General features: G+C 48.8%; 1 protein-coding gene and 1 long non-coding RNA gene across 2 annotated transcripts; one reads left to right on the forward strand and one right to left on the reverse strand.

Moving 5' to 3' along the window:
• Positions 1 to 1687: 1687 nt before the first annotated feature.
• vcpip1 (valosin containing protein (p97)/p47 complex interacting protein 1) lies at positions 1688 to 82030 on the reverse strand. Its single transcript, XM_038809511.1, has 4 exons — positions 79337 to 82030; positions 31020 to 31106; positions 14504 to 15454; positions 1688 to 4697 (listed from the first exon to the last, which is right to left on the reverse strand). Exons 1-3 carry the CDS (start codon positions 81942 to 81944, stop codon positions 14535 to 14537), a joined length of 3615 nt encoding a protein of 1204 aa, XP_038665439.1. The 5' UTR covers positions 81945 to 82030; the 3' UTR covers positions 1688 to 4697; positions 14504 to 14534.
• Positions 82031 to 82179: 149 nt separating this feature from the next.
• On the forward strand, positions 82180 to 82970 carry LOC119972586. Its single transcript, XR_005462087.1, has 2 exons — positions 82180 to 82380; positions 82527 to 82970. It is a non-coding gene; the product is annotated as an uncharacterized LOC119972586 (long non-coding RNA).
• Positions 82971 to 144179: the final 61209 nt, after the last annotated feature.

The following is a 144179-nucleotide window of genomic DNA, read 5'->3' on the forward strand; positions in this document are numbered from 1 at the left end:
TCAATGAAGACGATCAGTCTGCGACGGCAAAAGGACCCCTCTTTAATAGTGGAAACATTAACCATCTCAAGAATGCACACCAGGAATATACATCTTTTGTCCAAACAAAGGTGGAGTCATGTCATGTGAGCCCCCCCCCCCCCCCCCCCCCCCCCATCCCCACCACACACTCAGTAAGCTGCTAGAATCTGTAAAATTGCCTTGTGGAGCTGTTAAAAAAGAAAAGGTAGAATGCCATTTTCCATTCAGCAGATAAAGCGGGAAAAGCGGTCTGTCCAGGTCTTCGTTTGGACACAAGGCTCCCCGTCTACACTGTTTTCTACCAGAGATTCTGAACCTATGTACCAGTGCCTACAAGACTAAATGATCTATATGTGCCTATCATGGATGTTATCTCTACTGGAAAAGGGGATTAATCCAGCATCCACCTATAGTCTGCTGACTCCGTGAAAGAATACACCACTTGATTCTGAACTCTGGACTCGCGATCTGACCCCGGGGGGGTGCCCCCACGGTGGCCTGGCCCGCCGATTGGCGGGCTGGCCTGTGCCGTGGGGGCACTCTTTTTCTTCCGCCTCGGCCTCCACCATGGCGCAGGCGGAAGAGACCCCCTCCACCGCGCATGCGCCGGGGTGACATCAGCAGCCGCTGACGCTCCTGCGCATGCGTGGACTCACGCTGACCGGCGAAAGCCTTTCGGCCAGCTGTGGTGCCGGTCGGCAGGGCGCCAAAGTCCGTTCGCGTCAGTCGGCTGGGCGCCAACCACTCTGGCGCGGGCCTAGCCCCTAAAGGTGCGGAGAATTCCGCACTTTGGGGAGGCCCGACGGCGGAGTGGTTCTCGCCACTCCGGTACGCCGGGACCCCCTGCCCCGCCAGGTCGGGGAGAATCCCGGCCCTTATCTCTCTGTGCTCTTTGCCCTATACTTCTTCTCCTTGTCCCTACTTTACTATTTAATGTCCCAGGGCTGTGTAATAAAATAATTAAGGAACTGTTTGTTTTTATGTGAATCCAGAAAATAACAGACTTGTAAAACAGGCTTGTGTGATGAATGCTGATTTTCTGTAGTTCAAAGAAAAACTGGAGCTGTTTCTGGCTCGAGTGGGAAGTAGATATTCTGTAATATAATTCAGGACCTATCTGAACGCTTGGATTAATTTTGATCACCTAATCTGAGAATAATTTTCCATTTTATTTTCCATAACTGGCTTGGGTTTATTTTGGTTGTTTTCATATCTCGCAGGAGTAGTGCATTGTGACGCACTAAACAGCACAACTATAACAGATGGGTTAGGTTAACTAGTGTTTCTTTTTCCATCTGTCATTTTCATATGTGGCACAACAAAATTGACAATCAGTTTTAAAAGCCATGCCTCTCCAAACTGAGCATGTTTTGAAATAGTTGTTTGGATATTTTGTTATAAATGAATCACAATTCAAAGCAGCTTAAATAGTTCTTATAGATTGAACGCAGAGCTTGCAATATTAAATGAAGTCGTTTCTCTTGAATTGCAAGAGTTGCATAAGTGCAACCAATATAATAGAAGAAAAGTACATGGTGTTACTATCTTTGAAAGCATGTTTTGGGGTGCAAAAATGAAATATCAGGTTTTCCTCTGAGGGACCAACACATATGTGGTGAAGAAAGAAAAATGTAGTTAAAACAGTTGGAAACATTCTTGGACAATATGCACGTGAAACATTTTAATTTATTGCACCTTCAGTATATGCTCATAACTCATGCTAACAGCAAGCTGGTACTTATAGAATGTACCACTTTTGTTTAATAAGCATTCAAGAAAAGAACTCCAGGTACTGTACAAGTCACTTATAGTACTGTACAATATATACTATATAATACACAGGTGTTACATTATAGAGGAATTCATTTCAGATATTTAGTACAGCAACCACAAATATAAACAAACCAAATTTGCTGAACAATTGCCAGTGTTGTCCTGCTATCATAAATGTGAGTACATTTCTTATATCTATTATCAATTGTTTTCATTTTCTTTAAACAGGGACATTTTCTCCACTAAAAATAAAGCATATATACAGTACACCATCCATACATACTCAGGGAGAGTTACAACATGTTCTAGTAACTGGATGGCAAACACAGCAAAATAAAATCCAGCTCTGTGGGATATTTAACTTTAGGCCAGCTTTGCACTCCCAATTTATCTACATTTTCATATTTTGTTTTTCAGTTATATCACTCTCTACAGATGCTCCATCCAATAATACTTTGCATGAGTTCTGCTATCGCATTTAAAAGGACAATAAAGTTGAAAATCCCATGGAAAGATGCAAATGAATTTTAATGTACATGCTTAAATGGAGTTGCCTTGTAATCCTCACAAATTACCTAAAAACAAATTCAAAAGCAAATGAATCATTAATGTAGTTTAAGGCCCAAATTGCCAGCATACAGCTCATTTCTAAGAGTCTTGAAAAACTCACCACTCCTGTGAAATTTATTTTTTTAAATCAATATCTTTGTCCAAAAGCACATTCATTTTTGCATGCTAAGAATGTAAATATTTATGAAATGTGTAAAGTATACAGCAAGTCTCTAAGCATCTTTAAAAATGATTCAATAGCCATAATGATCACTATAAATTAAATGAAATCTGCCTATTAAAAAAGCAAAATTAAGTTAATATTAAGATTAACAGACAACAATACTGGCTATTCCAAGCACAGTCTAAATGAAAAGCAGAAACACTTAACATTCTGTTTTCATGGAAGGGAAATCATTGAGGTTTATTTCCAGAGCATATTTTAAACATTTTGTGTAATAGTGGATTTCTGAATCTCTTCTTTTAAAAAATAAGTAAGGCAGTCTTATTCTTCGGAAGTTGTACTGATTAAGTTTTTTTCATTATGATTTCACATACCAAGAGTAAAAACTACCTAATCATACAGTGGCAATATCAGAGTTTGCATTTCAAAAATCAGAAAATATTTGGTAGTTCGTCTCTTTCCCACCACAATTTAGTCTTGTTAAAATTGTTTATTACACACTGTTCCTGTAAAATAATTTGCTACAGTTAATAATCACGCTGCTTGACTGCAATAATAAATACGACCATTACCAGTGACTGTAGACGCTACAGAATGGCATCTTTAATAGTGGAGAAAGACATGTTTTTCTCAGAATTTGCAATCATACCAAGAAGAATATAGAGCGCGATGTATTTGATACAGCTTGGTGTTTTGAGTGAGGATAAAGGAACTCAAATTGTAATTTATTTTTAAAAAAGCATTGTAGTGCTTATTTTTCTTTTATTTGCACCATAGCTAAATACGTGATGATAATATTAAGCTCAAGTAAACGGGTGAAGTAAGATATGAGCATTACTGAGGAAAAGTGTGAATTCAGCAACATGAAAATAAATGTCTAGTGAATTTGGTAAATTCCAATTCTTTTCAGTTGCTTTAACAGTGGATATTGTTTTGTCATATTTATTTTCCTTTACAGAGATCTCCAGTCTGATAGCCTGGAGACTCATATTGCTGGCCGACATCTGTAATGGAAAATAAATACAAAACCAACATTTCAGAAGTTGTGTTTTTAAAAAAAATTATATTTCATCTTTCTTCCTTTTACTTAACTCAAAGCTAAATCAATTTTGGGGAGTGCTTCAGGGAACAGCATCAAATGTTTTTGGATCAAAGAAAGTGATTGGGGTGGAACTCTGAAAAATGCTGAACCAAGTTCTTAGTTCTCTCCCATCAAATATTATCTTTTAGTGCAAATTATTCCCCCGCACCCACCGCCAAGATAGTTACTGAACTTTAGGACTCCCCTTCCCTCTCCCATTCTAATATATCATACACTAGTCAAAAACTAAAGATCTTTACATTAGTAGAGAATTTTCTAAATACTGAATTTGAACCTATGTTCAAGCAAAGAGGATTTGCAAGTATGAAACTGGTCAGTTTCAAAGCAACTGGTATCCCATCTCTGCTGAAGCACTCAGGCAAAACTATTTTCATACAACGGAAATAAACAGTGCAGCAATCAAATATTCTTAACTGCAGGTCATTTTGTCATTACCAATTGGATTACTCCTGCACTAAGATCATAGTTTAGTTTGTCACAAAATAAATCAACCTTTAAGTGAATCTCATCTGTCAAGAATATTTCTGTGGTAAGGCAATTGATACCTTTATTTTTCATCTTGGCTAATCAAGTTAGATGACTTCAATTATTTCAGCAAAATGCAAAACCAAAAATGTGGAAAACCTTTATTATGCCAGGCCCCAGTCCCTGTCCAGGCATTAAAAGCCAGGACAGTGGGATGGCTGTGTGGATCTTTCTAAAGAGCACTATATTTATTTTAATGGATGTACACTAAATATGACCTTATTCAACTTCACATTCCAGTATTTTGCTTCTAGCACAAACATCACCATTAACTAATATTGCTTAAATCAAATTTTGAATGCATCAAGAAAATGTATCCTTATGAGACTCATCTTGCTTTACCAAAGAACTCTCACTGAGAGCTACATCTCATTCAATGTTAAGCTAATAATTATGGTTCTGTGAACTAATATGGGCAGAAGCTGTCATGTGGATCACCAAGAAAACTCTTGCTGTCATGCAATGCATAGGGGGACTGATGCTGTCTTTTGAACACGATGAGCTCCTTTCGTGGCATGGCTCTTGTACAAAGCCCAGCTCTGCCTGCAAGGGGGAGAAAAGTTAGACAAATAGTTAAATTAAATTTTGGTCATGCAAATTCATTGTCGCCCTAGATATTTACAATACATTGTCTTCTAACCAGAGGCACAGGATGGGGGAAACAAAATGGTTTCACAGGACTGAATATTACCAGTAATGCTGCTTTCAGATCATCCAATGTGCAAATTTGGTGTGGAATTATTTGTTTTGCTCTCTTCAGCTACTCCATCATTTCCCTTCTCCAATCCAGTGGGCAACTGTACAGGGCAATGAATTATAGGGCACAACTATCTAGTTTCAACAATCAAGCTTTCTGCACAAAGCTTTCCAGCAAGCATTATTTCTTGTATTTTGACACATTATGTTTAGCAAAATTTTCAATGTAAGAATTAGATATGGTCGATTTAACAAAGCAATTGCATTTCAAAAATAACGAATGGACTGTTACAAGCCTGTAATAGGGACTGAACAGAGGTAAGCTTGAAGTGGAGATTTGTTTTAAATATTTAGCTTGAATTTCTTCGGAGTGGCAATCAGTGTCAGATTGTCACACTGTGCTCAGTTTCTTACCTGATTTTTGTTTCCCCAGCCTGTCTCGCCCGACTTTTCCACTCAGGCCGGGAACGATTCAGGTAGTGCAGTGTGTTCTCGGTGCCTGTGGTCAAAGTCCATCAGAATCAAGGTGAAAGAGGCCACACCCCCTTTTTGCAGCACTAGCTGCCATAAACCAGGTAAGTTTAAAAGTCCAGTGCAATTTAAGGTTCTTGACAGGTCCGGAAGACGGTAAGTATCTAAGGTATAAGGATAGGAGTTTGGAGAGGGTGGGGGAACATGGGACTGAAAGTTGAAAGAAACCATGGGTGGGGGAGGGAGTGTCGGAGGTCAGGGGGTGTCAGATGTCGGGCCACAGGTGGAGTGGACAGACCTTTTTGGGTGGGGGGGGGTTTGATTGGAGGTCGGCAGGGGAGGTCCTTTGGAGTGGCGGGATAGTTGGGGAATGGGCAGAGTCCCCTGGGGGTGAGGAGTGTCCCATAGGGGGTCCGTGTGGGCCTGTACAATCGTTAGAAGAGGTTTTCATTCTTCTAACTTCTTCTGGATAACTATTGGTGTAACCCAGTCAGAACCATCCAGAGTTTGCGATTTAAACTGTATTTTCAGATGGTTCCCAGGGCAGGTCAATTGCCCAAAGGAAGTTTGCACTTCTGCGCAATTGCTGTGTAAACCTTACCTGGGAACTCCTGAAGGGGATTCCTCAGCGCAACATTGGGGTACTCCAAATACACGCTGAGAAGCTCAAAACTTACGGCCCATAATGTGAACAACAACCACAACTATTTGTTACATCTTTAACATTCTCCCTGCCATTTTAAAAATGAATTTACTGACATACACCCTCTGCCTATTACAGGAATTCCGATTTAAATTTTTATCTTCTGTTAACCCCGGCAATGTATCCTTAGTTGCTAACCAGTACTTCTAAGTAGTATTGCATAATATGATAGTAAATCTAGGGGATGAAAGTAAAAAAAATACTGTTCTGCCCCAGAGATATAGTTCTCGTAGCTAACTGGTAAAATGTGTTTTATTTAACATGTGGTTACCTCTTTGACAAAGTTACAATAATTTTTGTGGACTTCCAGATGAAAAAAATACAGGTTGAAGTGTGCTTACAACGGCACTAAAGAACATAAGAAATACAAGCAGGAGGCTATTTGGCCCCTTGAGCCTTTCTGCTGTTCAATAAGATCATGGCGAATCTGATTGTGGCATCAACTCCACTTTACTGCCTGTCCACCATAATTCTCGACTCCCTTGTAGATCAAAAGTCTAATTCAATCGTAATATATTCAGTGTCCCAACCCTCACTGTGCCATGCGGTAGAGAATTCCAAAGATTAATGACCCTTTGAGAGAAGAAATTTCTTCTCACCAGCAACTTAATTGGAGACTCCTTATTATGAAACGGTGTCCCTTTGCTTTAGATACCTCATGAGGGAAAATATCCTCTCAACATCTACCCTGTCAAGGTCCATCAGAATCCTGTTTCAATAAGGTGACCTCTCAATTCTTCTGAACTCCAATTAGTAAAGGACAACCCTGATCAACCTTTTCTCACAAAATAATCCCTTCATCCCAGTGATCAACTTAACAAACCTTCTCTCAACTGTCTCCAATACAAGGATATATCCCTTCTTGAAGGTGACCAAAACTGTACACAGTACTTTATCTGTGGTTACAACAATGCTGTGCAGTTCTAGCAAGACTTCCCTACTTTTTTTAAAAACTTCATTTAATAAAATAAAACCCACACTCCATTTGCCTTCCTAATTACTTGTACCCAAATACTGCCATTTTCTGATTTTTTTAATGAATCCTCCTGCACTACGGCATTTTTTCGTCTCTCTCGAACATTCTGCTTTTCTATTATTCCTACCAAAGTGAACAATCTCACATTTTCCCACAATATACTCCATCTTTTGTGGTTTTCCTAGTCACTGGGACCTATCCAGAGCCTATGGAACTTTACAACCAATGTATCCCCGATCTCTGCATCCACTTATTTTAAGAGCCTAGACCGCAGCCATCAGGTTCAGGGACTAGTTATCCATTAGTTTCCCGAGTACTTTCCCTCGAATGATAGTGATTGTTTAAGTTCCACCCCTCCTTTTGCCCCTTGATTTTTTGTTATTCTTGGGATCCTTCTGTGTCTTCTATCATGGCGTCAGGTACAAATTACTTGTTCAAAGTCTGCAATTGCCTTGTTTCCCATTATTAATTCCCGTCTCAGACCAACATTTACTTTAGCTGTTCTCATCCTTTGTATACATTTGTTGAAGCTCTTATTGTCTGTTTTTATATTTTTGATGGTTTATTCTCATTTTAATTTCTCCTCTTTTTTTTTAAGTCATCCTTTCCTCGTTCCTATTTTTTCCTATCTCTGGTCTGCTACTAATCTTTACAGCATTGTATGCTTTTTCTTTCAATTAAATACTAAATTGGTTCACAAGATATAATAAATCATCTCAAGAGGCTTAGAAACGTCTTCCGGTGGCGGCCATGGAGGAGTAGGTCGCACATTTGATAGCTCCCGCCTGTGACGGACTTTTGGACTTTTTTTCCCCGGATTTTATTGGATAAATCAGTGAAGAGTGAGACAGTGAGGAGAAATCCCCCTCCAGTGTATGGAGAATTGGACCAGAAATAGCTGTGTGAGAAGACAAAGTTCACCAAGGAAGATGCGAGCAGAGCTGGCAACGCGGGAAAGCATGGCAGAGAAGCAGGGTCGCGGGGAGACGGCGCAGCGGTCGACGGAGCAGCTGGTGCAGGTTTTTGAAGATTGCTTCGCCAAGCTTAAGAAGGACACGCTGGACCCGATTAAGGCTTCGACTGATCAGGTGGTGCAGCATCAAGAAACCCACGGACGTGCGATCCAGGAGGTGGCGAGAAAGGTGTCCAAGCACGAGGAATACCTAGCCGTGCTGGAGACCAAGGTGCAGATGATGAATGACCACCAGAAAAGAATGCAGGAGAAGCTGGAGGACCTGGAGAACAGGTCCAGGAGGCAGAATCTGAGAATCGTCGGCCTCCCTGATGGCAGTGAGAGATCGGATGAGAGGGCCTATGTGATGGACATGCTGGAGAAGTTGATGGGGGCTGAGGCGTTCCCATGGCCTCTAGAAGTGGATAGAGTGCACAGAGGACTTGCGAAGAAGCCCCGAGTGAAGGAGCTGCCGAGGGCAATGGCGGTACGTTTGCACCGATTCCTGCACAAGGAACACGTTCTGCGGTGGGCCAAGAAAGAACGGAGCAGCAAGTGGGAGAATTGCGAGCTGCGCATTTATCAAGACCTCGTCGCGGATTTGGCCAAAAGATGAGCTGGGTTTAATCGGGCAAAAACGGCCCTCTTTAAGAAGGGGGTGAAGTTCGAGATGTTGTAGCCAGCCCGTCTGTGGGTTACCTATGAAGAACGGGATTTTTACTTCGAAATACCAGACGATGTATTGGCTTTCATCAAGGAAAAAAGACTGGATGTGAACTAAAGGCACGGAATCCTTGGAGGGTATTGTAGTGGTGATTTGTTGAAAATCACTTTTGTGCTGGTTTGAATAAGTAATGCTATGTGCAATAAGGGGCTGTTCTGATGGCGAAAGTTAACTTTGTCTTACTGGGAGCTGGTTGGAGGGGGATTGGTTTCTGTGGTTGTTTTTTCTGTGGCTCTTTTTCCACTGTTTTTTCTGATGTTTGTTAACGGGGGAAATGTGATGCTTTTAATATGTTTGTCCAAGTGGGGGGAGAGACAATGGGGAGACAGACTGTTTGGTGCCATGGATGGGAGCTATCAAGTCAGCTTGGTCAGCTGACTCACGGAAGCAGAGTGGGGGGGGGGGGGGGGGCAAGCAGGTGATAAGCTGGAGCTTGATATGGGGGTGTTGGGTTTCTAGTGCTGTTACCGGGGGAGGGGGGAGGGCTGCTTTGCTGACAAGGGAGGAGCTGTTACTAGGGGACAAATGGGAGGTCGGGGATGGCGAATGCCTGAGGGGGGGCTCGAGGAGGCCGGGGGCGCGAGCTGGAGGCTGGCCTAAAAAAGGTGATGGCTAGTTGGCGTGGGGGGGGGGGGGGGGGGGGCACCTGACCAGGCTGATTACATGGAACGTTAGAGGGTTGAATGGGCCGGTCAAGAGGGCTCACATGTTTGCACATTTGAGGGGGCTGAAGACGGACGTGGCAGTGTTACAAGAGACACACTTAAAGGCTACAGACCAGTCTAGATTGAGAAAGGGGTGGGTTGGCCAAGTATTCCACTCAGGGCTGGACTCAAAGACCAGGGGGATAGCGATCTTCATCAATAAATGAGTGGCATTCTCGGCAGGGAGAATCGTGTCAGACACGGGGGGTAGGTACATAATAGTGAGTGGGAGGCTGGACGGGGTGAGGGTGGTACTCATGAACGTTTATGCTCCGAATTGGGACGATGTGGAATTTATGAGGCGGGTGTTAGGTAAGATCCCAGACTTGGAGTCACATAACTTGATCATGGGGGGAGATTTTAACACAGTCATTGATCTGGAATTGGACCGGTCAAAATCCAGGACAGGGAGGGTGCCAGCTGCGGCAAAGGAACTGGAGGTTTATGGAACAGGTGGGGGGAGTAGACCCATGGAGGTTTGCACGGCCAAGGACGAAGGAGTTTCCTTTTTTCTCCCACGTCCACAAGGTTTACTCTCGCATCAACTTTTTTGTTCTGAGCAGGGCTCTAATACCGGGGTTGGTAGATACGGAGTACTCGGCAATCGCAGTGTCGGATCATGCCCCACATTGGGTGGATCTATGGGTTAGTCTGGAGAGAGGTCATCGCCCGCTTTGGAGGCTGGGTGTCGGTTGGTAGCGGACGAAGCGATCTGTGGGCGGGTGAACAAGTCCATCTAAAACTACCTGGAAACAAATGATACGGGGGAGGTCTCTGCAGCGACGGTCTGGGAAGCTTTGAAGGCAGTGGTCAGACATTAATTAATCGTGATACGGGCCCACAGAGAAAAGGCGGAACGGGCTGAGAGGGATAGGTTAGTTGAGGAGATACTCCAGGTGGACAGGAGATACTCGGAGGCTCCAGACTACTGAGGGAGCGGCGGAGGTTACAGGCGAAGTTTGGGCTGTTGACTGCAGGGAATGCAGTGGAACAGCTGAGGAAGGCTAGGGGAGCGATTTATGAGTATGGGGAAAAGGCTGGCAGAATGTTCGCGCACCAGCTCAGAAAAAGGGAGGCGGCCAGGGAGACAGGTAAAGTAAAAAGTAGAGGTGGGAATACGGTCCTGGGCCCAGTGGGGGTGAATGAGGTGTTTAAGGACTTTTACAGAAAATTATATGAGTTGGAACCCCCCAACTGCGGTGGAGGGGATGAGGCAGTTTTTGGGTCAGTTGAGGTTCCTGAGAGCGGATGAGGATCTGGTGGAAGGGCTGGGAGCCCCAATTGAAATTGAGGAAATAATTGAGGGGCTGGAGGGCATGCAGTCGGGCAAGGCCCCGGGGCCGGATGGCTACCCGGTGGAATTCTATACGACGTTTTCAGAGATATTGAGCCCACTGTTGGTGAGGACATTTAACGAAGCAAGAGAGAAGGGAGTCCTCCTCCCAACAATGTCGCAGGCCTCTATTTCATTGATCCTGAAACGGGATAAGGATCCGGAGCAATGCGGGTCAGATATGCCAATTTCTCTACTGAACGTGGATGCCAAACTGCTGGCTAAGACACTGGCCACAAGGATAGAGAACTGTGTCCCGGGGGTGATAGGGGAAGACCAGACGGGATTTGTAAAGTGTAGGCAACTCAAGGCCAATGTTCGAAGGCTTTTAAATGTTTTTATGATGCCCTCAGAAGGAGGGGAGGTGGAGGTGGTGTCAGCGATGGATGCGGAGAAGGCTTTTCATCGGATGGAGTGGGATTACCTGTGGGAGGCGCTGGGAAGGTTTGGGTTTAGTGAGGGCTTCATTGATTGGGTGTGGTTGCTCTATCAGGCACCAGTAGCGAGTGTGTGTACAAACCGGCTGAGGTCGGGGTATTTTAAACTACACCGAGGGACGAGGCATGGGTGTCCCCTCTCTCCACTACTGTTTGCTCTGGCCATAGAGCCATTGGCCATGGCATTAAGAACCTCCAGGAACTGGAAAGGGCTGGTTTGGGGGTGGGTGGAGCACTGGGTCTCGCTTTACGCAGATGACCTGCTCTTGTATATTTCAGACCCATTGGAGGGGGTGGGGGAAGGGATGCGGATCCTCGGGGAATTTGGTAATTTTTCGGGGTATAAATTGAACATGGGGAAAAGCGAGATGTTCGTGATCCAGGCAAGACGGCAGGAGAAAAGACTAGGAGAGCTGCCGTTGAGAATGGTAGGAAGGAGCTTTCTGTATCTGGGAATCCAGATGGCCTGGGAATGGGAGGCACTGCACAAGTTAAACCTATCCCAGCTTGTGGAACAAATGAAAGATGACTTTAAGAGATGGGACATGCTCCCGCTATCACTGGCGGGAGAGTACAAACTGTGAAAATGATGGTCCTCCCCAGATTTCTGTTTGTCTTTCAGTGCCTCTCCATCTTCATCCCAAGGGCCTTTTTCAAGCGAGTGAATAAGGTTATTTCGGGCTTTGTGTGGGCGGGTAAAACCCCGTGAGTGAAGAAAGTGTTGCTAGAGCACAGTTGGGAGAAGGGTGAGTTGGCCCTGCCGAACTTCTGCAATTGCTACTGGGCGGCTAATATAGCCATGATTAGGAAGTGGGTAGTGGGGGAGGGGTCATTGTGGGAGCGGATGGAGGCGCCGTCATGCAAAGACACAAGTTTGGGAGCACTGATAACGGCACCTCTTCCGTTCTCGCCGGCCCGATACTCCACAAGTCCGGTGGTGAAGGCGGCGGCTCTGAGAATCTGGGGGCAGTGGAGGAGGTGTAAGAGAGTGGAGGGAGCATCGGTTTGGATTCCGATTTATAATAATCATCGGTTTGTACCGGGTAGGCTGGATGGGGGTTCCAGAGATGGGAAAGGGCAGGAATTAGATTTATGGGGGATCTTTTTATAGAAGGGAGATTCCCCAGCTTGAAAGCCTTGGAGGATAAATTTGAATTGTCAGCAGGAAATGAGTTTAGGTATCTGCAGGTACGTACGAGACTTCTTGAGAAGGCAGGTTCCGGCCTTCCCGCTGCTGCCACCACGGGGGATACAGGACAGAATAGTCTCCAGTACCTGGGTGGGAGAGGGGAAGGTATCAGATATTTACCAGGAACTTTTGGAATCAGAGGAAACACCGGTGGAGGAGCGTAAAGGCAAGTGGGAAGGTGAGCTTGGAGGAGAGATAGAGGCGGGTCTGTGGGGGGATGCCCTAAGCAGGGCTAATACATCCTCATCATGTGCCAGGCTTCACCTGATACAATTCAAGGTAGTCGACCGGGCACACATGACGGTGGCCCGGATGAGCAAGTTTTTTGGGGTAGAGGATAGGTGTGCGAGGTGTGCGGGAAGTCCAGCAAATCATGTCCACATGTTTTGGGCATGCCCAAAGCTTACAAGGGGTTTGGCTGGATTTCGCTAAGGCAATGTCCACGATACTCAAAACACGGGTGATGCCGAGTCCGGAGGTGGCGATCTTTGGAGTGTCAGAAGAGCCGGGCATTCAGGGGGCGAAAGAGGCCGACGTCTTGGCCTTTGCCTTCCTGGTAGCCCAGAGACGGATCTTGTTAATGTGGAGGGACTCAAAGCCCCCGAGTGTAGAGACCTGGGTTAGTTACATGGCTGGGTTTCTCAGTCTCGAGAAAATAAAGTTTGCCTTAAGAGGGTCAATGGTTGGGTTCACCCGGAGGTGGCAGCCATTCGTCGACTTTCTCGGGGAGAATTAAAACGTCAGCAGAAGCAGAATTCCAAAGGGCGGGGGGGGGGGGGAGAAAGAGGGCCGGATTGTTGTTTTATGGTTGGGGTGTGTGAAGATTGTGATAGGGGTGGAAATGTTTATTGTACCATGTTTATGTTGCTGTTATTGTTATTTTATAAAAACTTGCAAATACCCTAATAAAAATATTTTTTAAAAAAGAGGCTTAGAAACACCATCCAAATACAGAAATATATTTCCCTCTTTTTTTTTTAGATTTAGAATATCCAATTCATTTTTTCCAATTAAGGGGCAATTTAACATGGCCAATCCACCTAACTTGCACATCTTTGGGTTGTGGGGGTGAAACCCACGCAGACACAGGGAGAATGTGGAAACTCCTCACAGACAGTGACCCAGGGCCGGGATTCGAACCCGGGTCCTCAGCGCCGTAGGCAGCAATGCTAACCACTGTGCCACCGTGCCGCACATATTTCCCTCTTTGTACAGCAATCCTGACTTTTACATAAACACATTAAATTAGTGTTGAAGACATAGACAAATTATGCCCTATTTTAAATGGATTGTTATTCCCCTTCATTTGGGGGAAATCACAGTTGGTGGCTTCCGAAAACCTTTATTTGATATGTGTATTTGAAGGAATGTAGTAATCAGTATTGTAATAACAAACATATTTGCATTGCTCTAGCCCCAACCCCCAAAATTCTACATTTGCATGTATTCCCGATCTACAGAACCTGTCTTCTGTTACAACATTTTTGTGCCAAACTTTTGCTATTATTAAACTCATGAACAATCTTACCTCCCCTGCACTGAATCAACTTTTCCAATTACAAATTGTATTTATTCCATATTTATAAGGGAAATTGTCCAGGTGTACTTGCAATTACACCCTCCCACCACTGACAAATTGTTGGACGCCAAATTTCCATCTCCTAGCTTCTCAACCTGTAACGCAGTAAAACTCCTGGTTCCAAACAATTCTAATTTACTACTTCCCAAATAGCCTTAAATTTTGCTCATAATTCTAAAATAGAAGTATTATCCAAAACTAAGGATGAACACAAGGTTAAAATGGCAACTGAATTACAACTGTGCGCCCTCGTCCAAATGTTGCTCACTTTCTCACCTGCTTCACCTGAAGACTACATTAAGCATTGATTCCCTGTGTGCAATGTGATGGGCGATTGATCTATAATTTCCAAAATAGCCAGATACATTTTATCAGTATTTTTAAATTACATTTTCCTACATGCCTCTTCTTTAGTTTACAGAATTTTTTTTTTTTAATTTTTTTTTTTAAAAAGGACACAGATTTCTTAATAGTTGTTCCAAAAATTGTGAGTTATTCAGTTCATTTCTTTTCCCTTTCCCCCAGTGAAATACTTCTGCAGTTGTGAAGAACTTATAATGTCTTGGGTACTTATTTCAGACTCACCAAGCTTCATAGTATCCATTTCTACATGAAGTCAAGAATGATCCATTGGTTCAATTGTCCCCTCTATTTCCTGACTATCCATTTCTTCAAGGTCTTCATTCAAAAGGTTTCCATTCTGTGCCTTGCTGGATGGTATGGATGGATGGGATAACAGTTCCACACCAACAGATGTTGTTTCCATACTCAAATTCTCATTGTCACCTGCTTGTGGAGTGATTGATGGTGTCTCCAGTGCATCAGTATGAAGGCTTTCAGTTCTCATTATTAATTGAACCGAGGAAGTCGTAGAATGTACTTTTGATTCAGGGACTTCATTAGGTACTGATTGTTCTGCATTTTGATCCTTCAAGTGTTTATCCATGGAGGCTTGAATGGAAGATACCATCTCCTGCAACTTTTTACGTTGTGCTTCAATTAAATTGGGGTCAAGTTGCCTACCATCTCTCATTGTTACAAAGCCAGGTGCCATTCGTATTAGCTGACTATCCCCACTGCTGGACTTGGGTGGGGAAGCCCCATGTTTGGGACTAGACCTGCCAATACCGTAACTAAGATCTGCTCCTGAAGAACTACCAGTGCTTTGTTTCCTGGGCACTTGCATTTCCCTGCTATGCCTCTGCTCCAGCTGTGGGCTACTTGAAGCAGTTCCGAGGGAATGGCCTTTTCCTTGGAAAGCTGTAACATTTGGCATTTGTTCAGATTTTTTTCGCACCACTCCTCCACTGCCAAGTTTCATCCCTCCGTGCGAGGAAGGACTTCCTTCCCTACTTCTTGACCCTCCTTCAGACCGTAACTGACTCAAGGCCTCTTTGATCAGATTGTCAATGTCAGGACCAATGGGGATGTGCCCTGCTGGATCAATGCACAGCTCCAGCCTATCGTCTGTTCCATTATACACAAATGTCTTACCAGGAAGATGGGGGAGAGTGAAGTGCTTGCCATCTGCCAAACCTGTGTAAACAAATGAATACAAAAAACAACATTTTGGAATCAATTCATTGATATTAGTTTGTTTTTAAATTCTATGATATTAAAACCAAAAATGCTGGAAATACTCAAGAGTCTGGCAGCATCCGAGGAGAAACACAGTTTATCTTTCTAATTTTTTCCAGTTCTGATGGAAGGTCATTCACTTAAAATGTTAAAGGTTTTAACCAGGTGAAAGATGGGGGAGGGTAGGAAAAACAACAGAAGTGAACATTTCTAATGAACAGAGATTAAATGGCAAAATGGTTGGTGGCACAATACCAAAGAGAAAAGTAACGGGAAAAGTAAACAAATAAAAGTGTCCAGAGGAGGTGGGAATGACAAAATGATGAACAGCTACCATCCAAATGCAAAAACATGAGAAAGAAAAAAATCTAAATCTGCAAAGAATGGGTTACAGTCTAAAATGGTTGAACTCAATGTTGAGCCTGGAAGGCTGTAAAGTGCCTGATTGAAAAATGAGTGGAGTTGAACGAGAAGTTGTTCAAGTTTACACCGAGCTTCATTGGAAGACTGAGAACACAAAAATCATAAGAATAGGAGAAGAATTAGGCCATTCAGTCCATCCAGTGTGCTCTGCCATTCGATCTTGTCTGATATGTTCCTCATCCTCATTCTCCTACCCTCTCACCATAACCCCGATTCCCTTATTTATCAAGATGACCAGATTGTGCTTGAGGTGCTGTTCCTAAAGACTAGACCAGCAGTTGGAAGTGTGACGACAACGAGGAAAATGTAAATGACAGGCAACTGGACTGAATGGAGGTGTTCAGCAAATCAGTCACTCAACGGGCGGCACGGTGGCACAGTGGTTAGCACTGTTGCCTCACAGTGCCAGCGACCCAAGTTAAAAAAAATTTTATTTAAATTTTTTTTTAAGAGTACCCAATTATTTTATCCAATTCAGGGGCAATTTAGCGTGGCCAATCCACCTATCCTGCCCATCATTTGGGTTGTGGGGATGAAACCCACGCAGACACGGGGAGAATGTGCGAACTCCACACGGCCAGTGACCAGGGCCGGGATTTGAACCTGGGTCCGCCGTGCCGCGAGGCAGCAATGCTAGCCACTGGGCCACCGTATTGCCCTCCAGAGTTTAATTCTGGCCTTGGGTGACTGTGTGGAGTTTGCACATTCTCCCCTTGTCTGCGTGAGTTTCCTCTGGGTGCTCCGGTTTCGTCACACAGTCCAAAGATGTGCAGGATAGGTGGAGTGGCCATGCTAAATTGCCCCTTAGTGTCCAGGGATGTGTAGGTTAGGTTAAGGGGTTATTGGGATAGGGCAGGTAAGTGGATTTGAGTGGAGAGCTCTTTCAGAGGGTCAGTGCAAACTCGATGGGCCAAAAGGTCTCCGTCTGCACTGTAGGGATTCTTTGATTCTATAAATAGGCATTTGGTCTTCCCAATATATAGTAGTAAATACAGTACTGTATACTAAACTGAAATAAGTCACATGAAGGCTGTTACACCAGAAATTGATGTTTGGGGCCTGAGACAGTGAGGAGAGAAGGAATAAAAGGGTAAATGATGTACTTCGTGTTATTGTATGGAAAGGTGTTGTGGAAAAGATGTAATTGAGAAGTGGACCAGGGTGTCATGGAAGGAACAGTCCCTTTTGAATGTTGAAATGGGAGGGGAAGATGTACTTTGCGGTGGTATCATAATGGAACTGGCAGAAATGGCAGAGGACGATCAATTGAATAAGGAGGATAGTGGGGTGGAAGGTTGAGGCAAGTGGAATCCTATCCTGGTTCTGTGAAGGATGAGAGTGGCAAGAGCAGAAGTGTGGGATAAATTTGGCTGAGGGCCCTATCAATCATAGTGGGCAGAAATTCTTGGTTGAGGAAAAAGGAAGATATATCAAAAGCATTGGTATGGAAGGTTGCATCATCAGAACAGGTGCAACGCAAATGCAGGAACTCGGAAAATGGAATGAAGCCCTTGCAGGAAGTGGGTGTGAGGAACTATAGTTGAGATATCTGAGCGAATTAGTGAATTTCAATTGAAAGCCCAACCCCAGAAATGAAGACTGAAAATTGAGGAAGAGAAGGGAAGAGTCGGAAATGGACCATGTTAAGGCGAGGGAAGAGAGAAGATTAGAAACAAAGTTGATGACATTTGCCAGTTCAGGGTGAGAGCAGGAAAGTGCAACAATAGTCATCAATATACCAGAAAAAGAGGTGAAGGGAGATAATAGGACTAGAAAAAGGAATGTTCCATATATCCCACAAAAAGGCAAACAGTACAGGTACCAATGGCAACACCTTTTATTTTGTGGAAGTGAGTGAAGTTGAAGGAAAAGTTCAATCTGGCAGCTTGGGGGGGGTGATGCTGGACAGAGACTGGTTAGGGTCAAATTCAAGGAAGAAACAGAGAACCCTCAGACTTTCCTTGTGGGGGACAGAAGTGTAGAAGAGTTGGTTGCCACGGTGGACAGGGCCAGGATATTGGAAACTGTTAAAAGTGACGGGGAGCATCGGAAGAGTCATGAATGTAGCTGTGAAGAGACTAGACAAGGGAATTTTGATTTAATTCACATGTTTGTGACTTTCAATGGCAACTGTTCATCATTTTGCCATTCACACCTCTGCAGGACACATCTTTTGTTTCTTTACCGTATTTTGTCCCATTAACAATCCTTTTTAGGCCTTGCATGACCAATCCTTTTGTCATTTAATTGGCCGTGTCTTCTACCCTATCGCTGGTTTCCTATTTATTGTTTTTCTACCTCCCACATTTTACTTGCTTAAAACCTATTACATTTCTAACTTTCCCCAGTTCTGATGAAAGATAGTCAACCTGAAACATTAACTCTTCTTTCTCGCTCCAGAAATGCTGCCTGGAGACTATTTCTAGGATTTTGTTTTCATTTCTGATTTCCAACATCTGCATATTTTGCTTTTTAATATTTAGGATCTCCATTTCAAAAAATTCATTGCAGTGTAAGTAAAGAAAAAATGTAATTTTACTAGCAATGAATTTTCACTTGTGCGTTTCAATGTAGCATCTCTATAAGAATTCAAAATCCTTTTTTTTTGGAAAAAGGAAACACACATGAGAACACTTGTTACAACTGATAAAGTTAATAGATCTGCAATAGACTACAGGTTACTCGAACTAGAAACCTAATTTGCATTTAAATAGTAGTTCAGTCACTAAATTTAATTGGCATACCAATCAAATATTGCTGGAGACACCTTGGCACAGCTTTCCACTCTCTTAAGTCAAAGGGATTTGAATGTTTATGGTCCATAACTGAGTTAGAACATGTATCACCAAATCTGACTGTATTAAATAAAGTTCTACTGGACCTTTGTCTCCTCTACCAAAACTGTTCAATATTCCAGGATCATCCTGGAACATGAAGGTAACCTGCTGGCCTCCCTTCTCCAATACTAAATTGTCTAGTAAATTCCTCGCCTCATCTCCTTCACTCGGACCTCCAACTAGTGCAAGGAGCTTTTGAAAGATTGAGGCCATCCATCTTGTAACTTGCGGCTCCTGGTTTTTATCTATATACCTAGTGCCTTAGTGCCATTGCTATATATTCTGCTCAATAAACCTGTGCGGGTGTTTTTATCTTTGTGCGAGCTAATCAAATCACACTCTTCTGTTCACATCTCCTACCATTAAAGTATGTTGTCATGCAACTATCTAATTCCATTTAAACCAATTAACAGATTCTGAAAAGATTATTTGTCTTTACATTGTGCCTTTCACAAACTCAATGCCCCAAAGCACTTTACAGACAATTATTTTTTTTGAAAGGTAGACACTGTTGTAATTTCAGACTCTGCATCTCCAATAGTTTGTGGAAGTGAACTCCATATTCCAACCACACTCCGTAAAGAATATTTTTCGAACCAACCTGGGAAGAGTGTGATAAATTGTGCCAGTGCATTCTCAGTATTCTAAAATAACAAAAACTACAATCCCCATAAATGACGTATGGAAATACTGGGAAATTATAACTCCTCATCCCACATAAGAATTCAAATCCTTGCAGCAAAGCAGAACTCAAGCTCCAGTCCTGAAAGACAGAGTGTGGGGACAATTGTGAGGGAAGAAAGTGGAAGGAAAAGGGAGAGTGCAATCATGGTGAGAGAGAGCAAATGGTGAGTGGGGGCTTGGGGGAAGGTTTGTAATTAATATCCGCTATGAATGACCAGAATTTGTCAATTTCAACCATTTACAGAAATTACCCCAGAGACTTTGCATAAAAACTAACATAATCAGGTAAATATACAATAATTGTACTATTTCACATAGCTTCCAAAATATTACACTGAACTGCAAATAATTACTGTCCCCTCTCTTATGGCAGTAGAGCAAACAAATCATTTGTAAGAACAGCGTATCTCTGTCCGCTTCTCCCATTATGGAAGGTTTTCTGCCACACTTCTGGCAAAATTATGGCAGTGGAGTGGGAACAGCCCAAAGGAAATTCCCAGAAAATATTTTCTTTGGTTTGATGCTTTCTGGAATTACAAAGTGAAGTTAATAGCTCTTACTTAAAAATGAGTTGAAACATCCTCAAATTCATCAACCAGTTCGTATTCAAATCAATTTCAAAAACACACAAACGAAAAGATTTTTGTACATGAAGAAACATTTTATATTTGTAATAAGAAAATAAATAATATACTATTTGGAATGTTAAGATAATTAAAAGTTGGTTCAAGTATGTAATCCGTACCAACATAAGAAATAGGACCAGCATCAGCATTCAAAATGATCACTTCTGATCCTCTGCCTCAACTTCACTTTCCCGTCTACTCCCCTGAGAAACCAAAAATCTATCAATCCCAGTTTTGAATATACTGAAAGCTGAAGGTTCCGCAATTCTCTGGGATAGACAATTCCAAAGTTGCACAATACTGAATGAAGACATTTCTCCTCATCCCAACCCTAAATTATTTAGACCTTATTCTGAGGCTGTGCCAAGTGTTCTAAATTCCTCACTGAAGAGAAACAATCTTTCAGTGTCTGGCCTGTCAAGCCCCTTCAGAATCTTGCAATTTTCAATGAGCTCACTTCTTTCTTTAAAATCCAGAGAGCATAGGCTGTCTTTCGGGGTTTCATTGTCCTGTGCAAGTTTCCAACGGATGATGGAAAACATCCTTTGGAGCCTACCCAGGGTGGCCGTATACTTAGACGACGTGCACATCACCGGGGCCTCGGAAAAGGAACTCTTGGAGAACCTGCCCAAAGTCCTCAGTGCTTTGAATAGACGTTCTGGAGGACACCCATCTGGTATACTTAGTCGACAAAAGAAGGGGTTTTACCCGGTGGAAGACAAGGGGCGGGATTCTCCAATAATGGGGCTATGTCCACACGCCAGTGTCAAAACGCGGGCGTTTCACTCTGGACTTTAAGGAAAGTCCAGAGTGAAACGCCCGCGTTTTGACACTGGCGTGGGGACATAGCCCCATTATTCTCCAACCTGCAGGGGGCTTGCAGGGCCCCGGAGTGGTTCTCAAAGCTCTGGCTGCGGATATAGGGCCCTGCACTTCCGGTCGGGGGTCCGCGCATGCGCATGGCGGCTGCCTGTGGCGGCCGCCCCGTGCAACATGGCGGACTCAGACCGCAGACCATGATGAACGAAGTAGGTCCCCCCCCCCGCCACTGAGAGCGCACGTGCCCGCGGATCGGTGTCACCCGATTGCTTACCTGGCCATCCATGAGGCCCCCCTCCCGGTGAAGGATCCCCCCGCCCCCACCAGGGCGGCCGCGGACTGAGTCCGCAGCCGCCACCGGCCATTCCCAACAGGCAAAATGTGGTTAGAACCACACCGTGGGGAACTCGGCCAGTTACCCTCGGTGAATCGCAAGGGGGGGGGGGGGCCCTCTGTCAATGGCGCCCTACCTGCGCCGTGTAGACTGCGGCGTCGGACCGGATTTCAGCGTAAACGCCAATTCTCTGTCCCCCCCCCCCCCCGCCAATCGCGATTTCAGCGCGGAGGCTCGAAGAATCCAGCCCAAGCTGCGGGCCATCCGGCAGGTTCCAATTGCTAAAGACGCAACCATTCCTTTTTGGGACTCTGCTGTGGAAAATCCATCCCGAACTTGGCCAGAAAATTAATCCCGAACTGCTTAGTCCACTCCACAACCTATTAAAAAAAGGGCACGAGTTGGAATTGAACCCCCTCACACCAGAGGCGATTCAAAAGGTAAAGAGGCAGTTGTCCTCCAAGCTATTGAGGCACTTCGGCCCAACAAAACCGCTTCTCCTGACGTGCGCACTTCTCCTGTAGGAGCCGTTCTCACACACCAGATGTCCGACGGGTCAGAGCGACCGATAGCTTTTGCCTTGCGCACACTGGCTGACTTCGAGCGGAACTATTCCCAAGTTGAGAAGGGGGGCCTGGCAGTGGTATATGGTATCTGCAAATTCCACCGGTATGTCTATGGCCACACATTTATGGTCTATATACAACACAAACCGCTACTTGGACTATTTAAGGAGGATCGAGTTATTCCCCTGATCGCATCTGCCAGTGTCCAGCGATGGGCATTGCTGCATACGAATACATGCTGGAACCCCGGTCGGGCATACGGATCCCACACACCGATGCATTGAGCCTTCTGCCCCCCTCCACAAGACCGCTGGCCCCGGCTTCCACTGCGAAATAGTATCGGCGCTCCACTTTATGGATTCCTTTTTTTTTAAAACTTCGAATTCAGGGACCATTTAGTGTGGCCAATCCACCTACCCCACACATCTTTGGGTTGTGAGGGTGAGACCCACGCAGACACAGAAAAAAATGTGGAAACTCCCTAGGGCCAGTGACCCAGGGCCGGGATCGAACCTGGGTCCTCGGTGTCATGAGGCAGCAGTGCTAACCACTGTGTCACATGCCTACACATAATAATAATCATCATCATCATCGCTTATTGTCACAAGTAGGCTTTAATGAAGCTACTGTGAAAAACCCCCTAGTCGCCACATTCCGGCGCCTGTTCGGGGCGGCCGGTAACGGGAATTGAACCCTCGCTGCTGGCCTTGTTCCGTGTCACAAGCCAGCTGTTTACCCCACTGTGCTAAACCAGCCCAACCATGTTCCTTGCCAATCACAGCGGCTCGTGTAAAAGAATGGACCCACATCCGATACATGGTCCAGTATGGGCGCCAGCACAGATCTTTGCCCGGCGATCTGCGGGCCTATACGACAGAATTCCCGGATCTGAGTGTGGAAGACGGCGTCCGATTGTGGGGGACATGGGTGGTCATCTCAAAACACGGTCAGGCGTCTTTGTTGCACGACCTCCACAATGGACCTTTGGGGGTGTCCAAGATGAAGATGCTCGTCCGCAGCTATGACTGGTGGCCTGGGATTGACTCAGACATTAAGCAGCTGGCCCAGCGTTGCGGACCATGCCAAGAGAACCAAAACCCCCCCGCACCAATACACCCTTGGGAATGGCCAGGAAAACAGTGGGCCCGCATTCACATCAACTTCGCCAGCCCATTTCAAGGAGCAGCTTTCCTCGTGATGATGGACGCCAACTCGAAGTGGCTCGAGGCTCACAAGGTGCAGACCGTGACCTTGAAGACAACAGCACACAGGCTGGGTCACACTTCCAGCACCCATGGCATACCCGAGGTGCTGATGTCGGACAATGGGGCCGCGTTCACCAATAAGGAGTTCGAAGCATTTACGGCCGCAAACAGAATTCGACTGTACGAACCGCCCCTCCATCCAGCATTAAACAGTTTGGACGAGAGAACTGTCCAAACTTTCACGAGGACATTAAAAAAGCTGACCTCGGGGACTTCCGGTGGCGGCCATGGTGTGAATGGTCGCACACAGGGCAGCTCCTGCTTGAAGGCGCAGAAAAGAGCTCTTTCTACCCAATATTTGGTGAAATCTTGATGAAAAGGTGTAGGTGAAGATCGGAGTAGCAGTTTCCCCCGGGAGTGTGTTATGGGCCAGAGTTTTGAGAACCCCAAAGTGTATCATGGAGTTCACCTGACCCACAACTTTTAACAGATTGTGGTATGGGGAGCACACGGCCCACTCTGCAGGTGTGGTACAGCAGAAATGGAAAAGTATTTTTTTAAAGCAAAACAATGTTTATTCTATGAACTCAAGTTAACCTTTCTAAAACATACAGTGAACATCTTAGCAACCATCAATTCAAATATAACCCTCAAAGAATACAACACTAAGTAATCCTTAAGCTGTTCTTTTAACATCCATAAGACTTTTTAAAAAACCTTTAAACAGAAGCACATCAGGTTAAAGTCACTACTGAGAGCAGTTATTAGTTTTAAATCACCAAAGGATCGATTTGCAGTCTTTAGATAACAGAGAGAGACATTAATATCCCTTCTGGCTGTGACTGCAGCTATCCAGCTCTGAAAACAAAACGAAAACAAACCCTGCAGCAAACAGCCTAAAACAAAAGTAAAAAGCTGACAGACAGCCCAGCTCCACCCACTCTCTGACATCACTGCAGTATAAACACCCATTTCTTAAAGGTTCTCTCACATGACAAATGGTATGTCTGCTGGTTACCAAACCCGACAGAAGACGGTGAAAGTCATGGCCAAAGAGTTGGAGCAAAGCTGTGGTGCAGCAGCCAATGTAAGGATGGCTCAGGGGGAAGGGCTGGTGCAAGGTGGAAACCCCAGATGGAGCAGTTGATGGCTTTTATTAAGGAGGAATTCCGCCAACAGAGGAATGAAATGCGGGAGGATCGCTCAAAGGCCATTGAAGGAGCTGTGGCACCTCTGAAGTGTTCGATAGAATGGGTGGAGAAGTGTTTGGAAGTGCAGGGATGGCAGATTAGGGGAATGAAAGAGTGATCTCAGACCATAGCGATCGTGTGGTGGCTCTGGAGGCAAAGGTGGGGCTCCTAGGAGACCTTTATAAAGCACTGAGGGCAAAGGTGGAGGAGCAGGAGAATACCTCAAGGAGGCAGAACCTGCAAATAGCGGGCCTGCCTGATGAAGTGAAAGGTGTACGTGCCACAAGGTACATCTTGAAGATGCTGACAGGACCGGTGGCGGAAGGGGTGCTAGATAAGGCTTCTGAAGTGGACCAATCATATAGGTCCCTGAGGCAGAAACCTAGAACTGGGGAGCCGCCGCGGGCGGTGATCAAGAGACTCCACAAATTTGAGGAGAAAGAGACAATTTTGCATTGGGCCATGGAGAAGCGTACCCCAAAGGGGAGGGGAACAAGGTCAGAAATTTATCAGGGCATCGGAGCTGAGTTGGCAAAGAGGCGGGCAGGGTTCAACAAGGCCAAGGCGGTGCTGTATCGACAGCGGATCAGGTGCGGGGTACTTTGCCCGGCGTAATTATGGATGATGTTCAAGGGCTGGGAGTATTATTTCGAGACCCCAGAAGCACAGAAGATTTCATTAAGGGGCAGAAACTGGGGGATAACTGAGTGGACAATGCTTTGGAACTGGGGTGCTGGCACTTCGTAATGGTTGGGAACGTGTTTGAAGTGGGGGTAAGGATTGGGGGATTTTTTGTCCCTATCAGTTTGGAGAGGGTCCTTTTCAGGGTTTGCTGTTTACTGTTGGGTTCGTAAGGGGTGGCAGGGATGAAAAGGTTATGTGGGGATGGATGTTCCATTCCCCCCTTCCTGTTTTATGGGACTGTTTGTGTTTCGCATTTGTTAGTTTGCTATTGGGGGAGGCGTTCTGGAGGAGTCTTTGTTTGGGTGGGGGAGGGTCAGCAGGGAGCCTTCTTCCTTGAGCTGAGGAGTGGGGGGAGGGGAGGTCATTGGGAGGTGCCTTTAAGCAAGGGGCTGCCACGCTAGCAAGTAATACTGGTGAACGGAAGTGAGGTAGTGGAGGAGAAGGCCCAGAGGGGTGGCCGGGGAAGAGGTTGTGGCGACATGGCAGGGGATGAGAGATGATATGGTCAGGGACGGTGAAGGGGGCCGTCTGGGATGGGCTAGGTAGAGGGTGGAATTAGGGGTTCTTGTGTTAAGTGGGGAAGATGACAGATGGTAAGAGGGGATTGGAGGCGTAAACCTCCTGTAAGGCTGGTAACGTGGAACGTTCGGGGACTGAATGGGCCGGTTCAAAGGTCGTGGGTGTTCGCGCACCTCAGGAGTTTGAAAGCGGGGGTGTTCTTTCTGCAGGCGATGCACCTTCGCGTGAAGGACAAGGTTAGGTTATGAAAGGAGTGGGTCGGGCAGGTTATCCACTCGGGGTTTGATTTGAAATTAAGAGATGGGGGGAATTTTGATGAGCAAAAAAATGGGATTCGTGAGTGCGAAGGAGGTGAGGGATCCAGGTGGGAGATATGTGATTGTGAGTGGGGTATTGGAAGAGGCACCAGTGGTGTTGGTAAATGTGTATGCCCCAAATTGGGATGAAGTGGGTTTTACGAGGGGGTTGCTGGCAGCAATCCCGGATTTGGCTACGTATCAGTTGATTACGGGAGGAGATTTTAATTGAGCCCTAGAGCTGAGGGTGGAAAGGTCGAGCCCCAGGTCGATGGGTGGGTACAAATGGCGAGGGAGCTGGGTGGGTTTATGGAGAGGATGGGTATAGTGGATCCATGGCGCTTTCAGAACCCAGGGCGAAGGGAGTATTCCTTCTTTGCACAAGTCTATGATGTGTATTCGAGGATTGATAACTTTGTAGTGAGCCGGGATAGTTATCTTGGACTATGCTCCCCATTGGCTGGAGATTCGATTTCGATCAGGACGAGAGCAGAGGCCGGTGTGGAGGTTTGATTCGGGGTTGTTGGCGGATGGAGGTTTTTATAAGGTGCGGGCGGCAATTAAGGAGTATGTGGAGTTGAATTAGAATGGGGAGGTGGCAGCGGCCATTTTTTGGGAAGCACTGAAGGGGTCGGGGGAGAAATTATTTTTTTAAGGCTCGTGCTGATGGGGAAAAGAGGAAGGAATATGACCGCCTAGTAAGCAAGATAGTGGAGATGGACAGGGAGTATTCAAGGGTGCGCACCACGGAGGAATTGGTGAGGAGGAAAAAGATGCAGGAGAAGTTTGACAGGTTGACAACAGGGAGGGCGGTAGGACTAGAGGGGTGCAGTACGAGTATGGGAGAATGCGAGCTGCATGCTGGCACACCAGCTGTGGAGACAGGTCACGTCCAGGGAAATACTGAAGTTATGGACTGGGGCTGGGGGTGTGGTGTCGGAGCCGGGAAAGGTAAACGAGGCGTTTAGGGAGTACTACCAGAGACTGTACGAAGCGGCCCCGGAAGAGGAGGGGGACATGGGGAAGATTCAGGACGAGCTGGAATTTCCCCAAGAGGTAGGCGTTGGAGGAGCCCCTGGGGCTAAGGGAGGTGCTGGATAGTATCAGGGGTATGAAGTCGGGGAGGGCCCCAGGACCGGACGGTTACCCGGCGGAATTTTCTAAGAAATTTGCGACGGACTTGGCACCACACCTGTTGGGGTTGTTTAATGACGTGCTGGGGAAGGGGGAGCTGCCGAAGACGATGATGCAGGCAGTAGTCAAGCTAATCCAGAAAAAGGGGAAGGGCGCGGTGGAATGTGGAATGTATCGGTCCATATCACTATTGAACACAGATGTGAAAGTATTGGCTAAGTTGTTGGCGGGGAGGATGGAGGATTGTGTTGCAGAAGATCAAACAGGCTTCGTGAAGGGCAGGCAGCTTGCGAGTAATATAAGACGGCTGCTGAATGTGGTGATGAATCCGTCGGGGGCTCTGGTACCGGAGGTGGTGGTGTCCATGGACGCGGAGAAGGCATTTGATCTGGTAGAGTGCTGGTACTTGTTTGACGTTTTGGGAAAGTTTGGTTTGGGGCGAGATTTGTGGCATGCATGTTGCTGTATGTGGCACCAAGGGCGAGTGTGAGGATGAATATTAAGAGTATTACGAGTTTGCAAAGCTTTGACTCACACAGGGGTACGAGGCAGGGGTGCCCGCTGTCGCCGTCGCTGTTTGCGCTGGCTATAGAGCATTTAAAGATGGCTCTCAGGGGATTGGCGGAGTGGCGGGGGATTATGAGGGGACAGAGGGAGCATCGGGTGTTGCTCTCTGCCCACACCCCACCCTATCCCCATAACCCAGTAACACCGCCCAACACTAAGGGAAATTTTGGACACTAAGGGCAATTTAGCATGGCCAATCCATCCAACCCGCACATCTCTGGACTGTGGGAGGAAACCGGAGCACTTGGAGGAAACCCACGCACACACGGGGAGAATGTGCAGACTCCGCACAGACAGTGACCCAAGCCGGGAATCGAACCTGAGACCCTGGAGCTGTGAAGCAATTGTGCTGCCCACATAGAACATACAGTGCAGAAGGAGGCCAATCGGCCCCTCGAGTCTGCACCGACCCATTTAAGCCCTCACTTCCACCCTATCCCCATAACCCAATAACCCCATCTAACCTTTTATGGTCACTAAGGGCAATTTATCATGTCCAATCCACCTAACCTGCACAGCTTTGGACTTTGGGAGGAAACCGGAGCACCCGGAGGAAACCCACGCAGACATGGGGAGAACATGCAAACTCCTCAAAGACAGTGACCCAGTGGGGAATCGAACCTGGGATCCTGGCGCTGTGAAGTCACAGTGCTATCCACTTGTTCTACCGTGCTGCCCTGGAATCAGTAGAGTAAGCATTTTAGGGTGGAAGGGATGTCGGTATTATTGCCGCTGTGCGAGTATCATGGGTTTAGCCCGAGGGGTGGGGTGGGGGGAATGGATAGTGCATACAGGAGGTGGAAGGAAGTGGGGCCGGTCAACGTGAGGGATCTGTATTTGGAGGAAGGGTTCGCCAGTCTGGAGGAGCCAAGTGAGAGGATAGAGCATCCGAGGCGGAGTGAGTTCAGGTATCTGCAGGTTAGGGACTTTGCACGAAAGGTCTGGAAGGGGTTCCCTAGGTTTCCGGATACACCCTGCTGAAGCAACTGCTGCTTCCGGATGTGGAAGGGGAGGGAAGAATTGGGGATATATACAAATGGCTGGAGGAGCAGGAAGGCGAGTGGGTGGTGAAGGTCAAGGAGAAATGGGAAGGGGAGTTGGGAGGGGAGATCAATTGGGGAGTATGGAGTGAAGCACTGCGTCGGGTAAATGGGACATCCTCCTGGGCAAGGATGAGTCTGATATAGTTTGAGGTGGTGCACATGACTCGGGCGAGAATGAGTGGGTTCTTCCAGGGTGTAGTGGATGAGTGTGGGCAGGTGCCAGAGAATCACGCGCACATGTTTTGGGATTGTGAAAAATTGGGAAGGTTCTGGGCGGGAGTGTTCGTGGTCTTAGCCAGGATAGTGGAGGAGAATACACCAAATATAGATCTAATAACATGAATATCAAGAATTTAAAAAAAAAAATCTAAATCATACTATTTTGTTGGGTGGGGGTGGTGGTGCATCTTCTCAATGTTTGTAGGTGGCAGGGTGAGTTGATAAGGCAATTAAAAACCAAATGATATACCTGCATTTGTAAATAGGGGCATCGGACATAGAAACAAGGAAGTCATGCTGTACCTTTACAAATCTCAGCTGGAATACACTGTACAATTCTGAGCACCACACGAAGAAGGATGTCAAGGTCTCGGAGAAATTACTTATGAGGTTTGCCAGGACGATCACTGGGAATAAGGGTCTTCAATTACAATTGGAAAAGCTGCTATTGATTTCCTTAGAACAAAGAAGGAAGACTTGATAGGGATACTCTAAATTATAAGGGGTTTCATAGAGAAAGTAGTGAGATATTATTTGCTCAAGCAAGTGGATCAATAAACAGGGATGATACATTTAAAATAATTGACAACAGAATTAGAAGGGAAAGAGGCAAACATTTTTCCCCCCACACATAGAGTTCCTCTGGTGCAGAAGTAGGCCATTCGGCCCAGTGACTCTACACTGACCCTCTGAAAGAGCACCCTATCTAGGCCCACGCCTCCCTCCTATCCCCATAACCCTATAACCCCACCTAATCTACACATCTTTAGACTGTGGGACGAAATCGGAGTACCCAGAGGAAAGCCATGCAGACACAGGGAGAATGTACAAACTCCACACAGACTGTGAGCGAAGGTCGGAATTGAACACGGGTCCTTGGCACTGTGAGGCAGCAGTGCCGCACAGGAATTATTACTCTGGAACACATTACCCGAAAGGGTGGTAGAAGTAGATTCCTTGGGACAACTGGACATGAACTGGAAGAGGACCATATTTTAGGTTTATGAGGTTTTCATTTGCTGGGGCATGGGACAAAATTAAACAGTTCTTTCAAAGCGCCAACAGAGGCCAAATGGTCTCGCTTTTGTGCTATAAGGTTCTATGATTTGAAGTTCAGAAATGTTCAAAAAGTAATAACTCAGACAAAAATAGGCCTGTCGGTCTAACACTGGGTAAGCCTCCAGAAGCCATATTACATTGTAAAATTACTATGCACTGGAAATACGCAGGCTAATTAAAAACAGGTGGTGTAGATTTGTAGACAGCAAACCATGTTTGACAAATTTAACATAAATGTTTTGATAATGAAAATGCAGTGAATATTGTGCATGTAGATTTTCAAATGGTGCTGCACAGAAAGCATGTAAATAAAATGAAATTATATGATATTCAAGCGTGAATGGAAGTCTGTTAAAGGGTGGAAAATATATACTAGTAACTAATAGATCTTTTCCCATACTGCAAGGATGTGAACAGAAGTTAGCTTTTGGAACCTAGCAAAATTTGTAGATGACATAAAAAGGGGTTAATTTGAAGAGAAAGTTATGTGACTTCCAATTGTGCCTAGTTTAGAGTTGCCAACTTGAGAACAGTGGAGTTGGTGCAAAACAAACGGCCTGTTCGGTGCTCTGTCAGTTTATTATATTACACCAATGCAATCAACTAAGCTAACTAAGAATTAGATGCTTTTCCCTTTTTTATTAATCAGAAAACAGGTTAATGCTGCTTTTCTGGTTCTGTGTGTTTCCATAGTAGCGAGCTTTAAACATTCATTTAGATGATTGCTGAGTTGATAAAAATGTTAATGATATCTAAATATATATTTTGATTGTCGAAGTGGCAGCTATAAGATTCATCATTAAATCCAGTCTGAAAACCATCTACTAAACTTCTCTCCATTCATAAAATTAAACAACTTGGATTTTTTCAATATAATAAAGCTGTACATGAAGTTAGTTCAAAGAAGAATCAATAATTTGCCTTTATTAAACAGAAGTAATTAAAAGAACATGAAATTAATTGAGGAAATGGGTTGTGCACAACTGCAATGCACTGCAGCTCCAACACTCAAAACCATCAGAAATGCAATCATATAACACATCAGTTCACAATCCGATTTAATATAATCAGAAAGCCTGATATGAAGACTTATGGTATTTCCCTGCAGGGTGGAAGTGCAAATAAAATAAATTATATTGCGTATTCAACCAGTTTGTAGATCATGTTTCCTCGCAACTAGCCATAAGTGGCACAGGCAAGTAGTCACTTTGGAAGCAGAGACATATTAATGATAACTTTCCACTTGGAAAAATACATAGTTTCCCCATTAAATTAAAATTTATAAAAATGATGAAAAATGCAACAGGATTCACCTTACCTACGTCTTTCTTCATCGTGTTATAAAACACCCCACCTTGTTCAAATAAGTGTGGCAACTTCTTTGCGTATGACCAAACATCTTCTCCTAAACAATGACACAAAACAAATCTGGTTGATATTTTGAAGCACCGGATTGATTTTACCATTCAATCACAGAAAATGCAATAATTACTTATGTCATTATTACTTATTTACAGAATATTGGAATATATTTTCAAAAGCAACAACCATAATTTTATCTGAAACAATTTTTTTTAAAAAAAGCATTGAATTAATTTCACTTTTTCCATTCTCAGTCTTGATTTGATGCATGGCTCTAACTAAAATAGAAGCATGCAAGAATAATTTGAATTACTTGCCCTGAGATTTTATCTCAAGGTATGGAAGTTCCTCATTTGAACAACTTAGTTGAGACTGCTTCAATGACCTTAAATCAAAACAAAACTGGAAAGGTGAGTCATGTTGCCTCTGTCAGAATTACTCCAATTTTGCATTGGTAATAATGGTGAAACTGCTGATAATTGCCATCATTGTACCTCTGAAACTGACAATAAGCTGTGGAGTCTGCACATGTGGAAATCTGGAAGTTCCAGTCAGTGAATCAATGTTAATAAAAAATGTGTCCCTTTATGCTATTAATCTCATTGTCAAAACCCCAAATTAAGTGTCATGGGGTTTTATATGATTACTAAGTTCAGTATTACTGGACAACCTCACTGGCACTGAAAAACTATTATACATCTGAAATGTCAAATTTCACATCACAGTTATTTTTAAATTACATTTTTTAAATAAATTATTTTTTGAAAAGAAAGCTTTATGCTATTTTTGTCTATCTTAATCCATGTATAATTCATGATCATTTATTTCATGCTGCAACTTTTTAAATTACAGGTAGATTCAGCCCATTCGGTCCATCGAGTCTGTACTGGCCTTTGGAAAGAGAACCCTACTTAAGCCATGCCTCCATCCTATCCCCGTAACCCAAACTTTTTTGCAATATAGCACGGCCAATCCACCTAACCCGCACACCTTTGAACTGTGGGAGGAAACCAGAGCGCCTGGAGGAAACACACGCCGACTCAGAGAAAAAGTGCAAACCCCACACAGACAGTCACCCGAGGCTGGAATTGAACCTGGGACCCTAGAGTTGTGAGGCAGCAGTGTTAACCACTGTGTCGCCTAATGATTTATATTTCCTGCTTTGCCATTGAAATGTTTCAGTGCGATTGGCTGCTTACTCTGCTTGATGACATCACTACTGCTAGATGTCTGGAATTATCTTTCTCGTGGTGCCAGATTTAAACTGGCGTTGGGGGGGGGGGGGGGGGGGGGGAAAGGAAATACGTGTTGTAGTGATATCATGGTTGTGTTGTAATTCACCGACCGACCACTAGGTGTTAAAGTCAGCTGATCCCTCAGACTGGCTAGAGGAAGTCAGAAAGACTGTTTTTGCACAATTTTACTGTTTGTTCATCTGCTCCCTTGTATATAGTTTACCCACATTTAATGTTGATAAATTGTTTATCGCTTTAACGTCAAGTGTTCTAATAATAAATAAGGCCATCCGACAACAACATTACATGGTTCCAGAGTGGGGTTGGAAGGTATTAAACAGTGAGAAAAAACTATCAGCCTGCCACAGAGATTTGAAGATTTTGCAGTCTGCAAAAATTTAACAACATGGAGTCATTGAAGCCACCAGAGTCTCAGCTTTCATGGTAATGTGGACAGCAACTGGCAAGTGTTTAAACAACAATTTAAGTTGCTTCTTATTGCAGTAAATTTTGAAGATCAATCAGATTCACATAAGGTAGCGATGCTCCTTACTGCGGCAGTGCGAGCAGAAATTGCTGTGTTTAATACGTTTAAGCTTGCAAACAATGAAGACAGTAACAATTTTAATGATGTAATTTGAAAATTTGATGCCCATTGCAGACCTAGAAAGAATGAAATTTGTGAACGCTATGTGTTTAGATCACATTTACAGAAGACAGGAGAGTCCATAGATCAGTTCTTCACTGATTTCAAGTTAAAAGCTAAAACCTGTAATTTTTCTGTCATGGAATCTTCCACGATTGTGTTTGGTGTGAATGAAAGTAAGCTGCAGGAACGGTTACTGAGGGAATCGGACCTGTCTTTGGAACAAACAGTTAAGATTTGTCAGCTCCTGAGCTAGCAGCACAGCATTCTGAAATGTTTCTCAGTAATGGCGGTGTCTTCTTGGAGGAGAAAACTCCGGTTGCTGCCCTTTTTCCAAAAAGGCGGGAAACTTCCAAAAAAAGGAGGGAAAGTTCTTGCAGCTCCTTGTACACCAACAGGTTAAAGATCAGGACAAAGTATTTCTGTGTAAAAGATGTGGTCAAAGGCACAAATTAAGGCAGTGTCCAGTGTTTGGCAAGTTTTGTTCCAGATGCATCACTTCGCTCAGAATTTTACTCCAGACTAAGCTCAACCCCAGACTAGTCAGCACAGTGGAAGACACAGTCTCCACAGATGAAATATCATTGTTTGCTGGAGTAATAATAGAGAAGAATAATTTTTTGGAGACGTCAAAAAATTCTCCAGCACTTTAAAAAAATGCACACTGATACTCCATTTAAAATAAATGCGGTTGATGAGAACAAATGGCTGCTACCACTTGAAGTGAATGGTTCAGGGGTCCAATTCAAGTTCGACACTGGTGCCAAAGCAATTTAATCAGCATGACTGATTTTAAAAATCTCAAAATTCAGCCGATTCGAAATCACGAAATATATCTGAGAGATTATAATGGTTCAAGCATTAACTGTTATGGCGCTTGTGACGCGAGTGTGGTGGTGAAGAACACAGTTTATTCCGTCCCATTCTATATTATATCCGAGGGCTTGTATTCATTATTAGGTGATCAGTTCCGTGAAGAATTAGGTCTGGTGTAATTGGTATATAGCATCCACAACGGATTGGATCAACATTCCAACGATTCTGAGAACATTATCAGCAAATTCAGTGATGTATTCACAGGTTTTGGTACACTACCATTCACCTACAAGATACAACTCAAAGAGGATGCAAAACCTGTGATACAGGCACCCAAAAGAGTACCTGCACCTCCTCAGGATCACCTCAAAAAGGAGCTAGACAGATTGACAAAATTAAAAGTAATCAGAAAAATAGAAGAACCTGCTGACTGGGTAAATTCCATGCTTTACGCAAATAAAAAGAGTGGCGATATTCGTATATGCATGGATCCTAAAGATCTTAACAAGAATATAAAAATAAAACATTACCGAATACCAAAGCGTGAGGAAATCACATCTGAGATGGCTGGTGCATAATTCTTTACAAAACTGCCGCATCTCAGGGTTTCTGGCAAAAATAAAGCTAGAGGAACAAAATACAAAATACTGCACTTTCAATACGCCATTTGGACGGTACTGCTTAATTTCAGCATCAGAAATTTATCACAGTGCCATGGGGCACATAATCAAAGGCATTGAAGGTGTATGTGTGTACGTGGATGATATCATCGTATGGGGCTCAACCATAAAAAAGCACAATACAAGGTTGCTTAAAGTTCTAATGAGCACCAGGCGAAATGCGCTGAAGCTCACACGCAAAAGTGCCAATTTGGAATAACGGAAGTCACATTCCTAGGTGACAAGCTCTCATCGCAAGGATAAAATCCAAGCAATTCTCAACATGCCAAAACCACACAACAAGAAAGCCATCTTAAGAGTGAAGGTTATGATCAATTTTATAGGGAAAATCATTCCAAACCCATTAGCAAAAACAATACATCTACTTGATCTCCTGCACAAGACAGCAGATTTCACTTGGACTAAGCAACATGAGCAAGAATGGAAGAAGCTCAAGACCACCACGCCAGTTCTCACATTGTTTGACCCATCTAAGCAGATTAAAGTGTCAACAGATGGGTCCGAGGATGGTCTGTGAGCAGTTCTTTGGCAACTCGAGCATGACAGTTGGAAACCAGTAGCATATGCATCACGATCCATGACGACACCAGAGCAGGTACGCTCAAATCAAAAAGAACGCCTGGGGTTCGTTGCTGGCTTGGAGAAATTCCACAACTACGGCTATGGGTTTCCAACTTTCATAGTTGAGACAGAACATCATCCTTTGGTAGACATCATCAAAAGAAATCTCAACCAGATGTCTCCACGCATTAAGAGGTTGGTGATGAAGTTAAAAAGCTATGACTTCAATCTCATCTACACGCCAGGCAAATATTTGTCCTTAGCAGATGCACTATCGAGAACAGGAGATCCAAGAAGAGACCAGGAAGGATCAAATAGCGATGAGGGACATCAACTCACACTGGCCCAGAGGTCAATGTATAGAGTTCTACAATATAAGATCTTAACTCAGTATCATTAATGGTGTGGTACTTTGTTTGAACACTCGTCATACCTCAATTTTCTTCACAAGAATTTACTAAAGAGGATACACGAAGGACATCTTGGGATTGAAAAATGTAAACGAAGAGCTCGGGGATCTGTTTACTGGCCAGATATAAACCAGGATATGGAAAGGATGGTCAGTTGTTGTGACACATGCCAGACTGTCGTGGAAATTATAATAAAGACAAATTCTTCGAGGTTCAATTTAAGGGAATTTATTTGACACAAATATATTTGCGGAGAGAGGAGTGGTCTGGCATAGCCATTCCACAGCACTCTGAGATTCGACCGGAGAAAACATACCTTTATAGTCTGAAATAACAGCTTGAAGTAAACAGCCATGTTTATATTAAATAGACCTTGGAAAGTATGTAAAATGAAATACGTACTACGTATGATCTTGCCCTTGGCTAAAAACTCGAGTACACATTTTGTTATCTCTCGGAGGACAATGTGTTATAATAAGGCTGAGACCAAAATATTAAGCAGTATTTTGTTTATGTTACCTGACCTACTTATTTTCATTCAAAAGCAGTGTTAAACTATATAGATCTATGTAGATCTGCATGTCAATCTTATTTCCACACTACTACCAGTATCAGATGCATTTCCCAGCATGCTTCTTAGTTGGCAACTCATTAATTTCCCTTCCACACAGACGCATAGTTGCAAGCAAACAAGAGAACCTATGCAAACGTCTGATTTACCTACGGCACCATGGCAGAAAGTAGCTATTGATCTCTTTCACCTATGAGGGAAAGATTATTTAATGATCATAGATTATTTTTCAAACTATCGCAAAATGGCTCCACTGTCAAGCATAACAGCAAGCAATGTAATACTGCATACCAAGTCAATTTTCTGTTGGACATGGAATTCCGCAAGTAGTCGTGAGTGGCAAAGGTCCTTGTTTTAGCTGTAAAGAGTGGCAACACTTTGCGGTGATGTATGATTTCAATCACATCACATCGAGTCCGTTGTACTCTCAAGCCAATGGAAAAACCGAAAAAGGTGTACATATTGATAAACAATTGTTGAAGAAAGAAATGGACAGCCAGTCTGATCCATATCTAGCACTATTGAGTTACAGAGCATCACCATTGTCACATGGTAGATCGCCAGCAGACTTACTCATGAATAGAAGGTTGCGTGCCACACTTTTATACTTGGCAAAGAAGGAGGAGAATGCAGTGGTACTGCAGGAAATGCAAAACATTAAAGAGAAACAAAAGCAGTTATATGATAGAGTGTTTAGAACTTCACCACATCTGAATAGTGATAACATTGTGAGAGTAGAAGATTCAGGCAATTGGCCGAGAAAAGCCATTGTACTTGAAGAAGTAGCACCTCGTTCCTACAATGTACAGACAGAATGGGTTGGTTTTAAGAAGTAATCGTTGCTCGCACTTGAAAACCAGAGAAGACTTTCACAACAACGTGATGGATGACAAATCTACATCAGAATCAACAGAAGCTGCAGTGCCAGATAGTTCCCGAGCATGAGCATGTCATGGAAAACATTGAATCTACAAGTTCTGAGCAGCAAGGTCAAACTTTGAGAAGATCAACCAGAGTCAGAAGAAAACCTGATCGACTCAATTTGTAAATTTGGACTATTTGTACATTCCATGCTTGCTGTCCTTGTGTGTGTATACACACACACACACACACACACACACAGCTTTCTTCTACACTAATCTCTTCAGCTCATGCACGTCATTGTGCTGACATGATCGGAGGTCATATATATATATTTATGTGTAGTTGCTGAACCAGTTTTAAAAATTTAAATTCACACTGTTAGACTCATAGGCAAATGATATTACATGTAAATATACTGATGATAATGTATTAATTTATTCTTTCAAATTTATTCTTTGTACAATGTGTGCAGGAGGGTTTCCTGACACAATATGTTGACAGGCCAACAAGAGGCGAGGCCACATTGGATTTGGTTTTGGGTAATGAACCAGGCCAGGTGTTAGATCTGGAGGTAGGTGAGCACTTTGGAAACAGTGACCACAATTCGGTGACCTTTACGTTAGTGATGGAAAGGGATAAGTATACCCCGCAGGGCAAGAGTTATAGCTGGGGGAAGGGCAATTATGATGCCATTAGACATGACTTAGGATGTGTTGGTTGGAGAAGTAGGCTGCAAGGGTTGGGCACACTGGATATGTGGAGCTTGTTCAAGGAACAGCTATTGCATGTTCTTGATAAGTACGTACCAGTCAGGCAGGGAGGAAGGGGTCGAGCGAGGGAACCGTGGTTTACCAAAGAAGTGGAATCTCTTGTTAAGAGGAAGAAGGAGGCCTATGTGAAGATGAGGCGTGAAGTTTCAGATGGGGCGCTTGATAGTTACAAGGAAGCGAGGAAGGATCTAAAGAGAGAGCTGAGACGAGCAAGGAGGGGACATGAGAAGTCTTTGGCAGGTAGGATCAAGGAAAACCCAAAAGCTTTCTATAGGTATGTCAGGAATAAAAGAATGACTAGGGTAAGAGTAGGGCCAGTCAAGGACAGTGGTGGGAAGTTGTGTGTGGAGGCTGAGGAGATAAGCGAGATACTAAATGAATACTTTTCGTCAGTATTCACTCAAGAAAAAGATAATATTGTAGAGGAGAATGCTGAGACCCAGGCTATTAGAATAGATGGCATTGAGGTGCGTAGGGAAGAAGTGTTGGCAATTCTGGACAAGGTGAAAATAGATAAGTCCCCGGGGCCGGATGGGATTTATCCTAGGATTCTCTGGGAAGCCAGGGAAGAGATTGCTGAGCCTTTGGCTTTGATTTTTAGGTCATCGTTGGCTACAGGAATAGTGCCAGAGGACTGGAGGATAGCAAATGTGGTCCCTTTGTTCAAGAAGGGGAGTAGAGATAACCCCGGTAACTATAGGCCTGTGAGCCTAACGTCTGTGGTGGGTAAAGGCTTGGAGAGGATTATAAAAGATACGATTTATAATCACTTAGATAGTAATAATATGATTAGGGACAGTCAGCATGGTTTTGTGAAGGGTAGGTCATGCCTCACAAACCTTATCGAGTTCTTTGAGAAGGTGACTGAACAGGTAGACGAGGGTAGAGCAGTTGATGTGGTGTATATGGATTTCAGTAAAGCGTTTGATAAGGTTCCCCACGGTCGGCTATTGCAGAAAATACGGAGGCTGGGGATTGAGGGTGATTTAGAGATGTGGATCAGAAATTGGCTAGTTGAAAGAAGACAGAGAGTGGTAGTTGATGGGAAATGTTCAGAATGGAGTTCAGTTACGAGTGGCGTACCACAAGGATCTGTTCTGGGGCCGTTGCTGTTTGTCATTTTTATAAATGACCTAGAGGAGGGCGCGGAAGGATGGGTGAGTAAATTTGCTGATGACACTAAAGTCGGTGGAGTTGTAGACAGTGCGGAAGGATGTTGCAGGTTACAGAGGGACATAGATAAGCTGCAGAGCTGGGCTGAGAGGTGGCAAATGGAGTTTAATGTGGAGAAGTGTGAGGTGATTCACTTTGGAAAGAATAACAGAAATGCGGAATATTTGGCTAATGGTAAAATTCTTGGTAGTGTGGATGAGCAGAGGGATCTCGGTGTCCATGTACATAGATCCCTGAAAGTTGCCACCCAGGTTGATAGGGTTGTGAAGAAGGCCTATGGTGTGTTGGCCTTTATTGGTAGAGGGATTGAGTTCCGGAGCCATGAGGTCATGTTGCAGTTGTACAAAACTCTAGTACGGCCGCATTTGGAGTATTGCGTACAGTTCTGGTCGCCTCATTATAGGAAGGACGTGGAAGCTTTGGAACGGGTGCAGAGGAGATTTACCAGGATGTTGCCTGGTATGGAGGGAAAATCTTATGAGGAAAGGCTGATGGACTTGAGGTTGTTTTCGTTAGAGAGAAGAAGGTTAAGAGGTGACTTAATAGAGGCATACAAAATGATCAGAGGGTTAGATAGGGTGGACAGCGAGAGACTTCTCCCGCGGATGGAGGTGGCTAGCACGAGGGGACATAGCCTTAAATTGAGGGGTAATAGATATAGGACAGAGGTCAGAGGTGGGTTTTTTACGCAAAGAGTGGTGAGGCCGTGGAATGCCCTACCTGCAACAGTAGTGAACTCGCCAACATTGGGGGCATTTAAAAGTTTATTGGATAAGCATATGGATGATAAGGGCATAGTGTAGGTTAGATGGCCTTTAGATTTTTTCCATGTCGGTGCAACATCGAGGGCCGAAGGGCCTGTACTGCGCTGTATCGTTCTATGTTCTATGTTCTATGAAAGGGAATGTCGTGATATCATGGTTGTGTTGTAATTCACCGACTGACCACTAGGAGTCTCACTAGTATAAGTGAATGTTAAAGTCAACTGACCCTCAGACTGGCTAGAGGAAGTCAAAGAGAGGCTTAACTTTCATGATTTTACTGTTTTTTTTTATCTGTTCTCTTGTGTATATTTTATCCACACTCAATGTTAATAAATTGTTTATAGCTTTAACTACAAGTGTTCTTGTAATAAATAAGGCCATCCGACATGAACATTACACATGCCACAAAGATCACTGGATCTTTGTGGACAATTTTCTGAGGACAATAGCAGGTGCCATCTCTTCACCAGTAGGAGTTGTTTGGTGCTTCACTCAGGGTCATGGTAGAACATTAAGCATTTATTAACAACTGATAACTATATACACCTCCAAGGTATGCGCTATCTCCATGCTGGCTTCTTCCAGATTTTCTGTTCATACAGTCCACCATTATGTGACTCTCTACATCATAATGTATGCAGTACTGTTTCCCTCATCCCACATTAATCCTTACTAACCTGAATATCCTGATACTGCAGCTCCCCCCCTCAAGTCTTTACCTAAACATATTTACAATACAATATTTATTTGCACGCTATGCCTTCTCCACAACTAATCCCAACCACCACCACACACCCCTTCCCTCCCTCAAAACCCCAATCTTTGACTTTACAAATGCAGACAATCTGGAGGCTTTATAGTTCTTCCAGATCTCGTCTTGTCATATTCGGAGGAATGACAGTCTCTTTGGTCATATTTTGTTGGTTCGGAGTTGAAATCATAATATTCAATGTTTACGGTACTTGGGTGTCTCCATAAGTTTGCATTACCTAGAGTTGTGTTTTTCTTTATCAACAACTTATCTGCTCTGTTCGGACACCATTAGTTTGTCCTCTTCATCTGCTCATTCCACACCGCCACCTCATGTTGCAGTTTGGGTATTGTGTTGGCATTTTCAAAGCTCTATTTTTAAGCCTTTTGGCTGTTTTTCAGCTCATGCACGTCATTGCGCTGATATGATCTGTGATCATTGTTTGTTCTGCTTGGCTGCTGTCTCCCTCATCCTGGGGTATCCTTGCCATTTTGGTGCTTTATTGAAGGTATTTGATAACTTTATTTTTTGAGCTCTGCGATCTCCATAATTTGGAGTTTAAAATACCGTCCAAGGCTTTTAATACCTAATCAAAGTTGGCTGAGGATTCATCAATGGCTTGTATTAGGATTACTTCATCAGCAAATACCCCAAACATGCATAAAATGTATTAGCTTGTACTTCTTCTGATTTCCTACTTAATCCTGATGTACTCCTGTAGTGTAAAATAATGTCTTCTTCGTGACGCCCAATTCTGCGTCTTTTGGTTTTTGCGGGAGCTCAAATTGGTCTGGTAGTTTTAATTTAGTAGTATAGGTTTTTCAGAACAAGGGTGTACAGCTTTAATTTTTCCAAGATGGCGCTGCAGTAACTTTTTTTCCAATGCTTCTTACAATGCATGCCGTACTTTGGCTGACTCCCATGGCAATTGCAGGCGTGATTTCAAAGGGATCGATTTTTCGTTCCAAGTCAATTTTTCCAAGATGGTGCTGCAGGAACGTTTTTTTCAATGCTTCTTACAATGCATGCCGTACTTTGGCTGACTCCCATGGCAATTGCAGGCGTGATTTCAAAGGGATCGATTTTTCGTTCCAAGTCGTCAAATTAAAGGTTTGGGCCAGCGATTTCAGAGTGTGGGAAATCAACTAAATGGCTGCCATTTTAAATGTTGTTCCTTTTCAACAAGCTCGGCCACAGTGATTAAAGCAGTCAGATTGCTCTGCCTGAATAGCACCCTGATTATCTTTAAAAGAGAAGTTCAATTTTTTAATGAATTTGGTTCTTTTTTGTGATTTCCCCCCCCTTGCACCCCCTTGACCCCCCTTCTTGCTCCCCCCTGCCCCCCCTCTTCCCCCTTCGCCCGCCTTGCTCCCCCCTTGCCACCCCCCCGGCCCCCCTCCCTGCCCGCCCCCCCTCTCCCGTCGACTAGCCATAGCCCGTCGACTGCCCGCCCCAGGCCAGCACCCCCTGCCCGACCCAGTCCCCACAGCGACAACACCTCACCTCTGTCCCCCCAGCCCCCACCAGCTCCTTCCTGACCCTGCCAGCAGCAACCCGGTATTCCCCTTTCCCCCCCTCCCCCCCCCCCCCCCCCTCCCAGGCTAGGAACCCTCCTAACCGCGAATCGTCCTCCATTGTACTTCCGTGAGTCAGCTAACTTCTGCTGACCCCGGAAACTCCCGCCAATAACCCGACCCCTCCCAAAGTGGGATCATCCCCCATCCTATCCCTCCTCCAGGCACCGCTCCAGCGCGGGGAAGTACCAGTTAAGGCCCCGCCTCCCCCCGTCATCGTCTCCACCCCCCAGCCCCGCAGCGCGGGAAACCAGAGGAAAGCCCGCGCTTTCGCACTGCCCCACCACACCCTTCTGACGCAGCTCCCAAATACCAGCCCCACTCCATACCCCCAACCCGACATAGAATACAACAAACCCCCCCCAACCCTCCCCGCAAGATACAAAACTCAAACAATGCCCCACAGCAAAAGACATAACAGAACAACAGCCCCATAAATAACCATATCAAAATTGCAAAAGTACAGAAAAAGAGAACACAGCAAAAGCAGAATCCAGCAATAAAGTATTACAACCGACCCCACAACCCCCAACCCCTAGTTCAAGTCCAGTTTCTCCGTCCGCACGAAGGCCCACGCCTCCTCCGGGGAATCAAAATAATAATGCCGGTCCGAATAAGTTACCCACAGGCGCACAGGCTGCAACATTCCGAACTTTATCTTTTTCTTGTAAAGCACCTCTTTCATCCGATTAAACCCGGACCGCCGCTTAGCCACCTCCGCACTCCAATCCTGGTAGATCCGTACTACCCCATTCTCCCAGTTGCTGCTCTTCACCTTCTTGGCCCAGCGCAGCACACACTCCCGATCACTGAACCGGTGGAACCTCACCAGCACCGCACGCGGGGGTTCATTCTCCTTAGGCCTCCTGGCCAGTACTCTGTGGGCTCCCTCCAGCTCCAGGGGCAAATGGAAAGATCCGGCCCCCACTAGCGAGTTCAGCATCGTAGCCACGTAGGTTGTCAGGTCCGGCCCCTCCAGCCCCTCCACAAGGCCCAAGATCCGCAGATTTTTCCGCCTCATGTGGTGATCAAGCTCCTCGAAGCGGTCCTGCCACTTCTTGTGGAGTGCCTCGTGTCCCTCCACCTTATCTACTCACGAGGATCCCGGCCTCCTCCTCTCGTTCAGTGGCCTGCGTCTGCAACTCCTTGATGGCAGCACCCTGGGTCGTCTGAATCTCCGAGAGCCTTTTGTTCGTTTCCTGCAGAGAGCTCAGTACCTCAGCCTTGAAATCTGCAAAGCAGCGCAGGAGAGCAGCTTGTTGCTCCAGGGCCCACTGCTTCCACTCCTCTGGAGCTCCGCCGGCCGCCATCTTGGATTCCTTCCCCCGTTTTTTCTGGGGAGCTGCTGCCGTTTTTTCCTCCTTTCCACTCCGAGTTCGAGTCATGAACTGCGGGGAAAGTCAATCAGCACACCTTCTCCCACCAGGAGACGTCGAAAAATTTCTGTTTTGGGCTCTAAAAAGAGCCGAAAAGTCCGTTTGAAACGGAGGCTCCCAAATGTGCGGCTTCCTACGTCATCGCCGCCATCGGAAGTCGGTTCTATGCTATCTTAAATAATTTGTTTTTATTAAGAATAAAGAAAACAATCTAATTGAACCTAATGTTTTACTAATATCCCCAGTTGTTAGTTTCACAGGAACTGTGCCTTCTGGTACTCAACTCCAGCACCATTACTTATATGCAACCCTCAAAAATGAATGCGAATGGGAGACTCGATTGCTGGATGCCATAAACATACATCATTAATTTTGTGCATTCACAATTTGTATTTCCCTTTCAGACTTCAATATATTTTGTTTTTTCCTTCCAATATTAGTGAAGTGAGTTGGTTATACTTATTTCATTTACAAAGTCTAAGTAATTTCTTGTTTACACAAAGACAGAAGCAAGGGTGTTCTTTTTGGCTTTTTGACTGCTGTGTCAGTCTTTTTGCTTGTTTCCTAGATTGGTATTGGTATGTATGCATCCTTTCAATGGATAAGAAAGTAAGGATAAAAGCATACAGATAACTCTGGTGAGTAATACACTGCCAAAGCAATCAACAAGACAAAATTTAAAATGTTATTCAAAGTCAACTCATATTCATATCAACTAGCAAAGAGTGACATGCCAGAAAGTAAATCCCCTTATTTCTTGAAAAGTGAATGGATTGGAAATTAAATCAATTGGTTCAGTTTAACTGAAACAGAACAGCCTAATTTTAACACATTGCTGTTGGTTCCCTTTTGTATTTTAAACAGTAATTAATACGCAAGTCGATCTTACTTGTTCCACAAAATTATTTCTGTACAAATATATATAGAACTGTGCAATATTTGACTTCTGGTGATGGGGATGTGCTGAGTAGTCGCACATCAGGTGGCTCTCTGCCAGAACACTGCAAAATAGACACTTTTGGCCCGATTTAGCTCAATCAACCCCTCACCCACAAAGACAGAGAAGAAAAGTATGCGAGGAAGCAGAAGTTCGAGAGGCCGCAGGGAAGCCAGAAATGGCAGAAAAGAGCAGGAGCAGTGAATGAGCGGGTCGGCGGACCCACGAGGCAAGGGTCCCTGGCTAACCCCGAGAGAGGGAGAATTGCGACCCGGACAGCGGGCTTTCCCCGACCCCCCCAAAAACGCCAAATCCTCCCCCCCCCGGAGATGGTTGGAATACGTTCTGAACTAAGGAACTGACCACACTGAAAGACGAGATCGAGGTGGAGATCCAAACAGCGGTCAGGATGACGAAGGCGCTGGCCAACATGCAGATGCCGCTCGACGGGATGAGGAGGCTGAACGCCCAGGGGAAAACGGTCCAAGAATTCGAAAAGGCATTGATGGACCAGAGCGGCCAGATTGTTGCCCTGGAGTCTGACATAAAGAGGTTGGTGGAGAACCAAGGGTGTCTGAAAGAGAAGATTGAGGAGCAAGAGCACCGGCCCAGGCATCAAAACATTTGAATAGCGGGCCTGCCAGAAGGAATTGAGGGCAGAGACCCAACTGACTACATGGCTCAAATGCTGGGCAACTTGTTTGGAAGGTGCAGCTTTCGTAAGCAGTCAGAGATCGACAAGGCACACAGGTCGTTCCAACCAAAGCTCAAGGTCGGGGAGCAGCCTAGGGTGATATTTTCCAGCTACACAGGTACCAGGACCGGAAAAGGATCCTACGTTGGCTCGGCAGACAAAAGCAAGCAGTTGGGAGGGACACAGGATAAAAGTATGCCAGGACTTTGGGGCGGACCTGGCAAAGCCCAGGGCCAATTTCAACCACACAAAGTCAGCCCTGTACAAAATCGGTGTTAAATTCAGGATTTTATACGACAGGATACTGCGAGGCCTGGGTAGAGTGGATGTGGAAAAACTAGAACCAGAGGACACAATCTCAGACCAAAGGTTGGTGAATCTGTGGAATTCTTTGCCGCAAAAGGCTGTGGAGGCCAAATCACTGAGTGTCTTTAAGATAGAGATAGATAGGTTTTTGATCAATAAGGGGATCGAGGTTATGGGGAGAGACTCCATGGGATGAGAAAAATATCAGCCATGATTGAATGGCGAAGTAGACTCGATGGGCCAAGTGGCCTAATTCTGCTCTTATGTCTTATGGTCTTATGGACATGTAAACTGTAACTGTCTCATCTATCTTTATGTAGTGTAAAAATGTAAAACTTTAATAAAACTTTTTCTAAAAAAGAACTGTGCAATCTTCGCAGTATTGCAGTTATACTACCCAATTGGTAATGTACATCATTTTTTATTGTGCACAAATGATGGAAAGAACTATGTCAGGAGAAAGATCACCTACTGCAACTGGCTACGGCTCACTATTACTAATTAACTGCAACTGCTTAAACAATCTATTCCAATGCACTTTGGCCAAATGTGAGTGTGCACTCAAACATGCAGTGAAGTCCCAGGGATCTTCAACACTGCTCCAACCAGCTGACGCACATGCTGAAACTGCAGAATCCACTAATGTTATACTAAAAAAAAGTAGTCATGTGGGTTTGCAACAGTACAACTAAAAGATAAAACAACAGGTTTTCAATGTGTGAAAGACCACGTGATCATTCTCTGGAAACATTCCACCACTCTTCAGCTGCTTCCCACTGAAAGGTCAACTGTGATGTGCAGATTATCCTCTGAGGAAAGTTCAATAATTCACTCTTAAAATTTGCTAGAAATATTTGATGGGTAAATTTCCACTGTGATGCTTAGAAAGCAAATCAATTACAATCCAAGTATTTTCAACATTTCAAAACTGCATGGGCACCTGTAACAAATCCTATCAAAACAGAACAAACTGGTAATTTAAAAGTACGAGCAACATTATATGGCCACTTCATTTGATTTCAGCCTCCGCTAGAAAATTACAAATATTTTGCAAACTGATTATATCAATCGTTTATTTATGTAATCCAATTTTATAAACTTAAATCTACAAAACTGGGCGTGTAAAAAGGAGAGTAGCTCTAATTGGCTAGTTTACCCTTTCATTGTCTTTTCATATTTACCATGGGTGGGATTCTCCGATCTCCGACGCCGAAATCGCGTTCGCCGATCGGCTGGAGAATACACATTGGCACCGAAATCGAGGGCGGTGCTGCTTTTGCGATGCTCTGCCCCCTCCAAAACAGCATCATCTAGGAGTACGCCGCAAGCCATCGGGACGGCCTCAGGATGTTACCCGAGGCCCTCCCCCGAAGGGCCGTGTTCCCGATGGCGTCGGTCGCGTGTGGTATTTTTTTTCTGGGAACCTGGCGTGGCGGCTGCGGACTAAATCAGGGGCGGGGGGGGGGGCAATTCGTAGGCAGGGGGGGCTTTGGCGGGGGCTGTGGGCACTGGTGTGGGGTGGTGAGCCTGGCCAATGGGGTTCACTATTTGGCAGGACGCGTCCATGCGCGATCGGCGCCATGGTACACGGCATGTTCGCTGCAGGCCGCCACCGTGCACATGCGCGGCCACAGACAGGGCAATTCTCCGGCTGTATCCACAGGGGCTCTACGCTGCAAGCCTGCTAGCTCCCCACCAGACAGAGGATCGGTGGCCATTTTGCGCCTTTTTTTTGTCATAAAACCCCACTGTTCCCACACCACCATCAGCACTTAGTCTCAGAATCGGAGAATCCAACCCCATGTCTTTAAAGGCCACCTTGTTCTAAATAAACAGCAGCAATAGCACTTTCTCCTACATCACAGTCAATGTCCAAATTGAACAACTTTATCTGGTCAACAGAAGATGGTCAATGGTATTGACTGCCAACATTTTTTAACTAATGTTGCACAAAGCGCTAAATATCTGATGTGCTTTGGTTACTGGTATGCAAGTAAAACAAGTTAACTGAAGTGCATGCAAGAAAAACATTAGGCTGCAGAGATAAATACAAGAGATCTAAATTTTCTACGACTGGTACCAATAATTTTCATTCTGCAATTTTACAAAGCATTAGTCCATGTTTAGCATACATGAAACTAACATGACAGCCACCATAGGTTTATTTGGAAAATGAAATAAGGAACTCCAGCAATCACTTTCATTTCTCTGTAAACATGTGAGTCAAGTTAAATTTTGAGTATGTTGTAGGATTGAGACACAGGTTAAAATCCACTGGGGCAGCTGGTGGAATTTAAATTCACTTAATTAATATATCTGGAAATGAAAGCTCGACTCACTAACAGTGACCAAGAAACTAATCAATTGCTGTATAAACTCATCTGGTTCACTTATGTCCTTCAGGGTATGAAATCTGCTGTTGTTACCTGATCTGGTCAACATGTGACTCCAGACTCACAGCAATGTGCTGGACTCTTAAAATGCCCTCTGAAGTTGCCTAACAAGCCACTCAATTGTGCTATCGAAAAGTCAAAAGGGAACGAAACAGGACGGACCATCCAGCCTTGTCAACTTTGCAACGTTCTTCTCAGTAACATCTGGGGTGTTCTGTCAACATTGGGAGAGCTATCCCACAGACTATAGCCTGATATAGCAATACTCACTAAATCATATCTTATAAACAATGTCCCAGACACCACCATCACAATCCCTGGATACGTCCTGTCCCACCAGCAGGACGGACTATGCAGAAGTTGTGGCACAGTGGTATACAGTTGGGAGGAAGTTGCTTTGGGAATCATCAACATTGCCTCTGGACCCATAAAGTCACATGGCATCAGGTCAAACATGGGCAAGGAAACCTCCTGCTGATTACCACCTACTGGCCTCCCTCAGCTGATGAATCTTCTATGTTGAACACCAATTGGAAAAGCACTGAGAGTGGCAAAGGCACATAATACATTCTAAGGGGGGGACTTCAATGTCCATCACCAAGAATTCTTTGGTTGCATCACTACTAATTGAGTTGGCTGAGTCCTGAATGGCATTGCTGCTAGACTGGTTCCCTCACTAGCGGCTGCAGGCCCAACACAAGAGAAAAACCTACTTAGAAACATAGAAAATAGGAACAGGAGTAGGCCGTTCGGCCCTTCGAGCCCTCTCCGCCATTAATTATGATCATGGCTAATCATCCAACCCAGTAACCTGTTCCCACTTTCCTCCCATATCCTTTGATCCCTTTACCCCCCAAGAGCTATATCCAACTCCTTCTTGAAAACATACAATGTTTTGACCTCAATTGCTTCTGTGGCCACTGTGTGAAGAACGTTCTCCTCATCTGAGCCCTAAATGGTCTACCACTCCCCAGTCACCAGGAACATTCTTTCTGCATCTACTCAGTCTAGTCCTGTTAATTTTCAGGGTTTCTATGAGACCCCCCTCATTCTTCTAAACTCCAGCGGATATAGTTCTAACTGAGTCAATCTTTCTTCATACATCAGTTCCACCATCCCAGGAATTAGTTCCTCCATGGCAAGAACATCCTTCCTCAGATAAGGAGACCAAAACTGCACACAATATTCCAGGTGTGGTCTTACTAGGGTCCTATGTAACTGCAACAAAACATCCTTGTTCCTGCACTCGAATCCTCTCGCTACGATGGCCAACATACCATTTGCCTTATTCACCGTCTGCTACATCTGCTTACTTGCCTTCAGTGATTGGTATACGAGGACACCCACGTCTCGTTGCACATTCCCCTTTCTCAATCTATAGCCATTCCACCGTTTTTCAAGTGCTCTGATATTAAATCTTTTGTAAGGGACTCTAGCATTTTGCTAATTACTGACACAGGCTGACTGGTCTATAATTCCCTGTTAACTCTCTACCTCCCTTTTTAAACAGTGGGGTTACATTAGATACCCTCCAATTTGTAGGAACTGTTCAGAGTCTATAGAATCTTAGAAGATGACCACCAATGCATCCACTATTTCTAGGACCAATTTGTTAAGTACTCTGGGATGTAGATTATCAGGCCCTGGGGATTTATCGGCCTTCAGTCCCAACTGTGTTTGGCGAGGACTGTTCTGAAAGACGTGCTATTAGGTGAATTGGACATTCTGAATTCTTCCTCCCGTGTACCCGGACAGGCGCCAGAATGTGGCAACTAGGGGCTTTTCACGGTAACTTCATTGCAATGTTCATGTAAGCCTACTTGTGACAATGAAGATTATTATTATTATATGTGATGGTGAGTGGAAAATTGGAGGGGATGCTGGTGGTGCTGGTGAATATTTATGCTCCGATCTGGGACGATGCAGAGTTTATGAGGCGGGTGTTGGGGAAGATCTCCGATCTGGACTCGCATCGGCTGAAAATGGGGAGGGATTTTAATACGCGTCTGGATCCAAGGCTGGATCGGTTGAGTTTCGAGGTCAGGGGGGTGTCGGCAGCAGCGAAGGAGCTAAGGGGATTTATGGAGCACATGGGGGGGGGGGGTCCGTGGAAGTTTGGGAGGCCAGGAGCGAAGGAATTTTCATTCTTTTCCCATTTGCACAGGGTGTACTCCCGAACTGACTTTTTTGTTTTAGATAAGACGCTGCTGGCAAGGCTGGTGGAAGTGTATACTTGCCGATAGTGGTGTCAGATCATTCTCCGCATTGGGTGGAGTTGTGGGTGAATAAGGGAGGGGGGGGGGGGGGGGGGCAGCTCCCGCAATGGAGGCTTGGTGTGGGGCTGCTGGCAGATGAAGAGGTGTGTGAGCGGGTGAGGGAGGCCATTCGGGGTTACGTGGAGATAAATGATATGGGAGAGGTCTTGGCGGCCACAGTATGGGAAGCATTAAAGGCAGTGGTGATAGGGGAGTTCATATCGATACGGGCACATAGGGAGAAGTGGAGATGGAAAGGCTAGTGGAGGAGATCCTGCAGGTGGACAGGAGGTACTCAGAAGCCCCAGCGGCGGGGCTGTTAAAGGAGCAGCAGAAGTTGCAGGTGAAGTTTGGGTTGTTATCCACGGGGAGGTGGTGGGGCAGTTGAGAAGGGTGGTGTATGAATATGGTGAGATGGCGAGCAGGATGCTGACGCACCAATTGAGGAAACAGGAGGCAGCAAGGGAGATCGGGAAAGTGAAGGACAGAGTGGGGAACGTGGTTTTGGACCCAGTGGGGGTTAATGGGATGTTTAGGGATTTTAACAGTCAGCTGTATGAGTCGGAATCCCCAACCAGGGTGGAGGGGATTAGGTGGTTTTCAGAGGGGTTGGAGTTCCCGAGGGTGGAAGAGGAGCTGGTGGAGGGGCTGGAGGCCATGCAGTCGGGCAAGACCCCGGGTCTGGACGGGTACCCAGTGGAATTTTATAAAAGGTTCTCGGGGGTTCTGAGGCACTTGTTGGTAAGGGCATTTAATGAGGCAAGGGAATGGGGGGTGCTCCCCCGAAAATGTTGCAGGCCTTGATCTCTCTCATTCTGAAATGGAGTAAGCATCCGGAGCAGTGTGGGTCATACAGGCCGATCTCCCTGTTCAATGTGGATGCCAAATTATTGGCCAAAATCTTGGCCTCGAGAACTGAGGATTATGTGCCAGGGATAGAACATAGAACGATACAGTGCAGTACAGGCCCTTCGGCCCTCGATGTTGCACCGACATGGAAAAAAAAAACTAAAGGCCATCTAACCTACACTATGCCCTTATCATCCATATGCTTATCCAATAAATTTTTAAATGCCCTCAATGTTGGCGAGTTCACTACTGTTGCAGGTAGGGCATTCCACGGCCTCACCACTCTTTGCGTAAAAAACCCACCTCTGACCTCTGTCCTATATCTATTACCCCTCAATTTAAGGCTATGTCCCCTCGTGCTAGCCACCTCCATCCGCGGGAGAAGGCTCTCGCTGTCCACCCTATCTAACCCTCTGATCATTTTGTATGCCTCTATTAAGTCACCTCTTAACCTTCTTCTCTCTAACGAAAACAACCTCAAGTCCATCAGCCTTTCCTCATAAGATTTTCCCTCCATACCAGGCAACATCCTGGTAAATCTCCTCTGCACCCGTTCCAAAGCTTCCACGTCCTTCCTATAATGAGGCGACCAGAACTGTACGCAATACTCCAAATGCGGCCGTACCAGAGTTTGGTACAGCTGCATCATGACCTCATGGCTCCGGAACTCAATCCCTCTACCAATAAAGGCCAACACACCATAGGCCTTCTTCACAACCCTATCAACCTGGGTGGCAACTTTCAGGGATCTATGTACATGGACACCGAGATCCCTCTGCTCATCCACACTACCAAGAATTTTACCATTAGCCAAATATTCCGCATTCCTGTTATTCTTTCCAAAGTGAATCACCTCACACTTCTCCACATTAAACTCCATTTGCCACCTCTCAGCCCAGCTCTGCAGCTTATCTATGTCCCTCTGTAACCTGCAACATCCTTCCGCACTGTCTACAACTCCACCGACTTTAGTGTCATCTGCAAATTTACTCACCCATCCTTCTGCGCCCTCCTCTAGGTCATTTATAAAAATGACAAACAGCAACGGCCCCAGAACAGATCCTTGTGGTACGCCACTCGTAACTGAACTCCATTCTGAACATTTCCCATCAACTACCACTCTCTGTCTTCTTTCAACTAGCCAATTTCTGATCCACATCTCTAAATCACCCTCAATCCCCAGCCTCCGTATTTTCTGCAATAGCCGACCGTGGGGAACCTTATCAAACGCTTTACTGAAGTCCATATACACCACATCAACTGCTCTACCCTCGTCTACCTGTTCAGTCACCTTCTCAAAGAACTCGATAAGGTTTGTGAGGCATGACCTACCCTTCACAAAACCATGCTGACTATCCCTAATCATATTATTCCTATCTAGATGATTATAAATCGTATCTTTTATAATCCTCTCCAAGACTTTACCCACCACAGACGTTAGGCTCACCGGCCTATAGTTACCGGGGTTATCTCTACTCCCCTTCTTGAACAAAGGGACCACATTTGCTATCCTCCAGTCCTCTGGCACTATTCCTGTAGCCAATGATGACCTAAAAATCAAAGCCAAAGGCTCAGCAATCTCTTCCCTGGCTTCCCAGAGAATCCTAGGATAAATCCCATCCGGCCCCGGGGACTTATCTATTTTCACCTTGTCCAGAATTGCCAACACTTCTTCCCTACGCACCTCAATGCCATCTATTCTAATAGCCTGGGTCTCAGCATTCTCCTCCACAATATTATCTTTTTCTTGAGTGAATACTGACGAAAAGTATTCATTTAGTATCTCGCTTATCTCCTCAGCCTCCACACACAACTTCCCACCACTGTCCTTGACTGGCCCTACTCTTACCCTAGTCATTCTTTTATTCCTGACATACCTATAGAAAGCTTTTGGGTTTTCCTTGATCCTACCTGCCAAAGACTTCTCATGTCCCCTCCTTGCTCGTCTCAGCTCTCTCTTTAGATCCTTCCTCGCTTCCTTGTAACTATCAAGCGCCCCAACTGAAACTTCACGCCTCATCTTCACATAGGCCTCCTTCTTCCTCTTAACAAGAGATTCCACTTCTTTGGTAAACCACGGTTCCCTCGCTCGACCCCTTCCTCCCTGCCTGACTGGTACGTACTTATCAAGAACATGCAATAGCTGTTCCTTGAACAAGCTCCACATATCCAGTGTGCCCAACCCTTGCAGCCTACTTCTCCAACCAACACATCCTAAGTCATGTCTAATGGCATCATAATTGCCATTGCGGCTATGGATGATAGGGGAGGACCAGATGGGGTTCGTTAAGGGGAGGCATCCAGCTGCAAATATGAGGAGGTTGCTAAACGTGATAATGATGTCCCCCGAGGGACAAGAGGTGGAGGTGGTGGTCGCCATGGACATGGAGAAGGCCTTCAATCGGGTGGAGTGGGACTATTTGTGGGAGGTCCTGGGTTCAGGCAGGGTTTTGTGGACTGAGTGAGTTTGGATTATTTTAGGCAGCACCGGGGAACTAGGCAGGGATGTCCACTCTCCCCACTGCCTTGCCTGTAGGCTCTAGAGCCGTTGGTGATGGCGCTGAGAGCGTCGAGGGACTGGCAGAGGATAGTACATGGGGGGGGGGGGGGTTGGGTTGTGTGGAGCATTAGCATCTCGCTTTACACGGACGACCTGTTTTGTACATTTTGAACACGCTGGGGGCATTTCTAGAGGAATTTATCCGGTTTTCGGGATACAATTTGAACATGAGCAAGAGCGAGGTCTTTCCGATCCAGGTGAGGGGGCAGGAGAAGAGATTGGAGGAGATGCCATTCACGGTGGTGGGGGAAGCTTTTGGGCATTCAGGTGGCACAGAGGGGAGCAGCTGCATAAGCTGAATCTGGCTCGGTTCGTGGAGCAGATGATGGGGACTTCAGAAGGTGGAATGCACTCCTGCTGTCTTAGGTGGGGAAGGTCCAGATGGTAAAGATGATGGTCCTCTTGTTTTCCAGAGACTTCCAATCTTTATCCCCAAAGGCATTTTTCAGGAAAGTGAATGCGGTGATCGCAGGGTTTGTGTGGGCGTATAAAACCCCACGGGTGAAGAAGGTGCTGCTGGAGCAGGGTCAAATGGGGGCTGGCTCTTCCGAACTTTATAAATTATTACTGGGCGACAAACATAGCGATGGTCAGGAAGTAGGTAGTGGGGGAGGGGTCGGTATGGGAGCGGATGGAGGCGACCTCGTGTGGAGACACGAGTTTAGTAGCACTGTTAACAGCACCTCTGCCATTCTCGCCGGCCAGGTTCTCCACAAACCCGGTAGTAATGGCTTCCCTGAGGGTGTGGGGACTGTGGCGGCAGCACATGGGCCTGGAGGGGGCGTCAGTGTGGGCACCAATATTTGGCAAACACCAGTATGTTCCGGGGGCGGGGGTTGGATGGAGAGGTCCGAGGTGGCAGTGGGCGGGGATCGGGCAGTTTGTGGATTTGTTTATCGACGGCGGCTTTCCGTGTTTGGAAGAGTTGGAGGGGGTCTTTGAGCTGCCCGGTGGGAATGGGTTCCAATACCTGCAGGTGAGGGGTTTTGTGCGGAGGCAGGGATCGACATTCCCTGACCTATCGCCCCAGGGGCTACAGTATAACTTTGTGTCAAAAACAGGAGTGGGGGGGGGGGGGGGAGGTATCGGAGATTTATAAGGAGCTGATGGAATGGAATGGAGCCCCGATAGGAGAGGTGAAGCGAAAGTGGGAGGAAGAGCTGGTGAGGAGGTGGAAGCTGGGTTGTGGGAGGAGGCCCTGAGGCATGTCAATATATCCTTGTTGTGTGCCAAGCTTAGCCGTATACAATTTAAGGTGGTCCACAGGGCACACATGACTGTGGCCCAGATGAGCAGGTTCTTTGAAGGGGTGGAGGATATGTGTGGACGGTGTGCGGGTGGGCCTGCTGATCATGTCCGTATGTTTTAGGCATGTCCGAAGCTTAGGGGATTCTGACAGGGGTTTGCTGATGTCAAAGAGCAAAGAACAATACAACACAAGAACAAGACCCATGGAGTCCGTATCCTTCCATTCCAAGCCTATTCATATATTTGTCTAGATGCTCCTTAAATGCCGCTATTGTACCTGCTCCCACCACCTCCCCAGGCAGCGCGTTCCATATACTTACCACTCTCTGTTTAAAAAACTTGCCTCGCACATCTGTTCTAAACTTTTCCCCACGCACTTTAAACCTACGTCCCCCTAGTCATTGATTCTCCTACCCAAGGAAAGAGCATCTGACTAACCACTCTGTTCATGCCACTCATAATCTTGTATACCTCTATCAGGTCACCTCACAACCTCTGTCATTCCAGTGAGAACAGACCGAGTTTATCTAAACTCTCCTCATAGCTTAATGCCCTCCATACCGGGCAACATCCTAGTAAACCACCTCTGTACCCTCTCCAAAGCATCCACATCCTTCCGGTAATGTGGCGACCAGAATTGTACACAATATTCCAAATGAGGCCTAACTAAGGTCCTGTACAGCTGCAACATGACTTGCCAATTTATATATTCAATGCCCCGACCGATGAAGGCCAGCATGCCATATGCCTTCTTGACCACCTAATCCACATGCGTTGCCACTTTCAGTGATCGGTGGACATACACACCCAGATATCTCTGCCGGTCAGTACTCGCACGAGTTCCACTATTTATTGCGTAATTCCTACATGCGTTGGACCTTCCACAGTGCATTACCTCACACTTGCCCGGATTAAGCTCCATCTGCCATTTCTCCGCACAGGACTCCAACCAGTTTATATCTTGCTGTATCCTCTGACAATCCTCTTCACTATCCTCAACTACACCAATTTCTGTGTCGTCTGCGAACTTACTAATCAGACCAGCGACATTTTCTTCCAAATCATTTGTATACACCCTGAACACCAAAGGCCCCAGAACTGATCCCTGTGGCATGCCGCTAGTCACAGCCTTCCATTCAGAAAAGCACCCTTCTACTGCTATCCTCTGTCTTCTGTGCCCAAGCCAGTTCTGTATCCAACTTGCCAGCTCTCCTCTGATCCCATGTAACTTCACCTTTTCCACGAGTCTACCATTAGGTACCTTGTCAAAGGCTTTACTGAAGTCCATGTATACAACATCTACTGCCTTTCCCTCATCTATCATCTTTATGACTTCCTAGAAAAACTCGATCAAATTAGTGAGGCACAACCTCCCCTTCATAAAACCATGCTGTCCATCACCAATAAGTAAATTTGTTTCCAAATGTGAGTAAATCCTATCTCTAAGAACCGTTTCCAATAATTACCTACCACTGACGTAAGGCTCACCAGCCCATAATTTCCTGGATTATCCCTGCTGCCCTTCTTAAACTGTACCTTTAGGAGGTACTGAAGGTAAGGGTGGTTCTGAGTGGTTCCAAGTAAAGACGTGGCGATTTTTGGTGTGTCAGAAGACCCGGGAGTCCAGGGTATGAGAGAGGACGATGTCTTGGCCTTTGCCTCCCTGGTAGCCCGGAGACGGATTTTATTAACATAGAGGGACTCGGAACCCCCGAAGTCGGGGCTATGGGTAGGCGACATGGCTGGGATTCTCCAGCTCGAGAAGATTAAGTTCGCCCTGACAGGATCGATGCTAGGGTTTGCTGGGAGGTGGTGTCCATTTATCAACTTCTTTTGGAATAATTAAGTGGCCAGCAGTTTTGTGTGGGGGGGGTGTTTCCCCTCCAAGTCACCCACCATCCTAACTTTGAAATATATCGCCGTTCCTTCACTGTCGCTGGGCCACAATTCTTGAACTCCTTCCCTAACAGCATTGTGAGTGTAGCTACACTACATGGACTGCAGCAGTTCAAGAAGACAACTCACCACCACCCTCTCGGGGCAATTAGGGATTGGTAACAAACGCTGGCCTAGCCAGCGAATCCCACATTCTGCAAAAAAAATTTTTTTTAAAGGTGGCACTGCTTGTTGAATCCTTCCCCTTTGATGCAAAAAGCGCAGGCACTAGAAAGGGTGGAACATATTTGAGCTCCACCGGTCAAAGGCACAGAATCAGGAGTGGCTCTGCATGCCTCCCCAACAACTGTAGTTGTTAAGTTGGTTCAGCTGTCCTCTTGACATGAGGACCATCATAGACAGCTTCAATAGCAACAGCAACATGGAGGCACAATGTACATTACTTAATTTCTTGTGTCTGAAGGAAGAGAAGTATGCTGAGGTTCCCACTGACCAGAAACTGAACTGGACTAGCCATTTAAATACTGTGGTTATAAGAGCAGGTTAGAGGCTGGGAATCCTGTGATGAGTAATTCAGTTCCTGATTCCCCACAGCCCATCCACAAGGCACAAGTCAGGAGAGTGATGGAATACTCCCACTTGCCTGTATGCGTACTGTTCCAACAACACTCAAGAAGCTTGACACCTCTAGGACAGCAGTGTATACTATCCACAAGATGCATCTACAAGATTGTAGCAACTCACCAAAGCTCATTAGACAGCACCTCCCAAACTCACGACATCTAGAAGGGCAAGAGCAGCAAACACACGGGAGCACCACCATTTGGAGGATCCCCTCCAAGTCATTCACCATCCAGACTTGGAAACACATCGTCGTTTCTTCACTGTCGTGGGTCAAAATCCTGGAATTCTCTCCCCAACAGCACTGTGGATGTACCTATACCATCTGGATTGCAGCACGTCTCAATGGCAATTAGGAATGGCCAATAAAAAGGGATGCCCATGTCCCATAAAATAATTTAAAAACACTCCAAGAACTCTCCCCTATTAACTGTAGTGACGATCAGGAATCCACAACTCCTTCAGGAAAGGTTCATTTGACTGGCGTTGAAGGCGGCTCAAAGTGACCAGTGTCAGGGATGCATTGGATGGGTGGAGAGGCAGGCTAGATGTGGCCTGAGGAGTTGCATGACAGAGCACAGCCAAAGCCATTAAGAAGCTTTAGAAAATGCTGCTCGGCCTGAATTGCATTCAAAGTGGTGAGTGGCTCAGGCGTGTAAAGCACTCCAGTGCTCCCTCAGGCACCTCTCCCTTTCAACCTGAACCAGCTCTTGGGAACTCCCTCCATGTCATTCTACTTTCTGTCTGCATGTTTCCTGTAAAGGCTGCTCTTGCACACCTCCCACTTCTGCATCCCTGTCTGACGTTCGGATACACTCTGGCGTTTCATCCTGCTAAATGGAGTAGGTGAGAATCCCTAGTTGGAGGTCCTCTATATGGTAGTCCTCCTTTAGTCCAACGGGAATTTGGCATGGTGGGTGTTGTGTGTGGCAGTCAAGTTGGAAGAGAAAGATCATAGTCTAAAGCTGTTGAACTCAGTGTTGAGTTTGGAAGGCTATATAACATGTCTAATCGGAAGATGAGGTGTTCCTCCAATTTAAGTTGGGCTTTACTGCAGTATTGTCGCAGGCCAAGGTCGAACATGTGGGCATGAGAGCAAGATGCTGAGTTGAAATGGTTCGTGAAGGGAAGCTTGATGTCATGCTTGTGGACTGAGCGAAGGTGTTCCACAAAGTGGTCACCTAGTCTGCATTTAATGTCCCCAATGTAGAAGAGACTAATTCATGAGCAGTGAATATGGCAGACCAAATTGAAGGAGGTGCAAATGAAACGTTGCTTAACTTGAAAGGAGTGTTGGGACCTTGCACAGTGAGGAGGGAGGAGGTAAAGGGGCAGGTGTTGCACCTTCTGCGATAGCATGGGATGGTGCAGTGGGAAGAGGATAAAGGTTTGAGGGTGATGGAGGTGTAGGCCAGGCTGTCACAGAAGGAGTGCTCCCTGTGGAATGATGATAAGGAGGTTGAGGGAAAGATGTGTTTACTGGTGGCATCATGCTGGAGTTGGAGGAGTTGGCAGAGGATGGTCCTTTGAATCCGGAGGCTAATGGGGTGAAGTGAGGATGAGAGGGATCCTATCATAGTTCTGGGAAGGAGGGGATAGGGAGAGAGCAGAGGTGCGGGAGATGGGTCAGACAAGATTGAATGCCCTGGGAGGAAACCTCGGTTGAGGAAAAGGGCAGAGATGTCAGAAGCATTTTCAAAGGTGGTATCATTGGAACAGACCTGACAGAGGTGGAGAAACTGGGAGAATGGGATTGAGTCCTTACAGGAATTGGGGTTTGAGGACTACCCTGTCAAGCCCTTTAAAGGCTCTTTATACATCAATTGGATCACCACTCATTCCTCTGCACCACTCATAGAACAACCCTCCCATCCAAGGAATACGTCTGGTGAACCTGACTACACTTGCTCTAAGACAAGTATATGCTTCCTTGGATAAGACAACACAAATTGCACTGTACTCCAGAGGTGCTCTCACCAAGACCCTATATAATTGAAATAAGATTTATTTATTCTTGTACTCCAATCCTTTTCCAATTATTTCCCAATTGTTTTCTTTTCCTGTGTTAACTTTCTGTGATTTGTATACAAGGACACCAGATCTTTCTGACCACCCAATACCTCCTTGTATCTCACCATTTAAAAAATATTCTGCTTTTCGGTTTTTCATAGAAAACTGGATCATTTCACACTCACCCCATTGCATTCCACCTTTCATGTCCTTGTCCACTCATCCAACCTATCTGCATCTCTCTGTGGTCTCTTTGAGCCTCTTCACCAATTACTTTCCCACCCAACTTTGAAATGTCAGCCAACTTGGTACGCCCAGTCCTGAGTATTAATCCTGCTACTTACAGACTGCCAACCTGAAAAAGTCCCATTTATTCCTACTCTCTTTTTTTCAGTCCTTTAATAAATCCTCAATCCTATTATAGTACCTCAATTCTCTGAGACCTAATTTTAAGTAATACTCTTGTGTGGCACCTAATCAAATATGTTTTGAAAATCAAAATGCACTATATTCAATAATACTCCTCTTATACATTCTACTATTTACAGCCATTTAAAAAACCTCGTAACAGACTTATCAACTGCCTGTTCCCTTTCATAAATCCTTGTTGCTGTTTAATTAAATTATGCTTTACTAAAAGCCCTGTCAACACCTTTCAAGCTGGTTTCTAACATTTTGCCGACTAATGATGGTAAGTTACATGGCCTATAGTTCCTTGTTTTCCCTTTTCTTTCTTTCTAGCTTTCTTAAATAATGGGGTTGTTTGCTACTTTCCAATCTTTGGAATTGTGCTTGAAAATCAATGCATCTACTATCTAGAATCAAAGAATCATACAGTACACCTGCAACAACAACAAAAAAAACTACTCGAATGTATACTAATTCCATTTTCCAGCACTTGGCCCATAGCCTTGAACGTTATGACATTTCAAGTGCTCATCAAGTGCATTTAAAGATTGTGAGGTTTCCTGCCTCAACTACCCTCCCAGGTAGTCATTCCAGGTGAAAACCCTTTTCCCCTCTAAACCTACTCCCTTTCACCTTAAAATTATGCCCCCTTGTTACTGACCCTTCAACTAAGGGGAACAGCTGCTTTTTATTCACCCTGTTCATTTCCCTCATACCTTATACACCTCAATCAGGTACTATCCCAGCTTTCTCTGCTCCAAAGAAAACAACCCGAGCTTATCCAGCTCTCTTCATAGCTGAAATGCTCCATCCCAGGCAACATCTTGGTGAATCTCCTCTGCACCCTTTCTAGTGCAATCACATCCTTCCTATAGTACGATGACCAGAACTGAGCACTCCAGCTTCCAGCAGTGGCCTAAGCAAAGTTGTGTCCTGCTCCAACATAACCTCCCTGCTTTTATAATCTATGCCATGACCGATGACAGGCAAGTGTCCCATATGCCTTCTTAACTACTCTATTAAAGGTGTCCTGCCGCCTTCAAGTATCTGTGGTCATGCATCCCAAGATCCCTCTGTTCCTTTGAGCTTCCCAGTGCCCTGCCATTCATTGAGTACTCCCTTGTCATGTGAGGTTGATCATGCATCACCTCACACTTTTCAAGGTTAAATTTCATCTGCCACTGATCTGTAATCTGACCAACCAGACTGTGATCCTCCCAAGACCTTCTTCTTCACTGTCAACCACCCGGACAATTTCCATGTCATCTGCAAACTTACTTATCACCACCTCACACATTTTCTTCTATATCATTTATATATATCACAAACAATAAGGGACCCAGCATTGATCCCTGTGGACATAAGCCTCCAGTCACACAAATAGCTTTCTGCCACCATCCTCTGCCTCCTATCACTAAGCCAATTTTGGACCCAACTTGCCATGGTACCCTGGATCCAATGTGCTATTAACTTCTTTATTAGTCTCCCATATGAGTCCTTATCAAAGGTTTTGCTGAAATCCATATAAACTACATCAGGGCAGCATGTTTGAACAGTGGTTAGCATTGTTGCTTCACAGCAGCTGGGACAAGGGTTTGATTCCCAGTTTGGGACACTGTGTGGAGTCCGCACGTTCTCCCTGTGTCTGCATGGGTTTCCTCCGGCCACCTCCCACAAGTCCCAAAAGACGTGCTTGTTACGGGAATTGGACATTCTGAATTCTCCCTCCATGTACCCGAACAGGCGCCGTAGTGTGGTGACTGGGGGATTTTCACAGTAACTTCACTGCAGTGTTAATGTAACATGTTTGTTTCAAACACTAGCTTTCGGAGCACTGCTCCTTCCTCACTGCTCAGCTGAGGAAGGAACAGTGCTCCAAAAGCTAGTGTTTGAAACAAACACGTTGGACTTTAACCTGGTGTTGTAAGACTTCTTACTGTGCTCACCCCAGTCCAACACCGGCAACTCCACATCGTTTTAATGTAAGCCTCCTTGTGACACTTCAGTGCTATTTCTTTACAAAGACTGTACTTATTTCTTTAAGTTCCTCATTCTCACTGGACCTCTGGTTCTCCATTATTTCCAAATAATTTTGTGTTTTCTACTGTGAACAGAGTTACAACATTTTTTAAAAATGGCTCTGCTATTTCTTTATTACAATTTCACCTGTCTCTGCCAGTAATCACCATGGTTACTTTCACTAATCTCTTCCTATTAACATTACAGATTGTAAACATTTCTATAGATTTGTCCCTTGTTATGGAAAATTCCTTCGCCCTCTGTCCCGATAGGTGAGGTCAGGTGCTGGCAGGCGTCCACTTGGGCGTGCAATGCTAACAGTGGTGACCCCGCTCTGGTGCTCATCCTCTGTGCACTGCTCGGCTCGTCCCCCACTACCGATTGGCAGTATGCGACCTGCGGCTCCGTGGTCAAGCTGTTCACCGGCTGCCATAACGTCTACTTGCACTCCTGTGACTAGGGTGGATGCAGCTACTGGACAGTGAGAGGGAAGCCAGGCCAGTTGTGTCGGCGAGCAATACCGATCAAACATGGCCAGTCAATACGGCTGACACAAGTCAACACTGGAATAAACCTACACAGCCATCACTTTGTGTCACCACTCTGGAAACCAGGAAGTAAGTGCTCTTGGTGAGAATAGAGAAGAAAATGACTTGGATGTTTGGATAGTGCAATGCAGTAGAACCAGTGTGAAATATTGTGACATTGTATGTGTTTCACTAATTACTTCATCTCGTTCAATGTCATAGTTTATAAAATAAAAACAAGATTGTACATTTTTTCTATGCTTGTTTAAATCTCTAAAGAAATTGGAATATATTTAAAACAAAATTTGTGTGTAAATGTATGAACATAAGAACATAAGAACTAGGAGCAGGAGTAGGCCATCTGGCCCCTCGAGCCTGCTCCGCCATTCAATTAGATTATGGCTGATCTTTTGTGGACTCAGCTCCACTTTCCGGCCCGAACACCATAACCCTTAATCCTTCAAAAAACTATCTATCTTTACCTTAAAAACATGTAATGAAGGAGCCTCAACTGCTTCACTGGGCAAGGAATTCCATAGATTCACAACCCTTTGGGTGAAGAAGTTCCTCCTAAACTCAGTCCTAAATCTACTTCCCCTTATTTTGAGGCTATGTCCCCTAGTTCTGCTGTCACCCGCCAGTGGAAACAACCAGCCCGCATCTATCCTATCTATTCCCTTCATAATTTTAAATGTTTCTATAAGATCCCCCCTCATCCTTCTAAATTCCAACGAGTACAGTCCCAGTCTACTCAACCTCTCCTCATAATCCAACCCTTTCAGCTCTGGGATTAACCTAGTGAATCTCCTCTGCACACCCTCCAGCGCCAGTACGTCCTTTCTCAAGTAAGGAGACCAAAACTGAACACAATACTCCAGGTGTGGCCGCACTAACACCTTATACAATTGCAACATAACCTCCCTAGTCTTAAACTCCATCCCTCTAGCAATGAAGGACAAAATTCCATTTGCCTTCTGAATCACCTGTTGCACTTGTAAACCAACCTTCTGTGACTCATGTCTGTGACTGTGATGAATGCGCATGCTCAACTGAATTTGTTTTAATTTTCAGTCGTCAAAAGTCATAAATTTGGAAAAATCAGTATTGGAAATAAAGTTACAAAGTAAGAAAAGAATGCCGGCCGCAACCGGCCTTTAAATATGAACAATGGAGTCTTTCCGCCAGAGGCAGTGGCAGAGTGAAGGTCAGAACGTACATGGATGCATGCGCCCTGTACATCCGTGCTTTGGGTATGAAATCACGAAGGAGAGATTCCTCCATTTTGTAGTTGCCAGCAAGCAAGCAACAGGACTCTGTGAAGAACTGAAGATGGATTATTTTGTAATAAGGGAGAGGGCCAGAGACACAAACAGGTCAACATCTCACAATTGAATCTGCTGAAGAGAGGTTTTCAGGAGAGTCCAGGGCAGGGCAAAGCAGTGCTGTTGTGAGCTGTATCGAGAGCTCCAGGGCCTCTGATGCACAAGCGATTAAGAAAAAACTGACATAGAGAACAAAGCAGAACAAAAACGATTTCTTGAGATTTGGCTTTAACTGTGCCAATGCAAATGAGGATGCAAAGCCCATGCGTGTTATGTGCAGGGAAGTACTGGCAAATGAAAGTTTAAACCCTCAAATCTTCAAAGGCATTTGAAGGCTAAGCAGGGCGATTTCGAGGACAAATCTCTTGATTGTTTTCAAAGGATGCAGCGATAACTTAAATCGTCAGCTGAAGTTCTTAGCAGAAATGCAATATTGAATAACAAAGCATGTGAGATTATGAGGACCAAGCAGGCTCACCTGCCGCATTAAAAGTAAGCAATAATGGTGTGTCACAAAGGTTGGCCGGCATGGGTCATGAGCGATGGCCAGTGTGGGTCCTGAAGGTCCGCCGATTGATAAAAGTGGGTCCCGGGAATAAAGCTTTGAAAAACACTGCCTTAAAGGAATGTATATTTGTTGCAAATTGTGTATTGACTCTTTAAAAGTTAGTCACTGCTTGTTGATTGTCATATTATTAATGTAGTTTCTCAATCTACCCGAGGTAACTCACCTCTCATTACTAAGTAAATTGCTTTGTATAGATTTAAGACCCCAGTTTGAGACTTAAATCAAATAATTTTTCTATCATATCATGGTCACTCATCCCTGGAGACCCCTTTACTACCCTTTGTTAACCTTTATCATTGCGGAATATGAGGTACAAAATAGCCTGTTCTCTCGATGGCTTTCTGGATCAGTTTGTCAAGGAACTATGATGATTATAATAATCTTTATTATTGTCAGTAGTAGGCTTACATTAACACTGCAATGCAGTTACTGTGAAAATCCCCTAGTCGCTACTCTCCGGCGCCTGTTCGGGTACATTGAGGGAGAATTCAGAATGTCCAATTCATCCCTAACAGCATGTCTTTCGGGACTTGTGGGAGGAAACTGGAGCACCCAGAGGAAACTCACACAGGCACAGGGAGAACTATGTGCAGGCTCCACATAGACAGTAATCCAAGCCGGGAATCAAACCCAGGTCCCTGGCGCTGTGAAGCAATAGTGCTAACCACTGTGCTACCATGCCACCCATGAATACATTCCATGAATTAATCATTCACACTATTACTGGTTGCCTGATCTATTTGAAGATTAAAATCCCCACATTTATTCTATTACCCTAGATTCTAACTACTTTCAGGAGATCTGTAGACAATGCTCAATGTTTTCTGCCCTTGCTGTTTCTTAGCTCAACCCAAGTTTATTATTCTTGATTTTCTGAGCTAGTATCCTTTCTCTCTAGCCTTTATCCTATCATATATTGTCAAGGCTATCCTCCTTTTCCAATTTGCCTCTTTTGTCTAAATGTTAATTATCCTGGAGTATTTTGTTTCCAATCTTGGTCTTTTTGCAACCATGTCTCTGTAATGGCTAATAAATCAAACCTATTAATTTATATCTGTGCAAGTGAGCTGCGGGTCTACCAAGACCTGGATGCGGAATTGGCGAAGAGGAGAGCCGAGTTCAACTTGTTAAGGCTGCCCTCTTCAAGAAGGGAGTGAGGTTTGGGGTGTTGTACCCTGCCCGCTTGTAGATGACTCATCATTGCTTTGTATAGATTTAAGACCCCAGTTTGAGACTTAAATCAAATATTTTGACTCGCCGGAGGAGGCGATGGATTTTATGAGAGACCATGGACTGGGAGGAGTGTGAGGACACTGAACTTTAGAATAGAGCTTTATGTTTATGGTAGAATGTTTGGGATCGGTAGGTCAGGTGGGGTTCGATGGGGGAATGGCGATGGGGACTGTGCCTTCTATTCTTCTTTGTTTGTTGGTGGTTGGAGGGATGGGGGGGAGGGGTGGGCTGGAGGTAGATGGGGAGGTTAGAGACTTTGGGCAGCTAGGCATACTAGTTAACTGAATTGAAGTGGGGGGGGGTCATTAGGAGGAAGGCGTGGGGGGTGAATGGGGTTGGTTCTTTGTTGAGGTGGAGAGGGAGAGGAGAGGGGAAGGATTGCTAACATGGGTGCAGTTGGTGTGGCGCAGTTGGGAAGGGAGAGATGGTGGTGGACATACGAGGGTGGGCCTAGAGGGGCACGTGACGCAGGCTAGGTCTGGCCAAGAAGGGGTGTCGCTGATTGGCACGGAGGGGGCAGGGAGCCCCTAACCAGGCTGGTCACATGGAACATGCGAGGGTTGAATGGGTCGGTTAAGCGGTCACATGTGTACATGCATTTGAAGAGTATAAAGGCAGACATGGTGTTCTTACAGAAGACACACCTGAAGTGGGGGATCAGACGAGGCTGAGGAGGGGATGGGTGAAGCAGGTGTTCCACTCGGGGCTGGATATGAAGACGAGGGGAATGGTGGTGTTTAAGGTGGGAAGCATTGTGGACGATCCAGCGAGTAAATATGTGGTGGTTGGTGGGAAGCTGGAGGGCATGCCAGTGGTCCTGGTAAATGTTTATGTCCGAATTGGGGTAATGTGAATTTTATGAGATGGGTGTTGGGGAGGTTTCCCGATTTCGATACGCACAGGTTGACTATGGGGGTGGGGGGGAAATTTAGTCCGATCCTGGATCTGAGCCTGGACTGGGCGAACCCAAAGTCGTCAAGGGGGTTGGCAGTGGCTAGGGAGCTGAGGGGGTTCATGGAATGCATGGGGGGGGCGGACCCATGGAGGTTTGGGAGACAGAGGGCAAAGGAATTTTCATACTTTTCCCATGTGCAGCGGGTGTATTCCCGATTTACTTTCTCGTAATGGACAAGGCACTGATGGTGGGGGTAGCCAACTCGGGTATTCAGCAATCATAGTCTCTGACCAAGCAGCGCATTGGGTAGATTTGCGGGTGGTTCAGGGGTAGGCCCAATGGCCACAGTGGAGATTAGATGTGGGGCTGTTGGCGGATGAGGGGGTGTGTGAGCAGATGAGAGCTGCCATTCAGGGCTGTGTGGGGGTGAATGATAAGGGGGAGGGGGCAGCACGGTGGCACAATGGTTAGCGCTGCTGCCTACAGCGCTTAGGACCCGGGTTTGAATCCCGGCCCTGGGTCACTGTCCATGTGGAGTTTGCACATGCTCCCTGTGTTTGCATGGGTTTCACCCTCACAATCCACAGCTGCCATGTTGTGGGAGGGACTTGAGGGTGTAGTTAGAGGGGAGTTTATTTTGATTTGGGTGCACAGGGAGAGGGTGGAGCGGGAGGAGAGGGTAAGGCTCATCAATGAGAACTTGAGGGTAGATAGGACGTACTCGATAGCACCAAAGGAGGGGTTGTTGAGACAGAGGCTCCAGATGGAATTTGGGTTAGTATCTATGGGGAATGCAACGTGGCAGTTGCGGAGGGCCAGGGGGAGAGGGATGGCAGTTTATGAGTACAGAGAGAAGGCGAACAGGATGTTGGCCCATCAGTTGAGAAAGCAGGCAGCAGCAAGGGAAATCGGTAGAGTGAGGGACGAGAGGGGTACAGTGGTGATGGACCCAGAGAGGTGAATGGGGTATTTGAGGTCGTTTATTGGAAGCTCTATGAGTCGGACCCCCAAGTGGGGAAGAGGGGATAGAACATAGAACATAGAACATAGGGACTTCCGGTTGCGGCTATGACTAGCTAAGCCGCACATTTGGAAGCTCCTGCGACAAAGGTGTTTTTGGGCCAATTGGAGGGCCCCAACGGTGCTGAAAAGACGAATCCCGGTGGGGGAAGGTCCCCTGAGGAGAACTAGACCGATTTTATGGTCGGTACCCGGAGTGAGCGGCAAGAAAAACGGCAGCAGCTCCCCAAAAAAAGCGGGGGAAGAAAATCAAAATGGCGGCCGGCGGCGCATCGGAGGAGTGGAAGAAATGGGCGGAGGAGCAGCAGGCCGCTCTCCTCCGTTTTTTCACGGAGATGAAAGTGGAGCTCTTAGAGTCCATGAACGCGACGGCCACCAGGTTGGTGGGAGCCCAGGCGATCCAAGAGGCGTCGATTAAAGAGCTGCAGCAGGAGATGACCGCGAGGGAGGAGGAGGCCACAGTCATCGGGGCAAAGGTGGAGGTGCACGAGGCACTCCACATGAAGTGGCAGAGCCGCTTCGAGGAGCTGGACACTCGGATGAGGAGGAGAAATTTGAGGATCCTGGGCCTGGAAGAAGGCCTGGAGGGGTCGGATCTCCCGGGATATGTGGCGGAGATGTTGAGCTCCCTGATGGGGGAAGGGGCCGGTCCGGCGCCCCTGGAATTGGAAGAGGCATACCGGGTCATGGCCAGGAGGCCTAGGGCAAACGAGCCCCCGAGGGCGGTGCTGGTGCGGTTCCAGCGGCTAAGTGATCGAGAGAAAGTCCTGAGGTGGGCAAAAAGGGAGAAAAGCAGCAAGTGGCAGAACTCGACGGTAAGGGTGTACCAGGACTGGAGTGCGGAGGTGGCAAAGCGGCGGGCCCGGTACAACCGGACAAAGGCGGTGCTACACGCGAAAAAGATCAAATTTGGAATGCTGCAGCCGGCGCGCTTGTGGGTCACCTACAAGGACCAACATCATTATTTCGAGTCCCCAGAGGAGGCCTGGACCTTTGTACAAGAGGAAAAGTTGGACACGAACTAAAACCTGGGAGCACCGGCGGTCGTAGCCGCCTGGGGACTCTTGATTGAGCAAGTGGCCCTTTTCTTTTTCAGGCCAGGTCGGAACTGGGTAACAGTTTCGTGGATTGTTTGGGGTGTTTTTTCTCGAACGGTTGACTTTTCTGAATGTCTTGAAGGTTTCGAGTTGTTGGGTGTTTCTGTATTTGTACTGTTGAAATCTCTATTGTGGGTCGTTGGCTTCTTATGGGGTGTTTCTTCCCGTTTCCAATTTCCCTTAGTTATTTACCCCTCTTACCCTTTTCCTTTGGGTGCTTGGGGGGGTTTTTTGTTCTTTTTTTCTTTTCGGGTTATGGTTATCTGCGGTTATTTATACTGTTTGATGGAGGGTGATGGTTGGGCACACTGTTAGTTGATAGCTAGTTAATTATTTTGTTATTTAAGTATGTAGTTAAGTATTTATGTATTTAGTTGCCATTGGGTATTTATATCGTTAAGTTGGGGAGACGGGACGGGGGGGAGCGGGTTGATTATGCGGGTCTTTCTCTGGGGGTTTTAAGGGGATCTTTCACGGGCGCAGATGGGGTGAACCGGGAGGAGTCGGAATGTGGCAGGAGCAGCCGGGTCAGCGGAGACCAGCTGACTCTCGGGAGTACGATGTTGGGTACATCGCGGCTAGGAGGGGTCCTAGCCGGGGGGGGGGGGGGCTTGGGGGGGGGACACCGGGTTGCTGCTGGAAAGACCAGGGACGAGAAGGGGAGAGCCGGGGGGGGTGGGGGGGGGGCCATCGCTATGGGAAGCGGGTCAGAAAGGAGGGATGACCCGGGGCGAGCAAGGGGCAAGACATGGCTAATCGACAGGGAGTAGGGACGGGTCGCTCTGCGATCCGATTGATCACGTGGAACGTAAGGGGGCTGAATGGGCCGGTCAAAAGATCAAGGGTCTTCTCACACCTGAAGGGACTGAAGGCTGATGTAGCAATGCTGCAGGAGACTCATTTGAGGGTAGCAGATCAGGTCCGCCTGAGAAGGGGGTGGGTGGGACAGGTGTTCCACTCAGGCTTGGATATCAAGAACCGGGGGGTGGCGATTTTGGTGGGAAAGAGGGTGTCGTTTGTGGCGGCAGAGGTGGTGGCAGACAAGGAGGGTAGGTACGTGATGGTGAGGGGTAGGTTGCAGGGAGAGAATGTGGTACTGGTAAATGTGTATGTACCGAACTGGGACGACGCGGGTTTTATGAGGCGCCTGCTGGGCCTCATCCCGGGACTGGAGGCAGGGGGCCTGATCATGGGAGGGGACTTTAATACGGTGTTAGACCCTGGGCTGGATAGATCGAGTTCCAGGACGAATAGGAGGCCGGCAGCGGCAGAGGTGTTAAGGGGGTTCATGGAGCAGATGGGAGGGGTAGACCCATGGAGATTTGGTAGGCCTAGGGCGAGGGAGTATTCTTTTTTCTCCCACGTCCACAGAGTGTACTCTAGGATCGATTTTTTCGTATTGAACAGGGGGCTGATACCGAGAGTGCAGGACACGGAGTACTCGGCCATTGCGATATCGGACCATGCACCACATTGGGTGGACGTGGACATGGGGGAGGCGCGGGATCAACGCCCGTTGTGGCGCCTGGATGTAGGGCTGTTGGCGGACGAAGAGGTGTGCAGAAGGGTGAGAACGGGCATTGAGAACTATCTGGGTACGAATGACACAGGGGAGGTGCAGGTGGGGACGGTCTGGGAGGCCTTGAAAGCAGTGATTAGAGGAGAGCTGATCTCCATAAGGGCACACAGAGAGAGGAAGGAGAGGCAGGAAAGGGAGAGGCTGGTGGGGGAGCTCCTAGAAGTAGATAGGAAATATGCGGCGGCACCAGAGGAGGGGCTATTAAGGGAGCGGCGTAGCTTGCAGGCCAGGTTCGACCTACTGACCACTAGGAAGGCGGAAATGCAGTGGAGAAGGGCGCAGGGTGCGGCGTATGAGTACGGGGAAAAGGCGAGCAGGATGCTGGCACACCAGCTTCGTAAGCGAGATGCAGCCAGAGAGATTGGGGGAGTGAGAGAGAGGGGTGGGGACGTAGTGCAGAAGGGGCAAGAGGTGAATAGGGTCTTTAGGGACTTCTATAGGGAATTGTATAGGTCTGAACCGCCGAAGAGGAGAGGGGGAATGAAGAACTTTCTCGACAAACTGGGGTTCCCAAAGGTACAGGAGGAGCTGGTAGAAGGGTTGGGGGCGCCGATAGAGCTGCAGGAGCTAATTAAAGGGATAGGCCAGATGCAGGCGGGGAAGGCGCCGGGGCCGGATGGGTTCCCGGTGGAGTTTTACAGGAAATTTGTGGACTTGGTGGGTCCAGGGCTGGTGCGAGCCTTTAATGAGGCGCGCGAGGGGGGGGGTTCTGCCCCCAACAATGTCGCAGGCCCTGATCTCCTTGATTTTGAAGCGGGACAAGGACCCGGTCCAGTGCGGGTCCTACAGGCCCATCTCCCTCCTGAATGTTGACGCCAAGCTGTTAGCAAAGGTCCTGGCAACCAGGATAGAGGACTGTGTGCCAGGGGTAGTCCATGAAGACCAGACGGGGTTCGTGAAGGGACGCCAACTTAACACAAATGTCCGGAGATTGTTGAATGTGATTATGATGCCAGCAGTGGAAGGGGAGGCGGAGATAGTGGTAGCGTTGGACGCGGAGAAGGCATTTGACAGGGTGGAGTGGGAATATTTGTGGGAGACGTTGGAAAGGTTTGGGTTTGGGGAGGGATTTATCAAGTGGGTAAAACTGCTCTATTCAGCTCCGATGGCAAGTGTGGTAACAAACGGGAGGAGGTCAGAATATTTTGGGCTCCATCGAGGTACTAGGCAGGGATGTCCCCTATCCCCCTTACTCTTTGCATTAGCGATTGAGCCGTTGGCGATGGCACTGAGGGGTTCAGGGGGGTGGAGAGGACTGACAAGGGGAGGGGAGGAACATCGGGTCTCGCTCTATGCGGATGATTTGTTGTTGTATGTGGCAGACCCGGAGGGGGGAATGCCGGAGGTAATGGGGATACTAGCGGAGTTCGGGAACTTTTCGGGGTATAAATTAAATCTGGGGAAAAGTGAGGTCTTTGTAATACACCCGGGAGACCAAGGGGAGGGAATTGGGAGGCTCCCCTTCAAAAGAGCAGTTAAAAGTTTTAGGTATTTGGGGGTGCAGGTGGCAAAGAACTGGGGGACCCTCCACAAGTTGAACTTTTCCAGACTGGTGGAACAGATGGAGGAGGAGTTTAAGAGGTGGGACATGGTGCCGCTGTCGCTGGCAGGGAGGGTGCAGTCAGTTAAAATGACGGTCCTCCCGAGGTTCTTGTTTTTGTTCCAGTGTCTGCCCATCTTCCTCCCCAGGGCCTTTTTCAAGAAGGTAACGAGTAGTATCATGGGGTATGTGTGGGCACATGGCACCCCGAGAGTTAGAAGGGTCTTTTTGGAGCGGAGTAGGGATAGTGGAGGGCTGGCGTTACCCAACCTTTCAGGATATTACTGGGCGGCAAATACATCGATGGTGCGAAAGTGGATGATGGAAGGGGAGGGGGCAGCCTGGAAGCGCATGGAGAGGGCGTCCTGCGGCAACATAAGCTTAGGGGCACTGGTAACGGCACCATGGCCGCTCCCTCCCACGAGGTATACCACGAGCCCGGTGGTGGCGGCCACCCTCAAGATCTGGGGGCAGTGGAGGCGACACAGGGGGGAAGTGGGAGGTCTGATAGGGGCACCACTAAGAGGGAACCACAGATTTGCGCCGGGAAACACAGGAGGGGGATTCCAGAGCTGGCAGAGGGCGGGTATTAGACAACTGAGGGACTTGTTTATAGAGGGGAGGTTTGCGAGCCTGGGAGAGCTGGAGGAGAAATTTGGGCTCCCCCCGGGGAACACGTTCAGGTACCTCCAAGTGAAGGCATTTGCCAGACGACAGGTAGAGGGGTTCCCCGCGCTTCCCGACAGGGTGCTATCAGGGGTCTGGGTCGGGGAGGGGAAGATCTCGGACATCTATAAGATTATGCAGGAGGTGGAGGAGGTACCAGTAGTGGAGCTAAAAGATAAGTGGGAGTTAGAGCTGGGGGAACAGATAGAGGACGGGACATGGGCAGACGCCCTGGAGAGGGTCAACTCGTCGTCGTCATGTGCGAGACTAAGTCTCATTCAATTTAAGGTACTGCATAGAGCCCACATGACGGGGACAAGGATGAGTCGGTTTTTCGGGGGTGAAGACAGGTGTATTAGATGTTCGGGAAGCCCTGCGAATCATGCACATATGTTTTGGGCATGTCCGGCACTGGAGGAGCTCTGGAAGGGGGTGGCAGGGACGGTGTCGAGAGTGGTGGGGTCCAGGGTCAAGCTAGGATGGGGACTTGCGATCTTCGGGGTTGGGGTGGAACCGGGGGTACAGGAGGCGAGGGAGGCTGGAATATTAGCCTTTGCGTCCTTGGTGGCTCGGAGGAGGATCTTGATTCAGTGGAGGGACGAAAGGCCTCCGAGTGTTAACACCTGGTTAAACGACATGGCAAACTTCATCCAATTGGAAAGGATCAAATTCGCCCTGAGAGGGTCGGTGCATGGGTTTTTCAGGCGATGGCAACCCTTCCTAGACCTCTTGGATCAGAGATAGAAACTGAGGCCGTGACAGCAGCAACCCGGGAGGGGAGGGGAGGGGCGGGAGGGGAGGGGAGGGCGGGAGGGAGGGGGGGGGGGGGGAGGGGGGGGGGGGGGGACGCGCGAGTAGGGGGGGGGGGGAATTTATTCTTTTTTTTGTTAAGTAGGGGGGTTTGACTTTGTTTTGTTATAATTTAAATGTAAATGTAGGGGGGGTTAAAATGTTTGTATTTTGAAAAATTTCTTCAATAAAAATTATTTAAAAAAAAAAGAACATAGAACATAGAACAGTACAGCACAGAACAGGCCCTTCGGCCCTCAATGTGGTGCTGAGCCATGACCACCCCACTCAAACCCACGTATCCACCCTATACCCGTAACCCAACAACCCCCCCCCTTAACCTTACTTTTATTAGGACACTACGGGCAATTTAGCATGGCCAATCCACCTAACCCGCACATCTTTGGACTGTGGGAGGAAACCGGAGCACCCGGAGGAAACCCACGCACACAGGGGGAGGACGTGCAGACTCCACACAGACAGTGACCCAGCCGGGAATCGAACCTGGGACCCTGGAGCTGTGAAGCATTTATGCTAACCACCATGCTACCCTGCTGCCCCTCAATGTGGCGGTTCCTGGATGTGTTGGAGTTTCCTAAGGAGGAGGATGGGCCGGTTTAGGGCCTGGAGGTCCCAATTGGGCTGCAGAGGTGATGGATGGCATCGGGGCGAGGCAGGCAGGGAAGACTAGAGTTTTATAAAAAGTTTGGGGTGGAGCTGGGGCCACTGCTGGTGAGGATATATTATATGTATATTATATATATATATAAATACCTTAAAAAAAAATAATGAAGCGAGGGAGAGGGGGGCGGGGGAAACTCACCCCTACTTAATCGCAGCGGTCTTCCATCTCCCTAATTCTTAAAAAAGAATAAGGACCTAGAGGCAGTATGGATTGTATCACCTGATATTGTTATTGAATGTCGATGCCAAGCTTTTGGCGAAGGCACTTGCATTGCAAATTGACAACTGTGGGCCCGGGGTTGATTGGGGAGGATCAGACGGGTTTTGGAAGGCAGTTGTCTGCGAATGTGCGGAGGTTCATAGAATTTACAGTGCAGAAGGAGGCCATTCGGCCTATCGAGTCTGCACCGGCTCTTGGAAAGAGCACTCTTCCCAAGCCCACATCTCCACCCTATCCCCATAACCCAGTAACCCCACCCAACACTAAGGGCAATTTTGGACACTAAGGGCAATTTAGCATGGCCAATCCACCTAACCTGCGTATCTTTGGACTGAGAGGAAACCGGAGCACCCGAAGGAAACCCACGCACACACGGGGAGAACATGCAGACTCTGCACAGACAGTGACCCAAGCTGGGACCCTGGAGCTGTGAAGCAATTGTGCTAACCACTACGCTACTGTGCTGCCCTATATATTACTTAACGAGATTATGATGCTCTGGGGGGGGGGGGGGGGGGGGGGGTTAGGAGGTTGAGGTAGTGGTGGTGATGGACGGGAAGAAGGCTTTTGATCGGGTGGAGTGGGCATATTTGTTCGAGGTGCTGGGGCGGTTCGGGTTCGGACAGGGGTTTCTGGATTGGATCCGGCTACTGTATAAGGCACTGGTGGCGAGTGTGTGGACAAAATGAGTGAGTTTGGAGTACTTTGGGTTACACCGTGGGACAAGACACTTGCCGTTGCTCTTCGTCTTGGCAATAGAGCCATTGGCAATGGAGCTCAGGGCATTGAGGGATTAGACAGGAATTGAATGGTTGGCGTGGGGTGTCAAGCATAAGATTTCACTGTATGCGGATGATCCTTTATTATAGATTTCTGACTCGTTGGGCTGCATTGGGGGAATTAGGCCAGTTTTTGGGATATAAATTGAACATGGGGAAAGAGGGAAGTTCCCAATCAATGCTTGGGGGGCAGAAAAGGAAGTTAGGTAGTTGCCGTTCAGGATTGTGGGGACTAGCTTTAGATACCTTGGTATCCAGGTGGCGCAGAGCTAGGTCCAGCTGCATAGATTGAACTTGTCCGATTGGTGGAGGGGATGAAGGTGGATTTTAAGAGGTGGGGCGGGTGCAAAAAGTAAAATGACGGTTTTTAAGTTAGACTACTCAATTTAGTTTTCCCAATTAAGGGGCAATTTAACGTGGCCAATCCGCCTACCCTGGACATCTTTGGGTTGTGCGGGTGAGACCCACGCAGACAGGGGGAGAATGTGCTGCCGAGGTTTCTGTTTGTGTTTCAAAACCTCCCGATATTTGTCCCCAAGTCGTTTGTCAGGAAGGTCAATGGGTTGATCTTGGGGCTTGTGTAGGCAGGGAAGGCCCCGCGGGTGCAGCGGGCTTTTTGGAACGGTGGTGAGGGGGGGCTGCCATTGTCAAATTTGATCAATTATTATTAACTACAAACATTGCAATGGTGAGGAAATGGGTCGTGGAGGAGAAGTTGGTTCGACCACAAGACATAGGAGCAGAATTAGGCCACTCGGCCCATCGAGTCTTCTCTGCCATTCAATCATTTTTTTAAAACGCATTTTATTCAAACTTGTATCAAAGTAGGTTCCAGCAAATAAACACCCCGGGAAACATTTTTCCCAACAATCAACTATACAGTTTGTACAGATTTTTCTCCTTTTTCACCCCCCCTCCCCATCACACACTCCCCCACCCCCCTGCGACGAACAGCCCCTCACGGTCACAAACACCCCCCACCATTTCTCAAACTCCCCTGCTGAGCCCCTTAACCCATACTTTATCTTCTCTAACCGCAGGAAGTCATACAGGTCACCCAACCAAGCTGCTACCCCCGGTGGCGATGCCGACCGCCACTCCAGCAAAATTCGACGCCGTGCAATCAGAGAGCTGAAGGCCAAGGCATCGGCCTTCCTTCTCCCCATGAGCTCCGGCTTCTCTGAAACCCCAAATATCACCATCAAAGGGTCGGGGTCCACTCCCTCCTCCTATCCTGGCTAAGATGGCGAACACTCCCGCCCAGAATCTTCCCAATTTTTCATGACCCCAAAAATTTGTGCGCATGATTCGCTGGCCCCGCCCACACCTCTCACACTCATCTGCTACTCCCTGAAAGAGCCCACTCATTCTCGCCCGAGTTATATGCGCCCTGTGCACCACCTTAAACTGTATCAAGCTCATCCTTGAACAAGAGAAGGTCCCGTTTACCCTTCGCAGTGCCTCACTCCATACTCCCCAATTGATCTCCATTCCCAACTGCGCTTCCCATTTCTCCTTGGGCTTCACCACCCGCTCGCCTCCTTGCTCTCCCAGCTCCGTCATTCAATCATGGCTGATATTTTTCTCATTCCCATTATCCTGCCTTCTCCCCATAATCCCGATCCCTTTATTAATCAAGAATCTATCTATCTCTGTCATAAAGACACTCAGTGATTTGGCCTCCCACAGTCTTCTGCGACAAAGAGTTCCACAGATTCACTACCCTCTGGCTGAAGACATTCCTCCTCATCTCTGTTTTAAAAGATTGTCCCTTTCGTCTGAGATTGTGTTTGGGGAGGGGTGGAGGTAGCATTGTGTAGGGGAATAAACCGTTAGCCCAGTGGTTGTGTCGGCTTTGAGGGTATGGGGGCTGTGTAGACTGCACTTGGGATTGTTGTTATTGTGGGTGTCTATTTGTGATAACCATAGATTTGTGCAGGGTCAGGGACCTGGCAGAATTCCTGAGGCTGGCGAAAATCAAGTTCGCTCTGCGGGGGTCGGTAGAAGTGTTCACCCGGAGGTGGAAACCATTCATTGCTTTCTTCCAAGGAGGATTGAGGGGTCGGGAGGGGGGGGGATATTAAAATCGGGAAGGCAGGGAGTGGATGGGGGACGGTGTCAGGGGGCAATGTGATAGTCTTCTGATACTCATTCTTATTGCAACAGGAGTAGGCCATTCAGCCCCTCGTGCCTGTCCCACCATTTAATGAGTCTGTAACCAAACTCCATATGCCTGCCGTTGGCCCATATCCCTTAACACCGTTGCTTAATTTTAACAAAAATCTTATCTATTTCAGATTTAAAATTAACTGATCTAGCTTCAACTGCTGTTAATGGGAGAGAGTTCTAAACTTCCAGCACCTTTGAGTGAAGAAGTTCTTCATAACATCTCTTCTGAACCATCTAGCCCTAATTTTTAGACTATTCCCCTTAGTTTTAGAATCTCCAACCAGTGGAAATAGTTTATCTTCATCCACAATGTCTTTCCCTGTTAATATATTGAATGCCTCGATCATATCACTCAACCAATTTCCTAAACATGTCAATAATTTGCCCTCAACGCCTTGCGCTTCTACCTTAGTTGACAGTCTCTTGTGTGCGACTCTATCAGTTGCCTTCTGGAAGTCCATATAAATGACATCCATAGACATTCTCCTGTCTATTACCTTAGTCATCTCTTCAAAAAATTCAATAAGATTAGTCAGGCATGACCTTCCCATCACAAATCCATGCTGGCTCTCCCTGATCGACTAAAATTTTTTCAAGGTGTTCAGTTGCCCCATCCCTGATTATAGACCCCAGCAATTTCCCCATCTCAGATGTTAGGCTAACTGGTCTGTAATTCCCTGGATTCCCGTCTTTCACCCTTCTTAAAAAGTGGAGTGACAAGTGCAATTTTCTAATCCAGAAGGACTACTCCTGAATCTAGGGAACTCTTGAAGATTATAGTTAGGGCATCTAAAATGGGACCCCCTACTTCCTTTAACTTCCTTCGGAAGGAAACCGTCAGGTCCTGGGGATTTGTCACTCTTTAATTCCATTAATTTCTTAGTTAGTGATGCTGTAATTACTTCAATTGTATTAAGTCCCTGTCCTCTATCGAATATTAATTTTTTTGGGGAATTCCTGCAAGTTATCCTCCTTTTTTACTGTAAATACTGAGGCAAAGTAATTGTTCGACATGTCTGCCATTTCCCCATTATCACTGACAATATCTCCATTTTCAGCTTTTAATGGGCCTACATTGCTCTTGACCACAACTATAACATTTCTTCCTTTTGATTTTGAGGTCTCTTGCAAGTTTCCTTTCATAATCCCTTTTAGTAGCTCTTATAAGATGCTTTGTGACACTTTACTGGTTCTTGTACCCATCCCATTTGTCCAGATCTGTTCTATGTCTTGCATTTTTGTAAGCCCTTTCTTTCAGTTTTATGCTGTCCCGAACCTCTTTAGTTGTCCATGGCTGCTGTTTTTGTGAAGCAGAACCTTTTCCTCTCAGGGGTATGTACTGCTCTGTATCTCGTTAAATGTATCTTTAAATATTCTCCGCTGATCCTCAGTCGTTTGACCCATTAACAAATCTTCCCAGTTTACCGTGGAATAATGCCTCATTCCATTAAAGTCAGACTTACCCAAGTCTAAAATCCTAGTATCCAACAAAACTTGCTTTTCACTTTCAAACACTAACTGAATTCAATCATGTTGTGATCACTATTTGATAAATGTTCGTGCAGTTAGACTACTAATTAAGTTGGGCTCATTACTCATAACTAAATTTAATATGGCTTGCCCCCTTGTTGCATTTAGAACATATTGCTGCAGGAAACTATCCCGGACACATTTCAGAAATTCACTACCTTTCTGACAGGTTGTCTGCCTCTCCCAATCTATGTATAAATTGAAATCCCCCATTAATACTACTCTGCCTTTACTACACACTTGCCCAATTTCTGCCTTTCTACAATCTAACACCTCAGAATTGCTTCTAGAGGGTTGACACACAACATCATTACAGACTTAGATCCTTTTTTGTTCCTCGGTTCCACCCACATGGTCTCCACTGGATGCTCTCCCAGGCAAAAGAAAATTCATGTTGGGAAAATAAAATCCAACTCTAGCATTACAAAGCTAAAAATATTATAATTTGTCAGGCTATTTATTTTAATTTTCACCAGAAGATGGACAGAATTTTATAACGTGGTTAATATTCCAGAATCTAATGTAGTAATGCCTGTTCAGTCACTGTAAGCCCAGGGCTCTAATAATACGCCTAGATTTATTTACATTGCAATGATACTGGCATTTGGACTTTGAATCATGGCCTACACAAAAACTAAACCGTAGAAGTTTAAAGCTTCAATTTCCGAATGCAGCATATAAAATCTAATTATTGTTAGATCAGGCTCCTCAAAACTCAAATGGTGTTATACAGCTCTATAGTATTTAGAAAGCATGTTAATGAAAATATCTAGTGGCAAAATTCATTAAATTTGTTTACTCTAATAGTTAATTCTATGTCAATACTCAAAAATCAATTTTCAGTTTCAACACATCATCGGTTACATCACTGCTCTCTAGCTGTTTACAATATCAAAACTCAACCTCAAGACATGCCCTGATAACAAACAAAACAATCACACACACAGTGTTGTAGCCTTACAGAACAGTCTATTTCAACTCATAAAATTAATGTGTACTGTAAATATACCAGTACCTGTTTCAAAATATTGTAATTGGTTCTTTTGCTTCCCAATACAAGTCAAATATAAAATTTAATCTTCCGTTATCTTTCGTTTTCAGATATTGATTAAACTAAACTAAGGTACATTTTTAGCATTCTACTTCAGATTTCCAGCTTTGGGGGTTTCCTTTTCTTTTAATAGCTATTAGTGTGTAATGCTATCACAATACTATCCCGAGATAAATTAACTGAAAATGTACAATAATAAGATAATGTAATTTCTCACCCATTAAGGTTGCTAGAAGGCAGAGGGAAGACATTTCAAGATCAATATGGTCTTGCATATCCTTAACAGAACCTCGACCAGATGCCTCAGGTTCTTCAGTTTTCCAGGAATGAGCTGCAGATGTTGAAGCAGCAGGTACAGGCTCTTTGCTGTCTTTCAAAATCTCCACAGAAACACGATCACCATGTTGCAGGGGCAAAACCTCATTTTCCCATCCCACTTTAGGTGGATGCAGTTCCTTGGGAGGAAAGCCATGCCGTATACATTGCAAATGTGGAGGAAGGTTAAATTCTTTAGCTATGCTTTCTTGAAATTCTGAAAATGTTACAGATGCTTGAAGGGTCAGTGTTGCCTGTCTCCCATCACTAGTGGTTACTCTAATCTTTTTTTCCTTGGTAGGTGATGCGGAATAAGGGGACTTGATGGGAGTGGCTGGAGCAGATGATGATCCATCTTTAATAATTCCAGGAGATGATGGTTGGCCTGGTACTTTTTGATCTTGGCGTAATTTGTCAGTTTTCCGCTTTTGCACAATAGCTGCATGGTCAATAATATTCTGCTGAATACCTCGTTCCGTTTTACTCATATTCAGTTCTTCCTTATGCAGAGTCTTTGATTTCTGACCCATTAAAATAATTTTGGTAGGTAAATGAGGCTCTGATGCTGGTTCATCTTGCAAGTCACCAACTCTACGACTATGTGCCCCTTCAACAGTGACTGGAGTATATTCATCAGGGTTCTTTTTTGCTGTATGATGTAATATGGTGTTAACAACCTTCTGAATCAAGATTTCACTTCCAAATTCACCAGGAAAATGCTTGGTAACAAGCTTCATTGCAACATCATAAACATTGCTGTTTAGAGCCACTTCACTTTCATATTGAAACCAATAAACAGTTTCTCGAACCACCCTTCCATTCCATTCCAAAGTTATTGGGAATGCTTCGGGTAAGTTATCATATTCCTTTCCTTCCCAGTAATGCTTGTAGCCACAGCCACATTTACCTCCAGCAGATCTGGCATTAGTTCGATCTCCATCTAAGTACACAACAGAACCATCCCCTCTGACGTGGCGCATAGAAGTACCATGACACCAGTTGCAAGATGTTAAGTGACTCAAATTATAATCTGGCACCAGTACATCTTCTTTAGGATCATATGAGCAGACCAAATGGTTAACAGGAAAGCTGTAATTTTTGTCTGGCTTCAGTTGGCCATGAGTACTTGTAGCTAAGTTGTACAGCTTTCCTCCTGGAGCGAGCCACTCTGTAGGCACATGAAGCTCAGAAAGAGCTCCACAAATCAAACATTTTTGCAAACGATTTTCAATTACAGCTTTCTTTGCAGCTTCAGTAACATCTTCAGGCTGTATTCCAATCACCCCTGTCCTTCTGTATATATACTGATGGACATCTGCTACCAGAGAAGGGTGGATATCATGTGTCTTCAAGAAAATTTCTTCCATCGCAGCAACTAGCCTCTGCAAGTACTTGTCCTGCAAACTTCGGTCACCTCCTAATGTACAGCTGTCATCGTCAAACTGTATGTACTTCCTAATAAGCTCCTGTGGAACACCCCAGGCTTTAGGCAACAGTTTTAAAGGAAGCCTGGGTAAAGGACCCCTTTTAATTCCAACCAAAGGTATATAATGGTTGCGCCCTGAACTGCTCCATGCAATGCAAATAGGTTTATTAAGCTGTCCATCCTTTCCCCAACATTTTTCTTCAGGAACTAATCCTGGGAGAAATGTAGCTGAATAATCACCACAACTTCTCATTCCACTCAGAGAATCTAGCAAAATGATTGGACGATGCAATACATTGGCCAAACCAAAAATATGAATATTACGTAGACCTAAAGGTACGCCTTCAGGAGGAACAAACAAAGGATCACACTCATTAATGATATCCTCCCATTCTGCTGCATCAATGAAGTCATGAAATAATGCCTTGTAACGATCCAGGTTTAGCTTAAAGTGTTGTTTGAGATTTTCACGCAGAGCATGCCAGAAAAGTTCTCTGCCCACCAAAGCCCTGGAAACAGCATGAACCAAACAATGACCATCACCATCAACGTGAACAGGGATTAGACATTCTTGATTACTATTTGCCTTCTTGATCTCCTCAAGAGTATCATGGAGGTACAACAGGCTCCCTGAGCGGTCTTTCCCATAGCCCATAGTTCCAATGTGCTCTGCATCAATAAGGAAAGCTCTGTCACCCAACAAGGCACAATCAAACATTTCCCCTTGGTTCATCGCTCTCAAGAGTTTGGCCTTCCCGGTTTGCTTATCCATGCCATACCGGGTCAATATAGGAGACAGCAGCTTACAGTGGTAATTGGACAGTCCCATTACTTTCACCATTTCCGTGCCCTTTTTGGGGGCCGTGACTCCCAGCAAAGCATTCCTCAGCAGGTTGTGCAGCACCACGTCTGGGTCGGTGACTTCCTCTACATTGAGCAGGTTTCTTTGTTCATGGCGCTGGCCGCATTCGGTGCATTCTATACTGACTCCATAGGCTGGGAAAAACAGCCGAGCCTGGCACTTGGGATCCGGACACGTACCCGACAGAATACGTTTGTCTTTTTTCTTAGATCCTTGCAACATTGTCTCATTGATTATTCCGGTTGTAGTAAAATCGGTCTATATATTTCTAGTCGTTAATGCTCACAGTGTCATGGTCAGTTGATAAGGAGAAAGGCTGTTCCTGTCACTAATATTCTTTACTGGGAGATGAAACGCGGAAGTACTCAGTTTCCTCTTTCTCCTTCCACTCACAGTTTCCGTTATTAAACGAAACGAAACAAGTCTCCTTTACTGAAGGCAGGAGACAGCAGCGAGGAGTGAGTGCGGACACGCATGCGCCGAAGGCGCGCTGTATGACGGGTTGTAGTTTTCAGTTGAAAGTATATCCGTCGGTTTGCTGGTGGAATGTGAGGTTTCTGAACTACAATCCCCGGGATGCATTGAAGCGACCAGGAGACTGTCCATTGAGCGGAGGACTCGAACTGCTGGACAACCGAAAGGTGTGCTGGGAGTACAGGTGATGGTTATGTCACGTTTGTTTTTTTTGCTTTTTTTTTTGTGTTGTAATTTTGAATGTCAGCGACAGTCGGAATTCTGTGTTTCCTTGATCGTGTGGCTTGATTAACCCAATTAAAATGATTTTACATTATTTTTATTGGCTAGTTCCACGACACGATACCCTGAACTAAGTGTATGTGTACTGTGGCCTTTCAAATGTGCTGTGAAGATCTGAACGAGCTGGCACGGTGCAGATGTCAGTTTAGAATGAGCTGTCAGGCCTGCTGCGCGGTTACTAAGGAGAAGCCGATGTCATAGATACCGTCATAGTCAGGATTTGACTACGTTTCACCTCTCACTGCGCGCGCTATTGCGCAAGAATCGCCAATGACGTCACCATCCGTGGGTTGCTGCTGCGATGTGATGACGTCTGCACAATTTTATTCCCGCTACTAAAGGACTGAAGGTGTGATGGTGGGGACTGTCAGTGAGGCTGCTGTCAGAAAACTCATTTCCATACCTTTCTCGGTGGACGTTTCCATAATTGTGACCGCAGCATCATTACTTTAAAACTGTAAACGTGAAAGTTTGAATAAATACTAAAAGCACCCCAAAGGAGTGGGCTCCTTTGTTTAACCCTCCTGAAAAAGTTCCAAAGCCAAAATATGTTTTCCTTTTATATTTCCAAGTAATTTTCTCGTGACTCATTTTACCATGGCATCCTTGACAATAAACAAAAAACGATATTTGTCAGAAAAAGGCTCTAGGGAGACAGACTTGCCAGTCTAGGAAAAATCTCTTCTGTTGTTTTCCTTGTGTCCGATATCTGTAATTGTCTTTCCTATGGCCAAATGTTACTCTTTCACTACCGTATTGTTCACGGTTGCTTCTCTCCCATTTGTCTCACACTCCCTGGGTTCAATTTCCGAAAGTAGAAAATACTGAAAAGAATGCAGGTCTGGCAGCATCTGTAGAGAGAAACTGTGTCAACATTTCAAGTCCGTATAACTTCTGTGTTTTTAAGAGGGGTTATATGGGCTCAAAATATATATATATTTTTATATTTTATTAGAGTATTTGCAAGTTTTTATAATAATACCAATTACAGCGACATAAACACGGTACAATAAACATTTTCACCCCCATCACAATCTTCACACACCCTAACCATTTTTATTTTCTCCGAGGAAGTCGACGAGCGGCTGCCACCTCCGGGTGAACCCAACCATTGACCCTCTTAAGGCGAACTTTATTTTCTCGAGACTGAGAAACCCAGCCATGTCACTAACCCAGGCCTCTACACTTGGAGGGCTTCGAGTCCCTCCACATTAATAAGATCCGTCTCCGGGCTACCAGGGAGGCAAAGGCCAAGATGTCGGCCTCTTTCGCCCCCTGAACTCCTGGCTCTACCGACACTCCAAAGATCGCCACCTGCGGACTCGGCCCACCCGTGTTTTGAGTACTGTGGACAATGCCTTAGCGAAACCCTGCCAAAACATTCTAAGCTTCGGGCATGCTCAAAATATGTGGACAGGATTTGCTGGGCTTCCCGCGCACCTTGCACGCCTGTCCTCTACCCCAAAAAACTTGTTCATCCGGGCCACCGTCATGTGTGCCCGGTGGACGACCTTGAATTGTATCAGGCTAAGCTTGGCACATGATGAGGATGCATTAACCCTGCTTAGGGCATCCGTTCACAGACCCACGTCTATCTCTCCTCCTAGTTTGTCTTCCCATTTGCCCGTAAGCTCCTCCACTGGAGTTTCCTCCGATTCCAAACGTTCCTGGTAAATATCTGATACCTTCCCCTCTCCCACCCAGATACTGGAGATACTCTGTCCTGTATCCCCGTGACAGCAGCAGCGGGAAGGCCGGATTATTTAGATTTCCAGAAGGGCTTTGACAATGTGCTGCATTGGAGATTTAAATAAATTAAGAGCTCATGGTATTCAGGGTAAGATCCTGGCATGGATAGAGGATTGGCTGACTGGCAGAAGTCAAAGAGTGGGGATAAAGAGGTCTTTTTCAGGATGGCAGTCGGTGACTAGTCGTGTGCCTCAGGGGTCTGTGCTGGGACCACAACTTTTTACAATATACATTAATGATCTGGAAGAATGTACTGAAGGCACTGTTGCTAAGTTTGCAGATGATACAAAGATCTGTAGAGGGACAGGTAGTATTGAGGAAGCAGAAGGATTGGACAAGCTAGGAGAGTGGGCAATGAAGTGGCAAATGAAATACAATGTGGAAAAGTGTTAGGTTATGCACTTTGGAAGGAGGAATCGAGGCATATACTATTTTCTAAATGGGGAAATGCTTCGGAAAGCAGAAGCACAAAGGGTCTTGAGAGTCCTTGTTCAAGATTCTCTTAAGGTTAATGTGCTGGTTCAGTCGGCAGTTAAGAAGGCAAATGCAATGTTAGCATTCATGTCAAGAGGGCTAGAATACAAGACCAGGGATGTACTTCTGAGGCTGTATAAGGCTCTGGTCAGACCCCATTTTGAGTATTGTGCGCAGTTTCTGGCCCTGTATCTAAGGAAGGATGTGCTGGCCTTGGAAAGGGTCCAGAGGAGGTTCACAAGAATGATCCCTGGAATGAAAAACTTATCGTATGAGAAACGTTTGAGGACTCTGGATCTGCACTTGTTGGAGTTTAGAAGGATGAGAGGGGATCTTATTGAAACGTACAAGGTACTGCGAGGCTTGGATAGTGTTGCTCTGTTTCGGTCCCAACAGCGTCGCTAATACTGTGGGTTTCTATTTATCGAAGTGAACCACAAGCCTCCCCTTATATCGATCAAATGACTACACAACCAGTTAGTTAGTTCAAAAGATGGTTTATTTACATATACAAGAGTTATCTCAACATGCAAACACAATATCTACTACGAGTTAAACTACACCTATCAGCTACAATACCCTATACTTAACTTCAGGGCGACCGGCACTGTGCAAATGGATAAGGCCGTTATCTGGATTTCACTTGGCTGGTTCAAAGAAAGTGGCTCTGTCTCTGCTGGGCTCATCCGTCAGGTAGCGATCATTGGTCTTGAACTTAGCTAGCTGTTTCTGCTGCAATTGGGCTGGCACAGGCCGGATCCAAACGAGACAGAACACACGGCTGTGCTCTCTTTTATTCCTCTGGGATTTTGCGCTCTTTGGGGCGGTCCTTAACCTTGGACCCAATAGTTCGATAGGGCTCTGATCACTGTCTTCGATTTCGGCCAATAAAGGGGCGGGTGCCTTTGTGGCTGAGCGGGTCCTTAGCGGTCATTGACCTTGGCAGTTGTGCTTTCTGAGTAAGGGGAGTGGCGCTGATCAGTCTGTGGCTGTACCGGTTGCTTGATTGGAGTTCTATTGTTCTGGGAAAATGGGCCATTAAAATACAAACGAGCGGTGGTTTCGATCAGGTCTGGTTACCTGTGTTTTAGATACACATAGGCTGTGTATCTGTCTGAGTCCTGGGTTGGCCATAATTCCCATGGTTCTTTGCAGGTGGCCATCTTAGATGGCTACAGTAGAGTGGACGTGGAGAGGATGTTTCCACTTTTAGTAAAAACTAGAACCAGAGGACACCATCTCAGATTAAAGGGACAATCCTTTAAAACAGAGGAGGAATTTCTTCAGCCAGACGGTGGTGAATCTGTGGAACTCTTTGCCACAGAAGGCTGTGGTGGCCAATTCACTGAGTGTCTTTAAGACAGAGATAGATAGGTTCTTGATTAATAAGAGGATCAGGAGTTATGGGGAGAAGGCAGGAGAATGGGGATGAGAAAAATATCAGCCGTGATTGAATGGCGGAGCAGACTCGATGGGCCAAGTGGCCCAATTCTGCTCCTATGGTCTTATGGTCTAACCTGCCTTCTCAGGAAGTCTTGCACCTGCAGATACCTAACCCATTCCCTGCTGGCAATTCAAATTTATCCTCCCAAGGCTTTCAAGCTGAGGAAGCTCCCATCTATAAATAGATTCCCCACCATCCTCCTAATTCCTGCCTTTTGCCATCTCCGGAACCCACCATCCAGCCTACCCAGTACAAACCGATGATTATTACAAATCGGAGTCCAAACCGATGCTCCCTCCACTCTCCTTTTTCTCGTCCACTGCCCCCAGATTCTCAGACTCGCCACCACCACCGGACTTGTGGAGTATCGGGCCGGCGAGAACTGAAGAGGTGCCGATCTCAGTGCTACCAAACTTGTGTCTTTACATTCGCCGCCTCCATCCGCTCCCACACCGACCCCTCTCCTACTACCCACTTCCTAATCATGGCTGTATTAGCTGTCCAGTAGTAATTGCAAAGGTTCAGCAGCACCACCCTCCTGCCGACTGCACTCCAGCAACACTTCCGTCACTCGCGAAATAACCCAAAATAACCCTATTCACCCACTTGAAAAAGGCCTTTGGGATGAAGATGGGGCCTGGTGTCTTCAGCCATGCCGGGAGTGAGACCCCCGTGGTATTGCCCCTGGAAAAGATAAAGAGCCTCTCGTGAGGGGTCTGGTTGGTCGCGGTGTCATGGAAAACGGAGTCCTGGGCCCCAGCCCGGACCGTATGCGCTCCCTCTTAGAACTCCCTGTCCCCCATTGTCCCAAGGCCCTCAAACGGTGCTTGGGATTTTTTTCCTATTACGCTTAGTGGGTCCCTCAATATGCGGACAAAGCCCGCCCACTCTTTTTAAGGCCACACTATTTCCCCTGTCAGCTGAGGCGCGCCAGGCCTTCAACTGCATCAAGGAGGACATCGCCAAAGCGGCAATGCGGGCGGTGGATGAATCTGTCGTGGTCCTGCTGGTCATAGCCGCAGATGGTAACGTTATCCAAGTATGGGAACGTGGCCTGCAGCCCATACTGGTCCACCATTTGGTCCATTGCTCGTTGGAACACCAAAACCCCATTTGTGACGCCGAAGGGAACCCGGAGGAAATGGAAGAGGTGGCCATCAGCCTCGAACGCCGTGTAGTGGCGGTCCTCCGGGCGGATTGGGAGCTGGTGATATGCAGACTTCAGATCCACCATGGAAAAAATCCGATACTGGGCGATCTAGTTAACCATGTCTGCAATCCTGGGGAGGGGGTACGCGTCGAGGAGCGTAAACCTATTAATGGTCTGACTATAGTCTACGACCGTGGGGAATTTTCCCCCGGTCTTGACGACCACCACCTGAGCTCTCCAGGGGCTGTTGCTGGCCTCTATGATCCCCTCACTGAGGAGCCTTCGGACCTCCGATCGGATGAACACCCTATCCTGCAAGCTGTATCGCCTGCTGAGAGTGGCTACGGGTTTACAGTCCGGGGTGAGGTTGGCAAAGAGAGGAGGGGGGGAGATTCACAACGTGGCTAGGCTGCAGATAGTGAGTGGGGGTAGTGGTCCGCCGAAACTGAGGGTGAGACTCTTGAGATTACATTGAAAATCGAGTCCCAATAAGAGTGGGGTGCAGAGTTCGGGCAGGATGTAGAGTTGGAAGTTAGAATAGCTAGCGCCTTGGATTGTGAGAGTCGCGGCGGTGCGCCCTTGGATCTGAACAGAGTGGGAGCCCGAAGCGAGGGAGATAGTTTGCCGCGCAGGGAAAACGGGGAGCGAACAGCTTCTTACCAGATCTGGGTGTACAAAGCTCTCAGTGCTCCCGGAGTCGAAAAGGCACGGCGTGCTGTACCCGTTGATTTGGACCGTCGCCATCGAGTTGTGGAGGTGCTTTGGGCGCGATTGATCCAGTGTGACTGCGCTGAGTTGCGGGTAGTCGGCGGCTCGATCAGCTGTGCTGGAGTGGCCCCGTGATGACTGCCCTCTGAGTTCGTAGTCGTCGAGGTGAGTTTCAGGGTTTGAAGGGGATGGATCCCAAGACGGCCGCCCCCATGAGTCGCACATGGCCAGCCGCATGGAGGAGGATTGCCAAGATGGCTGCCCCCATGAATCGCACATGGCCGGCCGCATGGAGGAGGATTGCCAAGATGGCCGCCCCCATGAGTCGCACATGTCGGGTGGGGGCGGAGTCGGCATACAGGCTGCAGCATTTTGGGGCCTGCGGGCCTGTGAATTCGGGGAACGAGTGCTTTGAGCCGTGGGAGGGTTAGAGTCTGGGGCTTTCTTCACCAGACACACTCTGGCATAGTGTCCTTTTTGCCCGCAGCTGCTGCAGGTCGCGTTGCGGGCCGGGCAGTGCTGCCGCGAGTGCTGATTCTGGCCGCAAAAGTGGCAGGCTGGGGCAGCATTGTGGCTGGGCGGACGCACGGTGCAGGCTTGAGGGATTTGCTGGTTGGGGGCCCATGACGGGGTCGCGGGGTCCGCGGGGAATGAGGTGAGGCTGCGAAATGAGACCTCCATAGTCGTAGCAAGTTCAACAGTATCTTCAAGATTTTGGGCCCCCTTTTCCAGCAGTCGCTGGCGCACGTAATTTGATCTCAGGCCTGCAACAAAGGCATCGCGGACAGCAAGTTCTCTCTGCTCTGCAGCAGTTACAGCCTGATAGTTACAATCCCGAGATAGAGTTTTTAGTTCTCTGAGGAATTCTTCGAGTGATTCCGTAGGCCGCTGGCGGTGAGTAGCAAACACGTGTCGCGAGTAGACCTCATTTACAGGCCTCATGTACATTTTATCGAGTAGAGCTAGGGCTTCAGTATATGAGCCGGTGCAGTTTAGTTGAGTGGATATACGGTGGCTCACCCTTGCGTGCAGTAGGCTGAGTTTTTGCTCCTCCGTCGTTTCTGTGGTGCTTGCTTCAGCCAGGTAGGCCTTAAAACATCGGAGCCAATGTGAAAAGATTTCTTTTGCCTCTGCATCCTGTGGGTCGAGTTCCAGTCGCTCAGGCTTGAAGGCTGATTCCATGGTTGTTCCTTACTGTTTCCTAAGTTGATTAAATTTTTATAAATGTTTTTTATTCAGTTTTCATGTTTTATATTGAACAAATTACAAATTGTTAGAGAGAGACAAAAAAAGAACACGCAAAAATTAACATATATATTTACAGGTGAGCATCTTCGTAGTAATAACTGTGGCCTCCCCCTTTTCGCCGGCATACATATTTTACATTCCCCAACATGTTTATTGGCATTTATTTAGTTTGGTTTTGGGCCTTAGCTAGCCATCAAACCCCCGTAACGAGCCCGTAGCCCCCCCCCCCCCTCCCCGCCGGCTACCTTCCCCCGACTATTCTTCCTCTTGTACGTTGGCCACAAACAGGTCCCGTAACAATTGCATGAATGGCTCCCACGTTCTGTGGAAGCCGTCGTCCGACCCTCGGATGGCGAATTTGATTTTCTCCATTTGGAGAGAATCCGAGAGGTCGGACAGCCAGTCTGCAGCTCTGGGCGGTGCTGCTGACCGCCAGCCAAACAGGATTCTACGGCGGGCGATCAGGGAGGCAAAGGCAAGGGCGTCCGCTCTCCTCCCCAGGAATAGATCTGGCTGGTCTGAAACCCCGAAGACCGCCACTATCGGGCATGGCTCCACCCTCACCCCCACCACTTTGGACCTAGCCTCGAAGAAGGCTGTCCAGTACTCCACAAGTCTGGGGCAAGATCAGAACATGTGGGCGTGGTTGGCCGGGCCTCTTTGGCACCGCTCACATCTGTCCTCCACCTCCGGGAAGAACCTACTCATACGGTTTCTCGTTAAGTGGGCTCTATGTACCACTTTTAGTTGCGTCAGGCTGAGCCTTGCGCACGTGGAGGTGGAGTTGACCCTATGCAGTGCTTCGCTCCAGAGTCCCCACCCTATCTCCATCCCCAGGTCGTCCTCCCATTTCCTTCTTGTTGCGTCCAGTACGGTGTCGTCCCTATCTACCAGTCGGCCATACATGTCACTACAGTTCCCTTTCTCTAGGATACTTGCGTCCAGTAGGTCTTCCAGTAGTGTCTGTCGTGGCGGTTGTGGGTACGTCCTTGTCTCCTTTCGTAGGAAGTTTTTGAGCTGCAGGTACCGTAGCTCGTTCCCCCCAGCTAGCTGAAATTTCTCTGTCAGTTCGCCCAGTGTTGCGATCCTGTCGTCCGTGTATAGGTCCCTGACTGTCAGTGTCCCCCCGTCCTGTCTCCACCTTTTGAAGGTGGCGTCAGTCAGTGCTGGTTTGAACCTATGGTTGTTGCAGATGGGAGCCTTGTCCGACATTTTGTTCAGGCCAAATTGCTGCCGCAGTTGGTTCCAGGATTGGAGGGTGGCTGTCACCACTGGGCTGCTGGAGTGTTTTTTGGGTGGGGATGGGAGTGCTGCCGTGGCGAGGGCCCGGAGGGAGGTCCCCATGCAGGAGGCCTCCTCCGCACGCACCCACTCGGCTTCTGGCTCCTGGATCCATCCCCTTACTCGCTCGGCTGTTGCCGCCCAGTGGTAGAATTGTAGATTCGGGAGGGCTAGCCCCCCCTGGATTTTGTTTTCTGTAGGACCTTCTTTGGGATCCTAGCATTTTTACCCCCCCATACGAACGCCATGATAAGTTTGTCCAGCGCTATGAAGAAGGCCTTGGGGATGTAGATCGGAATGGATCTAAACAGGAAGAGGAACCTGGGCAGTACGTTCATTTTGATCGTCTGGACTCTTCCTGCGAGGGAGAGTGGGAGTGTGTTCCATCTTTGCAGGTCCTTTTTTACTTCCTCCGCCAGGCTGGTGAGGTTCCATTTGTGGATCCCTTTCCAGTCATGGGCTATTTGGATCCCCAGGTAGCGGAATTTATGTCGGGCTTGTTTGAACGGTAGCCCCTTTAGTGCTGCCCCCCCCCCCCCCCCCCCCCCCTTGCTGGTGTACTGGGAAGATCTCGCTTTTGCTCATGTTGAGTTTGTAGCCCGAGAAGGATCCAAACTCTTTCAGGGGCGCGATGATTCCGTCCATGCTGCTTTGTGGGTCCGAGATGTAGAGGAGCAGATCGTCTGCATAGAGTGAGACTCTGTGCTCTCTGCCTCCCCTTCGGATCCCCCTCCAATTTTTTGCTGCCCTGAGCGCAATTGCTAGCAGTTCGATTGCTAGTGCGAACAGCAGTGGGGACAGTGGGCATCCTTGTCTGGTGCCCCTGTGCAGCTGGAAGTATTGGGAGTTGGTATTGTTGGTCCGTACACTCGCCATGGGAGCGTTGTATAGGAGTTTTACCCACGCGGTGAACCCTGTTCCAAGCCCGAACCGCTCCAGTACCTCTATGAGGTATTTCCATTCGACTCTGTCGAAGGCCTTTTCTGCGTCCAGGGAGACGATCACCTCTTGTGTTCTCTCCCTGGAGGGGGTCATTATCACGTTCAGCAGGCGCCTGATGTTCGAGGTGAGCTGTCTACCTTTGACGAAGCCCGTCTGGTCCTCTGTGACCACCTCAGGTACCACAGTCTTCTAGCCTTTTGGCTAGGATTTTGGCCAGTATTTTGGCGTCTGCGTTCAGCAGAGATATGGGTCTGTATGACCCACATTCCGTTGGGTCTTTGTCTTTCTTAGGTATCAGCGAGATTGAGGCCTGTGCTAACGTGGGTGGCAGTGTGCCCCTAGCTAGCGAGTCTGTGAACATCTCCCGCAGGTGCGGGGCCAGCGCTGTCGCAAATTTTTTGTAGAAGTCCGCCGGGAATCCGTCCGGTCCCGGCGCCTTCCCCGTCTGCATGGAGCTGATACTGTCCATGATCTCTCCCAGTGCTAGTGGTGCTTCCAGGTCCCGTTTCCTGCCCTCTCCCACGACTGGTATGACCAGCCCATCAAGGAACAGGTTCATCACAGCCTTCCCCGTTGGGGGCTCTGAGGTGTACAGCTCTTGTTAGAAGGCCTTGAAGGTTTTGTTAATCCTCTCTGGTTCTGTTTCCAACATGCCTCTGGTACCCCTGATTTGCCCAATTTCTCTGGTGGCTGCCTGCTTTCTCAGCTGGTGTGCCAACAGGCAGCTGGCTTTGTCTCCGTGTTCGTACAGGGTCCCGCGCGCCTGGCGGAGTTGGTGCACTGCTTTCCTGGTGGAGAGCAGGTCAAAGTTCCTTTGTAGTTCTTTTCTCTCCGCCAGGAGCTCTACGGTCGGGGCCTCGGAGTATTTACGGTCTACCTCCAGTATGGAGTCGACCAGCTTCTGCCCAGCCACCCTTTCCTCCCTATCTCTTTGCGCTTTGAAGGCAATGATTTCCCCTCTTAGTACGGCCTTAAGCGCTTCCCAGAACGTGGAGGATGAGACCTCCCCGTTTTGGTTGTTCTCCGTGTACTCCGCTATGGCCCGCACTATCCTTTCGCTGAAGGCCTTGTCAGCTAGTAAGGCACCGTCCAACCTCCATGTGGGGCGCTAATGCTGCTAAGTTGATTAAATTGATGTGACCATCAATTCACGAGACACGTGCTTTAGGATGTGAACAGTGGTTTTAATCAACTTACAACAGAGCCAGCCTGTAACATGATGAACTCCAGATGAACTGGTGGCTGGCTCTTTGGCATCATCCTTTATACGTCTGTCTAGGGGGAGGAGCCGTGGGTGGAGCCCAAGTACAAACTCCGGTACATTCCCAGTGCAACTCCCCCTAGTGGTAGGGCAACGCAACTGCTTGTATGTTGAGCTTACAGTGACATGGTATAATATATATTACAGTGTGAATTACATTCACCACACTTTGTTCCTTTGTTCTTTGGGGAGTTGATGGGGCGTTGTTCAGGCCTGCCAGACGGGCTCGTGAAGGGGGGGTAGGCGCTTAGCCTGGGGGGTTGATGGTCGGTAGGGGTTGATGGGGCCTCATGGGGGGGGGGGAGGAGCGTGGCCTGGGATGGGGCTAGTGAGATTGGGCCCGGAAAAGGGCTGTGCCAGAGGAGGCGGGGCCGGCCGAGCGGGAAGCGCGGGCTTTTTCCCACGCTAAGGGCTGAAGGGGGTGGGGCTGAAGTTGGAAGCGCGGGCTTTTTCCCACGCTGGGACTGGAAGGGGAAGGAGATGAGCCTGTTCGTGGGCAGGGAGGAGAGGGCCAGTGTTACACTGCGGGGGGGGGTCATTGGTGCGGCGGGAGTGGCCGGGGTCAGCAGAAGTCAGCTGACTCACGGGAGTACAATGGGAGGAGCAACGCAGCTAGTGGAGGACCTAGCTTGGGTGGGGGGGGGGGGGGGGAGAAGAATTGGGGAGGTACCGGATTGCTGCTGAAAGGGCCGGGGGGAACTGGAGCTGTCAGGGTGGGTCGGGACGGGGATCTGCCGCTGTGGGGAGCGAGCCGTGCGGGGGACGCGGGCACGTGGCTGGTCCAGGAAGGGCTATGGCTGATCGGCGGGGGGGGGGGGGGGGGGGGGGTGGTGAATGGCCCCCGGATCCTGCTGATGACCTGGAATGTAAGGGGACTGAATGGGCCGGTCAAACGGGCCCGGATATTCGCGCATCTGAAAGGGCTGAGGGCAGATGTGGCCATGCTCCAGGAGACGTACCTAAGGGTGGTGGATCAGGTACGGTTGAGAAAGGGGTGGGTAGGGCAAGTGTTCCATTCGGGCTTAGATGCGAAGAACCGGGGCTGGCGATTTTGGTGGGGAAGAGAGTATCGTTCGTGGTGTCGAGCGTGGTGGCGGACAGTGGCGGCAGATATGTGATGGTAAGTGGCAAGCTCCAGGGGGAGCGGGTGGTGCTGGTCAATGTATACGCCCCGAATTGGGATGATGCGGGCTTCATGCGGCGTATGTTGGGCTGGATTCCAGACTTTGAGACAGGGGTTCTAATAATGGGACGGTATTTCAACACGGTGCTGGACCCTGCACTTGATCCCTCCAGGATCCAGGACGGGTAGGAGGCCGGCGGCGGCCAAGGTGTTGAGGGGGTTCATGGACCAGATGGGAGGGGTGGACCACTGGAGATTTATGAGGCCGGGGGTTAGGGAATTCTCGTTCTTCTCCCACAAGGCCTACTCCCAGATTGACTTTTTTGTCTTGGGCAGGGCTTTGATTCCGAGGGTGGAGGACGTGGAATACTCGGTGATAGCCATCTCAGACCACGCTCCGCATTGGGTGGACCTTGAGTGCGGGAGGAGAGGGACCAATGTCCGATGTGGCTGATGAGACCATCAATTCACGCGACACGTGGTTAGAAGTGAACAGTGGTTTTAATCGTCTTACAACAGAGCCTGCCTGTGACAAGATGAACTCCAGATGAACTGGCAAGCAGGCTCTCAGCATCAACCTTTATACTTCCGGTTAGGGGGGGTGTCCGTGGGTGGAGCCAAGGGTGGAGCCCAGTACAAAATCCCGTAAACTCCCAGTGCATCTCCCCCTCGTGGCAGAGCAGCGCAACTGCTCGTGTGTCGAGCTTACCGAGACATAGTACAACATGTGTAATACAGTGTGAATTACGCTACTGTGATTCACCACAGTGGCGTCTAGAGGTGGGGTTGCTGGCTGAGGAGGCGAGTTTGGAGGTGTATAGAGAGGTACCTGGAGACTAATGATAATGGGAAGGTGCAAGTTGGGGTCGTCTGGGAGGCGCTGAAGGCGGTGGTTAGAGGGGAGCTGATCTCCATTAGGGCACACAAGGAGAGGGGGGAGAGGAGAGAGAGGGAGAGGTTAGTGGGGGGTTAGTGGGGGTTAGTAGGGGCCTCACGGTAGCATGGTGGTTAGCGTCAATGCTTCACAGCTCCAGGGTCCCAGGTTCGATTCCCGGCTGGGTCACTGTCTGTGTGGAGTCTGCACGTCCTCCCCGTGTGTGCGTGGGTTTCCTCCGGGTGCTCCGGTTTCCTCCCACAGTCCAAAGATGTGCGGGTTAGGTGGATTGGCCATGCTAAATTGCCCATAGTGTAAGGTTAATGGGGGGATTGTTGGGTTACGGGTATACGGGTTACGTGGGTTGAGTGGGGTGGTCATTGCTCGGCGCAACATCGAGGGCCGAAGGGCCTGTTCTGTGCTGTACTGTTCTATGTTCTATGTTCTAGATGGTGAGGGTAGATAGGAGGTACACTTGGCCCTGGAGGAGGGATTGCTGAGGAAGCAACGTAGCCTCCAAGCTAAGTTTGATTTATTGTCCACCAGGAAAGCGGAGGCGCGATGGGCATCAACGTCAACGGGGTCTTTAGGAGCTTTTACGAGGAACTGTACCGGTCAGAGCCCCCAGTGGAGGAGGGAGGGATGGGTCGCTTCCTGGACAAGCTGAGGTTTCCGAGAGTGGAGGAGAAGCAGGTGGTGGGGTTGGGGCCGCCAGTTGGACTGGAGGAGCTGGTCAAAGCGATAGGGAACATGCAGACAGGGAAGGCACTGGGGCCAGACGGGTTCCCAGTTGAATTCTACAAGAAGTTTTCAGACCTGCTGGGCCCGCTGCTATTTAGGACCTTCAACGAGGCAAGGGAAGGGGGGGGGGGGCGCTGCCCCCGACGATGTCTAGGGCACTGATCTCCCTTATCCTGAAGCGGGTTAAGGATCCCCTGCAGTGTGGGTCATATAGACCGATTTCACTCCTAAATGTAGATGCAAAGTTGCTGGCAAAGATATTGGCCATGAGGATTGAGGACACCGTGCCCCAAGTCATACACGAGGATCAAACGGGTTTTGTGAAAGGGAGGCAGTTGAATGCTAATGTACGGAGGCTCTTAAATGTTATAATGATGCCGGCAGTGGAAGGAGAGGCGGAGGTATTGGCTGCGATGGATGCGGAGAAGGCCTTTGATAGGGTGGAATGGGGATACCTATGGGAGGTGTTGAAAAGGTTCGGGTTTGGAGAGGGGTTCGTTAGGTGGGTGAGGCTGCTATACGAGGCCCCGGTGGCGAGTGTGGCTACGAATGGAAGGAGGTCGGAGAATTTCCGACTGTACTGGGGGACGAGGCAGGGGTGCCCCCTGTCTCCCCTGCTCTTTGCCCTGGCGATTGAACCCCTGGCCATGGGGCTCAGGGAGTCGAGGAACTGGAGGGGGATAGTGCGGGGGGGAGGAGCATCGGCTGTCGTTATACGCGGATGACCTACTGTTGTACGTGGCGGACCCGGTGGGGGAAATGCCGGAGGTGATGAGGATCCTTAGGGAGTTCGGGGATTTCTCCGGGTATAAGCTCAATGTGGGGAAGAGTGAGCTGTTCGTCGTACACCCAGGGGACCAGGAGAGGGGGATTTGGGAACTCCCGGTGAAGAGGGCGGAGAGGAGTTTTAGGTACCTGGGGTACAGGTAGCGAGGAGCTGGGGGGCCTTACACAGGCTTAACTCCACGAGGCTGGTGGAGCAGATGGAGGAGGAGTTTAAGAGGTGGGATGCGCTGCGGCTCTCCTTAGCGGGTAGGGTCCAGTCAGTCAAAATGACGGTGCTCCCGAGGTTTTTGTTCTTGTTCCAGTGCCTCCCTATCCTGATTCCTAAGGCTTTTTTCAGGCTGGTCAATAGGAGCGCTATGGGGTTTGTGTGGGCGCAGAAGACCCCGAGGGTGAGAAGGGTGTTCCTGGAGCGGGGCAGGGATAGGGGGGGGTTGGCGCTGCCTAACCTCTGTGGGTACTACTGGGCTGCCAACGTGGCGATGATACATAGGTGGGTAATGGAGGGGGAGGGGGTGGCATGGAAGAGATTGGAGGTGGCGTCCTGTGTGGGCACGAGTCTGGAGGCGCTGGTGACGGCGCCACTACCGCTTCCCCCAACGAGGTATACTACGAGCCCGGTGGTGGCGGCTACCCTCAAAATTTGAGGGCAATGGAAGCGGCATAGGGGGGAAGTGAGGGATTCCGTGTGGTCTCCGATACGGTGGAACCACCGGTCTGTCCCAGGGAGAATGGACGGAGGGTTTCTGAGCTGGCATAGGGCAGGTATTAGGCGGTTGGGGGACCTATTTGTAGATGGGAAGTTTGCAACCCTGGGGGAGTTGGAGGGGAGGTTTGGCCTCCCCCCGGGGAACACCTTCAGATACATGCAGGTAAGGGCGTTTGTCAGGCGGCAGGTGGCGGAGTTTCCACTGTTGCCATCAAGAGGGGTTCAGGACAGGGTGCTCTCGGGGACATGGGTTGGGGAGGGGAGGCTCTCGGCAACCTATCAAGTGATGTAGGAGGGGGAGGAGGCCTCGGTGGAAGAGCTGAAAGGTAATTGGGAGGAGGAGCTAGGAAAGGAGATCGACGAGGGGACGTGGGCGGATGCCCTGGGGAGGGTGAATTGCTCCTCCTCTTGCGCAAGACTCAGCTTAATTCAATTTAAGGTGCTGCATAGGGCGCACATGACTGGGGCAACGCCGAGCCGGTTCTTTGGAAGAGAGGACAGGTGTGTCAGGTGTTCAGGGAGCCCAGCAAACCATACCCGCATGTTCTGGGCATGCCCTGTGCTGGAGGATTTCTGGAGGGGCGTTGCCAAGACGCTGTCAAGGGTGGTTGGTTCCAGGGTTGAGCCGGGCTGGGGGCTCGCAATATTTTGGGGTAGCAGTGGAGCCGGGAGTGTAGGAGGCAAAAGAGGCCGGCATTCTGGCCTTTGCGTCCCTGGTGGCCCGGCGCATTATTCTTCTACAGTGGAAGGATGCGGGGCCCCCGGGCGTAGAATCCTAGGTCAACGATATGGCTGGGTTTATCAAACTGGAGAGGGTCAAGTTTGCCTTAAGGGGGTCGGTGCAAGGGTTCTTCCGGCGGTGGCAACCGTTTCTAGACTTCCTGGTGGAGCAGAGGTGATGGTCAGCAACAGCAGCAACCCGTGGGGGCGGTGTTTGGAGTGGGCGGGCGGGAGAGGGTTCGTTTGTTTTTCTTTATTGGGCGTGTATATTTGCTTTCATGTTAATTATTTCTGTTAATTTATTATCTGTGTATGGGGGGGGGGGGGGGGGGGTTACTGTTCTTATTTCTTTCTGTTCTTGTTGGTAAAAATTTGTGAAAACTTGAATAAAAATTATTTAAAAAAAAAAGAAATCTGGGGAGGGCCGTCGTTTTCACAGTCTGTACCCTCCCCGTCCCCATCCGTGATAGCGGGAGCATGTCCCATCTCTTAAAAGTCCTCTTTCATTTTCTCTTCGAGCCGGGATATGTTTAACTTGTGCCATGCCTCCCATTCCCAGGCCACCTGGATTCCCAGATGCAGAAAGCTCCTTCCTACCATTCTCAACGGCAGCTCTCCCAGTCTCTTCTCCTGTCCTCTTGCCTGGATCGCAAACATCTCGCTTTTCCCCATGTTCAATTTATGCCCTGAAAAATTACAAAATTTCTCGAGGATCCGCATAAATTCCCCCATCGCCTCCAACGGGTCTGAAATATACAAAAGCAGGTCATCTGCGTAAAGTGAGACCCGGTGCTCCAAGACCCCCCCTTCCCCCACCCCAAACCAGCCCTTTCCAGTTCCTAGAGGCTCTTAACGCCATGGCCAATGGCTCTATGGCCAGAACAAATAGTAGCGGGGAAAGGGGGCACCCTTACCTTGTCCCTTGGTGTAGTTTAAAATAACTCTACCTCAGCCGGTTGGTACGCACACTCGCTATTGGTGCCTGATAGAGCAACCGCACCCAGTCAATGAAGCCCTCACCAAAACCAATCCTTCCCCGTGCCTCCCACAGGTAATCCCACTCCACCCGATGAAAAGCCTTCTCCACATCCATCGCTATCACCATCTCCAGCTCCCCTCCTTCTGAGGGCATCATAAAAACATTTAAAAGCCTTCGAACATTGGCCTTGAGTTGCCTGCGCTTTACAAATCCCGTCTGGTCTTCCCCTATCACCCCTGGGACACAATCCTCTATTGTGGCTTGTGGCCAGTATCTTAACCAGCAGTCTGCCGTCCACATTCAGTCGAGAAATTGGCCTGTATGACCCGCATTGCTCCGGATTCTACTCCCGTTTCAGGATCAATGAAATCGAGGCCTGCGACATTGTTGGGGGGAGGACTCCCTTCTCACTTGCTTCATTAAATGTCCTCACCAGCAGTGGGCTCAATATCTCTGAAAACTTCTTATAGAATTCCACTGGATAACCGTCATGCCCCGGGGCCTTGCCCGACTGCATGCCCTCCAGCCCCTCAATTATTTCCTCAATTTCAATTGGGGCTCCCAGCCCTTCCACCAGATCCTCATCCACCTTCGGGAACCTCAACAGATCCAGAAACTGCCTCATCCCCTCCACCGCAGTTGGGGGTTCCAACTCATAATTTTCAGTTAAAGTCCTTAAACACCTCATTCACCCCCACTGTGTCCAGGACCGTATTCCCACCTCTACTCTTTACTCTCCCTATCTCCCTGGCTGCCTCCCTTTTTCTGAGCTGGTGCGCTAATATTCTGCTAGCCTTTTCCCCATACTCATAAATCGCCCCACTAGCCTTCCTCAGCTGTTCCACCGCTTTCCCAGTAGTCAACAACCCAAACTCCGCCTGTAACCTCCGCCATTTCCTCAGTAGCCCCGCGTCCGGGGCCTCCGAGTATCTCCTGTCCACCTGGAGTATCTCCTCAACTAACCTATACCTCTCAGCCCGTTCCGCCTTTTCTCTGTGGGCCCGTATCACGATTAATTAATGTCTGACCACTGCCATCAAAGTTTTGCAGACCGTTGCTGCAGAGACCTCCCCTATATCATTTGTTTCCAGGTAGTTTTGGATGGACTTGTTCACTCGCCCACAGATCGCTTCGTCCGCTAACAACCCCACATCCAGCCTCCATAGCGGGCGTTGTCCTCTCTCCAAACTAACCCGTAGATCCACCCAATGTGGGGCCTGATCCGACACTGCGATTGCCGAGTACTCCGTATCTACCAACCCCGGTATTAGAGCCCTGCTCAGAACAAAAAAGTTGATGCGAGAGTAAACCTTGTGGACATGGGAGAAAAAAGAAAACTCCTTCGCCCTTGGCCGTGCAAACCTCCATAGGTCTACTCCCCCCACCTGTTCCATAAACCCCTTCAATTCCTTTGCATGGCTGGCACCCTCCCTGTCCTGGATTTTGACTGTATTAAAATCTCCCCCCATGATCAAGTTATGTGACTCTAAGTATGGGATCTTACCTAACACCCGCCTCATAAATTCCACATCGTCCCAATTGGGAGCATATATGTTCATGAGTACCACCCGCACCCCCTCCAGCTTCCCACTCACCATTATATACCTACCCCCAGTGTCTGACATGATTCTCCCTGCCTCGAATGCCATTCGTTTATTGATTAAGATTGCTAACCCCTGGTCTTTGAGTCCAGCCCTGAGTGGAATACTTGGCCAACTCATGCACTATCAATTACGATGAGCCGACAGTAGAATGTAATCGAGGCTTTATTACACAGAGATGTGTGGCCTCCTACAGCAGCTGGCGAAATGGCTGCTGTACAGAGAGCACACACATTTATACTCCGCCTACTGGGCGGAGCCAGCAGGCAGGGATCTACCCCCGTGCCTGTAGTACAGGGGCCTTACCGTAATACCAGTATATACAATATAATACAACAGTGGTGACTACCACACCAACCCACCCCTTTCTCAATCTAGTCTGGTCTATAGTCTTTAGGTGTGTCTCTTGCAACATTGCCACGTCTGCCTTCAACCCCCTCAAATGCGCAAACACGCGAGCCCTCTTGACCGGCCCATTTAACCCTCTAACGTTCCATGTAATCAGCCTGTGGGCTCAGAATGTTAAATAGGTTTCTCTCTCCACAGATGCTGCCAGACCTGTTGAGTCTTTCCAGCATTGTCTATTTATATTTCAGATTTCCAGCATCTGCAGAATTTTGCTTGAATTTTCAAAAGCCTGAGAAGGTAAGGTTGGTGCAGGCACACATTGAAAATCCTGGTCTCAGGTGGTGCCACTGGATCCCAAATTGTCACCAGAAAGTGCTGCCATTTTCAAAGAGAGGATGGGAGGGCGGAGTGTGCAACCAACATGCCTCCAATCAACTGATTGGCGAGCTCATTGTGGAATTCATTAGAAGTCTTCTCAGAGCAGCAGCTTGCTATTTTCAATTAGGGAACATGGGGAAAATTGAATTTCTACGACACAACAGAGTTTAGCTGTCAAAAATATGGTGAGTTGTCATACCGGAAAAAGATAGAAGTGTAGGATTAGGTGTGTTGCTCTTGCAGAGAGCCAGCATAAGGGCAGAATTGCCTCCTCTGCTGTAACTTTTCTATGATTCTGTGGAATAATGGATGCCTTCGTCAATAATTGTGAGAAATGAAGATTTAAACTCAGCTGCTCCACCAATGACACAGTTGCAACAGCTGGAGCTGAGAATTGCAGTTGTGAACTTTCAGTGGTTGAACACGAGAGGGTCAGAGGCATCACTTGGGCAACAGAGTGGGTTGACGAAGTCCTATTGAAGCAAAGGACAGCACACAAGGGTATTAGGATATAAGCAGGCTAGTATGATTTTGGATAGAGTAGCAAGGATGAGCAGATTCATCCTGGTCAGGAGAAAGCCAAAGGAACCAGTGTGGATTAGGGGCTGGTCTAGCACAGGGCTAAAGAGCTGGCTTTTGAAGCAGACCAAGGTAGGCCAGCAGCACGGTTCAATTCCCGTACTTGCCTCCCCGAACAGGGACCGGAATGTGGCGACTAGGGGCTTTTCACAGTAACTTCATTTGAAGCCTACTTGTGACAATAAGCGATTTTCATTTCATTTTTTTTTCATTTCGTGTGGGGCTGCAAGGCAAAAAAGGCGCTACCTAAGATATTGGCTGCACTATCCAGGAGTCAGCTACCTGTAAATCACAGAGCACCAGTGTCCTAGGAAACTGTGTTTATCCAAGGAGTTGATCTTGGACTCAAATCCACACTGATGCTTCACAACACCCATGCCAGTCCCCTTTCTGTAGCTGGTCACTGGCTGAATGAACATTCCAGGGACTAGTTGTGGATCTGGGTGGCATGCTACAATCAGTGGGTCATCGCAGCATAGGACAGGCAATGTAAGCCCTCTTCCAAAGAGCAAGAGACTACATCCATTTTGCAATAAAAACAGAAAATGCTTGAAAATCTCAGCAAGTCTAACTGCATTTGTGAAGAGAGAACAAAGCTAACGTTTCGAGTCAGGATGACCTCTTCAACAGAGCTACATTTCAAGACAGATGGGCCTTCGCAGTCACAGAGGCCTTGGGATTTGCCACCACCAATGGATTCCCTCAGCTGCAGGGGGTCTTCCATTGTGCCCATATAGCCATTCAAAACACTGACAGTGCAGCCAGATGGATTCCAGAACAGAAAAGGTTTCCACTCCATGAATATCCAGCTGGTCTGAAACCACAGGAAGCACAACTTGCAGGTCCCACTCAGTTCCAAGGCAGCTATCATGATCCAATCATTCTTTGAGAGTCCCAGGTGCTGCATCTCTTCAGGTCAACATGCTGACTGTTTAGGTCGATGCTGAGGGATAAATGTTATCTCTTAAAGAATTGGTTCTTGGTGCCCATCCGATCCCTAGCCACAGATGGAGAGAGGCACAACCAAAGCCCTCTGTAAACACGCACCTGCATTGAACAGATATTGGCGAGGTGCGTTTCTGTTCCCTTGATGGGTTGGGTAGTACGCTCCAATACGAGCAGGGTGTCTCGCATTGTGGTCGGCTGTTGCATGCTGCATAACGTGATACTGTAGTACAACTAAGTCTCGAATTTGAAGAGGAGGAGGGCCTGGAATTCCATTCTTCTGCAGAGCAAGGAAGTAAGAAGAAGAATAGAAAGATAAAGTCAAATGGGGTGCTGCAGAGGAACCTGATGCCCAGACATTGGAAGCCATCTCAGAGCTGATAGCGATCCAAAGGCTAGCCATGCTGCATGGCCACGCTAATTCAGCATTTCACTTGAGTGGCTCCCAACCCTTCTGACAGATGACTATGTGACTCACTTTTCATCAGAGAGAATTATCCAGCAAACACACACAGCACGGTAGCACAAGTGGATAGCACTGTTGCTTCACAGCCCCAGGGTCCCAGGTTCGATTCCCTGCTGGGTCACTGTCTGTGCGGAGTCTGCACGTTCTCCCTGTGTCTGCGTGGGATTCCTCCGGGTGCTCCGGTTTCCTCCCACTGTTCAAAGACGTGCAGGTGAGGTGAATTGGCCATGATAAATTGCCCTTAGAGACCAAAAAAGGTTAGGAGGGGTTATTGGGTTACGGGGATAGGGTGGGGTGTGGGCTTAGGTAGGGTGCTCTTACCAAGGGCCAGTGAGACTCGTTCGACCGAATGGCCTCCTTCTGCACTGTAAATTCTATGATTTCCCAATTCATGTTTAGTTTTGAACATCAGAATATAAACTGTTCTCTTTTTCTATATGTTTATTTTGTTTTAAAGAAATGGTTGCAATCCATTTTGAACTTGTATGTGTGTGTGCCCACTGGGTACCATCATATTGCCTAACTTTCTGAACTCGGATTGTCACAAGGGTTTAGTTTGGATATGGGTCATTAAAATCACAGCCATGTTATTACCTTGCTGGTAAAATTCCTCTTCAGATAGTGAAAACACCTTTTGTATAATCCACGACTATTTCTTTGATAGCTCTAAATCAGATCAACAATTGCAGAATTAAGGGTAAGCTAAATTCAGAAGGATGGCAGGCACATGTGGGCATATATAACTAGAGGTGATCACTGAGCTATAATAAGATGAGACCATGCATGGAAACCTTAGAATCACCATGTTACGCTGAGTTACTTGTTAGTTGTGAAGACCATGACAGCAGGCCACTGGAGATGTCAATATTTTTTTAAACAAACAATTTTTAATGAGGTATTTTTGGCATAACAAACAACCACAGTACAAAAAACAAGAGTACAAAGAAGAGTAATCAAAAACAGCCGGCAACATCCGTCCCTCCAAGGCTTGCCTATTTAACCCTCTACTCTATACTACCCTAGCCACCCCCCCCCCCCCCCCCCCCCCCCTGCTGACGATTAATTCCCCGCGAAGAAGTCAATGAATGGTTGCCACCTCCGGGCGAACCCTGACACCGACCCAAGAGCCGATGGACCGAATGGCCTCCTTCTGCACTGTAAATTCTATGATTCTATAAGACGAACGTGATCTTTTCCAGGCTGGGAAAGCACGCCATGTCGGTTAACCAGGCCTCTGACTTCGGAGCCCTCCAAACCAGTACTATCCGTCGCTGGGCTAACAAGGAGGAAAAGGCCAGAACATCTGCCTCTCCCTCCTCCTGAACACCCGGGTCCTCCAACACCCCAAAGATCGCTACCCCTGGACTCATTTCCACCCCTGTCTTCAATACCCTGGACATGACATCCGCGAACCCCTGCCAATATCCCCTATGTTTTGGGCATGCCCAGAACACATGGACATGGTTTGCTGGTCCACCCGCACATCTGACACACTTGTCTTCCACCCCAAAAAATCTACTCATCCGGGTCACTGTCATGTGCGCCCGGTGCACCACCTTAAACTGGATCAAGCTGAGTCTTGCGCATGTAGCGGTTGCGTTGACCCTGCTCAGCGCCTCCGCCCATAGGTCGTCCTCCATCTCACCCCCCAGTTACTCCTCCCACTTATGCTTCAGCTCTTGTATGCGTCTCCTCAGCCCCCATTAATTCTTTGTAGATGTCCGAGATGCTCCCCTCCCCCACCCATTCCCTAGACATTACCCTATCTTGAATCCCTGTTCATGGCAGGAGTGGAAAGGATGGCACCTGCCTGCGCAGAAAGTCCCGCACCTGTAGATATCTGAAATAATTCCCTGCTGTCAGTCCGAACTTCTCCTCCAGCGACCTTCAGCTAGGAAAGCTCCCTTCCAGAAACAGGACCCCATCTTCTCAATCCCCGCCCTTTGCCATACCCGAAATCCCCCATCTAAGCTCCCCGGAGTGAACCGATGATTGTTGCATATTGGGGACCAAACCAATGCCGTCATTGCACCAACTAATTTCCTCCACTGACCCCAGATCCTCAGGGCCGCCACCACCACGGGACTGGTGGAATATCTCGCCAGCGGGGCCGGCAATGGTGCCATTATCAGTGTCCCTAAGCTGGCGCCCCAGCATGAGGCTGCTTCCATCCGCTCCCAAGCCGCCCCTGACCCCACCACCCACTTCCTTATCATCGCAATATTGGCCGCCCAGTAATAATGACTAAAATGTGGCAGGGCAAGCCCCCCCTCTTCCCCGATTCCTCTCGAGCATCACCTTTTTCACCCGTGGGGACATACCCGCTCAAACAAAGCCCAAAATAATTTTGTTGATCCTCTTAAAAAAAGACTGCAGTATGAAACTCGGGAGGCATTGGAACACAAATAAAAATCTCGGCAATATTGTCATCTTAACTGTCTGCACCCTCCCCGCCAGTGATAGCGGGAGTGCATCCCATCTCCGAAACTCGCCCCTCATCTGCTCAACCAGCCGGGACAAGTTCAACTTGTGTAACCGGCCCCAGTCGCGCGCCACTTGTATCCCCAGATATCTAAAGCTGCCCCTCACTAACCTGAATGGTAGCCCCCCCAGCTGACCCTCCTGGCCTCTTGCCTGGACTACATACATCTGACTCTTCGTCATATTTAGTTTGTATCCCGAAAACCGGCCAAATTCCCTCAGAATTGTCATAATCTCCCTCATCCTTGCCCCAGGATCCGCCACATATAGGAGTAAATCATCCGCATACAGCGATACCCTATGCTCCACATCCCTCCCCCCCCCCCCCCCCTCCCCCCGAACCAGCCCTTTCCTGCCTCCTGAAGCTCTCAGAGCAATTGCAAGCTGCTCTATGGCCAGTGCAAACAGCAGCGGGGAGAGGGGACATCCCTGTCTTGTCCCCAGTACAGCCCAAAATAGTCTGAGGTCAGCTTGTTTGTCCTTACACTAGCTTACGGAGCCTGGTACAGCAGACTGACCCAGTCGATAAAGCCCCTACTAAACCCAAAGTGTCCCAACACCTCCCATAAATAGTTCCAATCTACCCGGTCAAACGCCTTCTCTGCATCCATGGCCACAACTACCTCTACTTCCCTACCCTCCGGGGGCATCATAATCACATTAATCAACTTTCTAATATTGACCACCAATTGTCTACCCTTGACAAACCCTGTTTGATCCTCCATAATCACCTCAGGCACACAATCTTCAATCCTGGAGGCCAACACTTTGGCCAGCAATTTAGCGTCCACATTGAGCAACGAGATTGGCCTGTAGGACCCACACAGCTCCGGGTTTTTGTCCCGCTTCAATATTAATCAAATGGTGGCCTGTGACATAGTTGGGGGCAGCACCCCTCTATCCCTCGTCTCGTTAAAAACCTTAACCAGCAACGGCCCTACTATCCCTGAAAATGTCTTATAAAATTCTACCGGGAACCCGTCCGGCCCCGGAGCTTTGCCCGACTGCATTGCCGTCAAGCCTCAGAAATTTCTTCGACCCTAATTGGAGCCCCCAACTCACCCACCTGCTCCCTGCCCACCCTTGGGAAAGTCAGCCCGTCCAGAAAGCATTTCATCCCCTCGGGCCCCGTGGGGGGCTCCAAGCGGTAAAGTCTGCTATAAAATCCCTGAACGCCCTGTTTAGCCCAGCCGAAACCCCTACCAGATTCCCATCCCCGTCGACCACCTTATCGATTCCCCTGGCCGTCTCCCTCTTCTTCAACTGCTGAGCCAGCATTCTGCTGGCCTCTCCCCATAATCATACAGGTCCCCCTCGCCTTTCTAAGCTGCTCCACTGCCTTGCCTGTGGACAGTACCCGAAACTCAGCCTTCCCCCGTGTCATTGACCTGCAGGTAGCCCAGCACACCCTTACTCTCTCACACACCGCCTCATCCGCCAACAGGCCCATGTCCAATCGCCACTGCGGGCGCTGAAAGCTCTCCTCACTGACCTGCAGTTCCACCCAATGTGGGGCATGGTCCGAAATAGTGATGGCCGAGTACCCCGTGTCCACCACCCCTGCCAGCAGATCCCTACTCAAAATGGAAAAAGCCGATCCGGGGATACACTCTGTGTACATGCGTGTAGAAAGAAAACTCCTTAGCCGTTGGCTGTCTAAACCTCCATGGGTCGATCCCCTCCATATGCTCCATGAACCCTATCAACTCCTTTGCCATCGCTGGCACCTTCCCCGTTCTCGAGCACGACCAGTCTAGGCCGGGGTCAATAACCATATTAAAATCCCCTCCCATCACCAGCTTGTGCGAGTCCAAATCCGGTATCTTTCTCCTAATGTAATCAACATCGTCCCAGTTTGGCGCGTAAACCAACACCACCTTCCTCCCCTCCAGCTTACTGTCCACCGTGACATAACGGCCCCCCCCTTGACCGAAACAATACTGCCCGTCTGGAATTGCACCCGATTATTAATTTAAATCGCCACCCCTCTTGCCTTTGTATCCAGCTCCGAATGGAAGACCTGACTGAACCAACCATTCCTCAGCCTAAGTTGATCTGCTACTTTCAGGTGTGTCTCCCGCAACATCACCACGTCCGCCTTCAGAGCCCTCAGGTGCGCGAACACACGGGCCCTCTTGACAAGCCCATTCAGCCCTCTAACATTCCAGGCGATCAGGCTGGTTGGGGGGCACGGCCCCCCGCCCAGCCATCTCCCTTTCTGGGCCCGCCCCCCACCCATGCGTCATGCCGCCAACTGCCCGCCTCCAGGCAGCCCCCACCCCCAACCTCCTCTCCATCCCCAGACCCAAGTACCTCCCTCGTCAGCAGAATAGCTACCCCCCCCCCCCCAGCAACATCACTCTATAGCCAACCCCTGCCCTGTATTGAACCAGTATACACCCCCCACTGTGCTGAGATGTCAAATTTTGATGGTAATTATATGGTTGGAGGGAGGCAATAGTAGCACAGTGGTTAGCACTGTTGCTTCACAGCGCCAGGGACCAGGTTCGATTCCCAGCTTGGGTCACTGTCTGTGCGGAGTCTGCACATTCTCTGTGTTTGCGTGAGTTTCCTCCAGGTGCTCCGGTTTCCTCCCACAAGTCCTGAAAGACGTGCCGTTAGGTAATTTGGACATTCTGAATTCTCCCTCCGTGTATCCGAACATGGCGTCAGAATTTGGCGACTAGGAGCTTTTCACAAGAACATCATTGCAGTGTTAATGTAAGCCTATTTGTGACAATAAAGATTTTTATACTATTATAAGTGGTCTTAGAAAGGGATTGATGTAGGAAGGAAACTGAGCTGGGAATCTGCATTTCTGGATTTATCTGACCTAGTAATCAGGAAGGAGAATGATAATACTGGAGGCATATGGGCTAGATTCTCTGATGCTGATACTAAGGGCTGACGGCGCCGTGGGAGCAGTGGCATTTTACGACCGATAAAACGGCGCAAAATGGCCACATACCCACGTCTGGTGGGGGGGGCGAGCAGGCACGCAGCGTAGAGCACCCGGCTCTAGCTGCTGGAGAATCTGCCGGGTCTGTGGCCGCGCATGCGCACGGTGGCGGCCTGCAGCGACTGTGCAGTGCAACACGGCGCAGTCGCACGTGGACCTGGCCTGCCAAATAGTGACCCCCTTTGGCCACCCCCCACCTGTGCCCCCAGCTCCTGCCAAAGCCCCCCCCGCTCGTGGATCGGCCCCCCCCCCCCCCCGACTGTGGCGGCGCTGGAACTAGTCTGCAGCCACCACGCCGAGTTCCCGAAAATAAATACCACGCGCGACTAACGCCATTGGGAACTCGGCCCATTGGGGGCGGAGGCGGAGCATCAGGAGGGGGGCCTTCGGGAAACATCCTGAGGCCTTTCCGACAGCATGCGCCGTACTCCTAGAGTAAGCCATTTTAGAGGGCCGGGGTATCGCAAAAGCAGCGCCACCCCTAATTCCGGCGCCGCCCCTCATTCCGGCGCCAACATGGATTCTCTGGCCAATCGGCGAACGCGATTTTGCCATCGGAGACCGGAGAATCCCGCCCATGATGTTAATGTTGGAAGCAAGAGGAAGGGCAGGGGTAAAAATTATGCTTTTGAGCTGAAGAAAAGTTCCTCTCATCCAGGATGTACTGTTAGACAGGGAAGTTGAAGAGTTTAGCAATGGGCTAATTGGTACAGATAGAAAGATACAGCTGGGTGACACTGGCATATATAGAATCAAGGTCTATGTTTCAGATTACTTTGGTAGTGAGTAGCACATAAATCGTGAAGCAGGGCAATAGAGATGACTGAAGTGATTGGAATGATCCATGTGCACAGAACATAGAACACTACAGCGCAGTACAGGCCCTTCGGCCCTCGATGTTGCGCCGACCTGTGAAACCATCTGAAGCCTATCTGACCTACACTATTCCATTTTCATCCATATGTCTATCCAGTGACCACTTAAATGCCCTTAAAGTTGGCGAGTCCACTACTGTTGCAGGCAGGGCGTTCCACACCCCTACTACTCTCTGAGTAAAGAAACTGCCTCTGACATCTGTCCTATATCTATCACCCCTCAATTTAAAGCTATGTCCCCTCGTGTTGGTCATCACCATCCGAGGAAAAAGACTCTTACTATCCACCCTATCTAACCCTCTGACTATCTTATATGTCTCTATTAAGTCACCTCTCAGCCTTCTCCTCTCTAACGAAAACAACCTCAATTCCCTGAGCCTTTCCTCGTAAGACCTTCCCTCCATACCAGGCAACATCCTAGTAAATCTCCTCTGAACCCTTTCCAAAGCTTCCACATCCTTCTATAATGTGGTGACCAGAACTGCACGCAGTACTCCAGGTGTGGCCGCATATGTACAGCTGCAGCATGACCTTGTGGTTCCGAAACTCAATCCCCCTGCTTATAAAGGCTAGCACACCATATGCCTTCTTAACAGCCCTATTAACCTGGGTGGCAACTTTCAGGGATTTATGTACCTGGATGCTGAGATCTCTCTGTTCATCTACACTACCAAGAATCTTGCCATTAGCCCAGTACTCTGCATTCCTGTTACTCCTTCCAAAGTGAACCACCTCACACTTTTCCGCATTAAACTCCATCTGCCACCTCTCAGCCCAGCTCTGCAGCTTATCTATGTCCCTCTGTATCCTATAACATCCTTCAGCACTATCCACAACTCCACCGACCTTCGTGTCATCTGCAAATTTACTAACCCATCCTTCTACACCCTCTTCCAGGTCATTTATAAAAATGACAAACAGCAGTGGCCCCAAAACAGATCCTTGCGGTACACCACTAGTAACTGAACTCCAGGATGAACATTTGCCATCAACCACCACCCTCTGTCTTCTTTCAGCTAGCCAATTACTGATCCAAACCGCTAAATCACCTTCAATTCCATACTTCCTTATTTTCTGCAATAGCCTACCGTGGGGAACCTTATCAAACGCCTTACTGAAATCCATATACACCACATCAACAGCTTTACCCTGATCCACCTGTTTGGTCACCTTCTCAAAAAACTCAATAAGGTTTGTGAGACATGACCTACCCTTCACAAAACCGTGTTGAGTATCGCTAATCAACTTGTTCTTTTCAAGATGATTATAAACCCTATCTCTTATAACCTTTTCCAACATTTTACCCACAACGGAAGTAAGGCTCACAGGTCTATAATTACCAGGGTTGTCTCTACTTCCCTTCTTGAACAAGGGGACAACATTTGCTATCCTCCAGTCTTCCGGCACTATTCCTGTCGACAAAGACGACATAAAGATCAAGGACAAAGGCTCTGCAATCTCCTCCCTGGCTTCCCAGAGAATCCTAGGATAAATCCCATCTGGCCCAGGGGACTTATCTATTTTGACATTTTCTAAGATTGCTAACACCTCCTCCTTTTGAACCTCAATTCCATCTAGCCTGGTCGACTGAACCTGAGTGTTCTCCTCGACAACATTGTCTTTCTCCAGTGTAAACACTGACGAAAAATATCCATTTAATGCTTCCCCTATCTCCTCTGATTCCACACACAACTTTCCACTACTATCCTTGATTGGCCCTAATCTTACTCTAGTCATTCTTTTGTTCCTGATATACCTATAGAAAGCCTTAGGGTTTTCCTTGATCCTATCCGCCAACGACTTTTCGTGTCCTCTCCTCGCTCTTCTTAACTCTCCCTTTAGGTCCTTCCTGGCTAACTTGTAACTCTCAAGTGCCCTAACTGAGCCTTCATGTCTCATCCTAACATAAGCCTTCTTCTTCCTCTTGACAAGTGCTTCAACTTCCTTAGTAAACCACGGTTCCCTTGCTCGACAACTTCCTCCCTGCCTGACAGGTACATACTTATCAAGGACACGCAGTAGCTGTTCCTTGAAAAAGCTCCACATTTCGATTGTACCCATCCCCTGCAGTTTCCTTCCCCATCCTATACATCCTAAATCTTGCCGAATAGCATCATAATTGCCTTTCCCCCAGCTATAATTCTTGCCTTGCTGTATATACCTATCCCTGCCCATTGCTAAAGTAAACATAACCGAGTTGTGATCACTATCACCAAAGTGCTACCTACATCTAAATCTAACACCTGGCCGGGTTCATTACCCAGGACCAAATCCAATGTGGCATCGCCCCTTGTTGGCCTGCCTACATACTGTGTCAGAAAACCCTCCTGCACACACTGCACAAAAACTGACCCATCTATAGTACTCGAACTATAGTATTTCCAGTCAATATTTGGAAAGTTAAAGTCCCCCATAACAACTACCCTGTTACTCTCGCTCCTGTCGAGAACCATCTTTGCAATCCTTTCCTCTACATCTCTGGAACTATTCGGAGGTCTATAGACAACTCCCAACAGGGTGACCTCTCCTCTACTGTTCCTAACCTCGGCCTATACTGCCTCAGTAGACGAGTCCTCAAGCGTCCTTTCTACCGCCGTAATACTTTCCTTGATTAACAATGCCACCCCCCCCCCCCCCCCCCCTCCCCTCTTTTACCATCTTCTCTGTTCTTACAGAAACATCTAAATCCTGGAACCTGCAACAACCATTCCTGTAACAACCATTCCTGTTGGAGTGCGTCCAAAATAAGTTTGAAAGTAATGAGTACAATACAGGTTACTGCTCGTTTAAATATGCTGGGTGTGGATCAGGTGTGGGAGGACCTTGGATTGCACATATGTGGGGGCTGGGGTGTTTGCCATTGAGAACATCAGGATAACCTTTAATAAGAACAATGGTAAGTCTTAAATGTGCAACAAATAGAAAATAATTTTAGCTGTCAATATATCATGTCACATGTTTATGATTGCTAATGCCTTTACCAACCAAAGTCCACTTGCCAACCAATCAGCATTCTCTCTCATACAGTATACATTGTTGTTTTCCCCTTAACTGGTATTCTTGTGAAATGACCTGATGAGTGTAAGATGAAAAGCTTTGACCTGTCTCTTTTTTCAGCAATACAAAAGCCGTATGCTATTTGAATAGAGAGAGATTGTAGAACTCAGTGGTACAGAGGGATCTGGTTGTCCTGTCACATTAATCACAAAAAGTTAGTATGCAGGTACAGCAATGATTAGAAAAGCAAAAGGAACATTGTTAATATTGCAAGAGGAATGGAATATGAAATTGGGAAGTTTCACTGTACCTGTACAGGGCCTTTGGTGAGGCCACATTTGGACTACTGTGTACAGTTCTGATCACCATTTTTGAAAAAAAAAAATTGCATTCGAAGCAGTTCAGATAAGGTTCATTTGACTTATTCCTGGGATGGAGAGCTTATCTTAAGAAGAGTTGGGCCTATACCATTGGTGTTTAGAAGAATGAGAGGTGATCTTATTGAAACATAAAATCCTGAGGGGCTCTGATAGGATAGATACCCGGAGGACTTTTCCACAGGTGGGAGAAACTAAAATCAGGAAACAGTTTAAGAATAAGAGGTGTACCATTTAAGACGGAGATAATGAGAATTTATTTCTCTCGAAGGCTAATTAGTATGTGGAATTCTCTTCCTCAGAAGGCAGTGGAGGCTAGGTTATTGAATTTATTTCAGGCAGATTTTTGATAGACAAGTGAGACAAAGGTTAGACAAGTGGGTCAAGGGTTATTGTAATAAGTCCATGGAGGCAGAAGTCCTGTCACCAGAATTCCTTTTATTTACAAACCCAACAGCTGAACCACCATGACCATTCAGACTGCTGTCTACACCGGGAGTGCAGAGGATTTGACACTCCCTGTTATATACACAGAAAGGGGTTCCCTGATTGGACCACTAATCAGGGAATTTGTATTCCAATTGGCCAATCTCAAAGGCCTGGCCTAAGTCATTACACCCCTTTCCCCCAAAGTCCGAGGAGCCCCATGGTTCTTGTGACTCACGGGTTCCCTACTTCATTTTTGCAGTGGGTCTGGCTCCTCCACTTCGGCCTCCGACGTAGGGGGGGTATAACGGCTAGGCGCCCGTCTTTTCCGATGTGAGCGCCTGAGGGGCGGTTCGCTCCTTTCCACCGGCGGCAGGGGTATAGCTGCGACATCATTCACAATGTCCATATCCGAGTCCGATGTCCTCACCAGTGGTGTTGGAGGGGTGTGAATAGTTTGTCGGAGAGGACTCTCCACGGTCCTTGGTCTGCTGGTCTGAGTCAGCTCCGGGGAAGGAAACAAATCTGAGGCCCGTACCTGGTCCAGGTGTTTCTTTGTTACATGTTTTCCCAAATGCATCTCATACGACACAGGTCCTGTCCTGGCCTTGACCGTTCCTGCTACCCATGTGGGGCCATTCGGATAAGTTCTGACCCATACCTTTTCACCCGTGTTGAACTGCCTTTCTCGGTGAGTGTTGTTGTGGCCCCTGCATTGGGCCTCTTGGTGTCGCTCTATTCTGCCACCTAAATTCGGGAGTATTAGACTCAGCCGGGTTCGGAGTCGTCTTCCATGAGTAGCTTCGCCGGTGCTATTCCTGTTGTGGCATGTGGGGTTGTTCTGTAGTCAACTAGCCAGCGCGACAGTTTGGTGTCCAGTGATGCTGCTGACTGTTTCTTCAACCCGACTTTTAAGGTCTGGACGGCTCTCTCTGCCAAACCATTCAATTCCGGGTGGTATAGTGCCATCCTTATTTGCTGAATGCCATTCGACTTCATAAATTTTGTGAAGTTCTGGCTGGTGAAAAACGATCCATTATCTGAAACTAACACCTCCGGGATACCATGAGTTGCGAACGAGGTGCGGAGATTTTCCAATGGTAGTTGTTGAATTTCCAGAGTTAATTTTGTAGACGTCCAGCCATTTGGAATGGGCGTCTACTATTATAAAAGACATTGAACCCATAAACGGGCCCTGCAAAATCGACATGAACCCGTGACCATGGTCTACCTGGCCATTCCCATGGGGGCAGCGGGGCTGCCGGTGGCACCTTCTGCCCTTGTTTGCATTCTTGGCACCGACCTACCAATGCTGCTATGTCTGTGTCCAGGCCCGGCCACCAGATATAGCTTCTGGCCAGCATTTTCATCTTTGAGACTCCAAGGTGCCCATGATATAGTTCAGCCAGTATGGCTCAACGACCTTGACTTGGAACTATTTACGAGGCCCCCCAAAGCAGGATCCTGTCTTCCATGGTGATCTGCTCCCTTCTGCTCCAGTAAGGGTGGAATTCTGCCTGGACCGGCCTTTCCATCTCCCCCGTTAGCACCATGTGTTTTATTTTTTATAAAACCGGGTCCCTTTGGGTCCATAAACGAATGTTTTGTGCGGCCACTGGAAGGGTGTCCAGGAAATGTAACGTCACAGTTTCCTCTATTCTGGGTACTAATGGTGGGGTGTCTGGTAATGGCAGCCTGCTTAGTGCATCGGCTTTTGCCACCCGGGTTCCTGGCTGATGCTTCAATTGATACCGGTATGCTGCCAGTAGTAGGGCCCAGCGTTGGATCCGGGCTGAAGCTGTTGGTGGTATTGCTTTGTCTTCTTTCAACAAACCCGGCAATTGCTTGTGGTCTGTAATTATAGTGAATTTCTGCCCATACAAGAACTGGTGAAATTTCTTCACCACGAAGATCACAGCCAGTTCTTCCTTTTTGATTTGGGCGGACTTTCGTTCTGCTGCTGCCAGCGTTCTGGAAGCAAACGCTATAGGTCGTTCCTGTCCGTTTTGCCCTCTGTGTGCCAAAACTGCACGAACTCCATATGGAGACGTGTCGCACGTGAGCACCAACTCTTTCCTGGGGTCATAATGTGCCAAGACGTTCTGAGGAAAGCTGTTCTTTTATCTTCTTGAAAGCCCTGTTGGTGGGTGGACCACTCCCAGGCTTGCCCCTTTTTTAGTAATTGGTGTAGGGGGTCCAAGATGGAAGCCCTGTTCTGTATGAACTTTCCATAATATGTCACCAATCCTAAAAAAGACCTTAACTCCTGGATTGTGGTGGGGGCCGGGGCATCTTTAATTGCCCTGACCCGATCCTCCAAAGGGTGTAGCCCTGATTTCTCAACCTTGTACCCAGATAGATTACTTGAGGTGCTAGGAAAACACATTTCTCCCTCTTTAGGCGCACGCCTGTTGCTGAAAACCTACCTAAGGACTTCCTCCAGGTTTTGCAGGTGTTCTGCCTTTGTTTTTCCTGTAATGAGGACGTCATCCAGGTAAATGGCGACTTGTGGTAGCCCTGGCAATATATTCTCCATTGTCCTCTGGAATATCGCACAAACTGACGCTAGCACAAAGGGTAATCTTGTATACTGAAAAAGGCCCTTCAGGGTGTTTATCGTTGAGAATTTTTGGGACTCTTCATCCAGCTTCAGCTGTAGATATGCGTGACTCATATCCAGCTTTGAGAATAGGAGTCCTCCAGCCAGCTTTGCAAACAAATCCTCAATCCGGGGAATTGGGTATTTGTCCAGTTGTGAGTAGCAATTAATCGATTGTTTGAAATCTCCACAAAGGCGGACCGAGCCGTCCGGCTTCAGGATAGGCACCACGGGTGCCACCCACTCTGCAAAGAGGACCGGTTTTATTATTCCCTCACGCTCTAATCGTTTTATTCCCATGTCGAATTTATGCCTTAATGCGGAGGGTACTGGTCGGGCCTTGTAGAATTTTGGGACTGCCTCTGGATCTACATGCAGTATTGCCTTTGCTCCCTTTATTATTCCAAGCCCTTCTCGGAAAACCTCTGGGTATTTGCACAGGAGTTCGCTCAGGTGACCATTTTCCAGTTGGAAAATATTTACTCAATCCAGCTGGATCTCTTTTAGCCAGTTTCGTCCCAATAAGCTTGGTCCCACACCTTTCATTACCATTAAAGGCAGCCTAACCAGTTGCTCTCCATAAGCCACAGTGCCCAACACTCTGTGGTTCCCCTGTGTATGTCCTCAGTTTTACTGAGGTCCTGGTTAGGAATAAGGGTTGGAGTCCAGTGCAAATTTTATTGAATACTGTTTGCCCTATCACTGATAGAGTTGCTCCAGTGTCAACTTCCACCAGTGTGAGATGTGAATTTTGATTTCACCATCGTTACACAATTTAGTTGTTCCTCATCGGAGGTAGGTGGAGCTTCTAGGGTGTGCATTCTCCTGTACCCCGGCCTATGTGTCCGTCTCCAAGATGTTTGTTTTGGGCTTCTATTTCTCCTTTCTGGCTCTGATCTCTGGCAACAACTACAATATGGGAAAAATTCCAAATATTTGATAAATCATATTGCCACAATGATTTTGTTAATTGTAGAGTTTTCTGCTTCAGTCTCTTACAAATTAATTGGATTTCTCTTCTTATTCATTCAAGGGGAAAGCAGCATTTCGGAGTATTGTCCTAAGATGTAGAAAACATCTGCATGTTGTCCTCGTACAATATTGTGAATTTTGCCAACACATGCAGTTTCCAGCCCATGATCTGGTAGTGTATGGTCTTGGGTTCTGAGATCTGGACCATGCTCTGCCAAGTTTGTTGCTTTCCAAGAGATAAACTGGTACCATGTGGGAGTTTCTGTCACCGGTGGCAGCTTAGTCTGCAATTAAAATATCCAACTGAGGGCAACATGGTGGTTCAGTGGTTAGCACTGCTGCCTCACAGTGCCGAAGTCCCAGGTTCGATCCCAGCTCTGGGCCACTGTCCGTGTGGACTTTGCACATTCTCCCCATGTCTGCGTGGGTTTTGCCTCCACAACCCAAAGATGTGCAGGGTAGCGTTCATTGAAAAAATGAATTCGGTACTCGAAATTTATAAAAAAAGATAGAGAAAAAGAATATCCAACTGCAATTTCTTTTGTGTTCTTGAACTGTTTAGATTTGCATCCTTCTGGCTCCTTGTCCAGTAGGGGCATAAGGTACCAGTCGCTAGTGGGTGCCACCATCAGAGGATGCAGTCCGATAAATCATGTCTTCAGAGGAAGCTTTTAGACCCCTGGGGCTGGAACAGTCTACCCCTCTCATCACAAATCCAATTGATGCTTGGTATGGTCTTGATTTTTTTTAAACCATGATACCTGTCGTGTTGGACTGTTAACTGTCATTGTTGCAGTGGAAAGACCTTGATGTGCACAATTCAGCTCCGCTCCAAACAAACTCCCATTCACGTGGAACTTCATGGAGAATGTGACCCCACTTCATATTGTTGACAGTAAGGGTGACTTAGGCCGGGCAGCACCCTAGCTTTTCTCTTACTACTCCACTTTTGCTCATCGTTGAAGATCCCTTGAGCATATGAGAATGTCAAACCCATCTCTTCCACTTAAGTTGTCAGTTCTGTCCTGAGTAACTTTGTTAATAAGGATAAGTAAAGGTAAGAGGCATTTATTTGGAATCTTCATAACCACCTCATGTCTCAAGCAATATGCAGCCAACAACACACGTTTTCAAGTATAGTTATGTATGGCCCAGTGTGAGTGTCTACGTTTTGACACCTGTAAGGTAGCAGCTAAAATCGAAGAACCTGGAGTAAGGATAGGAATGCTGTTTAGCTGAGTGTGTGCTCTGAACCTGCATCAAGAGTTTAAAAAGGGGGTAACACTCCATGTAATACCAAGAAAAGTTAGTGTACTGGAAAGACAATGTTGCCTGACCAGAACCGTGGCGGTTGCTCAGGCGGAGGTACTTGCTCCAGATCTAGCTTTAATGTTGAAAATTGACAGGTATGTCCAGTCATCAGAAAACAGGACAAACCCAATAAGGCCAGTTTTTGTCCTGTTGACCTGCTCTCAGTTTGTCAACAAAGTTTCCAGAGAAGTGCGAGAATGCTGCACTTAGTAAAAATGTGATCATTATTGCTTAGTTTGTGTTCTGTCAACTTAACTCCTAAACATGGAGAGAAAATCTGAATTCCTGGGACATGGTGAAAGTGGGGACTGTTGGATACAGACTCTGGTTGCTGTTCAAGGCTACTTGAAACCAGAATTTATAATGCATAAAAGATCAGATGGGACAATGTAAATTGGGCAGCACGGTAGAACAAGTGGATAGCACTGTGGCTTCACAGCACCAGGGACCCAGGATCAATTTCCCCGCTGGGTCACTGTCTGTGTGGAGTCTGCACATTCTCCCCGTGTCTGCATGGGTTTCCTCTGGGTGCTCCGGTTTCCTCCCACAGTCCAAAGATGTGCAGGTTAGGTGGATTGGCCATGCTAAATTGCCCTTAGTGTCTAAAATTGGCCTTAGTGTTGGGTGGGGTTACTGGGTTATGGGGATAGGGTGGAGATGTGGACCTTGCGTAGGATGCTCTTTCCAAGAGCCGGTGCAGACTTCTGCACTGTAAATTCTATGATTTTGCCGGGCGAAAGGTTGCAGGGGCTGCCGTCTGTCTGGACCTAATTTTCCTTTGCTTGCGAGTGGGCCTGGTTAACTTAGTATCCACATCGTTCCTGAGAGTGGCTATGCAGTTGCCTATCCCCCAGCGGTAGTCCCTTAACTCAGTTTCACTGGTGTGGGCATCTACCTCCATCGGAGTACCCTGTAACACATGTGCTCCGCTAGCCACTTTTTCTAATGATAAAGCCAGCTGCAATGCTTGGTTGCAATCCAGCTCGGCCTCTGCTAATAGACGTTTCTGTATTGCTAAATTGTTTATTTCACATACCAAACGGTCTCGGAGCATTTCATTTAGCATCAGGCCAAATTCGCAAGCCTCTGCTAATCACCTTAATCTTGTTAAAAATTTTGTAACTGACTCCCCAGTGTCTCGGAATGCTGAGTAAAACCGGTTCCTTCGCAGGATCAGAGGTGACTTAGGGTCATAGTACTCTTTTACTGAGTCCGTCAATTCCTGGAAAGATTTTGTGTCCGGTGCCTCTGGAAAAGTGAGACTGCGCATAATGGCAAAGGCTGTTGGCCCACATGCGGTCAGCAGAATAACCCGTTGCTTTTCACCTGAATTATATCATTTGCTCTAAAGACGTACTTTATCCGCTCTACATATTGGGCCCAGTCTTCCGCTGCAGGGTCAAAAGAGTCCAACTTTCCGAATAAAGGCATTTTGCCTGTCAGTGGCTTACCCTCAATATGCGGCAGCTGCTAATGAGCAGGTTCCTTCGGGTCATTCTGTTTTCCTCATCGCCACTGTAATAAGTCCACGGAGGCAGAAGTCCCGTCACCAGAATTCCTTTTATTTACAAACCCAACAGCTGAATAACCATGACCATTCAGTCTGCTGTCTACACTGGGAGTGCAGAGGATCTGACACTCCCTGTAATATACACAGAAAGGGGTTCCCTGATTGGGCCACTAGTCTGGGAACTCATATTCTAATTGGCCAATCTCAAAGGCCTGGCCTAAGTCATTACAACTGGAACCATGGTTGGCGCAGGCTTGGAGGGCCGAAGGGCCTGTTCCTGGGCTGTACTTTTCTTTGTCCTTTGTTCTCCACAACACCTTGAACAAATACGCCCACTCCACCTGATCAAAAGCTTCTCCACGTCCATCGCCCCCCGAGGGCATCATAATCACGTTCAGTAACCTCCAGACATTCCCCCACAACTGCCTTCCTTTCACAAAACATACCTGATCCTCCCCAATCAATCAATCCCGGCACGCAGTCACCAATCCCCCCAATCAATCAATCCCGGCACGCAGTCACCAATCCCCCCAATCAATCAATCCCGGCACGCAGTCACCAATCCCCCCCAATCAATCAATCCCAGCACGCAGTCACCAATCCACAATGCAAGCACCTTCGCCAATAGCTTGGAACTGATATTAAACAATGTGATATGAGCCACACTGCTCCGGGTCCTTATCCTTTTTTAAGAATCAGGGAGATGGAAGCCTGCAACAAAGTAAGGGGAGCACCCCCTCTCCCTGGCCTCATTAGATCCCCTAACCAGCAGTGGCCCCAGGTCCGCCCCAAACTCTTTTAAAACTCTACTGGGTGTGGTAGTATGGCTAGTGAGATCATATTACCGGAGAACCAGGCTGCCATTGGTACAGCAGCTTCGCTGCCCATTGGTCCAGGCAAGTCATGTGCCTCTCTGCCAATTGGTTGTGGCTGGTCATGTGACTCCCCGCCGATTGGCTGAGAGGTTGGTAGCTCCACCTACAATGCGGGGTATAAGAGCTCGTGTTGGCTGGCAGTCGGCCTTTCTCTGTACGACCACTGCCTGGCTCACATCTAGCGTATTAAAGCCTGTTGTTTGGAACTTCACTACGACTCGAGTCCAATTGATGGTGCATCAATTTAATATGCTAGACTTTGAAAATGGAACTACGGATTAAGCCAGAATGCCTCCGGATCAGCCCGCATGCTGCAAACGCGTCAGCAACTTTTAAACATTGGCTGGTGTGCTTCAACAGCTACCTCTCTACTACAGAAAATCAACCAACAAAGGAGCAGAAACTCCACATCCTCCACTTGTGCATGGGCACCGCCGTTTACTCGATGATAGAGGATGAACTGGACTATGATATCACCATGGATCTCCTAAAAGGACACTTCATCAGGCCAGTAAACCAAGTCTACGCGCGGCACCTCCTGGCAACAAGGCAACAATTCCCCGGTGAGTCCCTCGATGAATTCTATCGGGCCCTCATTGTCCTAGGGAGAAACTGCGCCTGCCCGCAGGTCACTGCTGCGGAGCACACCGAACTCTTGATTAGGGATGCCTTTGTGGCGGGCATGCAGTCACCCCAAATACGGCAGAGACTGTTAGAGAAGGACGCTCTCAGCCTCACTGAAGCACGGACCCTTGCATCCTCTTCGGAGGTCGCTGACCGCAACGCGCGCGTGTATGCCCCCGGCCGCGCGGCAGCCCCTTGGGCAGTGTGGCACAGCCCCCTCACCTCTGCCAACTCGGACCCCCAGACCTGTGCTGCAGGATGCACAGACAAGCCCTCAGGCCCCCGCTGCTATTTCTGCGGGCAGGCCAAACACCCCCGCCCGCGCTGCCTGACCCGCACCGCAGTCTGCAAAAACTGCGGCAAAAAGGGCCATTTCGCGGCTGTCTGCCTCTCTAAGTCGGTCGCTGCCGTTCCAGACAGTGACCGCGGGTCCCCCCGCGCTCCTCTAGAGCCCCGTGCAGCCCGCGGACCTCGCTGCCTCCACCCCCCACCGCCACGAGTGATCCACGGCCGCTGCCATTTTGGGCCCCCGACGCACGTGCGGGCCCCGGGCGCCGCCATTTTGTGCCCCCGACTCCACGTGTGACCCCAGGGCGCCGCCATCTTGTTCATCCCCCACCACGTGCGGCCGACGGGCGCCGCCATCTTGGATCGGCACGGAGGACCCCGCAAGCGATTACTCCATCCTGGATGACGACTCCGCGTTCCTGCCACGACTCGCCTCGGTGACACTGGACCAGACACGGCCCCGCAAGCTTTCCATGGTGACCACACAGATCCACCTCAACGGTCGCGAAACAAGCTGCCTACTGGACTCCAGGAGCACAGAGAGTTTCGTCCACCTCGACACGGTAAGACGCTGCGCGCTCCCCGTTCACCCCGTAAAGCACAAAATATCTCTGGCATCTGGTTCGCACTCCATCCAAATCACCGGGTGCTGCGTAGCGGACCTCACGGTCCAGGGGAGGGTTTTTAACAATTATAAATTCCTCGTCCTCCCCCGCCTCTGCGCACCGGCACTTCTTGGACTGGATTTTCAGTGCAACCTGCAGAGCCTAACTTTTAAATTCGGCGGGCCTATTCCCCCCCTCACTGTCTGCAGCCTTGCGTCCCTCAAGGTCGACCCCCCTTCATTGTTTGCGAACCTCACCCCGGATTGCAAACCCATCGCCACCAGGAGCAGACGGTACAGTGCCCAGGACCGGACCTTCATCAGGTCCGAGGTCCAAAGGCTCCTGAAGGAAGGGGTCATAGCGGCTAGCAACAGTCCCTGGTGAGCACAAATGCTGGTGGTTAAGACTGGGGAGAAAAACCGTATGGTCATCGATTACAGTCAGACCATCAACAGGTTTACGCAGCTGGACGCGTATCCTCTCCCCCGTATCTCCGACCTGGTTAACAGGATCACGCAGTACAAAGTCTTTTCCACGGTGGACCTTAAGTCCGCCTACCACCAGCTCCCCATCCGCGCGAGTGACCGTAAGTACACTCCGTTCGAAGCGGATGGGCGACTCTACCACTTTTTAAGGGTTCCCTTTGGTGTCACGAATGGGGTCTCGGTCCTCCAAAGGGAGATGGACCGAATGGTTGACCAATACGATTTACGAGCCACCTTCCCGTATCTCGACAATGTCACCATCTGCGGCCATGACCAGCAGGACCACGACTCCAATGTCCGTAAATTCCTCCGAACCGCAAAACTCCTTAACCTTACGTATAATAAGGATAAGTGCATGTTTAGCACCAACCGTCTAGCCATCCTCGGCTACGTAGTGCGTAACGGAGTGACAGGCCCCGACCCCGAACGCATGCACCCCCTTATGGAACTCCCCCTTCCCAACTCCCTCAAAGCCCTCAAACGCTGTCTGGGCTTCTTTTCTTATTATGCCCAGTGGGTCCCTAACTACGCCGACAAAGCCCGTCCCCTCATCCAATCCACCATGTTCCCCCTGTCGATGGAGGCCCGCCAGGCCTTTAGCCGCATCAAAACTGACATTGTGAAGGCTACGATGCGCGCTGTCGACGAGTCCCTCCCATTCCAGGTCGAGAGCGAAGCGTCTGATGTAGCTCTGGCGGCCACCCTCAACCAAGCGGGCAGACCCGTGGCCTTTTTCTCCCGGACCCTCCACGCTTCCGAAATCCGCCATTCCTCGGTGGAAAAGGAGGCACAGGCCATAGTAGAAGCTGTGCAACATTGGAGGCACTATCTGGCCGGCAGGAGGTTCACCCTCCTCACAGACCAACGGTCAGTGGCCTTTATGTTTGATAATGCACAGAGGGGCAAGATCAAGAACGACAAGATCTTGCGGTGGCGGATCGGGTTGTCCACGTACAACTACGATATCTTGTATCGTCCTGGGAAGCTCAACGAGCCTTCTGATGCCCTGTCCGCGGTACCTGCGCCAGCGCGCAGATAGACCGGCACCGCACCCTCCACGTGGACCATGCCATCCAGGGGTAACCCGCATCTTTCATTTCATTAAGACCCACAACCTGCCCTACTCCATCGAGGGATTGCCACATTTGTGCAGAGTGCAAGCCACACTTTTACCGCCCCGAGCAGGCGCATCTGGTAAAGGCTTCCCGCCCCTTTGAACGTCTCAGCATGGACTTCAAGGGTCCCCTCCCCTCCAACAACCGCAACATAAACTTTTTAAATGTGATTGACGAGTACTCCCGCTTCTCTTTTGCCATCCCCTGCCCCGACATGACCACTTCAACTGTCATCAAAGCCCTCCATTCCATTTTCTGCCTGTTCGGTTACCCCGCGTACATCCACAGCGACCGGGGGTCCTCCTTTATGAGCGACGAACTGCGTCAATTCCTGCTCAGCAGGGGCATCGCCTCTAGCAGGACGACCAGTTATAACCCCTGGGGTAATGGTCAGGTCGAGAGGGAGAATGGTATGTTCTGGAAGACCGTCCTACTGGCCCTGCGGTCCAGGTGTCTCCCAGTCTCCCACTGGCAAGAGGTTCTCCCAGACGCCCTCCACTCTATTCGGTCCCTCCTTTGTACTGCCACGAATCAAACACCCCATGAACGTCTTCTTGTTTTCCCCAGGAAGTCTTCCTCTGGGACCCCACTCCCGACCTGGCTGGCCACCCCGGGCCCATCCTGCTCCGGAAGCATGTGCGGGTGCACAAGTCCGACCCATTGGTTGACAGGGTCCAGTTACTCCACGCGAACCCGCAGTACGCGCACGTGGAGTATCCCGTCGGACGACAGGACATGGTCTCCCTTCGGGACCTGGCACCCGCCGGCGTGCGGCCACATCCACCAACACCAACACCCTCCCCCCAATTCCGACTGCCTCCGGCGCCCCCAGCGCCCCGCAACCCAGCGCACAGGAACCCCTTCCCCCGGCCCGGCTACCACCAACTCCGATCGGGGTACAGACACAGGACCACGACCACAGCTCCCGGAGTCACGGACGACCACCGATCCAACGTCACCGGCGCCGCTGCGCAGGTCCGGCAGGACATCAAAAGCACCCATCCGGCTGATCGAGTCAATTTGATGGACCTTATGGACTTTCATGTTCTGCACATGTTCCTTGCCGTTGTTTTTTAAAATTATTATTACTATGGTTATTGTTGTTTTTTTCTCTCTTGTACACTGTGTATAGCATGGTTTTCTTGCACGTTCGTCACGGGCCAGTGGGCAGCCATAGTTATCTCGGCCCTGCCCGAGAAGGTCTCTAGTCATACTACCAGTTTTTTGGACCATGCACCCCTCCCTCCCTGCCCCGTCTCTTCCGCCACTCCTCCCCCCCCCCCCCCGCTTCTTTCTCCACAAGGGGTGAATGTGGTAGTATGGCTAGAGAGATCATATTAACGGAGAACCAGGCTGCCATTGGTACAACAGCCTCGCTGCCCATTGGTGCAGGCAAGTCATGTTCCTCGCTGCCAATTGGTTGTGGCTGGTCATGTGACTCCCCGCCGATTGGCTGAGAGGTTGGTAGCTCCACCTACAAGGCGGGGTATAAGAGCTTGTGTTGGCTGGCAGTTGGCCTTTCTCTGTACGACCACTGCCTGGCTCACATCTAGCGTATTAAAGCCTGTTGTTTGGAACTTCACTACGACTCGAGTCCAATTGATGGTGCATCACTGGGCAGCTGTTCAGCCCTGAGGCCTTCCCCACCTGCATCACCCCTATGCCATCCATCACCTCCCACAGCCCAATTGGGGCCTTCAGGCCCTGCACCTGCCCCTCCTCCACCTTGGGGAAACTCCAACTAATGCAGAAAATGCTTCATCTCCTCCTCCCCCTCGGGGTCTCCAACTCATTAAGCCTCCTATAGAAGGCTTCAAATACCCTGTGGTAGTATGACTAGAGGTACTACGGTACCTGGGAGTGCTGAGCCACCATTGGTGGAGAAGGCTCGCTGCTCATTGGCCCAATGGTTTGTAACCCATTGGTCAGAATGTAAGGTAGCTCCGCCCATTGAGGCGGGGTAGAAGAACCCGTGTTTCCTTGCAGCTGCCTTTTCTGTACTTGAGCTGCTGGGGAAACATTGATAGCGCATCATATCCCATTCAACCCTCCACATCCATCACCAACTTACCCCCTTCGTCTCCCACCCTACTGATCTCCTTTGTTGTTGCCTGCTTCCTCAACTGATGGGCCATCATCCTACTTGCTTTCTCCCCGTATTCATACACCACCTCTCTGGCCCTCCGCACCTGCCTTCCGCGTCGACACGAACCAAATGCCATCTGGAACTTCTATCTCTCCTTCAACAACCTCTTCTCCTGCACCACCAAGTACCTCCTATCCACCCACAAGATCTCATCAACCAACTTTGCCCTCTCCTCCCGCTCTGCCCTCTCCTCCCACTCCACCTTCTTCCGGTGCGCTCAAATCCAAATAAACTTCCTCCTAACTACAGCTTTGAATGCTTCCCACAATGTGGCAGCTGTGGCCTCCCCCATATCGTTCACCTCCACGTAGCCCCAAATGGCAGCCCTCACCCAGTCACACACACCCTCATCCACCAACAGCCCCACACCCAGCCTCCATTGTGGCTGTTGGGCCTCCCCCCAATCCACAGGCAAATCCACCCAGTGTGGTATGACCACGATCGCTGAATACCCCGAGTCGGCCACGCCCGCCAGCAGTGCCTTGTCCACTATGAAAAGATTGAACCGGGAATACACCCAGTGCACATGGGAGTAGTATGAAAACTCCTTTGCCCTCGGCCTCCCAGATCTCCATGGGTCCACCCCCCTCCCCGATGCGCTCCTTCAAACCCATCAGTTGCCTAGCCACTGCCGACCTCCTCAACGACTTTGGGCTCGACTGATACATGCTCGGATCAAGGACCATAATAAAATCTCCCTCCATAATCAACCGGTGCGTATCTAAATTCGGAATCCTGCCTAACACCCGCCTCATAAAGTCCACATCATTCCATTTCAGGCATAAAAACCATGATCACCGGCATCCCCTCCAGCTTCCCAGCAACAACAACATACCAATCAACATTGGCTGAATAGGAGACTTAGTTTGGGGCAGGTGCAGAGGCTGGGGTGAAGGTTGGATTTGGGAATTCTGGCGGACAAGGCATTTTGTGAGAAGGTGAGAGTGGCGATTAGGAACTATGTGGAGCTTAATCAGAATGGGGAGTTGTTGGCAGCCACGTTCTGGAAATCTTTGAAGGCGGTGATCCAAGGTGAGATTATTTTGTTTAAGGAGCACCGGTGGATGTTAGACGAGATAGTTGAGGTGGATAGAAGATATTCGGCGGCCCCCACAAAGGAGTTGTTAGCGGAGAGGCAGAGGTTGCAGGAGCAGTTTGACAGGTTTACAATGGGAAAGGCGGTGGGGCAGCTGGGAAAGGCGAAGCGAGTATGGAGAGAAGGCGAGTCGTTATCTTGACTCACCAGTTGTGGAGTCGGGCAGCGTCCAGGGATATTTTGCAGGTAAGGGCGGAGAAAGGGGGGTTTGTGTCGGAGCAGGAAAAGATAAATGAGGGGCGCGATTCTCCAGCCTCGTTGCACTCTCGCTCAAACATAACAAGGCCAGTGAATAGCTGGAGAGGCCAAAAGCGAGATCCACACAGGGCACCAAACAGTTTGCAATGCAACCGGACCACTCCCATCGGCGCTGGGGGGGGCAACCAGGGGCAATTGCTCACGATCACCATGCCAACCCCTGGATCATGTGTACTTGTTCCGGGGGCAACCCTTGTCCCTGCCCATTTGCCCCACCGATCACGCATAACCCCCACCGACTGCTGAGGCCTTTGGTTGTGTGGCGGAAGGCTATTGCAAATAGGGAATTGGCAATAGTGGTTAAGTGAGCACTTGACACAACCCAAGTGGATTCCAGTCGGTGGGTGGGTGGGCCATGTAGCACGTGGGAGTCATTGCCAAGCATGCCAATTACACCTTGTTGCCTGGTCACTGTGCTAGAACACTGCAACACGACACACGCAACATCCGAACACCCAGGGGTTGGGCACAGCGCTGGAGACTTGTCCATGGCCGGAGGGTGGGTGAGCGCCATGGGGGAATAGGGGGAGCAGGGGGGGGGGGGATGCCTGGATAGATGGGCAAAGGGTCCAGGGGTCAGCCCGCATTGCGGAAAAAAGTGACAAAGGCATCATAATGGTTGTGCAAAACTGTGTTTCAGGTGCTGTACGATACCCCACAACCGATGGTGCCACCCCCACCCAGCCCCAACCCCCTCCCCTACGTACCTCCACCCCCCTACCCACTACCCCCCTATCCCGGTGCCCTCAGTGATCCTCAATGTACCACTACGTCTAAGTGTTTCCCCAGGATGCACATCAGAAGTGGAGGCATCCAGCTGCTTATCTCGTCCCGTTGCTTTCAATGCTCCTGGCGGGCGTCCTCTGGGGGTCTGGGCCCAGCTCACGTGTTGGCGACACATGCACGGCCTCATTAGAGGGGTGGAACTCGGAGGAGCTGGTGTCCACCGTTGCCACTCCATGGGACGGATCCGGCTTGGCACTCAGCACTCCCTCCTCCCGATCAGTGTTCTTAGGGCCCTGGGGTCCACCTTGGGACGGAGAGGCAGCTGGTTTGAGTCCGGCTGCCCCTGCATCATCTGGCTCTGTCAGTCCTGGCGGTTCCCCATGGTCTGCACCATAGTGTCGATGCCCTCAGTGACTGGGACATGCTCTGTAGCACCTCAGCAATGCCCATCCGAGAGCGGGACATGTCCTGCACAACCTCATCAAGATCGGCCAGGTGCCGGGTAACATCCCCCAGCGAGGCAGTCATTTTGCTGAGACCCTTGGACACCTTAATTCATGGTGCCAACGTCGTGCACCAGGCTTTCCACTACGATTGCCACCCAGCAATGTTGGCCTCGGTGCCACTCATTGCCGGAGCCATCTCCTGCGCCCGCAGCCTCTGGGACTCCTCCTGCTGGAGTGACACTCACATCTCCCTCTGAATGTCCCGGCCACTCCCTATTGTCGCCATCAGTTCCGGGATGACCTCTTCCACAGGCTCAGCATCAGGCTGGGACCCAGCTGGATCCTGGGATCCAGCAGACCTCCGACTGCTGTCTCTCCTGGGGGTTCCTGCCTCCACCTGATGTACATCGTCTGCTGTGTGGTGCTCACCAGATTGTGCCCCAGAAACCTGTCCACTAACATTTCCCACCGAGCTGCCTGTATCTGTACTGGTGGGGGGTGGGGATGACAGTTGTGCCACGACCACGAGGTGTTTTCCTTGGAGTCAGAAGAGGGTACCACCCGGGATGGCAGGCGCCGTCGGCTGGAGGATCTGCAGGAGAATGGACATGTGGTCAGTGGGAGGGTTGAGTCAGTCAGTAAGGCAATAACAAATCACGTTTGACAGGTCCTCTGGGTGTGTCCTGATATCATGGTAATTCACCAACTAACCACTAGGAGTCCCATTAGTATACAAGTGAATGTTAAAGTCAGCTGATCCCTCAGACTGGCTGGAGGAAGTCAAAAAGAGAGGCTGCTTGGACATAAGTTTACTGTTTTGTATCTGTTTTCCTGTATATAGTTTACCCACACTCAGACTGACTAGGGAGTGAAGAGAGAGATAGTGGTCTGTGCATGTTCATACTGTTATTCATCTGATATTTTTAACAGTTAATGTTAATAAATCATTTATAGCTTTAGCTACAAGTGTTCTTGTAATATAAATCAGGCCATCCAACAAGAACATTACTTGGTATCAGGGCTGGGTGGTATTGAACACTGAGAAAAAACTATCAGATTATCGGTGAAGCCTGACACCAGGTGCACAGAGATTTGAAGATTTCGCAGACTGCACAAATGAACTACATGGAGTCGTTGAAGCCACCAATGAGTCTCAGAGTTCACGGTAATGTGGACAGCAACTGGCATGTGTTTAAACAACAATTTAATCTGTTTCTTACAGCAGTAAATTTAGGAGATCAATCAGATTTGCGTAAGGTAGCGATGTTTCTATCAGCGCAAGGCCCAAAGCAATTGCTGTGGTTAATAAGTTTCAATTTGCGACTTCTGGTGATGGTGAAGGAGGCAATCAGGACGGAGCTCCACGATGCTGAAGGAGGTGATGTCGGTGTTAGACTGTGGCGCTAACAATTGCACTCAAAGACGAGAGACAAGTACAATCGAGGCTTTATTGCTGTGTGATGCTATTCCTCCGGCTGCAGCTGTAGACTAGGGTCTGAGTGACTCACACGCATATTTATACACAAGCTCCCTGTGGGCGGAGCTAGCCGGCTGGGGCTTACCGGAGGAACCTGTATTACAGGTACGGCCATACATCCCCCTACTGCAAGTATGCATATCTACAGTGGTTATCACCACATTCACCCCCTGTAAAAATGCGTCCGGCGGGGGTGACGTGTAACTATAATACAAAGGATGAAATATGTACAAAAGGATTCAAACAAAGAAAACCAAGAGTCCATCCGGTTAGCAGGTTACAGGTTGAGCTGAACCGGCGGCTGAACGTTCCGCTGTGATCGGCGTAGCTGTGGTGGCGACGTCGGTGCAGGTGCTGGCGGTGTTGGTGCTGGCTGCTGCCGGGATGACTCCGAGAGCGAGCCAAAATATTCCGTGTCCTCCAGTGTGGGCAGGGAGGACGAGGGATGGACCTGGTGGGGACGAATAGGGGGGCGCCGAGGAAAAGGAGGGTGGCGTGGGGGGGAAAAGGGGCGTGGGCATGGGATCAGCACCTGAGGGAGCCAGGTCCCGGAGCGAGACTGTGTCCTGGCGGCCGTCGGGGAACTCCACGTAGGCATACTGTATCCCGGCCTTGGCTATGTCAGATCAAATGCGGGCGAAGGCCTGTTGTACCTTGGCCGAGAGGGGAAAATGTGTGGACTGGATAAGTGGGCGGGCCTTGTCCGTGTATTGTGGGACCCACTGGGCATAATAAGAAAAGGACCGAAGGCAGCGTTTGAGGGCCTTGGGACAGTGGGGGAGTGGAAGCTCCATGAGGGTGCGCATGCGATCGGGGTCAGGCCCCAGTAGTCCGTTTTGGACTATGTAGCCGAGGATGGCTAAGCAGTCTGTGCGGAAAACGTATTTCTCCTTGTTGTGCGTGAGATTAAGGAGAGATGCGGTGTGGAGGAATTTAGAAAGGTTGGCGTCATGGTCCTGCTGGTCAAGGCCGCAAATGGTGACATTGTCGAGGTACGGGAAGGTGGCCTGCAGTCCGTACTGGTCAACCATTCGGTCCATTAAAAACCGAGACTCCATTCGTGACGCCGAAGGGAACCCTAAGAAATTGGTACAGACGACCGTTTGCCTCGAAGGCAGTGTAGGGACGGTCCAATTTACGGATGGGGAGCTGGTGGTAGGCGGATTTCAGGTCAATAGTAGAGAAGACCCGGTACTGTGCAATCTGATTGCGGGGGAGGGGGTACGCGTCGAGCTGCGTGTACCGGTTGATGGTCTGGCTGTAGTCCACGACCATCCTGTGCTTCTCCCCGGTTTTAACCACTACCACCTGGGCTCTCCAAGGGCTGTTGCTGGCCTCGATGATACCCTCCCGAAGCAGCTGCTGGACTTCGGACCTGATGAAGGCCTTGTCCTGGGTGCTGTACCATCTGCTCCTGGTGGCGACGGGCTTGCAGTCTGCGGTCAGATTGGCAAAGAGTGAGGGAGGCTCGACCTTGAGGGTCGCGAGGCCACAAACGATGAGGGGAGGTAGGGGTCTGCCGAATTTGAGGGTGAGGCTCTGGAGATTGCACTGGAAATCCAGGCCTAGTAAGAGTGACGCGCAGAGGTTGGGGAGAATGTACAGACGGAAACGGTCGAATTCCACGCCCTGTACAGTAAGTTTAACCAGGTAGATACCCCGGATCGGGACAGAGTGGGACCCGGAGGCGAGAGAGATCTGCCGGTTGGCGGGATGGACCGCAAGGGAATAGCGCCTTACCGTGTCCAGGTGGACGAAGCTCTCGGTGCTCCCGGAGTCGATGAGGCAGGAGGTTACGTGTCCGTTGACCGGCACCGATGTGGAAGAGTGCCAGGTTGCGAGGACGCGACTGGTCGAGCGTAATGGAGGCGAGTAGTGGGCGATCGGTGGTTGAGTCAGATAAGTCCGACGAGGAGCGGTAGCGACCCGTGTCCCATGGACCTGTCCCGGGGAGGACAAAATGGCGGCGTCTGCAGTACCTGTGGATAAAATGGCGGCGCCCATAGAGCGCACGTTGTGGGGTCAGGACAAAATGGCGGCACCCATGGAACGCACAAGGCGGTGGTGGATGAAGATGGCGGCGCCCATGGAGCGCACGTGGCAGGGGCAGCGAAAGATGGCAGCGCCCACTGATCGCACGTGGGGTTGGGGGAAGCGGACGGCGGGGCCCATTGAGCGAGCGGCTGAGGCGAGGGGACCGCGGGCGCGATAGCAGCAACCGTCCGGGACTGGCACACCGCTGCAAAGTGGCCTTTCTTGCAACAAGCTTTGCAGGTCGTGGTGCGGGCCGGGCAGCACTGGCGGGGGTGCTTCTGCTGACCGCAGAAGTAACAGTGGTGACCCCCAGGGAGCGCGATGCAGCGAGCAGCGCAGGCGTAGTGCGCGGGAACGGCTGCTGGGGGGGCCGTTTGCGGGGTCAACAAGGGGTAGGACAGGTGGGCCTGGGGGGCCGTTTGTGGGGTCCACGAGGGGTAGGACGGGTGGGCCGAGTGGCTAGCGGAGTAAGATCGCGCACTACGGGAGGCGGCCGTCATGGAAAGCGCCAGAGCCTTTGCGGCCGCAAGGTCAGGGGCGGCCTCTTTCAGCAGTCGTTGCCGGATGGGGTCCAATGCAATGCCCGTAACAAAGGCATCGCGCATGAGTAAGTCAAAGTGTTCCGTGGCTGTGAGGGCCCGGTAGTCGCAGTCTCGTACCAGAGGTATAAGGGCCCTCCAGAAGTCCTCAATCGAATCACCCGGCTGCTGGACGCGAGTAGAGAGTTGACGCCTCACAAACAGGGTGTTCGTCGACTATGCATAGTTCTCTTTGAGCTCTTGTGTAGTCAGTCGCATCTCGAATTAGTGGAAAGACATTGGAGCTAAGTCTGGAGTACTGGAGTTGCTTTTTCTGAGCCTCCGTCGGGGTATGGTACACTGAAGAGATGTAGGCCTCTAAGACTGCAAGCCAGTGAACTAAGTCTTTCCTGGTGTGAGGCGACTGCGGATCCAGCTGCAGACGGTCAGGCTTGATTCTGATGTCCATGGTGAACGGAAAATCACACTGCAATAAATTGTGGCGCTAACAATTGCACTCAAAGACGAGAGACAAGTACAATCGAGGCTTTATTGCTGTGTGATGCTATTCCTCCGGCTGCAACTGTAGACAAGGGTCTGAGTGACTCACACGCATATTTATACACATGCCCCCTGTGGGCGGAGCTAGCCGGCAGGGGCTTACCGGAGGAACCTGTATTACAGGTACGGCCATACATCCCCCTACTGCAAGTATGCATATCTACAGTGGTTATCACCACATAGACGTTTGGCTGCTGTTGTATAAAGAGTCAAAAGTACTGCTCCTTGAGACTTCCGGTGGTGGCTATGGAGAAGTAAGTCACACATTTGGTGGCTCCTGCTCTGGTCGGATTTTTGGACCTTTCCCCCGTTTTCTACCGGACTTGAATTGTACAACGGATGTTAGCGGCAATTGTTTACTGAATTCCCACTTCGGTGCATGGAGAGAAGGACAAGAAGTGTTCGTTATGCAGAAACAAAAAGATAGAGAAGGCTTGGGCTTTAGCTGCAACAGAAGACAGCATGGTAGACGTTTGGACCTCTGGCTTATCGACCCAGCAGTCTATGGAGTAGCTGATGCATGTTATTCAGAAGGCTTTGCTAAGCAGAAACGGGACTGCTTGGACCCGATAAAAGAGTCGATTGAGCGGCTGGAGCTTAGATTGGACGCCCAAGATCAGGCGATCCAGAAGGTGGAGAAGGCGCTGGCTGAGCAGGAGGAACATTAGACTGCGGTGGAGCTGAAGGTGGGGATGCTGAGGGACCAGCAGGAGAAGCTCCTGGAAAAGGTGGAGGACCTTGAAAATAGGTCCCGCTGGCAGAACCTAAGAATCGTCGGGCTTCCGGAGGTGTCCGAATGAACGGACTCTGGGGCATACATCGCAGACATGTTTGTGAAGCTGCTGGGGGATGGGGCATTCTCCCAGCCCTTGGAGGTGGATCAGGCTCACAGAGCACTCGTGAGCAAGCTGCGAATGAGAGACCCCCGAGGGCTGTGGTGGTGAGATACCACAGGTTCTCGGATAAGGAGCGCATTCTAAAGTGGGCCAAGCAGACACGGAGCTGTAAATGGGACAATAGCATCCTGTGGGTTTACCAGGACCTGAGTGTAGAGTGGCCAGGAGGAGAGCATGCTTCAACCAGATCAGGTCGATCCTTTTTAAGGAAAAGGTGAAGTTTGTACTGTTATACCCAGCCTGTCTCTGGGTCACACATGAAGATCAGCACTTCTACTTCGAGTCGCCTGAGGACACGTTGGTCTTTGCGAAAAAGAAAGGGCTGGTGATGGATTGAGAACTGTTGTTACTAAGGGGAGAGGGGGGGCGAATGTTTTGCTGATCAGGGAGGGACTTGGACAGAGAGGAGGTTGGGGGCGGGGGCTGCCTGGGGATGGACACGTGGAGGTGCGGAGCACGGGCTGGGAGGCAGGCCTAAAAAGGAGGATGGCTGATCGGCAGGGGGGGGGGGGCAATGAGCCCCCCAACTAGGCTGATCACCTGGAATGTTCAAGGGTTAAATGGGCTGGTCAAAAGGACACGTGTGTTCGCGCATCTTCGGGGATTGAAGGCGGACGTGGTAATGTTGCAGGAGACGCACCTTAGAGTAACGGACCAGGTTAGACTGAGGAAAGGCTGAGTTAGTCAGGTCTTTCACTCGGGACTAGATTCAAAGACTAGAGGGGTCGCGATCCTGATCAATAATGTTTTTTTTTAAATAATTTTTATTGGAATTTTTTACAGAAAATATAAAAATATAGCAACAAGTAATAATATGCAACAAACTGCCCCATAACACCCGCAACTCCCCCCAAACCGTAACAACACATGTATCCCATCCCCCCCACCCCCCCACCCCAACAAGAGAACTTAACCATAAATTAAAATTAATTAAATCAAATTTTAATAAAATAAACAAACATAGTCATCATCCCCCCCCCCCCTACTAGGGACGCAAAGGCCAGCACACCGGCCTCTTTCGCCTCCTGCACTCCCGGCTCTACCCCAACCCCAAAGATCGCGAGTCCCCATCCTGGCTTGACCCTGGATCCCACCACCCTTGACACCGTCCTCGCCACCCCCTTCCAGAACTCCTCCAGTACCGGGCATGCCCAGAACATATGGGCATGGTTCGCTGGACTCCCCGAGCACCTGACACACCTGTCTTCACCCCCAAAGAACCTACTCATCCTCGTCCCAGTCATGTGGGCCACGTGCAGCACCTTGAATTGGATGAGGCTAAGCCGCGGACACGAGGAGGAAGAATTAACCCTCTCCAGGGCATCAGCCCATGTCCTGTCTTCGATCTGTTCCCCCAGTTCCCCCTCCCACTTAGTTTTCAGCTCCTCTACTGACGCCTCTTCCACCTCCTGCATAAGCTTGTAGATATCGGATATCTTCCCCTCCCCGACCCAGACCCCCGAAAGCACCCTGTCACTCACCCCCCTCGTGGGGAGTGCAGGGAATCCCTCCACCTGCCGTCTAGCAAATGCCTTTACCTGCAGATACCTGAACATGTTTCCCGGGGGGAGCCCAAATTTCTCCTCCAACTCCCCCAGGCTCGCAAACCTCCCGTCGATAAACAGGTCCCTCGGCTGTCTAATGCCCGCTCTGTACCATCCCTGAAATCCCCCATCCATGTTCCCCGGGACGAACCTATGGTTCCCCCTTAACGGAGCCTCCATCGAGCCCCCCACTTCTCCCCTCTGTCGCCTCCACTGCCCCCAAATCTTGAGGGTAGCCGCCACCACCGGACTCGTGGTATACCTCGTGGGAGGGAGCGGCCACGGCGCCGTCACCAGGGCCCCCAGGCTTGTATCCCCACAGGACGCTCTCTCCATCCGTTTCCATGCTGCCCCCTCCCCCTCCATCACCCACTTGCGCACCATCGACACGTTGACCGCCCAGTAGTACCCCGAGAGATTGGGCAACGCCAGCCCCCCCCCCATCTCTACCCCGCTCCAAGAAGACCCTCTTCACCCTCGGGGTGCCATGCACCCAGACAAATCCCATGATGCTGCTGGTTACCCTTTTAAAAAAGGCCCTAGGGATAAAGATGGGCAAGCACTGGAAGAGGAACAAGAACCTCGGGAGAACCGTCATTTTGACGGATTGCACTCTGCCCGCCAACGACAGTGGCACCATGTCCCACCTTTTAAATTCCTCCTCCATCTGCTCCACTAGTCTGGTGAAGTTAAGCTTATGGAGAGTCTCCCAACTCCTGGCCACCTGCACCCCCAGGTACCTGAAACTCTTCACTGCCCTCCTGAAAGGGAGCCTCCCAATTCCCTCCTCTTGATCTCCCGGGTGCACTACAAATACTTCGCTCTTTCCTAAATTTAGCTTATAACCCGAAAAGCCCCCAAATTCTGCTAACAGCTCCATCACCCCCGGCATTCCCCCCTCTGGGTCCGCCACATATAACAGCAGGTCGTCTGCATACAACGATACCCGGTGTTCCTCCCCACCCCGCACCAGACCCCTCCATCTCCCTGACTACCTCAACGCCATAGCCAGCGGTTCAATCGCCAGTGCAAAGAGCAGGGGGGACAGGGGGCACCCCTGCCTGGTCCCACGATAGAGCCTAAAGTACTCCGATCTCCTTCCATTTGTGACTATACTCGCCATCGGAGCCGCGTAAAGCAGCCTCACCCATTTGATGAATCCCTCCCCAAATCCAAACCTCTCCAGCACCTCCCACAGGTACCCCCACTCAACTCTATCAAACGCTTTCTCTGCGTCCAGCGCCACCACTATCTCCGCCTCCCCCTCCACTGCCGGCATCATGATAACATTGAGCAGCCTCCGCACATTCGTGTTGAGCTGCCGCCCCTTGATAAATCCTGTCTGATCTTCGTGAATCACCTCTGGCACACAATCCTCTATCCTGGTAGCCAGGATCTTCACCAGCAACTTAGCGTCTACGTTAAGGAGCGAGAGAGGCCTGTATGATCCACACTGCAAGGGGTCCTTATCCCACTTTAGGATCAAAGAGATCAGTGCCCGCGACATCGTCGGGGGCAAAGCCCCCCCCCTCCCATGCCTCATTGAAGGTTCGCACCAGCAGGGGACCCACCAGGTCCGCATACTTTTTGTAAAATTCTGCCGGGAACCTGTCCGGCCCCAGGGCCTTACCTGACTGCATTTGTCCGATCCCCCTGACTATCTCCTCCAGCTCTATCGGCGCCCCCAACCTCTCTTGCCTCTCTTGAACCCTTGGGAAACATAGCCTGTTCATGAAGCTCTCCATCCCCTCTCTTCCCCTCGGAGGTTCCGACGGAGCTGATGCGCCAACATCCTGCTTGCCTTCGCTCCATACTCATATACCGCGCCCTGCGCCCTCCTCCACTGTGTCTCCGCCTTTCTGGTGGTCAACAAGTCAAATTTGGCCTGCAAACTGCGCCGTTCTCCCAGCAACCCTTCCTCCGGTGCCTCCGCATATCTCCTGTCCACATCCAGGAGCTCTCCCACCAGTCTCTCCCTCTCCCTCCTTTCCCTATGGGCCCAGATGGAGATCAGCTCCCCCCGGATCACTGCTTTCAGAGCCTCCCAGACCATCCCCACCCGGACCTCCCCCGTATCATTGGTATCCAGATACCCCTCAATGCTTCTCCGAACCCTCTTACACACCTCCTTCTCCGCCAGCATCCCCACATCCAGGCACCAGAGCGGGCGCTGGTCCCGCGCCTCTCCCATCTCCAGATCAACCCAGTGCGGGGCATGGTCCGAAATCGCTATGGCCGAATACTCGGCATCCTGCACCCTCGGAATCAATCCCCTGCTCAGGACAAAAAAGTCTATCCGGGAATAAACCCTATGGACATGAGAGAAAAAGGAATACTCCCGCGTACTCGGTCTCCCAAACCTCCAGGGATCCACCCCTCCCATCTGGTCCATGTATCTCCTCAGCACTTTGGCCGCCGCCGGTCTCCTGCCCGTCCTTGAACTGGACCGGTCCAGTGTGGGATCCAGCACTGTTAAAATCTCCCCCCATGATCAGGCCCCCTGCCTCCAGGTCCGGGATGCGGCCCAACAATCGCCTCATGAAGCCAGCATCATCCCAATTCGGGGCATATATGTTCACCAGCACCACCTTCTCTCCCTGCAGCCTACCCTTCACCATGATATATCTGCCCTCCTTGTCCGACACCACCTCAGCCGCCTCAAACGCCACCCTCTTCCCCACCAGAATCGCCAGCCCCCGGTTCTTCGCATCCAATCCTGAGTGATAAACCTGCCCCACCCACCCCTTCCTCAGACAAACCTGGTCCGCCACCTTCAGGTGGGTCTCCTGGAGCATAGCCACGTCCGCCTTCAACCCCCTCAGATGGGAAAATACCCTGGCTCTCTTAACCGGCCCGTTTAGCCCCCTCACGTTCCAGGTAATCAGCCGGATCAGAGGGCAACAAGCCACCCTCCCCCGCCGACTAGCCATAGCTTATCAGATGTTCGCCCCAGGCCAGCACACCCCGCCCGACCCGTTCCCCATGGCGATAACGCCTCTCCTCTTCCCCCCCAACCCCCACCGGCTCCTTCCTAGTCATTCCAGCAGCAACCCGGTCTCCCCCCCCAGGCTAGGACCCCTCCTAGCCGCGACGCACCCTCCACGGTACTTCCGTGAGTCAGCTGACTTCTGCTGACCCCGGCAGCTCCCGCCAAAACCTATCCCCTCCCGGCATGGGGTCATCCCCCTCTTGCCACACCTCCTTGGCACCGCTTCAGCGCGGGAAAGAAGACCAGTAGAGGCCCCGCCCCCACCGCCAGCTCCACCCCCTCTGCCCCGCAGCGCGGGAAAGCAGAGGAAAGCCCGCCCTTTCACACTGCCACACCCCACCCTTCTGACGCAGTTCCCCAAAATCCAGTTTCACCTCAATCCCCAGCCCCGTACAGAAGAGAACATATAAAACACAAACCCCCAACATTCCCCACCTAACCCACAACCATACCCAACTAACAAACCCACCCGTAAACAGAGCAAACAGAAAACCAGCATACATAACACACATGTCGAAGTTAAAAAAGTTGAAACAAAACAGCCACAGCGGAAACAACGCCGGCCAAAGTATGTCCCCAGGCCCTAGTTCGAGTCCAGCTTCTCCGCCTGTACAAAGGCCCACGCCTCCTCCGGGAACTCGAAGTAATGGTGCCGGTCCTTGTATGTCACCCACAGGCGCGCAGGCTGCAACATTCCAAACCTGACCTGCTTGGCATGCAGCACCGCCTTCGTCCGGTTGAACCCGGCCCGCCGCTTAGCCACCTCCGCACTCCAGTCCTGGTAGATCCTCACTACCGAATTCTCCCATTTACTGCTCCTCTCTTTCTTGGCCCAGCGCAGCACACACTCGGTCACTGAATCGATGGAACCGCACCAGCACCGCCCTCGGGGGCTCACCTGCCTTGGGCCTCCTGGCCATCACTCTGTGAGCTCCCTCAAGCTCCAGGGGCAAATGGAAGGACCCCGCTCCCATCAACAAGCTCAGCATCGTGGTCACATACGCCGGGAGATCTGACCCCTCCGCCAGGCCCAGGATCCTCAGATTCTTTCGCCTCGTGCGAACGTCCAGCTCCTCCAAGCGGTCCTGCCACTTTTTGTGAAGTGCCCCGTGCAACTCCACTTTTCCCACGAGGACCACGGCCTCCTCCTCCCTTTCAATGGCCTGCTGCTGCAACTCCCGAATAGACACCTCCTGGGCCGCCTGGGTCCCAAGCAGCTTGTTCGTAGTTGCATTCATGGAGTCCAACAGCTCAGCCTTCAGCTCCGCAAAACAACGCAGGAGAGAGGCCTGCTGCTCCTGCGCCCACTTCCACCAGTCCTCGGGTGTTGCGCCGGCCGCCATTTTGTTTTCCTTCCCCCGTTTTTTTGGGGGAGCTGCTGCAGCTTCTTTCTTCGTCCCACTCCGGGTGAGCACTATATAGTGTGGGGCAAGTTCCTCCAGGCACCTTCCCCCACCGGGATGCGTTAAAACAGCGCCGTTTGGGGCCCTCGAAACGGCCCAAAAGTCCCTAAATAGCGGGAGTTGCCGAACGTGCGGCTTAGCTCTGCATAGCCGCAACCAGAAGTCCCTGATCAACAATGTTTGAGGCGGGTAGAATAGTCTCAGATGTGGGAGGTCGGTACATTATGGTCAGTGGGGTGCTAGATGGGGTGCAGGTGGTATTAGTAAATGTGTATTCGCCAAATTGGGATGATGTGGTGTTAATAAAGAGGATGCTGGGCAAAGATACCGGTCCTGGACTCGCACAGGTTGGTCATGGGAGGGGACTTCAGCACAGTTATGGACCCTGGCTTGGACCGGTCAAGCTCGAAAATGGGCAGGGTGCCAGCAATGGCAAAGGAACTAAGAGGGTTCATGGAGCTGATGGTGGCCCGGGGGGGTGGGGGGGATCCATGGAGATGTGGGCAGCCGAGGGTGAAGGGGTTCTCCTACTCACACGTGCATAAAGTGTACTCCCGGATCGATTTCTTTATTTTGAGCAGGGCCTTGCTGGCTGGGGTGGTGGACTCGGCGATTACAATCTCAGACCATGCTCCGCACTGCGTTGACCTGCAGGTTAGTAAAGACAGTAACCAGTGCCCGCACTGGAGGTTGGATGTGGGACTTTTGGCAGATGAAGGGGTGTGCGAGCGACTGAAGAAATGTATTCAGAACTACCTGCAGGTCAATGATACGGGGGAAATTTCAGCAGCGGTGGTGTGGGAAGCACTGAAGGCGGTGGTCAGGGGGGAGCTGATCTCGATACGGGCCCATAGGGAGAACAGGGCAGAGACGGACCGACTGGTAAAGGAGATACTACAGATTGATAGGATTGATAGGAGGCATGCGGAGACCCCAGAGGCAGGGCTTTTAAGGGAACGGCGGAGGCTGCAGACGGAGTTCGGCTTGTTAACCACAGGGAGGGCGGTGGATCAGCTGAGAGCGGTGAGGGGGCGATCTATGAACATGGAGAGAAGGCCAGCAGAATTCTTGCACAGCAGCTTAGGAAGAGGGAGGCAGTCAAGGAGATAGGGAAAGTAAAGAACGGAGATGGGAACCTGGTTGGTGATTCAGTAGGGGTGAATAAGACGTTTAGGGATTTCTACAGTAGACTGTATAGGTCGGAATCCCCCCCGCGGGGCTGATGGAACCATCAGTTCACCAGACTGTGGCAAGTGTACAGACGAATAGGACAACATCGGACTATTTTAGACTGCACCAGGGGACGACACAGGAATGCCCCCTCTCCCCACTGTTGTTTGCGCTCTGGCTATAGAGCCGTTGGCAATTGCTCTGAGAACCTCGAGGGACTAGGGAGGACTCGTCTGGGGGTGGGGGGGGGGGGGGGGCTTGGGGGGTTGGAGCACAGGGTTTCGCTCTATGCGGATGACCTGCTTCTGGACGTTTCGGACCCAATAGAGGGGATGGAAGAAATCATGAGGGCTCTGGGGGAATTGGACCGGTTTTCGGTGTATAAGCTTAATATGGGAAATTGTGAGATGTTTGTGCTCCAGGCGAGGGGACAGGGGAGTCGACTGGGAGAGCTGCCATTTAGGTTAGTAGAGGGAAGTGTTAAGTACCTAGGCATCCAAGTGGTGCGGGAATGGGACCGGCTGCATAAATTGAATCTGGCCCGGCTGGTGGACCAAATGAAGGACGATGTACGGAGATGGGACGTGCTTCCATTGTCTCTGGCTGAGAGGGTGCAAACGGTGAAGATGACGGTCCTCCCGAGATTCCTATTTGTATTTCAGTGTCTCCCTATCTTTATTCCGCGGTCCTTTTTTAAGCGCGTCAACAGAGTGATCAGGGGCTTCGTCTGGGTAGGCAAGACCCCGCGAGTAAGGAAGGTAATAATTGAGCGGTGTCGGGGAGAGAGCAGGTTGGCGCTGTCAAATTTTAGCAACTATTACTGGGCAGCTAATGTAGCCATGATCAGGAAGTGGATGGTGGGCGAGGAGTCGGCATGGGTGCACATGGAGGTGGCTTCATGTCAGGGCACCAGTTTGGTGGCGTTGGTAATTGCGCCTCTGCCGTTCCCGTCGGCACGGTACTCCACCAGCCCTGTGGTGGTGGCGGCCCTGAGAGTCTGGGGCAGTGGAGGCGACATGTGGGAGCAGTGGGTGCCTCGGTCTGGGCCCCAATCTGTGATAATCACCAGTTTGCCCCGAGGAGTATGGACCGGGGGGTTCTGGTTATGGTGGAGAGCGGGGATTGAGAGGATGGGGGGTATGTTCATAGAGGGACGCTTTCAGAGTATGAGAGTGTTGGAGGAAAGGTTTGGGTTGGCGAGGGGAAACAAATTCAGGTATCTGCAGGTGCAGGACTTCCTTCGTAAACAGGTGTCAACCTTCCTGCTCCTACCGCTAAGGGGGATTCAGGACAGGGTAGTTTCCAGAGGGTGGGTAGGAGAAGAGAGGGTCTTGGACATTTATAAGGAGCTTATGGGGTCGGAGGAGACGCAGACCGAGACTGGGAGAAGAGATAGACTCTAATAGAATCTGATAGAGGATGGTCTATGGGCGGACTCGTTGAGTAGAGTCAACACGTCCGCAACATGTGCCAGGCTGAGCCTGATACAATTCAAGGTCATTCACCGGGCTCACATGACCGTGGCCCGAATGAGCAGATTCTTTGGGATTGAAGATAGGTGTGCAAAATGTACGAGAGGACCAGCGAACCATATTCACATGTTTTGGACATGTCCAGAGCTTCGGGGATTTTGGCACGGGTTTGTAGATGTCATGCTCACGGTGTTAAAAACAAGGGTGGCGCTGAGTCCAGAGGTTGCGATTTTCGGGGTGTCAGAAGACCCGGGAATCCAGGAGGGGAAAGATGCAGTCATTCTGGCCTTTTCTTCCCTGGTAGCCCGGAGATGGATACTATTACCATGGAGGGACTCAAAGCCCCGAAAGTCGGAGTCCTGGCTATCGGACATGGCTAGCTTTCTCTGTTTGGAGAAAATCAAGTTCGCCTTGAGAGGGTCACTATTAGGGTTCACCCGGAATTGGCAACCGTTGTCGACTTATTTGCGGGAAATTAATCGGCAGCAGACAGCGCGGGGGGGGGGGTAGTTTAGATTAGAGTAGGGGGTTAATTAGGGTGGGACCTGTATGAAAGGTAAATGGCACTATGTTTATGGTTTCATGTATATTGTTTATTTTGTTGTTGCTGCACCAAAAATACCTCAATAAAATGTTTATTAAAAAAAAGGTGCTGCTCCTTTTTACAAACACCTTTATTTCACTTTAACAGACTCTGCTCAAAGCTCTATTTTCACATCACCTGACACAAAGGCTACATGAAGCCTCTTTATATAATCAGTGTCAATTATGGGATACTTAACATAAATGAGACAACTAATTGGAATGTCTCTTAACCCATTACTTAACAGTCGGAGGCGACAAACACAATGCAGCGCACCATAGAAGGCCTGGGAAGGAAGGTGGAGGCACAAGAGAAAACAATCCTGGAGTTGGAGAAAGCTGCTTTGGACCAGAGCGACAAGATCGTGGCTCTGGAAACCGAAGTCAGTAGGTTGGCGATTGTCCAGGGGAGCCTAAGAGGGAAAGTGGAGGACCAGGAAAACAGGTCCAGGTAGCAGCACGTCAGAATATTGGCCTGTCAGAGGGGATAGAAGGTAGAGACCCAACAGGCTACATCACCCAAATGCCGGGCAAGCTAGCGGGAAGGGAGGACTTTCTAAACCCCCCAGAAATGGACAGGACACACTGGCCCAAAGCCGGCGAGCAGCCCAGGGCAATTATTGCGAAGCTGCACCGGTTCCAGGATCGGGTATTTTGGGGAACGAGGCAGGGGTACCTGCTGTCGCAAATGCTATTTGCACTGGCGATTGAGACCTTGGTGAAGGCGCTTCGGGGGTTGGCTGATGGCGAGGAATTGTGAGGGGGGGCAGGGAGCATAAAGTGTCATTGTCCACAGATGACCTGCTGTTGTTTGTATCGGATCTGCTGGAGAGTATGGGCAAAATTATGGGCCTATTGGAGAGGTTTGGGGTCTTTTCCAGGTACAAGCTGAATATAAGGAAGAGCGAAGTGTTCCCGGTGACTCCGTCGGGGGGCCAATTTGGGGGTAACAGCCTTTAAGGTAGCAAGAGAGCGGTTTTGGTATTTGGGGAGCCAGGTGATGCATTAGTGGGCCACGATGCACAGGTGTAAATTGACAGCGTTAGTGGAGGAGGTTAAGGGTGATATCAAGAGGTGGGATATTTGCACCTGAAGTTGGCCGGGAGGGTACAGGTATTAAAGATAATGTGTTGCCAAGATTGCTGTTTGTCTTTCAGACTCTTCTGATCTTTCTCCCTGAGGGCTTCTTCCGGAGGGTGGAGGCACTGATTTCTGAATTTGTATGGGTGGGGAAGTAACCAAGGATTGAAGAGGGCTTTGCTGCAGAGACGCTCCCAAACCTGATGTATTATTACTGGGCTGCAAATACAGAGGTGAGGCATTGGTGGGTGGAGGAGGAGGCGGAGTGGATTAGGTTGGAGGATGAGTCCTGAAGAGATCC

Source organism: Scyliorhinus canicula, chromosome 10 (genome assembly GCF_902713615.1).
Source record: "Scyliorhinus canicula chromosome 10, sScyCan1.1, whole genome shotgun sequence".
Taxonomy (NCBI): domain Eukaryota; kingdom Metazoa; phylum Chordata; class Chondrichthyes; order Carcharhiniformes; family Scyliorhinidae; genus Scyliorhinus; species Scyliorhinus canicula.

Excerpts from the sequence above, each read along its gene's own strand:
- vcpip1 (XM_038809511.1), bottom strand. The coding sequence starts at position 81,944 with ATGTTGCAAGGATCTAAGAAAAAAGACAAACGTATTCTGTCGGGTACG. Across the intron at positions 31,107-79,336 it reads CCTTCTAGCAACCTTAATGG|GAGAAGATGTTTGGTCATAC; the intron begins GTGAGAAATTAC and ends GTCATTGTTTAG. Across the intron at positions 15,455-31,019 it reads CACGATGAAGAAAGACGTAG|GTTTGGCAGATGGCAAGCAC; the intron begins GTAAGGTGAATC and ends TTGTTTACACAG.